Here is a 144,179-nt window from a genome sequence, read left to right as displayed (position 1 = left end):
ACTGATTGGTCGTCCAGAGAAATACCGACAGCGGTTTCTGTAATTTGTGCTAAATTGTACAATGTGCGGATAGCAACGAAAACTGAGTAATTTGTTGACTTTTGACCTCGTTGAGGTTGTAATGTTAAACATGAAGCAAGAAAATAACGATTTTACTGTGCTTAAAACGTGTGTCCCTATAGTTTTTATCATATATTATTTACTAAAAATGGACTTATTAGAATCACTTACGACAAACGGCCTCAAGAGTGGCCTCGAGGAAAAGCTCCGTAGGATCAAACTCGCCGGTCCCAACCTTCGGCTCCATGGTCTGCGCCAGCAGCGCCGCCTGCCGGTTGAAGACATCCAGGAACCCGTCCAGAACATGCTGACTGAACGTAGGATTCAGCAACTTCCGGTTACGCTTCCACTTTGGCACTGAAAACCTCTTTCCACATCATTTCTATTTACAAGAACTAATGTAAGGTCGACCGGAATGCAACTATGGGGTTATTGCGTATATTTAAGTTTTTTGCGAATGTAATACGAAGAGCTCCCATCATCTAGTTAATAAATTCAGAGGTACTTGGAGAATAAAACGTAAGATAGAGGGCGTTCTAACCAATCGTATTCGAGAATACCTAACGAAATAGACCCATAGTTGCATTTATATAGCCTTTATTCAAAAATATTACAACAGTAAAAAAAATCCGATGATTTAACGATAATTTATATATAATTTGATCAGTCTGTTAAGTGTTGATGGTGCAACTGGCCCTAAGGGCCACCCCACACCAGCGTCTTTTGAGCGTCGGCGTTTAGTTATCGCTATGGAAAATGCTGTTGCGCCAACGGTGTTAAATAATACGTCAGATGTAAGAACTTTGAATTACCATCGGAAGTGAGCAAGCCATCGCCGAACCAGCCGAAAACTACGTTATAAAAGTAACTTTTCCTTAAACACGAGTTGAGCACGGTGAACGCATCATCCGGATCGTTTATAACTGAAAAACAAATATTTTTCTTAAGAGTTCACATCAAGCTCGGTTCTTCATACAAACGTAGTTACTAGCTAGATTGCCTGAAACTTTGTCCTTATAATAGGATATATAATTATGACTGTAATTAGTTTATGTAAAAAGAAAATTTCAGTTTTTTAATACAAAACTTGTTTTTGCTTTATTCCGTTTGTTTTATAAGCTGAAGTTATATAAACTAATTACAAGTGTCATTGTATATGCAAAATTTCATTACAATCCAACACGTAGTTTTAAAATGAGAACGTAACTCCGTTTGTATGGAAAGGAAAAATTCTGCCGAGCTTGCTGCGGATTCAAAAGATCATTTTTAGTCTATCAGGGCAATTCGATCGTACACTGACATCGTACGAACAAGTACCTAAGGTCACATCTGAAAATATCGACACGAAATAAGTGCCAAAAACATGTATACACGACTTTATTGCCCATATATTAAGGTAGTGAATACATATTTTTGGCACATTTTTCGTAGGTACCGATATTTTCAGACGTGACTGTACAAGCGAAATGCACGATAACTAAATGACATAATTTAGACACCATTCTGATGTCAGTGTAATTTCGAATTAACCTGTAAGCTTAGTCTTGAGATTAGAATTGGACTAACAGTAACATTCTGAACCGACCATATCGGTGTCTTTGCAGTAACGATATAAAATAAATATAATATAATTAATAAATAACATAATTAATATAATTAATAAATAATATAATAAATAAATAATATAATTAATAAACGTGATCGTCCATACAAAAAGAGAAAACGTTTTTCCACTTCTAAACATTTTCCAATCTCCATGATTTTTAGTATGTTATTGACACAATGAAAAACTAGGTTTACTTATAATATATTTCTTTTTTTTCAAAATTTGCAGAAAAAAAGCAGAATAGGATATATTATGCTAAACCGATCGACATCAAAATCAAAGTGTTTTGATAAGTGTTTTGACTTAGTGGAAACCGTTTTCTCCCGAAATGGAATTTCATAGAAAAATTACCGTTATTTCGTTAGATTCAAAAAGCTATTCTTCCCTCTTAAATGGACGATAGTATCACTACACCTTATAAAATAAAGTCCCCGGCTGCGTCTGTCTGTATGTATGTATGTTCGCGATAAACTCAAAAACTACTGAACAAATTTCCATGCGGTTTTCACCAATCAATAGAGTGATTCTTGAGGAAGGTTTAGGTGTATAATTTGTTAGTGTAACCCGTGCGAAGCTGGGCCGGGTCGCTATTATATGTCCGATTTCTAAGATCAAATTCACCATACATTTACTATAGCGTATTTGATCTTAGAAAAACCGACAGACTATATATAAAATATTTTCAAGAAATGTAACTATTATAAAGAAAGTAATTACAGAATATGGCTTTGGGTCCAACCCACAGAGTTGTGATGCCTCCAGATTTCTCAGCGGCATCGCTGGCTTCTTTAACGTCTTCCCAGAATCCTGAAAATAATTAGTTACCTACTATAACAAACGGAATTTTATCAAACAACTTTAGTATTTATAACCACGCGCTTAACCACTTATTCTCTAGTTCGCGGACCAGACACTGTCAGTAGGAATGTAATTAATCATGAATAATATTGTTGACATTATTTTATTCCATTTCAATTTAAAATGTTTTTATTTACACAATAGGAAGATCTTTAATGATGATTTCGCCATTGTCGAAAGTGTGCTCGTAGAACAGGACTTTGTTCGGTACTTGCTTTTAATAAGGTGATAGCTGGACTGTACAAATTGTCGCAATGGATTGTCGAGTGTTGACTATAAAATGGTTAAACGCGCTTCAAGATTAATAAAGTTTTCCCCTACGGCCGCGTGGTTTGACAGTCTTGTCGGACATCAAGGAATTTTAATTCCTCGCTGTCGACTCCACGCTGTGTGTCGCTAACTCGGACTATAAGGAATTGTAGAATTCCTCGTGGTACGACAGTCGAACTAAGAGGAAAAAATTCCTTATAGTCCGAGTGGTCGCACAGCGAGGAATTGTAAAATTCCTTATAGTCCGTGTGGGCCGACAGCGAGGAATTCCAATTAGTTCGACTATCGCGAACTATGAGGAGATAAATAAATGAAATTCCAGTTAGTTCGACCGTCGCACCACGACTACCAAGAGGACCTCTAAAATTCCTACGACGTAACATTTACGTAATCTATACAATGTGTTTGTCCACGTATAGTGGAGCCGCTAATTTTGCGTCTTAGAATAAACTTTAAAGTGTATTAAAAATCAAAACAGGTTATTTTTTTAAATCGCTAAACAAATGTTGTCCAGTTCAAGGAACGCGGCCTACAGTTTTTTTTGCATCCGGTATATAAATGCGTGTGTATTTAACTGATTCATCAACGCAGAGCAGAAACTACAAAAGCGATTTTGAGAAATTCCACCCTAAGGGAGAATAAAAGGGGATGAAAGTTTGTATGAGGTTCAAGTTTTATTTTAAGCTAGAAATTTGAAACTTCGTAAAAAGGTAATTTATTAAAGTACAAGAAAAGTAATTACTAAGTTTTTGAAAATTCATCCCCTAAGGTAGTGAAAAATGAGTTTAAAGTTTTTACTGGGAACGAATGTTTTTCTGAGTCTCGTAAAAAGAAACTATTACAACAAAAGTAATATCAGCGTTTTTAAAAGTTCTTCCCCTAAGGGAATTAAAAGGGGGTTGAACATTTGTAACGGGAACGATTCGAGTAAGGACTTGACATTCGTAGGAAGATACAAATTAGAAGTAAGAAAAATAATTACAGATCTTTAGAAAATTCATCCCCGATTAGGGTTCAAAAGGGGTTGAAAGTGTGTATCGGGAAATAAATCCACGCGAACGAAATCGTGGGCAACAGTGTCACATACAGGACGTTTCTCCTTTAAAGTATTTTTCAAGGATAAGTTGTCAGATCTCAATACAATTGCAAGATATTGCGTTTATTTAATTAACTACTTACGTTCACTTCCTCCAATAACTTTATGCAAATGTCCGATCAATGGTAAGTGGCCTTTAAATGTGGGCACTAGAGAAGCCAACTCCAAGTATCTTCGTATTTTCCTCTGTAAAGTCCATTTGTTTTCAAATAATTATGCATAATAAGTCTTATGAACCACATAACGACCACTTATACGATATGATAAAGTAATACATCATACATGCAAGAGGGCGTACCTTCGCGGAAGAAATGGAACAGTTTTTTTGGAAAAAACTTATAAATGGCTTAATCCATCAGCTGTTCAAGACAATCTTCGTAGATTTTTTTTGTACGCCCTGTTTAACAATTACAGGTGGAAACACATATTTTTGAACTTTTGAAGTGATTTCCAAAAGTACTTACTTATTTGTTTTTCTTATAGAATTAATTTTTTGAAGACCTATCGTGTGGCGTGCGTTGATTTTTACAATTTTTCGACAGTTATTTACCTACATGTATGGGCTGCCCCCCTAAAATGTATACCTATATATTTAAAAAATATAACTTCCAAACTAAGTAACGGCTCTCAAAATATACAAAATCTAAATGCAATTAAAATATACCTCATACTTTTCGAGTAAAATGGCTAAGATATACGGACACACGGACGGACGGACAAGACGATACTATAAGGGTCCCGTTTTTTACCATTTTGGCTACGGAACACTAAAATGGGGACAAAAATCTAAATGTCACATGATGGTCTTAGGTTCTTTATAACTAAAAAATGGCTCGCTACACTACTAAATATTTTAACTCACATAGTATAATGTAAACACACAACACAATGACAGAATCACAACTACTGACACAGGTGACATGTTCACAACGAGTTTGGACATCCTTTATGGAAGTTTTTCTCTTATATAAGGCATGGATTGGAATTAACATAAATTAACATAAGGCCTGTACCGAAAAATACTGTAAATTTCCAGCCGCTGTAATTTTGTTAAAGCAAGATGACTACGTCTTTCTTACCGCAATAAAAAGTCTCATTTTTATATTTTATATTCCAATATAAATCATTCTGGTTTTACGCTATTCGACTTTACACCGGTAAATAGAAGAGATCACTGAAAATTGGTGTTTTCCAAATAGGCCTTGGCTTTTTTCATTTCTAGAATTATAGCCTGGAGTCTGGAGTATACAAATATACAACCATGTTACAATCCCAGATTTTACTTATAATGACAACTTTGGTAATTTAAAAAAAAGATAAAATATTTTTTTCTTTGATTACAAGGTACCGTTAGTGCACCATTAAAATGTGCTTTATATTGATATACAATTTAAAATATACATAATTTACAATTAAATAACGTATAAAAATTATATACTTTCTTCTGGCGACACAAAAAGCTGCAGTAAAAAGTAGAATTGCCCAGCACTCGATTTCCACCGGCTTGCCTATACTCTTCGTTATGTGGTGTCTGTATTGTAAAGCCACCATCAGACATAAATATAATATATCGAAGCGGCCAAGATGCTCAAAAATATCTAAACACTTTAACGCCTCGATTAGAGGCTATGTTCAGATATTTGTGAACAAAATGACCGCGCGGATATATCTGATAGCTGGTACATGTTATACCTGAATACATACACATGTTATACCTATCAATTGAGTACTTACCTAAATACGTACTAAATGTTATACATTATCCTTACCTACTTAGTATAGGTAACTACTGTCATCACGTGTATCATCAATCAACTAGGTACAGTCGTCATCAGATATATCGGAGCAGCCAAGGTGCTCACAAATATCTGAACACGCCTCTATTGTCAAGATATATCTGATGGCGACTGTACCTACTTTGCACATCTGCATCACCTACCATTCCCACTTGTAAACACATGCTAACAATGTTATTATTTATTTAGGTAGGTAGTGTACTTGCTTATCTTATACTTTTAAACGAGCAATTCTTGTATATATTTCTGTGATCTCGGAAACGGCTCTAACGATTTCGCTTAAATTTGGTATATGGGGGTTTTTGGGGGTATACAATCTATCTAGATTAGTCTTATGTTTGGGAAAACGCGTGTTTTCAAGTTTTCATGCGTTTTTCTTTCGACGCAGAATATGGTCGCTAATTTCGTGTTGCCGACTGTCCGTCCGTCTGGTCCAGCGGGTTAAGACGCGGACTGCTAAACGAGTGTTACGGGTTCGAATCTCGCCCGGTGACTAACTTTTTGTTTTTTTTTTATATGTTCAAGTTTATATGTAATTTTTTAATTTTTATTGTTTTAGACAAGTTTAATTTAGTAAAAAAATTTAGTTAAGATTATCACCTATACACCACCATATTACAATAAATAGTTATAACCGAGCTTTTCGCCCAGGTACTATCATATTATTGTAATAAAAAAAATTCCACATCCAAATTAAAATCCATACATGAACGTTTAAAAAAAATATATAATCAAGTTAGTACTTTGTTTTAAATAGGCCCGATTTAGTATATTGGGAGCAAACAAATACACGAATGACATCACGGGTTATTCACGGATTTATTCACATTCCAGTAGCTTAAAAAACACGGGCGAATCAACGCAATAGAACACCAGAGGGCCTACCGCGAACCATGTTCGACGTGTTGCTTCCCTGTCACACTTACGTACGAATTTACAAGTGCGACAGATATGTTGTGTTGTGGTCAAGAGTAGATTACAATTATCTTGCAAAATCATTTCATGCCACTAAAATCTACGACTCGTTAAAGTTTGTGATTATATCAAAAATAAACACAGTATACCTATGTATTAAGTACCAAATAATAATACCTTTTCGATTGAGATGTTGATTGTTAGTAAGTATTAAGTAAGCGTATTAGATATATAATTTAATTTGCAATAAACATCTTTACGGTCAAGGCTAGTCAACGCGCTCGTAAAATCATCAATGACCGCCCAAGCTGATTTCAACCTTAACTTCATGAGAATACAGTCGAAAAGATGTTTATGATAAAATTATCAACGCGGTGTCCGGCCATTCGGGAATTCTTTGTTGACATTACAGGCGATATTGAACTCAGTAACAAAGTTGTAAGGTTGTTATTAGTTTGACAAGAATAGGGGAAGCCACAGGTTACGAGAAGGTCACGCAATTTTTACGTGCACGCGTTTCCAATCCATATAGGTACTATACAATAGTAGTTGTTTTTTCATAAGTAAATGATGTATAAGGCAAACCCTAATTATTTTCACTAAAAGTAAAAGTAGGTAGGTACTAAATTAAAAAAACCACAAAAACTTTTTACAGTACAACAAACGTATAACGTATAACGTATTTATAAACTGGTTAAGGGAACGGTAAAGGTATACTACGTTTTCGATTTGGACCTCACTTTGCGCAAATAATTTGTTCAATAAATGTTTAATAATTGCATTAAATAACACGTTAATGTGTTCACAAAGAAGCCGTGTAGCGAATTATTTTGACGATATATTTTTTATTGTTATTCTCTACAAATCGGCACTAAAAATATCATAAAATCAAAATATGGAGTTCCGTTAGAAATAATACAATTTTGTCTTTCACAGTTATTGAATTGTTATGTGATTTTGAAAGCTAGATAACAGAACTAACGAATTATCATCTACTTACTTATATTTTTACTCACAAAGAGAATACAGAAATTCAATCTTAAATATACATTTTCGTTTAATTTCCATACATTGACGACATCACTCAAAATTCTTCTTTGACTTAGATGCCCGCTGGGGCTTGACGAGAGCAGACGTGTTTCGTGTTACTGGACGCAATAAAATGACAGCTACTTTTGACAATTATATTGACATAAAATCATATACGCATACGAAAAAGTATACCAGTAGATAAATTGTATTTCAAAAAATTGGGTAAATAAATATCATCACGTGGAGCTCGAGTCTCATTTTAAATTTAACTTGTTGTTATTTACGGGTCATAACGGTCGAAAACCGCAGTAAACTATCCTAATAAAATAATGTAATCGTATTTAAGTAATTTGTCCCTTCGAAACCTGCTTAAAATGAAAAAAGTTTTAAGACTCGGTTTTACTGATTGCAATTATACACGCCAACGATACCAAATTATATATCGCTGTCTGACAAAATATATACCGAACGATATAACGCAAGGCACCTGAAGGAAAGGAATCTGTAGATGTCGTAAGATACCAAAATATATATTACAGCTTCGTCTGTGGACTCTGTCAAATAGTACGTAAAAGATATCGTAAGATGCCGTTTCTAACAGCGCGGCTTACGTGGGCGATGACTCGCGACTGCGACGCGGCCCAACGGTATTCGGAGATCGCCCACGCACACTCTTCCATAACAAAGGAGTGAATTCACCCGGGCCGCACCGCGCCGTTATTCGCTCAGGTAAGACAAGACACTGCCTGACGGTATCTGCCAATATATTATCGCCCCGTCTGTGACGGGCTTAAACCGTGGGTTTAATTCAAACCTCGGTCGTGCAAAACAATCCGTTCTTCTCTATATGGAATATATGTGTCCAAAACCGGCTCTGCCCATGTCAGCGGATGTCACGAAGGGAGTTATAGAGAAGGTAAAAGAAATGGAAGCACACAGAGAATGGGAGGAAGAGATTAGCTACAGACAGTCGTAGATGATGATCAAGGGTATTGTCACTGGTCATAACACTCAACAGCCACCTCAAGATAATGGAAATAAATAGAGACGCCTCCTGTCCACAATGTGGTAAGGAGGAAACTAGCTTCCACTTACTAGCAGAGTGTTTTATGTACGCGGCACTGCGATATAATATAGAGTTCGGTAGAGTCATTTGAGGTAGTTACATGGAATACTACGTCGAACCTAAAGATGTCCTTCTGTTCTGCAGGAGAACAATATATAACCATTTGAGGAGATTGGTATGGGAACGCCGCCGGGACCTGCAGCTCCAACTCCAGGGAATTAGGCTGAATGAACGTAGCATCCGATCGCCAGCCCGCCTCTTTCCAGCCGGGCGTCCCTACACTACATAGACTACATCTACGAACAAAAGAATTCGTTCTGAAATAAAAAGAAGTAAAAATTCGGACAAGATTCTTATCTAACATAGACGAAAAGTTAAGCTTATCGCGAGGTCTACAGCTCCCTGAGCTACTGCATCAAATATTTTTAAATAGCTTATCTAAAAGCGACTTGGAGACACTGTCATGAGGATCATCATTCGAAGTGAAGTGAAGTATAAAAATAGCAGGTAGAGAAAGTTCTGACCATGCCATGCTATTTATGGTGCTAATAATGGTACTTTACATTAAAATAATTAACTTTGAATAGAAATTAAGAAAACTTTTCACATCATTTCTTTTGTTTTCATTTACCGTACAAAAGCTATCTAAAAATAACCATCATGTGCATTTAACTGACTGACTGCTTAACATTTTTTGTCATATCAATAATTGTTTGTCTAAATTGTCATTATCAACGTGTCATTTGATTTATCAACTTGAAGTTGCCAGTTAAGTGTTAGGTAAAAGAGGGTCTAGAATCTGTTCAATGAGGTTTCATTTAACACATTCACTATCCGTGCCCCGTATATGGGTCATGGTAAGCCTCTATCACAAAGCCGTAAGGTTGACAGTTTAGTTTCGAATAGTGAACGTGTTAATTATCTCATTACTTGTGTGGTTTTACGTAGATAGCAATTTTTTTCCATTTTTCTCCAAAAAAACGTCATAAAACCTATAATTCTATACTTCAGAAGCCAAGTAAATATTTGTTAGCACTTTATATTTACACCGATTAGCCAAAGTCGGTACAAACAAACAGCATAAAGTCCTAGACATCGCACGGCCACGTCATATTTTAGCTTCACATAACTGACGGACGCATGATCGGACATTCGGATCGGATAATTTCACTTAGAACCAACGTATACAATGTTTAATGTACCCTACTATGGGACATTGCGAGAAATAATAAAAAATTACGATATTATATTCCCTAGTACGATAATTCGCACATTTTCTACGATAATTCACTTGATTCTAAAATCGATTAAAATATACTGCGCAGGTCCCCGCTCCATTTCGACGTAGCTTTATTGATGTTGCCAGGCCGCCTGTACAAAGACGTGGTACTTAAATGATTTGTACACGTCATGTGAAGTTGTACCTTGATTTAATAAATAACATTGCCTAATTGTTCTCACTATTGCTCTAAATTGCATCATCCAGTATTTTCCACAATCCGTTTTGAGTGTACGAACCGACGATAGCGATGGATGACCTTTCGAGGAGCGCGATGATAAAATTGAGACGGTGTAGAACATGTTGAATCTTACGATGACGTCATGCTACGATAGTATAGACAAGGACAATAGATATACAAGGCTTATACGGGTATGAAAGAGTCCACTATTGTTTGATCTGCATCTCTTACTCGTATTTCGCCCATATGCGTCGTAGCTATCGTCGGAGAATTTTGTGTAGTTCGCGTTGAATCGTATAGTCGTTTGGTTGGGTATATGGCTGAAAAATTAATATAATATTTTGTTTGTGGATATTTTTCAAAGTGTTCATCGTGTTTCTCTCTGAGGTGAGTGAAGCTTGAATTATTGTGAAGAACAAGTACGAGATTCATAAAAAAAAACGACGATAAAAATATGATGCAATACAACTCAATGGGCGCTACCATGACTCTACCACGCTCTACAAATCACAACGATATCACACTCGGCTTATGATACATTGCGGTATTTGATCGATCGATTGAATTTTTTGCTTCTCAGCAGCTGGCAATGTATAATCGCATGCAAATATGGGTGACGCTATGTGACGCTGACGTGTGTAGTGATCGGGTGGAATGATGATTTCTATTTTTAGACACCCATCTAACAATTCTTAGAAATAAAACAAACGAAGAATATATATTGTTTTTCATTTCATTATATAAACATGATCTAATTTTAAATACAATTACTTGAAATAATTGTGGTGTTTGTTTAATGTGCCTAATTAGAGTCTGTCTAAGTTAACTCTGCATCGATTTGAATAAAACAAAGTTAGCAATGTCATCTCGAGCTTGCATCCTAATACATGAAATGAGTTGCTTACTCAGGTCCAGGATACTGACATTTTTGTGAGAAAAAATTGGGCAAGTTCATTAGGTCCGCCATGAACATTGTCCCTGTAACTTAAACCATTTTGTAATATTTGTCTAGTTTTGTTTATTAATTTGTTATTTTATTTGTATTCTGTAATTTTAACGTATAAAACTACATTAACAATGACACTTTGTCATTGCACGTGGCATGCAGTTAGCTTGGTACGATTCCAGGTGTTTACATTCATTTGTATTGTACCAGCAATAAATAAAGTGGGTTTTAAATTTCAAGGGTCTGTTTCACAATGTCCAAGTAAAGTATTGGATAGCTAACAAATAAATTAACTGCCAGATAAAACTTCCTGCAAACTAGCACTTTATCTGCCAGTTAAGCTTATTTGAAGATTCTGATTTTGTGAAACGCCAACTATGACTTTATTCGTCAGATAAGTCGCAAGTAGCTGATTTAGGACTTTACTTGGACATATATTACAATGACATTAAGCATTTTGGTTTTTTTATAAGCTGTTATTGTTTGTAATATTTGTTCGAGTCAAATCTTGCAAGCTACATTATATAGACCTACCTACTTCCCATTATTCAATTGAGTATTGAAACTTCACATAGGTACAGTCAGCCAAGTGGTTTACCACTTTCTTGGCTGACTGTACAGTAAGTTGGGTGTCAATCTAATATTATTCTACCATTGAGCTGATCTGATGATGGAGACAGGAGGAACTTTGTGATACAACAACGTAACCTAGTACGAGTAGTATTTGGGTTTGTTATAATTTTCTCGACGAATATTGAATGAAAAGTACAGTCAGCGATAAAAATTGTATTAAAAATTACATTTTTGTCAAAAACTTTTTCTCGGTCTTTAGTTGCAGTTCCAGTTGAGTTCCAGTTGCAGTTTACAGATACCTATATATTTACTCAAAGCCTGAACTGCCTTTCAACATACGTAATGGCGGACAAAATTATTCGCACAAAACCTAAAGTAAGTACTTATTTACATCACTTAATCTTTTCTCTGTATTAAGATGACTGAGTGTCGAATATCCATTTTTTATTATTAGGTACCTACACACTTTTATTGTATGAAAATATTATTACAGGATTATTTTTGTTGATTAATTTTAATTTTAAATTTATTTATTTTTTTATATTCATCATTGCTTACTAACAATATTTTTACATGTGTAACAACTAACAAAAATATGGATTTGCAAAAGTCTGAAAGAAAAAAATCATTTTCATTTCATTTTTGATTTTCATTTAGTTTCACTGCATTTAAACTTATCTTCTTTGTATACTGTCTGTGCTTCAAATCCTTTACTTAACTAAAATTTGAACTACTTCCCGGTATCTGATACAGATGAAATTTCGAGTAGGTACTACCGTAGTTCTGACGACAATGCAATAATATGCTAAAGTGGAGCTGATCTGATGATGCAGTCGGTAGTTAACCAAAGAAACTCCTCGATGGAAAAACACAAACGCATCGAGTTTAGCCCCATTAGGAAGGTCTCGAGAAGTACTGTCAGCAATAAAAATGTATGTCACAAAAAAAATTACAGTTAAATGTCTTATGCGATTTCTGTTACATGAAATCAAAAACCCTAGTGTAAATTTCATTCGATAGCGTGATAAGCGTTCGCGTTTGCGTTATGTCTATTTTGTATGGGATTTTGAACAGCGCGCCAAGCGGAACGTTTTGTAAACTCTAAAATCACTTACAAAATGACACTTAACGCAAACGCGTACGTCACGTCACGCTATCGAATGAAAGAACCGTGTCCCGATTTGGGCCATGGTGCGTCCATTAATTAATCGCATACTACCTTATTGAGCTTACTGTGGGACTTAGTCAATTTGTGTAATAATGTCCTATAATATTTATTTATTTATTTATTTATTTTACTAACAGGTAGGGGTTTACGAGTGCATTCACGGAAAAATAGTTTCATTGTTATTCTAAGTGGGCATATGATTATAGGCAACCCAACACTGGTGACTTAATGGACATTTATATCAGTACTCTCAAACCTTATAAATATGTCTCCCATGTGTGTTGATGGAGGTGTTATTGGTCTGTAAGAAGAGAAGATACCTTGCATACCCTAAATACCAGTTCCTAATAAAATGAGAACCAGTTAAAGCATATTTTCTTACAGCTTTCTTGTGTCTTGTCAGTGACATTGCAGACAAACACAATTCAGATTATTATGGATGCCAGTGTGTCAATGTCATCTTTGGATTGATCCCGTACCAAGAGCTGGCATGAACCCCTCGATGGCCTCGATATACATCCGTCGTACACATGTCTTCCTGTCCAAGATGCACTCCAGAGGCATCAGAACGCATTAAATCACCAAATTTCCTTGCCATGTTTCCAGAGACTTGGCCGGTCAAAGTTTATATTTTGACCGCTACCACTGTCACCACTAGGAGATTCTCTGGTTGCAAGGAGAATTACAGTGCCCTCTAATATTTCACAGATAAATTATAGGAGATATTTTTACAAATGAAATGGGTTTATGCCACCCTAATATAATGCAGTTGACTTTTTTACTAACAAGGTATGCCCACCAAATACGCTCATAAAAACGATATATTCTATCGATATAGGCTATGCACTATCTAATAATTTATAAGTTACTTCGGGACTCGTTATGGCCCAGGACCCATACTATCCGGGACACGGTTCTTTACACCAGAGCCTCAGATTTGAAAATTGAATTACTTTTACCCGATACCTTTAATTGATTTATTAATTGCCTGCTTTCTTATTTGTTTTCCTCCAGGTCAAACTTCGAGATAAGATTACTGGACGCAGAGACAGCTACAAAATCCAAACGATATTACCAAACATGACATAGCTAAACGTATCAAGTCGACAACGATTGAAACGCCTGGTAAGTTATCACAAGCAACATTTATATTATCATCATATTTGCTTTTCGCATGGGAGCTTGAGTTCCACTCTTCAACGAATCTCAAGATTCTCAAGGATTACCATAGCATAGATCCTAATCCAAATAGGGGCCTTCCAGAACCTTTTTTGATAAACTGAACCTTTTGGGAAATAATCGCTCCTAAAGAAACAAATGCATATTAGTTAAGGAACGAACTGCCATTTTTACCAAAAAAATGACCTAAAAAATAATATACGAACACAATATAAATAACATGTATTCTTCTTCTAGTTTTATTCTTACTAAGAGCTCTTATGTCTTCGAAATTAAGATTTTTAATCATTTACCTGAACATATTAACCCGCAAAATGGTGTCGCACTTAAAAATAAGCTCAAGAAATGGCTATTAATAAAACGTTTCTACAATCGAAATGAATATTTTATATGTATGAATGGTTAACATTATTTTGAAATAGTATTGTTGTTATTGTTTTAGTATATTTGACTAGTTTTAAGTTTATAATTGTACCTACGTCGGAAATGGGCAAGCTGTTGGACTTTATTTTACCGACAACATCTAAATGTACACAGTTCTGAAAATAAATGAATTTTATCTTTATCTTTTATCTTATCAAAATATGGGTCTCAACCCCCTCCCTCACCTCTAACTATTTAAATGACTTCAAGATTTCAAAGGGAGGAGAGGAAATTCTCAATTCGAAAATTTGAAGGGCCGTATGTTACTGCATACCTACCTTTGTACGATACACGTGCGAGTGGGTAATTCGCCAATCATGTCGGGATATTCTAATAAAACAAATGTTGTATTGATGTTACATAGTTAATCCTCTCAAACAGGATACATACCTACCTAAATAAAATTGTTGTCATGTAGGTAGGTATTGAATGTTTGTTTGTTTTATTTTTCAGCAGATGTTTCTCGAGCAGTTTGCTGCATTCGCGTTATGGAAAAACAGCTCCAGGATTAGATTATAAGTATAGTTAACGCTAGTTAGAGGAAAATCCACAGCCCTAATGTTTTCATTATAGCTTACTGCGGGTATCAGATGAAAGGCCGATTATGTCTACCTACAGCACAGTGGTGTAAAAGTAGTTAACATGAAAGTCATAAATGACGATAAAATTACATTTTATTGCTATTTCTAAAACCACCTAAAATCAGCTTCCCGCGTCAAGCTACGGGGCATAGCACACTGCGTCCGATTGGCACGTCGTCACGTGCCATGCCCCTAAGATGAAAACACGTAGACGTATGTACAGTTCATGTCCGAAGTCCGAGGAAGCGAAATGCTTACCACACCGTTGGCGTTGCTACAAGTTGCTCTGAGCCAAATCCATGGACCTCGTGCATGAACTGAAACAGACAGGTTGTGGTAAAACAGACATGTAAAAGAAACCCCGCATAACAGTAGTAACAGCCTTTGGTTGATACTAGTTTGAATTTGTAATTTAGTTTCCGAGAATACGTTACACAATTGAACGAATTTTCCGATGGCTGGCTGTTACGCCTGGTATGGTAGGATAGAGCGGTGGTAGCCAGAAGGTTCAACATGCTGATCTTAAGAGGGTCGCAAGTTAAAATCCTGGCTACCACTAACTGACAATCTATAGACTAAAGTAGATATTAAGATTTAAATTCTAATTTGTAATGCCCACCATTTGAGATAAACTTAAACTACCTCGGAACTGTTTCTATCGATATGACTCGATGACTAGAGTTACAACTAAAAATTAGGAACAGAAGAAACAACTATTGCGTGCAGCGATCGTGAACGGCTTCTCATAAACTGTTAATAGTGCTTAAAAAGTGCTGCGAAACATGTCGTTAAACCGTATAATTAGTTCAGTAAAAACAAAAACATTTGACTGAACATTCCATAAATGGCGCTGCATTGTTCTACATCGCGCTAACGAAGTTTTTTATGTCAATTGCATAGATGTAACTTTTGCGCAGGTGCCATTGGACCTCGGTCCGTTGGTACACACCTGCCTTAATGTAGTCATTGGGTTTCTTGCGAAAATCTTCTTAAAGTTTCTTCTCATTAAGACTTAGTAATTATAGTCTAACTAAAACAAAGGTGTGGCATACGTTTTGCCGTACCAAACTGCCATGATTTAAAATCATTGGCAACAATTATTGAGTTTCTTGCTAGAGTTCTTCTCATTCAAGATTTTTTTTATATTTTATTAAAAACCAAGGTGTGGCATACGTTTCGCCGTACCAAACTGCCATGATTTAAAGTCATTGGCAATAATTATTGAGTTTCTTGCCAGAGTTCTTCCGGTTAAGATATTATTAAAGGTGTGGCATAAGTTTTGATGTACCATACTGCCATGATTTAAAGTCATTGGCAATAATTATTGAGTTTCTTGCTAGAGTTCTTCTTATTAAAGAATTGTTTATACATTATTCAAAACCAAGGTGTGGCATACATTTTGCCGTACCAAACTGCCATGATTTAAAGTCATTGGCAATAATTATTGAGTTTCTTGCCAGAGTTCTTCCGGTTAAGATATTTTTAAAGGTGTGGCATAAGTTTTGATGTACCATACTGCCATGATTTAAAGTCATTGGCAATAATTATTGAGTTTCTTGCTAGAGTTCTTCTCATTAAAGAATTGTTTATACTTTATTCAAAACCAAGGTGTGGCATACATTTTGCCGTACCAAACTGCCATGATTTAAAGTCATTGGCAATAATTATTGAGTTTCTTGCTAGAGCTCTTCTCATTAAAGAATTGTTTATACTTTATTCAAAACCAAGGTGTGACATACATTTTGCCGTACCAAACTGCCATGATTTAAAGTCATTGGCAATAATTATTGAGTTTCTTGCTAGAGTTCTTCTCATTATTATTTTTTAACTAGGTCTGTATTGCTTGTAATATGAGAGCAATTAAGATGTTTGAGTTTAAATACCGTATTTCGGGTTACATTGGCCCGGGAGGGTAACTGAAATAGCCATTGAGATTGCATTTATATTATAGCATAGAGTCTGTCTAGGCTAACTCTGCAACAACTTGAATAAAAGAAGTGAGGGCGTGTCAATACACACGTCATTATTTTCATAGAACAGATTGAAATTAATGATTAATGATGATATTGCAACACTTTGTTCTTGCAAATGGCATTCAGACACGGAATAAATAATGGTACTACCGTACAAAAATGATACTTCCTACGTTCCTACAAAACCGAAGTTTAACAGGAATTCAGGGACGAATCACGCTATCCCTTTCTGATGTATGACACTATCCCTTTCGGCTACTTGAGCTTGTCAAAATTCAAATCATTATCTTATCTGCGGCCGTGCACGCAAAGGGACGTTAATTTGTGCCAACCCTTATAATTGCTCGGAGCAATTCTGAGCCGGACGGAGCTGAGAATGCCCGAAAGGAGGAGTGTCGCCCCACTGATTCAGAGTTAACTTGACCAAGAGTCTGTTGTCGTGTGATTAGTTTTAAGCTTTTTAATTTTTCTTAGACCCTTGCTTTTCACGTGGGCCAAAGTTACCGTCTGTTGGGTCAATGTACCGCGACCTCACGGTACTTTAACCAAAACAAAAATGAGGGGTATTTGTAAGGGTTATACATTTTTGCTCATACCTTTAATCTTCACACACTATCGAAATTCTACATTATATTCAATATAGGTAGATATACCATCGTATGTGTACAAAGTAGAAATGTGACGTTCAAAATTGTCGCTTACCATATGGACGAAATTTACTCGTATCTTTATACGAATAACCTGTCAGAGCGGCCTTATAGCATGCGGCAATGTGGTATCTTTTTCTTGAGAACAACACAAATATTACTTTGTGTAATAATTAAGCACAGTTGGTTTGCTGCGTTTGCGAGTGTCAATTTTGAGTCCCGAGCAAAGGAGAGATTCCACAGCGGAATTTGGAATTTTAATTTACAACTTGAAGCGTAGCAAGCTTACTGAACGCTTTTATATCTAAATAAATAAATATAATTGTAAACTGTGTAGTTTATTTATTCGAATTATGAACTTAATTTTTACAATAATATGTCAATAAGTGTAAGTAATAAAAATCATTCAACCAGTGAACCTATGTTTTTTTTAAATAAATATCCCTTCATAACTCTTCAGTTGTTTTTATGTATTGATATATGTAAAGATAATTGCACAAAAAAAAGAAATAAAAATGACGGATTTAATGCATTGCATGCAACCAAAGGGACATAACCTATAGTTCGTTTTATTTAGTATTAGAAAAAGTTAAACAATCTTGACGTCTTTTTATTGAAAAACGCTTTTTAAAAATGAGTAACTATTACATATGAAAGCAAAATAATGTAAATGATCGTATATGATTTATAATTGTTACAATTTTTGCCGTGACTTATTTCTCAAAAGTGTTTAAAAAAAAAATACACGTCAAAAACGCTTACCTTCTTTCTAATGCTAAAAAAAGACAGAGACGTAAAGATTGTGCAAGGAGAAAAGTAAGACTTATTTTATTTGGAACTACTTAAAATTCAAACAATTAGACTTTTCTCAAAATTAGACTGTACCTATTCATTGATATCATTCATACGAAGTTTAGGGTGGTACCGCTGACATTTACAACCATTGTTTTACAACACACGGTGTGGTAAAATAAAAATGTGAACATTTTTGGGTATAAACTTGAAGCGGTAGATGACCCTGATGTGCTTATTAATTTGATGTACAAATTATTATGTAATTTTAATTATGTATTAATAAGTAAAGCCACGAACGAATTCACTATAATTAAACAATTTTGTTTATAAACGGTGTTCGGAAACAAAGTTTCCCAATAAATGTATTTTACCTACCTAATAGTATGCTACTCATTACAAAACATTGTTTATAAACCTGGTTTATAAACAAAAATGTTGTATAATGAATACCTACGTGACTAATTTGCTTGCGTTTAAATTTTTAAATTAAATCAGAGAATTATTTTAGGTAATATAAAAGACACATACATCGGAAATACTTATCCTTGTGTCAAAATAGTATATATTATATTATTCTTGTGTGATACGAAAAAACTGATATAGACTGTAGGCCTTGAGGATTATTTAAAAATAGGTATGTCCCGTATGCCAAGGTCTTATTAATGTATTTGGTCCAACATACAATTATATGTGCCAGTGTGCAATGGGAAGCGCAGGGCAATGGGACTACGCGTTTTAGTTATATTTTGTGTTATAAAAAAACGCTAAAATGTCGAGCGCAAACGTCGTCACATCCCAGCCAGTGCCAACTGCGCTGCGCGAAAATTCAAACATGGAATCAAGTGCCGAAGAAATCGTTCTTACGCAGCCAACTGCACAAAATTTGAATGAAAACATAGAACAACGGGAAAGAGCCAAGAAAGAGACAGATGAATGTATTAATTGTTGCTGTAACGATTGCTCGTCGGGAGCAGGGGAAAGCGACCCGTTTTGCTGGTACATGTTCTGTAGAACTCTTTGCCAAGCATGCGCTTACTGCTGCGACGGTTTACTGCACTGCATAAGTTCTTGCTGCGATTGCTGCGCGGAATGTTGTAATAAGTGTTGTGAGTGTCGTGCAGATGGCGCTGTCGATGCTGGTGGTGATTGTGACTGTGATTGTGGTGATTGCTCGTTTTGATATACGAGTGACTGTGAATATCTATTCAACGAAACCGAAAGGCAGCTTTACTTTCGGGCGTTCTCATTACGAGTATCTACGTTACACTCCTGCATAACGACTCGTCGAAAGCGAGCTATGCCCAATTAATCTGAGCTGAGGGCCTGCCGCAAAAATCTAAAATGGAAATTGCATTATGTCTCTCTGTCACCCTTGCATATTTGAGCGATAGAGAGGCAGATAACGAAACTATTTATGCAGTAGAACCTCTGAAGTGAGACCAAATGTGTGCTGAGATAGGAAGGGGTGAAACCATGGAGCGAACTTTTAGCATTATAGAGGTATATAAACTTTTATATGGAGTTTTCATGGAGTATACATATAAAAGTTTTTTTGTTCCTACTTATACTTAGTTGCGTTAGACTGCACGAGTGGCTCGCATTGGTTACGCACAACGAGATTTGACACCAATGTACTGGCCCACCTCGAGATACTCCCTGGATATATACCAAATTTATTATGAACTTTATTTGTATACAAAAAACAATACACTCCTTTTTTTGGGCAAGCGTGTAAAAAACTACAAAGCAACACTGCAACTAACTGTCAATGTCACATACCCAGATGGCTGACATGAACCTAGACGTTATTAACAGAGTGAAGTGCGCTGTCAGTGGTTTGAAATTATTTAATTAAAGTCAAAAATTTGTTCGCGATGTACTGTGGCGCCACCTATTTAAGGTTTTTTGATGGACACTTTTCATACACATAGATTGTTCTCCTTACCTCTACCCTCCATAGTCTAGGTACTTAAGCTGTCACTTTCTAGTTAGTAGGTAAGGCAGTTCTATTCTATCGCTTCTAGTGTCAAATTGAAGCGCGGGAGTGGATAGCATCGCATTTTTGTTTTGTTTATGTTTTTGTTAATTACTTTAACGTTTATATTATTAAGTGTAAGTCTTGTGAAAAATTACATAAAATGTCGTCAAACGTGGTGACGTCGCAACCAACGCCCACCGCGCCTCCCAGCGAAAACATCAATTTGGAGAAACCTATCTCCCCTGTAGCTGAAAACGTTATAATCACACAACCTTTGTTAAATGAGAGTGGCGATTTTAAACTAAATGGTCCTGAAATTAATGGTAATGCTGCCACACAGCCTATGTTAAGTGAAAATGTAGATGATATGCTAACGCGCGCGGAGGCAGAAGGTGCAGAAAAAGAGCGCCAGAGGCAGAGGAATGTGGATTTCTGCTGCTTCGCGTGTGCTGATTCTTACGCAGATGACGACGTATTTTGTTGGTATTTCTTCTGCAGAATGCTGTGCAATGGCTGCGGACATTGTTGTGAGGGTATAGCCCATTGTACGGATTCGTGTTGTGAGGGATGCGCGAACTGCTGCCACGATTGTTGCGACGGGCAAGATGGTTGCTGCAGTGGGGACGGTGGGTGTGATGGTTGCTGTGATGATGGTGGGAATGGTGCTGCGGATGCAGGCTGCTGTGATGGTGATGGGTGTTGTGACGGTTGCGATGGTGGTGACTGTGATTGTAGCTGCTTTGATTAGTGTGGGTAGATACAGGTCAGATCATCTGTAAAGTGAAATCTAGACTGCCTATGAAGCAAAGTTCCCCTTCATACAGGGATTTGATTTAAATTGCCAAGATGCCTTTATTGGGCTTGAAACATCCATGACCATTATAGCATAAGTGGCTAGCTTAGCACTGGTCTGGGTAACAAATTATCTCTGGTAGAATTAAATTTACAGCATATAATTATTGTATACAAAGTAATTATATTACAATGTGGTATTAATCTCGAAAAGTACATGCTCACAAATGTTTATAGATAACACTGTTATTATGTAGTTCTAAGGTAGAATGTAAAAATACAATGGTAAATGTGGCTGCTATTTCTATAACACTGTCTGAAACAGTTTGCCTTAGCAGTTAGTTTCCAGTATGCTTCATAATGAAGGCAATGAAGCACAAAGTTTACTTGGCTGAAGGTACTTTATTTATTGATACTTATACAGACTCATTCCACCCAATGAACATCAGGATATTCACTCCATTTTGATTTAATGTCAACCTTTATTAAAAACAAAGTAGCATTTCATTTTTCTCATAAAATAATTGAACAAATTAAATTCAACCCAATTAAAAACAAAAATAGATTCAAACTTCCTTAACTGTAATTTTGTATGGTGGGTGGCACAAGGTTATGATAAAAAGCAAATCCAACATGTGTAGCAGCTGCAGTTCTTATATCTTGTTATAGCCTGTCCGATTTGTAAGATTATGTTCGCCATACATTTACTATGGCATACTTGATCTTAGAAAAACAGTGTTATCATGACTTATAAAAAATGCAACATTTACTGGACTGGCAACATTAAAGTTACACATTTACATTAGAGATAATTTACTAATGCTAAAGGTTAACTTGAAACATATTTGAACTTTAATTTGAGTTAATCAGCAGATTTCTCATAGTAATTTAATTGCCTATTAGATACAGTCTGGCCTACCATTAGTCACTATTTTTGTTTTTGGTTTTGAACTTGCTAGGTAGCAAAAAGTTGTTTTATGTGACATAATTTTACTGACCTGAATATCAAATGCTTATTCGAATAATTAAGAAATCTCTAGAGTTAACAATTGTTATTTTATATGCAGTTTTTTTTGTTTTTATGTAATCATTTATCAAACAATACTTAAAGGTTAACTTAAATGTTATGTAAGTGTAGTTTTAATTCTGATATAGAATTGTTATTGTAATTTTAGATTTTAACAATTTTTTTATTTGTATTTTTTTTAACATATTGTGATTATTGTGCATTACATGTATCATTTTGGTTAGTTGCATTGTTACATATGTTATTAAGAATGGATTTAATTATGAAATGTAATTTTTGTATAACAATATGAATAGTATTATATCCACATTACTATATGGAAAAAAGTTATAAACATGTTAAATTTTCCCATACATAGTACTATGGTGCTAAAACACAAAATCTCAAAATAGTACTGAGTCGCAAAATACTTTAGACCTTTTATGTTAACGGCACGAATCAAGGAACATTTAAGAGAAAATTTGGAGTATTTTTGATATTTTACTGACAACTGAAAAATTTCCACCAAAGCAGTTGAATGTCCTATTCATCCATTATGAATTTTGTGTATTTAATGAAAGCTGCTGCAATTGGTTTCAATATTATTAACAAATTAACACATTCACTGCCGGGAACCCACCTGGTGGGCGCTCGTGAACTTTGTTCAGATGCCGGACAACCCGCTGGGCGGGTTGTTTTGTACGCAGCTATAGACCACCGGTTTCTGGGGTAGTGCGCCGTTTTTTGTCTGGCAGTGAATGTGTTAAAACTTTGTTTTCTTGCTCCAGACATGAGATGTATGGTGCCATCAATTTTCAAACAAACAAATATCAAAGAAAAATTAAGCTTAAGCAGCTATTGCTCTGGTCTATGGTAAAATGTTACCAGAGTTAAAAAACTAGTAAATAGCAAATAATTATTTCACAGGATTTGTCTATACCGTCCCATTACTGGTGCCATGCCCATCATAGGGGTCTTTACTATACTATAACAAGACTGCACTTATGCAAAAAAACGGGAGAGATGACTAAAACGCAGTTTGTCCCTTTCTTTCACATGAAAGATTACAAAGTAAATATTTGAAAGTGGGTAGGTTACACTTACCCTGTCATATTGTTAGAAAAGGACTCACTCCGTCCGACTATCCTCTCGCTCGTCCCGTTTGTTTGTAGCAAAGCAATATCAACCTTAACAGTAGCTCAATACGGTTCCAATATGGTTTGTCAAAAATCTTGTTACAGTAAAAGGGTCTATCCTAAGGCTCAGCCATACAAATGAAAAATCCAAAATTTGCCACTGTTTGAACCTATAGTGCAGGAAATACAGTTGATTTTATTTTGTTTGTAAATTAAATGAAACAAAACAAATGCAACTCTATTCAAATTGAATATGATTTAAATTTCATCGAACTGAAGAAGTCTTATAGGCTGGACCTTGGGCCTTATGTTAAAAAATGTTCCTGGTGTTGCAAGAAATGTGTAAATGTTGTTAAAAATTTATCTACGCTGTAATCGACAATACTTTTTGGCGGTTTTGAAACTACAAGAAACTATAATTTTTTTTGTTTTTTTTTTTTGTGGTCATGTTTTATTTTAGTTAGTATTTAGAAACTTAATTGCAGTGTGTTCTAAGCCTTATGTCAAATCAATCATTCAGAAAAAAGAAGCCCCTACGATCCGGTTCTGCGCAAGCCGAGCGCGCCAAAGTGGATGCGCCTATCACGGTGACCTTGCGCGAGGGCAGGCGAGACTGCTGGTGTGATGCAGCTAAATCAGCAGAAATAACTGCCCAGGAAATTGGAGGACAAGGCAACAGGAAGGTGTATTTACGCGAGTCACTTACTCCCACAACATCCTACCTACTGTGGAGCGCCAAAACCAACCTTAGGGATAAATCTCTATGTCAGTACGTATGGTACAGGAACGGCCAGATAATGGTACGAAAAAAACAAGGTGACAAAAAGATTTACTACGTCAGGACCGAAAAAGACATCGAGCGAATCGGTAAGGAACTTCAAAAAATATAGGTATGTACCAAGCACCTATTACTGTGATCATATCTTTAAGTGGATGCCAATATGTCAATAATAATATAATATATATAGACACAATACGAATAATGGATATACCCAATTCCAACACTATTGAAACATTCCACGACTCTTGGACAGACTTTATGTTTAGTTTACCAGACACTCAAAATAATTTAATATTATTACATGTCAACATACGGTCAACAATAAAAAACCACTCCCAATTGGAATACATCGTCACCAGCAGCCCACGAATAATACACCTAATAATAATCACAGAAGCTAACATCACAGAAAAAATAGCGAGTATGTTCGATATACAGGATTATGTTATGTACACAGAGCTACGAACCCAAAGGAAAGGAGGCGGTATTATTGTCTACGCACACAAAAGTATATCATTCATTAAAATCCCAGTGAATACAGTGAATTTCGAGTGTATGTGTGGTGAAGTGGAAACCTTTAAGGGCGGTAAAATAAATGTATGTTCAATCTACAGGCCACCGAACTTAAATAAGACTAATTTTATTAGTGAGTTATCGCAGTTACTATCAAAATATCCCATCCAATCGGATTGTATAATAGTAGGTGATGTTAACATTGATATTTCGTGCACAAATCCTATTGTAAGATCGTACCTAAATAGTCTAAACGAACTAGGTTTTGAATGTTGTATCTCACACTTTACCAGAGTTGAGTCGAATAAAAATGGAATATCCAAATCCTGTTTAGATCACGTATTCGTTCGTGACGTCTGCAAGCCAGGTGCGCCCGAACACTCCGTACGATCTGCTGTCGTGCGAGATGCGCTGGCCGATCATTACATAACCGGACTCGCTCTTATCAGCGCTGCGAGCGTAAGTACCTTTAAGTTAGTAAACAAGTTGAATAACGACCAAGTCAAACTAGAATTAAGCCAAATAGACTGGAGCCCGGCTCTGCGATGCGGCGACCCGAACGAATTAGTCGATCTCATAATTAACAAATACCAATCAATCTATAATAAATGTACGTACAAATCCAAATTATTTGTAAACAAAAAACAGGATAACACTTGGATAACCGACAATTTAATAAATATGTGTAACAAAAAGAAAGAACTTTTAAAAATATTTTTAGAGGATCCAAGTAACAAACAAAATGAGCTTATTTACAAAAAATATAGAAATAGAACGAATAGGAAAATTTGTCACGCTCGAAATAATTTTACTAAGAAGGAAATATGCCAAAACTATAGAAACCCCAAAAAAATGTGGGAAATTATAAATAAATTGACAGGGAGAATCGTAAAAGCAATTGATGATGTATTAATTAAGTCATTTAGGTTAAAAGCTAAACAATTATCCAATAAATTTGCAATTGAGTTTAATGATAATGTCAAAAGTGTAAAAAATAATTGTAATGTGCCATTACTTGATGAGACACATTATATTAATACACCTAACCTAACGTTTCGTCTAAAAAAAATTAACGAACAAACAGTACATAAAATAATATCCCAAATAGACGACAAAAAAAGCCCAGGATACGATAAAATAAGGGCAAAAGATATAAAATACATCTCCGAACAAATGACCCCTGTCTTAACACACCTTATTAACTTATGTATATCGCGTTCCATTTATCCGGATAAACTTAAGGTAGGGCTGGTAAGACCCATACATAAAAAAGGTAGTCATGCAGATACAAACAACTATAGACCGATAACTATCTTATCATGTATAGATAAAATCATAGAAAAATATATTGGAAACTCATTAAACTCATTCTTATCAAGTAATGGCATAATTCACGAAAGACAGTTTGGTTTTCAAAAAAATAAAAATACATCACAACTCTTATCATTGTTTACTGACGAAATCAACGAACATCTGGAAAAAAAACACCATGTACTTGCTGTAATGATTGATTTTAGCAAAGCTTTTGACACTTTGGACCAAATTACACTTTATAAAAAATTAGAACAAAATGGTATACAGGGACCCATGCTGGATCTTATAAAGAATTACCATATTAATAGATACAGCGCCGTGAGCATAGCGGGCGAGCAGAGTGACCTAATTCCGACCTTATGCGGCACGGCGCAAGGCTCAATTTTAGCTCCAACGGAATATCTGCTATATGTAAATGACATGTGTAAAATTTTCCAGCATGCTTCTGTATACCAGTTTGCAGACGACACATGTATAATCACAGCCCACGAGAACCTGGAAACTGCCCAGAGCATGATGCAGCATGACTTTGATATTCTGTGCAAATGGGCCCACGACTTAGGTCTGTCACTAAACTACACTAAAACCAAACTGATGCACATTCACTCACCGTATAAAAAAATCAACTTCACACCAAAGATCGTGGCCCACGAGCACAAGTGTCTACACATGCCTAGCACAACTTGTAAATGTAATCAACTCGATATTGTAAAAGAACATACTTACCTCGGGCTAATTATAGATCATAACTTTAACTGGGGTCCACATATCCACCGGGTATGTAATAAACTTAGATCTATATTATCAAAGCTATGTATACTAAAACATAAAGTCCCTTTTAATACATTAAGACTCCTTTACATGTCTATGGCGGATTCTGTTATAAACTATGGCCTAGAAAGTTATGGAAGATCATTCAAAACCTACCTAAATGATATATATAACCTCCAGTTACGTATGCTTAAGACTATTGTACCTATGAAAATTAAATATAAATATAAAAGCAATTATGAAAATCTATTCAATTACTGCGGAGTATTAACTGTATTTGAAAAAATAAACTTATCCATTGTAACCCAATACTACAATAGCATAAAATACTTAAACAAAAAAACGCGACCCTTACGGTTACGTAATCTAGATAACATTCCAACGTTTGAGGTCCGAAAAACAAACAATGAATATGGTCGAAGAGTATGGAAATGCATTGTACCGCGTATATTGAATAGATTTCCATATGAATTAGTAAGCTCATTAGAAGGTCGAACATGTGGGCAAGTTAGATCTATGATAAAGAAACACATGCTTAAAATGCGAAAATAATGAAAATTTATACAAAGATGAAGTGTACTGTATAATTAATTCTACACGCCTAGACTCCTTAACTCAAAAAATCTTTTTAATTTAAGATTAGTAGTTAAGTTAGAAAAATGCATGTTTTTTTTTGATATGAAATAAACAGATTAAATTTTAAATTTTTTTTTTTTTTTTTAATTCTTGTTTGAAAGGCACTTCTACTTTTGCGAAAGTGAAGAGTATCGATAACTGGGTGAATCAATTTTTTTTGTTTTGTTATCCTGTCCCGTTGTCCAAGGGACAACAGTGGCATAGTTTGTTTGAAGAGACGTTGTATGCCGTTCTATTAACATGCTTAGGAGGGGGCCCATTATGGACATTGGTTATAACGACCACAAAAACGCAAGTTTGATACATTTAAGTACCATAAAATCAGTATTTCAATGAACTTTTGTCCCCTGGACAACTAATCGTAACCATGGCAACGAGTGGCGCTAAAAAGTTGATTCTCCCAACTATACTTATTGTCTTACCACGAATTTGACACCGACATGCTTGCTAGCGTGAGGGAAACTTACTTTCTTATGCATCACGCTCGCACTTATAGGCCAGATTAAAAGCGAGATGTATAAAAAGTAAGTTACGCAGACGTTAGCGAATGTCAGTTTGACACTGATATGTCAGTCGTGGTAAGGCTACTACTCTGTCTATAATATGATAAGATTCATATACTAGCCGTGTCTTATCCAACCTCGACATTGGCAGAATCATCAACACCTTGATGGAGCCATATAACACGAAAAAATGATTGATTTGAAGACTGTAACTTGTTGTAAAGTTAAGGCGGTTTTCACACTGGCGACGTCCGGAAATCGCATTATGATTTATGATAACCGCCCAAGGCGGTCTTCACATTGGATGCGGATTGGCACGCCGCTCGGGTGTGCGAGCAGGACATCGCTACATACGCGCATAGCGCTGCCACGCTCATACAACTGAGCGACGTACGAATGTGCATCAGTGTGTTAACCGTGTTTTTCCTTTTTCTTGTACGGGGGACAGGCAAACTTGTTTACGCTTTTACTTCTATAAACATAATTATATATCATATTGACATCCCAAAATTCCCGCTTATGAGGAAGTGACGCGTACAAGGACGACGAACACGATACTAAGTCAGTATTGATTCATTGGCTTTTGTAAAACTGTTTTTACCACTTGAATGGATGTTTTTTTTTATACAACATTTTTACGTCGAACATATTTTTCTAAAGCAAGCTAAAAACCCAAATAACTCGGTAATCTATGAATTTCTTCACGTGGTTGACTTAAATAAATCATTGAAAATAAGCAATAAAGCTTTTTGGCTAAAGTCATCATTTTTTTTACGTTTCATTTTTGGTACAAGCTTTTATCGTTGACTGTACTTTTCTTTCAACAGGCAACTAATACTCATCGAGACAATTCTAAAAATCCCAAACACAATTAGGTTGCGTTGTTTTATCATTATCGAGACAATTCTAAAAATCCCAAAAACAATTAGGTTGCGTTGTTTTATCATTATCGAGACAATTCTAAAAATCCCAAAAACAATTAGGTTGCGTTGTTTTATCATTATCGAGACAATTCTAAAAATCCCAAACACAATTAGGTTGCGTTGTTTTATCATTATCGAGACAATTCTAAAAATCCCAAAAACAATTAGGTTGCGTTGTTTTATCATTATCGAGACAATTCTAAAAATCCCAAAAACAATTAGGTTGCGTTGTTTTATCATTATCGAGACAATTCTAAAAATCCCAAACACAATTAGGTTGCGTTGTTTTATCATTTATCACAGAGTTCCTATGGCCACCTCCTGTCTCCATCATCAGATCAGCTCGATGGTACCATAATATTGCAGTGTCACTTACATATGTGTGCAGATTTTTAGCTTCATCGGAAACACAGAAGTGGGTCAAATTTAACTTGTAAGATTTGATTTTGATACACATACAGACAACGGGGCAGGTGAAGTTAAATAAGTTTGTACGAGAGACTATTTTTTTAAACTTTTTATTCCGTACACGGTGGGAAGGTCGTAACTCGAAAGAATAAATTGAAAAAATTTGAACCTTATGTATTCCTATTTTAAGTTCAAATTTCTTCAATTTTATATCGCGAGTTGCTTCTCCTGCCGTGTACCGATTTCCTTCTCCATTCAAGAATTTCAAATTACCATTGTATGTAATTAGCCTGACTGTGTAAAGGCCTTTTATTGACAATAATACTTAGATAATAAGTACCTATTTATTAAAACTTTGTACTTAGATATATTTATACTTTGTAGATATGTTTAAGTTAAAATGTGCCAATCTAGAAAATAAGCACCTAAATAATCGGAAGTCTAAATAACTTCTGCTTTTGATAAAATTGAATATATTCTCATGTTATTTTGCCCGTAGGCAGATATAGTTAGGTACATACTTCCATATATATTTTACATTTTTTTCAAATGCTATTTTTGAAATATATTATTCAATTTATACTCAAAATTGCGTATTATTTAAAACTTCAATAAAATTGTATGCAACGCCACAACCACTCTTAGCGTAGGCTTATACATACGAGTGCTATGTTATACTATCCAAAATAAAGCCTTACTTATAACGTATCGGTTGTGTCCTCACATGGCGATCCTGGCAGGATAATATTAACATTAAAACGAGGCTCTCCATTGTTTGCACCCAACTTGTACTTGGTTTCTTCGGCCATGAGCTCCTGAGCAGGATAGGTCCAGATAGTCTGGAAAAGCTCATAATCACTAGCCGCATGCCAAGGAAGCGTAGGGATGGACGTATGGCCATGCGTTCGGCGGACAGAATAACGTCAGACAAAAACCACATTGCAGGCTAGCATGCACCGGGCCCTAGATAGAGCGTCTTGGAGAGCACTGGTGAAGAGTGTCTACAGTCGTCACGTCCCTCAGCCTCAGGATACGACAAAGAAGAGAGAGTATTTTATTCTAATATATATGTACTAGTTGTAAATCTAGGGAAGAGCGGTGCCTCCCAACACAAGCATTGTTTTGCTTACCGGGCAGCTCCATCCCCAGCAGCAAATGTATATTATTATGAAATAAAGAATTTTGTATTTGTATTCTTCACAACTGTCCACTGACATCACAAGTGCACCACTTAGCTCATCCATGGTTATATGTATTAGAAAGATCATCAGACGAGATGTTAGCAACTGTATTACTAATAGGTAACTGAATTTTCCTAGAATTTGTTTATTATTCCTACCAACCTATATTACCCCTGCACTTAAGTAGGTATGTTATCTCTTTCACACCTACGGGAAGATGAAAAAGATAGCAAATAACAACAGGTAAATAAAATAACCTGCGCTTATCGCTAGATTTGCAGAAAGTCGCAGCATGTGTTTTGGTGTGGGGTCGGGATAATTTAGCCCGGTTATTAAACCCCACTAAGACACAAGTTTGCGCATTTACCTGTGGTCCCAAAGTTCCAAGGCACAACCCTTACCATGAGAGGGAGTATTGGGATCCTCGATGTCGATATCTCCAGTGACGGCTAATTCCGTAGCCACCTGCTGCTGCTTTATAAATCGCAAGTCAGACCCCATATGCCGGAGTATTGCTGTCACCTTTGAGCAGGAGCACCTGGATGCCAGCTTGGGCCCTTCGACTCAGTCCAAAGAAAGGCGTGCTGTACGAAAACTCACAACTCACTCATCTTAAACTCACAAGCGGTATTGAACCTTTAAGTCGAAGATAAAAGATAAAGACAGAGATACATACTGTACAATATTCTACAAGAACATACTATAACTATAATTAAGTATTCTTGCAAATAAATGATATTGATTGATTGAAAAGATATTTTATTATTCAAGCAGGCATATTAAAATGCGCTTATGAACGTCAAATAAAGCTACACACACCGCGGCTTTAACCCTACACCCCTGACCCGAGAAGATTTAAATACCCCCTCAATTGGAGGAGGGTATCTCAATAAGGACCGGCAAGAAACTCGGCGGACATTGTTTGATATGATGCCCAGGCTACTTTCTATCTCCGCACCGCTCGCCCTCGGCAGGGTGTTCATCCTAACACCCTATAACCTAAAAGGTCGCGCACTGTGCGGTTTAAGAGGAACTTCCTCCCGCGGACGCACCGGCTGTGGAATGAGCTACCTGCCGAGGTTTTCCCGAGGGTCTACATTATGAGGTTCTTCAAAAAAGGAGTGTACAGACTTTCAAAGGGTTGGCAACGCGCATGTAACACCTCTGGAGTTGCAGGCGTCCATAGGCTACGGTGACTGCATACATCAGGCGGGCCGTATGCTTGTTTGCCACCGCCGTGGTATTTAAAAAAAAAATAATTTGTTACGTAAGGTTTACTTACCTTTTTTGAGCATTCGTTGCCTGGCCTAAGAAGCTTGCTTTTATTAGGAAGTTGATTAATTGTCGCGTAGTCATATTTAATTTATAAATATCAATATATTATATTAGATGCCCCCTTTTCCCCAATTGAAAATGTGCCCCCCCCCCCCCCCATATAACTTCTAAAATAAGAGAATGATAAAACTAAAAAATATATAGGTATGACGTACATTACCATGCAAACTACCACCGAAAATTGGTTTGAACAAGATATAGTAAGTAGTTTTTTTTTATACGTCATAAATGGTACGGAACCCTTCATGGCAGAGTCCGACTCGCACTCGGCCGCTTTTTAGGTTTTAGCAGAAGGTAATGAAAAGTAAAAGAACAGGTTAGTTTTCCGAAAACATGATTTATTCAACACTGATCACAATACATATTGACTAGATATACAGACAACATTTAGGTTGAAATTCTTCTAAAGAGTATTAAGTATAGAAATAGCTCTATCAGTTTCATAATCATTCTTCTCATCATTAATTCCACCAACTTGACAAAGAGAATTCTGGATAGGCATCGCTATAGTCCGGCAAATTGTCATTGTCAGATAACGAATGTCAGCGTAGTGAAACATGAAATCATTCTAACATAAATACATGATTTCCTTTTTTTTTTACTACCAATAGAACAGATAAGTGACGAATGTGAACATTTACCTTAATATTAAGTGAGATTTGAGCGCGGCGCGCCAAAAAACTGGTTTATCCAGTTTGGCGCAATTATTGTACTCTGTAACTGTGTGATTGTTTTACATGAATTAATAATTGATGGTAAATGTATGGATAGACTTAACTTTTGAGAATGCTCTTTATCCATCATGGAGCAATGCTGTTCCGGGCATTTTGGAGGTGTGCAATGGAGCCGAAAACATTGAGACTTCAATGAGATGTAAGGTAAGGAGTACACCGAGCCGTTGCCGTCGCCCGTGTCATGGAATGCACGCAGATGAACCCAACCCAAACCCGCCAGGGTGTGAGGACTATTGAGCGTTGGTGCTATTGGTTGAAAGAGATGGACTAAACACTGGGTTATGAGATAGAAAACCATAAATCTAAAAAAAATCTTTATTGTATGAATATTAGTAGTGTGCGCCTATGTGGCACAAAGTAGTTGAGAGCTTAATATGAAACTGATAGGGCCAACAGTATATGTTAAGACCTTTAAGGATAATAGGTATACAATGTATAAATATAACTTTCATCGGTGTATGCAAATGCAAGTATTCATACAAACTGTGCAAATGATTAATTAACGATCACACAATAGGTACCTTTGAAAGACTTGCTTAGGTATAGTGCACGTGCACATAATTATATCGGTTACTGTACCTACGACCGACACTTATGTTTATTTTGTTTTAAAAAGCGATGCAAACAGCTACCTAAATGAAAATTCAACTTATTGTAATGGTTGTAATACCTGTAGCTGTGTTCTTTTATGTGACAGGTCATATTATCGACATGACAAGGTTGACAATGACAAATTGACATTCGTGTCAGGACGGTGAAATAAGGGCTAGATAACATTAAATCCACTAGGCTGACTGACAAAATTATCTACCATTTTCTAACAGCTTAACAAAAAGAGAGATAGATATGGATATATGTATCCATAAGTAGAACAATTAGGCTGTGGCAGATACTTTTGGCATGTTGTTTCATCCTCTACTATTGATGCTGACTGTACCACACCCATAATTTTATCAATTTGACAATAGTCAAATGACACTGACATGTCGATGTACATTTCAGCCTAACTGGCCTAGCGAGCATCGTTTGCAATTTACATATCGACTTTAAAATGTCGCACAAATAATACAACAAATTGTCAGTCAGATTACAATTGTCAATCTATTCATGGGCGGTGGCATCATAGTTGGCATGGACTTTATACCGAATTGTCAATGTCATTATTAAAAGTTGCCTGCCATTTTTGTTGAAAAAAGGACCGAAGGCCACAATAGTGTGGTCGTGCTTATTAAGTGATTTAGGCAACATGACAGAACATAATCGATAATTGAACTCAAAAAGAGTTCGAAATTAGTAGCAGCCACAATTAATCTTAAATAAAATATAATCCTACATTGAGTAATTTATCAAACCCCCTTGATATTAAGTCTATTTAAAAGTAATTAAACTTCTATTAAAACATACAAATCTTAAAGTGGCATATAAACAACATTCAAGAATAAGGAACAATGTATAAACATTTAAAAGGAAATATTAGTCTATAATTACAAAAATAGGACAACACTCTGTACCAGAGAGCCATAGAAACACAAGTCTTGTAAATATTTACCTATGCATTCTAAGCTATAAGCTACCATTACCATGTAAAACTTAAGTATCTCTACTTTAGTGTCTCTGGCTCTTAGGTACAGGACTATATTTTATACCTAATAAAATGTTCAAAACACCGAGGAATGACACGCTTCGACATGCAAGTACCTAAAGCCTATCTATATATGTAATTTTAGGTATCTATCGGTCTCCTTCGAACCTCAATGCATCAGATTTTATTGACTCACTTTGTACACATTTGGATACGATAAAGTCCTTCAATAATATAATAATTACTGGCGATATTAATATTAATCTCATACCCCGTCCCCAGGAATCGTCTCAAGAGAGATCAAATAGAAATTATTATTTAAATACTCTCTCTATGTATGGTTTTCTGGCCGGACACACACTTCCCACTAGAGATGGGAGCTGCTTAGATCATTTTATGTTAAAAACTGCAATAGACAAATTGACAGCACACAGCATAGTTCTTAACACTTCTATTACGGATCACCGTACCATCTTCTTAACATTATCCAAAATTAAAATAAATAGAGATATTATTAAAACTAAGTCCATAAATTATAATGTTGCACTTTCGTATCTGACAGAAAAAAAACTAGAAAGCTTACTATCAAGTTCAGATCCGGCTGACATAGCCTACCACCTAACAAAAAAGCTTAATGAATCTCTAGAAAATAGCAAATCCGTAAAAACCGTTCCTAGGAAACAAAGATTTCTTAAGGCCTGGATGACCGCCGGAGTACTGAGATGCATTAGAAACAGGAACAAGCTACAACTAAAATCTAGACTAGACCCTGCTAATGAAATTCTTAAAATAACTTTCAGAAGGTATCGGAACTACTGTAATAACCTTATCAATAACCTAAAGAGGCAACATGACAGAGAACTACTCGCTCGTTCAGCAAAAAATCCTAAAGCATTGTGGGCTACCATAAAAAAACTAACTTTCTATAAAACCATTAACAAGCATAGTCTAGAGTTGCTGAATTCTAAACCCTCGCCTAGCATTGCGGTAAATCATGTGAACGAATTCTTTTCAAATGCCGGAAAAATACTTGCAGAACAAATTATAAGTCACTACCCCTCTGTCAGGAACTTGACTTCCCTTACCACTCTGACAAATAACCCTACGTCCTTTGTACTCCTTGAATCGGATTCTAGCGAAGTAGACAGCATTCTGATGAGTTTAAAGAGTGATAGTGCTCCTGGATGGGATGGAGTTACCACTAAATTTCTAAAGCTAGCTAGGAAAAATGTTGTTCCTGTCATTTGCCGACTAGCTAACATGTGTTTTGATACCGGTATTTTCCCCAAACAGTTAAAACAAGCTATTGTTACACCTGTACACAAGGCCGGGGCGAGAGACGATGTCAATAACTTTCGACCAATATCCGTTTTGACTGCTACCTCTAAAATAGTGGAGAAATTGATTAACATTCGCCTTACAAATTACTTTAATAAATATAACATTATATCAGATCGACAATTTGGATTTCGTAAAGGCAGATCTACAGAAGATGCTGTTTTGGCGCTCACGAAGGAAATCACACGTCAAACCGACAATGGTAAAAAATGCCTTGCAGTATTTTTGGATCTTCGTAAGGCCTTTGACACCGTTTCTCACTCCGTACTTATACTAAAACTCGAAAAACTTGGCGTTCGAGGCACTCCACTTGAGTTGTTTAAAAGCTATCTGCAGGAGAGATCGCAAACTGTTAAGATTGGTGACTATAATAGTTCTGAGTCGAAGATTTCCTTTGGTGTACCACAGGGGAGCGTTCTCGGACCCACTTTGTTTCTAGCATACATTAACGATCTCACAAACCTAGACATTGACAGGGGTTGTGTGTTCTCGTATGCAGATGACACTGTAGTGGTTTTTCATGATAAGTCTTGGGAAGCTGTGTATAATACAGCTGAAGCAGGCCTACGTAAAATAGCTACATGGCTAACTGATAACCTCCTTACACTAAATAGCTCAAAGACAACCTATATCTGTTTCACAAAATATAGTAACACTCAGCCCCCTGCAGATATGAAGTTAAGAGTGCACAGCTGTCCTGATAACAGTCCAAACTGCAACTGCACAATCATTACCAGGACTCAGTCTACAAAATATCTAGGCATAATAATAGACTCACGACTTTCCTGGCACAACCATATTGAACATCTGAATGGCAGGATCAGGAAATTAATATGGATTTTCAAAATACTGAAACGTGTTGCTCCTACAGAATTACTAAAGCAAGTATACTTGTCTCTAGGCCAGTCTATAATTACCTATTGCATCCCAGTATGGGGCGGGGCTAATAAAACGAAACTTATAGAGGTAGAAAGGGCACAACGTAGTTTGCTTAAAGTCATATATTCTAAACCTTTTAGATTCCCTACCACTGAATTATATAGGACTAGCGACCTCCACTCCGTAAGAAAACTCTATATAGAAGCTTTGCTTCTTAAACAACACAAGGCCATACAATTTGTGAATGAATCCTTGACTCAACGTAGGAGAATACCCAATGTTGCTGTAATTCCATCTACCAAATCAAAATTCGCCCAACGCCAATTTCCAACTCAATCGGCTAAGTTATATAATTCTGTCAATAAAATACTTAACATTTACCCAATGCCATACCAAAAGTGCAGAGATAGAGTAAGATCATGGCTAAGAACACTAGATTATGAAGAAACGGAGGCACTGTTATTATGAATCCCACTCGCATACACATTCACACATTCACACACACACACACACACACACACACACACAAACACTTACTCTTAAAATCTAATTTAATAGTGTTACCTATTGTTATAAAATATTATAGATCCTTAATTGTAATAACACAATTAAATCGGGTCTGAAATTGTATACTTATTGTAAATTGTAATAGTAAATAATAATCAGATTTGTAAATTGTATATTAATTAAGTTAAGTACAGTTTGTTGTTTTTACCCTATTTCCTAATGGAAGAGCGGGGTCTCCCGACACAAGTATTGTTATACTTAATGGGAGATTCCAGCCCTTTATGTTATGTGTATTATAAGTTAAGCCAAATAAACTATTTTGTATTTTGTATTTTGTATTTGTAAGCTGTCATGACAGAATGTGTGTCGGTGTAGTAGGTATTGAACTCTAATCTGATGTAATTATACTAATTAATTATAAGGCCTTTGTGTCGAACGGCATTATAAGTAGAAACTAATATTAGTTTGTTGCGAAGGGTTCGAGAAATATATAGTCTCAGTTATATATCATAAACTTATTTTATAGTGTATAACTTCTAGAATATTTGGTGTTCAGGTGAACAATACTCGTGCAAACTCGGCTTTTACCTGTTTCTTAGCTGGCTAACAAAACGTAGTCAAATTTTTGGCTACCCTATGGTAATGGTTAACACAACTAGATAGATGAATTTGCGCAGATCTATAGTATTATCATAAACATAATTTTTAGGACTTCATTTTACCAATTTTACGATTTGGTATTCAATATTGGACCAAATAGTAAAATTACAGACAGGTAAGACGACTTGTTGTTTGTCTACAATTTGAATTGTCAAATTCATGAAATATGCGCTAAGCTAAAATTGAAGTAAGCAGTGTGTGACAAATTGTTACTCATTTATTATCGTTTGTGATAATAATAAAAAAGAGGTCCCTCTGCCTGGGTCTGCATTATTTTTGATAATAGCTATACCTACCAAAATATACGTCAACGATTCAAATAATAAAAATGGATATTTTACCTCTTCTTTAACATTATTTAATATCTAAATATATTTATTTAACTACAATGGCACCTTACATAAGATTTAAGTGAAGTAAAGGAACATAGGCATGAAATCGAATTTATCTAATATATCATATCATATCATATCATATCATATCATATAATACTTAACTTTCACATCTATTAATAATCTTCTTTGGTAACTTGTGAGATAATACTAGATTTCTAGGTAATTATAGAGAAAATAGGGCTAAGGTTATATTCCATTGACAAGTAAATAAAGCTTCAAAAACTAGAATAGAATAAATAATAGATGCATGTGTGTTTTTTCCTAGTTTATCAACCTAAAACATTGACTACCTATATTTTGTTGTGATTTATTATGGAATGATAAGCCTAACTAGTAACTAACTTCTAAAAATATATAAATATAGTTAAACAAACAGAGAATCGTATTTGATATGGTTAATAAGCCCTTAATAGTATAACAGGTACTGATTGAAATTCCACTTTAAGCTATGGTGTGTGATACTGATAAAATGTAGGTACTTGTTAAATTTATTCATACAACAACAGGTATAGTATAAGAGGCGCTTAGCACATTGGATCCGATTCGCACGTCGCTCCATTGGTTGAACGAAACAACGCTATGCGCGTATTATAGCGACATCCCGCTCGCGACGTGCGAACGGATTCAGTATGCTCAGCGCCATAATCTTTTGATTAGCGTTCAAATATCGTCGATTCCACTATTGATAATGGCAAGTATATATGAAATTGCCAAATTGCTTTTAGGAAATATAGTCAATGACTATGAATTGATATCTAGTTTTTAATTTGCTTAATTTCGAAGTCCTAGAATTGAAAGATGGCGCAATAGCTATTTATGTTTAAATACGGTTAACCATTGCTTAATTGCATAAGATACATTGCTGTGGCCCAAATTCCTATTTTATATGGCTCTAAAACGCCTACCTTATAACGAAGCATATATATACCGTGTAAATGTTCTATAAGTATGATATATTTATCAAAATAAATACGTTCAAAATTGAAATAAATTGCTTTAATGGCAAACAAAATTACCCTGTTTTTTTTTCCTGGCTACATTTTTTTAATAGATAATATTGACTTCCCTTCTTTAAACTCATTTTCCAACTTGTTTTGTACCTATGGAGTAACTTGACTGGTAGCAGTATCTCCAAAGTCTGTCTACGTGAACTCAAGAAAACACGTTTATTGCAAATGGTACATTATACTTTCCAAGAAATTTACAAAACTCATATTCTTAACGTACACAACTCCCCAGATCCCGCAAGATGTAACAACTTTAAGTATCCAGACAAATATTCGTGAAATTGTTCCCAATATCAATTGAAGAGATTAACGTGAAGAAGAGAAGCAGTAAAAAAACAATCAGTTTTATGATGAAATAACTTGCAAACACTGTAAGCAACCTGCTGAATACACCGTTTGTTGCTTAATATGCTCTAGGTAAAGACAGCCATAGATTGATTAACATATCTAACTATTCGAGACTTCATATTTGACTAAAACAAGTAAGTATAATAAGTATTCTTATCTAACACATCTAAATTAAATGGACTAGAAGTATGTGTCATAATGACTAACTTAGTTTGAAATAACCTAATTAATAACTAGATTAAATAGAATAGTATTTGGAAAACATTATTTATCCATGTTCTACACAAAGCATAGCTTATGTCCATGATAATATTTATTTAAAATTTAGATTTTCATTTAATAACCTCCTTTGAATTTAACAATTTAATGAAATAGCGGGTAGTATTTTATTAAATTACATATTGACACAACTAAGTTAATTTTTTTTTAGCAAAAACCAATGTAGTTATAGGTACCTACCTCCTACATCTAGTAGAACATATTTTACGAATAAAAACTACAGAACTAAACGTGTCGCACTGCGAGTGAGTATAATTGAACAATATAATAAGTTCTGTTTGACGAAAGATAAATTGACTTAATAGTCATCAAGTACCATAGCATTCCCTACAGAAACTCTTTTGATGTTTCTGCATTTTTGTACAAGCGACTATTTCATTCACATGACAATTGTCACGTGACAATGACAATCCGCCGTTCATTTTGTGATTGTCAAGTTGCAGACATCGTTACTGTCAGGTGTCATTATATAATTGTCTATATTGAATAACAATTATGATGTTAGTAAAATTGCGTGTTGTTATGTTTTTGATGCATGAAAGTTTTTATAGCACTTATGCTATAAATGGTACTATGAGCGCACGACTAAATTTAATGCTAATATTGTTTATAATGTTAGCATCCTCGGTACCTTGTCACGGGGGCCCATTTTAGATTTAGATTTTTAGTTTTATATAGTAGTTTTAGTTTAGTTAATTGTATTACTTATATAATTTTTTTTATTAACTTGTCAATAATGCTTAGTATATGTGCTTCTGGAAAATAATTAAATAAATTTTTACCGCCTTCAAAAAAAAAAAAAAAAATGTTAGCATAAAGAAGACCAACTGTGACAAAATTGCCAAACCTCCATCTGAAAGATAATTGACCTGACCTAACCTGAGAGATAATTAAGGCAAGTCAAAAATATTATTTGTCCTTGGTTCTGAACCATTTTTATATTTTTATGTTAAGATAGAGAATGGACGAAGATCGGAACGTAAAAAGAGCGTACCTGGGTCGCCTAGCAGGAGGACGTCTTATCGGACGCCCTAGGTATCGCTGGAGCGACATGGTGGAGGCGGATCTGCGCGAGCTTCGAGTCGACAATTGGCGAGTGTCGCACAGGACCGAGAAAAGTGGCGCTGTCTTGTGTCGGAGGCCAAGTCTCATTTTGGGTCGCTGAGTCAACGGAGTAAGTAAGTAAGTAGTTAAGATAGAGAGGGACTCACCTCATTTTGGACTTTTCCAAATTGCAACGCAAAATATCCATACAAAAAACCCCTGAAACATCTCAATATGCTAACGTTATCTATAATTTAGATTTAGTTTTAAATATCAGTTTCCTTGAAGATATTATGCTGGCTGTCGACGTTGAAGTGTATGAAGCGCGAGGCAGGCGCGTCAGGGAGGTCGTTCATCATGTCTTGATCTTCAGGCTTCTGGTGTTTCGGTGAGTTTTCAGAGTGGAACTCTTGGCGAAAGTTACCTGAAAGTTACCCGTTATTAGTATGTACACGGAAAGTGAAGCGTAGGGAGGAGGAGTCTTAAGGTACTTGAGGTTACTAGACTAAGAAGATTTGATTGACACGTATGTCCTTGGTCTTTTGACATGTGAATATTTTTGTATAGTTGACGAAATATAATTTGCACCGATTGGTCATAAGACGTTATCTTTACGAATACAAAACGCCAAAAGAGGTGTAAAGTGCTTTGCCGCACGTCCCCTCCATTTCTTAGTGGGAATAACTAGTTATGATACTTTGTCTTTGAAAGTTTTTTCCGACACAAATCGTATTTACTTTGAAATTAATGATTCTTTACATAAATCGTTTTTTTTTAACAATAGACTATAGATTGAAAAGTTGGAATACTGGAAAAACTTAGAAATTGAAATGTAGAAAAGTAACTGGGGTCAAGATTGTTTAGCTCAAGTATACTTTAAGTAAAACAGGGTGCTAATTGTTTTATTGCCCCATTGTAAGATAAGAGCCATTAGCGATAACTTTGATCCGCGCAAATATTTTTTCTTCAACTATAAATACTCTAGATCGAATGATTATTACAAGTATTTTACTTTTAGACGTGTCCCGTTTAATGAACGTACAAAGTAAAATAATTAAGGATATTTACATTTAAAATTGTTAAGTTATATTAATCGTTGACAGTAATCGTCACTCGTGTGACGGCCGATAATCAGCCGGAAAATAAGGTAAATGAAAATACCCATAATGGGTATTCATTATTTAGATTAAAGAAATAAAAACAAAAATTACTTACAAGCAAAGCTACAAATGTGCAACGTCTACGTGAACTGGGAACAACACCAAAACTGTGCACAAATGAATGAAAACACAATTTCACTTTCAACACACAATCATGCACACAACGATCTAGTCAGGTTCAATTGACTTAAACGCACGATACTATTTGACGTTCAGACCCTAATTTCGCCAAATTGACAATTGTCACCTGACGCTGCCAAATCGCTGTACATTTCAATATCTTAGCAAATCATCAGATGACAATTGTCAAGTTAGTGAAATAAGAGGAAAAATTTTGATTACTTATTTAAATAACATGAAGCATGTTTAAAGCATGCATAACTCAATGTCATAAATGATTTTTAAACAAATTCATAAGAATAAAATTGTTGAACATTTAACAATGAAATCATATACTCAAAAGAAACACAATTTTCGACATAATAATTAAGGAAAAATATAAAAACAAAATTCAGTGCGGAGTGTTTATTAAAACTACAGTAAAATTAGCACCGAGTGTCTTAGCTTATAAGGTACATTTTCCGGTGCATAATACATACGCCTGATAAACATGCAAATTGCAGAATATTGTAGGTATACTTGTGTACGATATTTAAGAATTACTGACTGATATTTTATTAAATTAAAAGCACACACAGATTGCACTTTCCAAGAAATAGATAACAAGAAAGTATCACTTAATTCTAGGTATACGAATACATTTATAATGCCCTACCGAAGTAATTCATGGAAGTTGTAAATTTCATTATTAAAATGGAAACGCTTTATTTATCCTTTTTTTTTAACAGATCAATAAATAAAATTTATATTAACAGGTCAATAAATAAAATTATCTTGGAATTTATTTAAAAATCGTCATTTTAATGAAATATTTCTTGGAAGATGCAATATAAAAATTAGTTGTTCGTCATACGTCACTACAAACTACCTTGCATTAAGATTATTGCAAAAAACTTTTAATACGTGATATGTGCTTGACATAACATTAAGTTTTAATATACTCATTTGCCAAAAAAATGAATAAAATCAAAGACGAATAAATAGCAACATGCCCATCCAGACCACGTAATATAGTAGTGGATAGCGCATTATTTTAGGGTAAAATATAATGAACTTATATCAATTATTACGTCAAATTTCACTTGCATTTTAATATAAGATGTGGGTCAAAACTCCATACTTATGTGTTAAATATTTTTCTAAAGTGTCGCTATCTACGATTCTTTCGGAGAGCTAGTTTGTATGTTTGGAGATTCACATTTTTACTATATATTCGTCTCTACAAAACAAAAATTGTAGTTTAACAATTTAAATTCCGAGGTATTTTCGCATGTTCATAAATAAGCTCTTAAGTCCGCTTGAGCAGTTCGACTAGACTTAAAACCATTTGGTATTTTAATTAATATTTAATTTAAAATTAATAGCACAGCTGATTTTAAAATCTTATTTTAAATTGCATCAAATGTTTACAACAGTTAGTGTTTCAACTGTGCCCGACTAGTTATAACTGCATTGAAACCTAGTTAACCACCTCGTTATATAAGATCTTATAAATAATATCAGTGAGTAAGCTTTGTTATTAGAAAGAAAAAATCGAGCCGTGGTCGCCAGTCTTAAGTATTGTCGTTAGTTTACCGTACGACGAACAGTGATTGTCAGATGACAATTGTCTAGTAAAATATTATGAGCAATTTGAGACTGATATTTTTACGGCTAATTAATTCTTTGACTACCAATTCTCTACTCTCAGATATTTGGGAACTGAATATATGATTATTATAAATTAAAATATTTAATATTTATTATATGCAGTGCATGCGGTTTTAACCACACATGCAGACTAAATGTTTGTTCACCATTAGCCATCTCTTAAATAATAAAAAAGATCCTCTTAAATAATAAAAAATCCACATACACTAATAATTCAATAGCTATAGTAAAACGTTTAAATGTCAATGCAATGGTAGAAATACCATTTATTTGGTCATAGCAACCGTATACGGTTGACGCTGAATATAACATTTTTAGAGTTATTAAATATCTGTTTCACGGCAAACTTAACCTACTTTATTATAATATGTTGTACATATTCTCAACACATTTTGTGATTTCCAGGAGACTTTTTAAATGTCATTATATAAAAATCTATTATTCATGATTAAGTATGACTATTAGACATATCTCCGGTTAGGAGTGAAAATATATTTTAGTACCCATTTAATAAAAAAGATCGTTGTATTGGTATTTAAAATGACTAAAAAAATCATCATTAAACCAATTTTTCCACAAGCCTAAATATTCAAAAAGATACTTATTAAAGAAAAAGTAGAAAATAAATCGATAAATGATTATATACGGTTAATTACAAGCGAACAACACTGCATATTATTGTTTCAAAATGTCTAAAGAAACATTATTTAAAACACTGAAAAGCAGTCAACACCAAAATGGTCATTCAATTTAATTAATTCTTGTCAGGAAACAAGCAAAAATGAGACCCTTATGTTGTCAACTAAACATTTGTCACCTGACATTGACACAGATATATACAATGTTTGTCATTATCAAGTGATAATTGTGTCATGACAATGACAATTGTCAAGTTGATGAAATAAGAGTCAGTTCGGAAGCGTATTTGAATTAACGCCAAGACGAGATAGACATTGTCAAGCAAACTTAAAAACAGGCCTATTTTCAAAGCAGTCTTAAGATAGTTACATTCTTACTGAGGCTTTCAAATATATTATTGCTGGACAATTAAAAGCACAGAAAACTGAAATTACCTTCTGTAGTGATTATTTCTAGTAGAAACTGTTACCACGTAATCATTTTGTAAATTTTAGGTAAATACTGTAACTAGTATAAAAATAAATTCTATAGTCAGTCATCACAATACGTGTTCACCTTTGCACTACTGAATTTTACTTTTTGCCAAATTCTGCAGACGAATATCTAGGTCATGGGTCACACAAGTTTTACTATGGGACCATTACTGAAACTAAAAGAAAACTGCCGCTTCTAAGATTTGTAAAAACGATTTGTACGAAATGGTTCCTTTTATGCGATTTCAGTATAACCTTATTATACTGCAATCGCAAAAAAATATTAACTTATTCAACTTGCAGATTATGAATAGAGGCATGTGCACTGATGCGACCGTTGTAATATACAGATCTTTATGAGAGACGGCACATCGCTTGCGTTTGCGTTACGTGTGCGGCTCAACATTTAAGCGCACGTACGATTCGATTATGTACGAGTATTTCAGTTGTCTGTGCTATATAAATGCTAGCAAGTGCAACACAATCCACTACATTTACAGTCAACTTTGCGCGCCCGCTTCCTACAAAACCCGTAACATTTCAACGCTAAACAACACAACCCTCCTTTCTTACTGTCAACCGATTTGCACGAATCCCTACTATTAAGCCTCTGGAGCTCTGGTACTTTGGCTAACTTATCATTATTTAAAAGTCTATCTAAACGACTTTTTAGCTGCGTTGGAGACACACTTCTATCTCTAGTTAGTTTATTATAAGGTATATCGATTTTCACATCGCCTAAAACGTCAGAGATTTCATTGGACATGTCTTCAGAACCTGAAGACGCTGCCTCTACATTAGGTGTATGCGAATCTATACTTTCTGGAGTATACGGGTCTAAGCATTGTCTTACAGTTAGTAAAGTATTATCGACATCGTTTACAAAAACGCCATCGTAAGAGCTGTAGTCAGCACTTGTGATTTCGACATCAGGTATCCTTAGGATTTCTAAGGAACCTGTTCTAGTTCGTTTCAAGTCGTCAGGTATATCGTCTAAGTTAGTGCTAGCGGTGTCTAATTTCTTTTTACTATAGTACAAGTCTGGGTCCGTAGCGAGGCGGGTAAGACGAGGTCGCAGTAAGGAGAGGGTTGAGGGGAAACGGGGGCAAATTGCACATGGGAATTTAGGGTCGCAGCACGCTAAGGTACCTCGGTCGCTTTGCAGCATCACGCGCAAGTAGATCGGCTGTGGAAGAAAAGTTGGATTTAGAATTTATGGTTACAAATTTTTAGTACAGTGTAAATTGAGTCGCTTAACTTCGAACTCAGATAAATCCAACTGTCAGATAGTGCAATTTTGGTATTAAGAAAAGGTAATAGGGAAGATGTTTCCTAAAAGAGTCAAATGGATTTTATTCGAGCTTGAAGTTAAGCGACACATTGAAAAAGGCAAAGAGTTCACAATAATTACAATGAAGCGAATCCCATCATACGATATGTACGATTCAAGAATCAAAGATTGTCTAACATGCAATAGGGAGTAATAATGTTCTGATGCCAGATGCAGGACTAGCACAACCCGTAAACCAAAGAGTAACTTATCTATGCCTAAACAGTTTTTGACAAGTTTTCACAGATTTGACAAGTGTTATTTGTTAGGAATAAATTTAATATGACCGTACCTTGTGGTCCCCCATGCAGGCCGCGTCGCCGATGGCCCCGTACTCGCAGCGGCGGCGCGCGGGCAGCTCCACGAGGCGGCGCAGCTCGCTGGACACGTCGCTGGGCTTGGGCGAGCCCTCGCTCTGGTTGCGGACCAGCTTGCGGCGCGCCGGGGAACCTTCGCCGTCCGATACCCTATAATATAACATGTGTTTTAGTAAAAAATAAAAAATAATTTTACACAAACACATGACACTAAAACGTCAAGCACACAAACCGTATGATAAAAAAATATCATTATTTACATAAACAACAAAAATCAGTTATCGGTGTGCCTTAAAAATTAAAATACATAATTAGCAATCATTAAAGTAGCAAACTATGACGTTTCAACGTGCGATGAATGATTTATTTTATATGATTTTTTGTCAGGGACCGGCCCGCTATTCCTTATCGAGGGTTTTGTATGGATTTTCATAAGGTTTGACTCACCATACCCTTTGCCCGACAAAACCCTTTTAAAGCCCTTTTAGCCCTAGCACAATCGGAATAGGATCAACCTCGAAATCTCTGGGACGGTCCTGAAATTTGGTATGTAGATAAATTAAAGGCCCCTTTTTCATGCCCACACCGTTTGACATTTGGGGATCTCGAGAAATCACAGCCATCTTAGAAAATGTGTACCATCCTGGAGAAATTCGCGTTTAACTCGAAATCTACGTTTTTTATATATATAGTGTAAGGCTGTTAATATAGTGTTAAAGCTTATCAAATTCTACACAACAAAGTCCTCGATATCTTAGCGGAAAAAAATACATCTTGTTATAGAAAATACTTGCTGAACCTAAGTTTAACGCTTATACACTTCCAGGGGACATTCTCTTAATAGGAAACTCGGAGGAATATGAATTCCACTTTTAACTATACATTTGTATTGATCTACCCCAATATTAACATTTTACTCGACTGCGACTTAACCAGATAGTAAGGATATGGGTTTCAGTACTGATGGTTCAGTACATCCTGTAGCTTAGGATACTGGACGGATTGTTTTAAATGACGTGTCGGTAGATTCCTCTTACCCTTCACAACCTGTTTACACTTGTTTTATTAAAGAAAGATTAAACCAACCGCCTTTAGAGGACTCCGAATATTAAATCATATTTTTTCTTCTAGCGCCTAAACTATTTAGCGGATTTCAATAGAATAGACATCAGTAGATCCATAATTAGTACACGAGTGCTAAAGTAAAGGAGGAAAACTTTTTAGGGCTAAAACAGATTTTAGGTCTTAAATGGGATTAAAAAATAGTGACCGTAATCAAATTTGACACCTACAATTTCTGGGATCCCTGTTTGCGTGTCTTAAAATTTGAGCTTCGGGGATCATGAGGATCAGACGGCACAGGAAAAAGTATGCGACTTTTTTGATTTTTCTTTTATCTCTGTAGCTATGGATTTATTATTAATATTGTATAAGGCGAAGTGAGATCTTATTTTTCACACAAAAAATGTTTATAACACTATGTCCCTAAAACGAAGCCATCTCATAGAAATATGGCTCAGAAGTCAAAAAGTTGTACTACTGACTTTTTATTCAAATAAAATTCGGAAAAATAAATATTTGTACTTTTTATTAACTTGTTGTCAAATGGTGTGACTTGTTGTCAAATGGTGTGAAAAAGGGGCCTTTAATTTATATACATAAGTACCCAATTTCATGACTGTTCCGGAGATTTCGAGGTTGGTCCTAATCCGATTGTGCTATAAGCGCTAACACATATACACTAAGCGGTATCCCAATATCCTTACAAATCCGCTCACCAATACAAGCACATTGCTTATAATGGTTATGTTATATAATTGTTATAAATGGGTACCATATTAGCATATATTCGTGCTAATTTTCCCCGTTTACCTTGTTCATAAAGCACATATTACTTCGCATATTTTACTAGATTGTTTCATATGTATAAATGTCAACCAATACTGGCCACTTGGCAAAAACAATAAAGGGACAGTTTTATGAAAAACGCTAAATTGTTAGGCTAGCCCTTATAGAGGGCTAGCTTGATTGTTTGGTAAGTTTTTTGGTCAGGGATAGTCAAATGAATGGGTTAGCCGTTCGAACTGGTAAGTCTTTTTCTGGGTCAGCCGTATTAAGGGGCCGGGTTGAAAGGCTTTTATCGAGGGAAGGATTGTCCGGTCCCTATTTTTTAGAACATCTAGAGCAACTTGAACTTCTCTTTGCCTATTTGATTACAATTCATTCATCTACAGTAAACTAGCCTATTGTCGATATATTCCATCATGCCTAATGTTTCAGGTTCATGTAATGTAATAATTTGAAATAGAAGTAGCCACAGTAAATTTACTGCCACCTTTCGACACATAATTAAAACTTTTAGAACGCCATTTGACTTTGATCCTTATTCTTTCATCGATATGTGTTAAGTTTGTTAAATATCAAAAAGTGGCTCCATCTAATAGATCAAAGGCCAAAGGTATGGCGGCATCGTTTCGAGTGATGGCGCCACAACCTTTCGGTAAGATGGCGCCACTTTTTAATATTTTTCAAATTTAACACGTATCATTGAAAGAATAAGGATCAAAGTCAAATCGCGTTCTAAAAATTTTATTCATGTGTCGAAAGATGGCAATATATTTACTGTGGCTACAAAATTTTCTTTGACAATCAACCTCTATTTCAAATTATTATTGATAATAAATACTAATAACTAGGTATACTCAAAATCAATGAACATGAAGTATCCATACAAAGTCATTTATGTCGTGTAACAATTCATTAATTCAAGACTAACAATACACTTCCACAATATCCATGGCATTTGAGCAAGCGGGATAACTGTATGGCTCTCATTCATTTCATTATTCTATGTCACTAAATTCAGTCACAAAATGTCAGCCAAAAAAATGCACATGACAACACACAGACAAATGAACAATGTGAGTTACCCATCCCGATCTTCGGTCAAGTTGTTTAAAATCCTTAAAACCAATGTAAAATATAATTTATTGGAGTAAATGAAAGAAAAAAGATATAGCTTCTGATGTTAAAGAGGATTAAAACAGTTATAAATAGAAGAAGTTCAAATATAGTAAAGACGAAAAGCAATATGTTTGAGAAATATTTCCTAAAATTATCAAGAAACATTAACAGAAATGGGGAAACTTTTACAGGTTACAGCAGCAACAATATTTGCATACTAACATACACTGTTATCATTTATCAATTATCTACAAGGAAATGTGTCAAAGTGACAAAGCAAAAATAATAGAAGTAGATATCAGTGATCAGTAAACATAGACTCCGTCTGAGCTAACCACTAGAACTGTTTTATCTGAATAGGCAAACGACGATGGGCAATTTTGTGTGGAGCCTGGTCCAAAAACCGACAGAGATGAGAGTTAGGTCATTAGATAGGTATTTCTATGTACTTCATTTCGTTCGATGGGCACCAAGCGGAACTCCATTGCAGAACTGAGATATTGGTATTTTAAACAAAATGTCGTCACCCTTATTACGTAGGCAATAGTCCAAGTAAGTAAATGAATTGCTGCAGAGCACAAGTCGCGCATCGCCGGGCGCGCCACGACTGATAGAAAGAACCATCGATCGATTCGATCGCATCGATTAAAACTTGATTATTTCAGTTCTGCATTGGAATTCAACTTGGTGTCCATATAATGAAATATAACAGATAAAAAGACCTATTAAATGAGCTTTGAACTCTGTTGGTTTTCAGGCAAATTTGACGCACAGTCCTTTCATATTATGGCGCTTCCAACTTTGTTCTTTCCAAGTCGTCGCAGAGTTAGCTTAGACGGAATTTATATAATGTAAACGTAATGTAAATAAATCGGTGTAAGAGATGATTAGTACCTGGAGTTAATGGCGTGCTGCACGCTGGTGGGGTCCGCGATGCTCTTCCTGGCGACGCCGATGCCCGGCACGGCCAGCGCGTCCAGGTCGGCCACTGACGATTTCTTCTCCAACGTCTTGCCGGGGCTTGACTAAAATACAAATATATTTGTAAAATTATTCTAAACTAAAATTTATAATCAATTGAAAAATGGTTAGTATCTCAGTAGACAAAAATGTAGTACAAAAGACATAAACGCGCGACCTGGTCCTGCCCGCGGCGGCACATAATTGGTAAAACTTTTTTATAGTTGACTACAGCGTATCGCAATGAATATTATAGTAAAGCTGGGAGCCCATACTTCCAAATCTTAACTATTACAGTCGGCGAGTAGAAAATAGTACATTACGATACAAGTGCGAAAAATAGGAAATTCGAAACGAGTGGCGATAAATTAAAACACGACCGAAGGGAGTGTTTTAAATCGACACGAGTTGCGAATTACCTATTCGCACATGTATCGTACAACGTTTTACAGTACATATGGCCCTTTAAATGTTCGACACAGTAACATAATATGCTACTTCTCGCACTAGTGCTATAAAGTAGCCTCATATGTACTGTAAAGGTAAATAATAAAAGATGTATGGATAATAACGAACCTGATGGCTGTGTGCCGGCGAGCCGGACCGCGCCGGCGACGTGTCGGAGGACGACACGCGGCCGCTGCTGTCCGTGGAGTCCGCTACAGATTTCCTGTACATCATCATTATAATGACAATGAATATGTATTATTAGAAAGTTCGATTATCAAAGATATTACATTTCCTGTAACTATACTTAGAACCATAATAATACAGGCAAAGTGTATTAGATTTTTCGTTTATCGCGACACTCACGACATCTAGTGTCAAGTAGCGGTAGTCTGTAACTAGTGTAAGACGCTAGATGTCGACTACGAAATTAAGCAGTATTTTGGTTACAAGCATGTCGAGTGGATTAGTCGTCTATGTATTATTAGTCTATGATAGATCTAAATGTTTTTTTTGTTAACAAACATTAATGTGTGTCACATTGATGTTTGTTGTCTTAAAACGGTCCAAAGAGAATTTGAAATAGAGGTGGATTTTCAAGGTAGATTTCATGACCACTGTAAATTTACTGCCATTTTTGGACACATTAAAACTTTTAGAACGCCATCGAAACGATGCCGCCATACCTTTGGCCTTTGATCTATTAGATGGCGCCACTTTTTCATATTTAACAAATTAAACACATATCAGTGAAAGGATAAGGATCAAAGTCAAATGGCGTTCTAAAAGTTTTAATTATGTGTCGAAAAATGGCAGTAAATTTACTGTAGCTACAAAGTTTTTTTTTTGACAATCCACCTCTATATCAAATTCTCTTTGATACATACTAACAGGGCAAGTGAAATAAAAGCTATATTCAAGTATAAAGTATTTAAATAAAAATAAACAAAGAATTTGTAAATTTTCGGGTAGTTATAACATTTATTGGTTAACCAGCCAAATACAAAACCGCCTGGATTTGTCACTGAACAATCTGACTTTAACCTACATTATTTGATCATGTATTTTTTTCATACCGGAGAAGCGCCGGTGGCCTAGCGGTAAGAGCGTGCGACTTGCAATCCGAAGGTCGCGGGTTCAAACCCCGGCTCGTACCAATGAGTTTTTCGGAACTTATGTACGAAACATCATTTGATATTTACCAGTCGCTTTTCGGTGAAGGAAAACATCGTGAGGGAACCGGACTAATCCCAACAAGGCCTAGTTTACCCTCTGGGTTGGAAGGTCAGATGGCAGTCGCTTTCGTAAAAACTAGTGCCTACGCCAAATCTTGGGACTAGTTGTCAAGCGGACCCCAGGCTCCTATGAGCCGTGGATAAATGCCGGGACAGCGCGAGGAAGAAGTAGAGACCAAAAGATACAGAGTATAGGAATGAGAGCATACCTAGAGGTGTGCAGATGTCTGGCCTCGGGCCGCGCCGGCTCGTGCTGCACGAGCAGGCGCGCCGCCGGCGACAGCAGCACGCGGTCGCACCACGCCGGACATCTGGACCGGGACCGACAGTTAGACATAGACATTCTTTATTTTATTTTATTTTAGTATATGGAAAACCAACAGCGCTATATATATCTAGAACTTCCAATAGAATTACAGAGCCAATTACAGGTTCTCACTTATAAATATACAATAAATTATAAAAAGTTTTTGGCCATCTTAATTTACACATACAAGTTCCTACAGCATAAGAACAGATCTATATATATATATATGATATGATATGATATGAGTTATTATTGGTAATAATAACTTACAGATCACAACTTACATATTATTCAATTATTATAAATTAGTCATTATATACATATTATTTCATAATTATACTTTGATGATTATGCATATTATTTTATTTCTTTTTGTTCAATAAATTCTTTGTAACTGTAGAAACATTTTCCAATGAGCCATTTTTTTAATCTACATTTAAAGCTAGTGTCGCTTACAGCTTCTATTACAACTTTTGGCAATTTGTTGTAAACTACAGGTGCTGCAATATTAATAGACTTTGCAGTCTTTTTGAGTGTGTGAGGGATGTGTGTGGGAGGGGTGTTACCAACAACAATCATTATAACACACTATAAGCGAAAAAAACAGGACAAGTGCGAGTCGCACTCGCCCACCGAGGGTTCCGTACGTAAACGTACGTTTTAGCGGCAACTGAAATACATCATTTGTGAAAATTTCAACTGTCTAGCTATCACGGTTCATGAGACCCGGTGACAGACGGACGGACAGCGGAGTCTTAGTAATAGGGTCCCGTTTTACCCTTTGGATACGGAACCCTAAAAGTCACTGTCTCAGGCGAGACTCCAACTCGCGACACTAGATCACTAGCAGTGGGCGACACTCTTTCGGGCATTCTCGGCTCAGTCCGGCTCAGCATTGCTCTGAGCAATGATTAGGGTTAGCACAACTTGACGTCCCTTTTCGTGCACGACCACAGATAAGATAATAACTTGAATTTTGACAGCCCTAAATAGCCGAAATGGGTGGTGCCATACATTACAAAGGGTCAGAAAGATTCGTCCCTGAATTGCTGTCAAACTTCGGCTTTGTGGGAAGTGTCATTTCTGTCCGGTAGAACTATTATTTATTCTGTGTCACTAGCTCATGCTCTGCCAATTGATTTATCCTCGGGTGTAGTCTCGGTAGCTCAGTTGGCAGAGCTTGGGCTAGTGATCCAGTGTCGCGAGTTCGAGTCTCACTCGTGACAATGTTTTTTTCCAATTTTAATTTATTTCTAAGCTTAATAACATCGTTTGCAGACGTTTCTTCTTAATACAAATTTAATTTCGTAATAATACACCTTTCATAGCTCCTCTTGGATCTCTCGAGTCGCCCTTCAAAACTTTATGCCTAAGCAACACGCCGGAGAAGTTTTGCGAGAATCTGACTGATGATCACAAAGTTATCTATGGAATGACTCTCATTTATAGTAAGGCCAAAGACTAAAAAAATACCATGTATTAATAATAAAATATCTGGGAGGCCAAGCTTTGCTAGAAACATAAATAAAAACTCAAAAATGCGCGTTTTCCGAGAGATAACACTTAGATCGATTTTTCGCCCCCGAAAACACCCATATAGTAAATTTCATCGAAATCGTTAGAGCCGTTTCCGAGATGCTCCAAAATATATAAATATACAAGATTCTTTCTTTATAAAATAAATTATATTGGCAAAAAGCAGGCACATATCGGTGTTGAAGTCCCTGACTTCTGAGGTAAAAACCTGTGTTACAAAAGTCAAAATCGATCGTTTAATTCAAAGGTATAAGTTACCTAGTCTTCATGTAATGCGTCGGCAACTGCACGTCCTCTTCAAAAGGATACGTCGGTGGGAATTTGACGGGGAACTCGTACAAATGCGGCCGCAGCGCTTCTAGCTCGCGATCGAACCGTTGCAACTGAAACACAACGCATTGATTATTAATGTATATTTATTTCATTTAGATAAGATAGGTTAAGAGCAAAGTAGACCGCGCGAGACCGCCTCTCTTTACAAACGTTGTCCCAAACTTCCTCGTTCGATACTAATATCGGTTTCTAAACTATTTTAATACTTAGGCGCTTTCAAAAATTTGAATAGAATTTGTAATTCGCTTCTAACCTTTATAATAAACTGGTTAAAAACATCAAATTGTGCAAAATTATTTTCCATAATATCAATAATTAAACAGAGAGTAATATGGGATCTACGTTTCTATGCAGAAGCGCTCGTCAACTATCCTCTCCAATTTTGATGTATGCGCTGTATGACTAGCGATGAAAATTACATGAAAGATACATATATGTATCTTTCAAAGGCCCCTGTATTTTTCAATAAAATACAGTATCTTGCGGGTTCTATCCTTGCGGGTCTTCGATTGAATCTTTCGCAAGTTCAAGTTTTTTACGAGTAAAATACATTGTATTTTTCGCATTATTATACTATATTATGAATAGTGACATAGTATGGTTATGAAATATAAAAACAAAAAGCCGATACAAAAAAATACGAAATACATATAATGACATAAACATATTATAAAAAAAGCTAATCTACAGTACTGCCGGCAACGGTGATCAAACCACGAGAGCGGAGTCTCCTAATATTATTATTATTTTATTTTATTTTTTGACTTAGGCTAGGCTTAGGCATACAGTATGATACAACCCTGTCTTACACCGCCATCTTTTGCTGCCGCAATCCTGAAATAACTTGGAATTCTAATTTTTCTGTCGATTTTATACATACCCAGGGCTCACGGAAGATCTTCTGATGGTCCTGATGAGCGAATTCCTTCTTGCCTACTGTGAGGACTATTCTGCCATCAGGCCCTCGATATTGGAGTTTTGACGACTCTGTGGCGTTGCCATTCTGAAGTCTGCACGCTGTAAGCTCTTCTGTCACTTTCTGAAAAAATGACATTTCAAATTTAATAAAATACACAATACAATAAAAACGGCTTTTCTTGCCAAAAGTATTTTCGGCATGGCCCCTAAACTTTATAACAAACTGCAAATAGTTATATACGATACAAGTGCAGAAAATAGGAATTAAATATAAAATATTTGCACGTGTATCGTACAACTTTTTACAGTACATATGGCTGTTTAAACTTTCGACATATGCACGGAAAGTGCTCATTCCCGCACGCGTGCGGGAACGTAACACCATTTGTACTGTAAACAATATTACTAAATTAGACGACATAGGATTATTTAAAGTCTGTTTAAATTTTTAGTTAGGAAAGCGATCGACGCTCGCGGAGAATACCTGTCTGATTTAGAGTATTAATTAAGTAGGTTTAATAATTAAATTATATTTTATTTGTATACAGTAAGTTCGTTAATATGCATGCACCATCTGGACAATATTTGTAAACCTAACTAATGGCTAGTGATACCTTCTTTTTACAGTTGTATGATCTATGAAGACCTATGTTTACAAATAAATATATGACTCATGAATATTCACGTAATTATGTCAGTTTAAGAGTCACCATCACAAAGCCGCCGAATTCACGTCTTTATACAATATAATTAAGTGACGCTCTTATTTTATAGCAGCATGCCAGAATAACATGAAACTTGGCATGAACATTGAAGTCTATGCCTGAAATCGTTGCTAGAAATCTCAACACAAATTAAATATGGCGATTATAATTTCTGCATGTAAATCTTTTGATCGCTCTATTTTCTTTATATTTTCTAACAATGAAAACTAATTTCACGCATAGATATACATGTTACTTCAATGTTCATAAGTTTCATGTTATTTTAGCATTTCGCTATAAAATGAGAGTGTAACTACGATTGTATGCGGCGGCTCTTAAGCACACGAATGTCATGAATTCATGATTCATGGTACATTATTACAGAGACCGGAAAATAGGTATTTGACAGTCGAGTATGATACATAAGGACAAACGAAGCGAATAAGACTGCCCTACTGCGAGAAGACGTTGGCGATATATATATATATATATATATATATATATATATATATATATATATATTATTTTATTTCAAATATGATAACGGTTGAATGACAGGGTTGAGTGGAAGAAGTGAGGGGAGGCCGTTGCCCAGCAGTGGAACACAAAATTAGGCTAAAAAAAAGGGTTTTTCCAACACAGCATGTGGGTTCCACTTTTCCATGACCATTAATCTACTGCCAGAAAAAAAGTATGATAATTATAGAATTCGTGTAAAAAAATTGTATTCCAAAATTGTAACTGAATCAAATAATTGGTATATATTGACCAACATTAATGTAAAAAGATACTAACGCAGTACTTATTTTCATACAAAGATATCTTGATAGCTTAATTAAGCCGCTTACTCCATCACAAAACAGAAAATGAAAGTAATGGCCAAGTATTCCAAAATATGCATTTTACGAAAAAGTAGTAATTAAGTAGAATGCCGGACGCAACGATCCCTTACTTTGACTGCCTGGGCCTGTAGGGCCAATGTGAAAGTATTTTAAGCAGTCTATAAATTATCAGGAACTTAATGAAATGAAATCGTTTATTTCGGATATAATTATCCATAGTTTTCCTTAAAATATAATGAATAATTTATAATCTAATTTACTTAATATAAATAAAATCTACATTAAAATAATTAATTAATTAACTTACATTAAATTAAAATTATTATTCTGTCTCACATGCATGGACATCCAGTGGGTGATTATAGGACTGTCCATCTTCTCGGCGACCACCTTTAACAGAGTGTTAGGGCTGCTCTGCACGCGCGCCCACAGGGACGCCACGCGCTTGCGCAGCACGACGTGGAAGCCGTCCGTGCCGCTGTCTTAACTTAATAACTTAACTTAAGACAATATTTCCACGCAAGTTAAGGAAAGGTAGTGTACCTTGACGACGCCTCCGGTGTCGGTTCGAAAGTTGAAGTCGCCGAAGATGAAGTATGGCGCCGCGTGCACGTCGGAGTGGATGTGGCCCAGCGTGTGGCGGAGCGCGCGCCGCCGGCTCCGGCAGTACACCTGCACAAATAACGTTATAGTAAACCTGCAAACAAATAGGGATTATCTTCCAGCTTTAGCTTTGTGTAGTTTTAACCTTTTCAACGCCGTGTTAAACACAAACGCTGTCGCTAAAACGCCACGTCACCGAAGTGCCAAAACTGAAATTGAACTTTATGCATATGCGAGCAGCCTGTGAGTGAAGTATTCGAAAATAGTACATTACGATACAAGTGCGAAAAATAGGAAATTAGAAACGAGTGGCGATAAATTAAAACACGACCGAAGGGAGTACCTATTCGCACATGTATCGTACAACGTTTTACAGTACATATGACCCTTTAAATGTTCGACACAGTAACGTAATATGCTAATTTTCTCACTAGTGCTATAAAATAGCACCATATGTACTGTAAAAGCCTTTGCCCTGCGCGTGCAATATAATAATGCACTCAGAATGTTGTTGGGGCTGCCCACATGATGTAGTGCATCGCGCATGTTCGTCGAGGCCCATACAGACGATTTTCACGCGGTTATACGAAAGAGAATCGTCTCGATGATGGGCAGGCTTAGGGGCAGTACCAACAGCATTCTGGAGGTAATTCCTGACAGGTTTGAGAATCCTATACTGGCGCATTGGATTCGCCAAGTTATAGGATTTTTGAAATTTAGAAAATAGATTAGGTATTTCGTTGTAATATTATATTAAGTACAAAATTAACATTAGTTCTTAAGTTATACTAACAAATATGGATGGTTGTAAATCTGAAATAAATATTTTCAATTTTTTTTTTTTTTTTTTTTCATTTATTTTTCAAAGGCACATATACATAATCAATTTTAAAGTTACTCGCCAAACTGCTGATGCGGTTTGTTGGCGAGACAGCGCTCATTTTTTACATTTTTATGCACCTAAAAAGGTACCGTACTTAACCCCTTACCGCATATGCAACCTATATACTCGTATATGGCTGATATAATCTTCTACTCTATTGACAGCTATTTGAGTTCAAATTTAAAACTATATTTTTTTATGACACGTTAAGGGATTAAGTTGCTATCATTCTATGCTTACATGCCCTAAATTATACAAGTACATAATTTTACAAGAAGATAGACTATGCAAAAACAACAAGTCTAATAATAATAATAATACACGGTAGCTGAGGTCAAGGTAAATTATCTAAAAGTATTTTTTTTAATTTGTTCTTTACTTCCATTATGCTATATTTATTTTCCTCTCTTAACCATTCTATATCATTATATATTTTTGGGACCAAAAATTTATCTGTTCTTCTACCATAATAGTTTTTGACAAAATGTTGTACATATTTCCTTATTCTAATATTCTTTGTTCTATATCTGCTTTTCTTAAACACTTTATATTTATTATTATAGTAATTATCTATAGCTATCAAATATTGTACTCTTTGAGTCACAGGTAATATTTTATACATTTTATAAAGTTTTTCATAGACGCCTTTCAGATTATTTTTAGTTTTGCTGTCCAATAAGTATTTGAGTGATCGTATCTGTAGCTTTTTAATTTCCTCAATATACGTTTGGAAGGTTCTGCCATATACATTAAGTCCATAACATATCACTGATTCCGCTAGTGCATAATATACTACAAGCATAGTTTTTTTACTAATTAATTTATGTAAGTAGTACATTTTGCCCATCACTGAGCGTAATTTTGAACAAACCACATTGATGTGTGTTTTCCAATTAAAGTTGTGATCAATATGCATACCTAGATACTTATAAGTGTTTACGTATTCTAGCGGTTCACAGTTGCATTTGTTATCCTTTCGGTTGTGCAGGCAATCGTATCCGTGTCCTATCACACCTACCTCGTTATAATTGACCGACTTAGCTCTGCGGTTGTATGGGGAATATATGTGCATACTTTTCGTTTTTGATATGTTTATAATTATTCCGTTATCGTGGGCCCATTTAGTAATCTCGTCAAAGTCGCTTTGAATACACCTGTGAGCTTCCGATATATCTGCATGCGAATATAGTAGGCACATATCGTCCGCATACATGTATACCTTGCATTTCTTTATAACGTTTACAACGCTGTTGACCAGCATCACGTAGCCGACAGGGCCATACACCGAGCCGGTCGGCACCCCGAGCGTGACGTCACACTCCGCGCCCGTGGTGCCGGCGATGCTCGTGCGTATGGTCCTGCCCGCCAGGTAGCTGCGGAACCAGTCATTGACGGGGCCGTCAATGCCACATTCTCGCATCGCCTGCAGAAGCACTTCATGGTCCAGGGTATCAAATGCCTTTTTGTAGTCAATAAAAAGCGCAAGTACCTGTTTACCTTCGTTTAGGCGGCTATTGATTTCATCTGAAAATTGTGCCAGAGCCGACCCCGTACTTCTACCTTTCCTGAACCCGTGCTGCGAGTCCGTGAGTATGTTATGTTTCTCCAGAAAACCTGATACTTGTCCGACAACCACCTTCTCGACAATTTTATTAATTACTGACAGGATTGCGATAGGCCTGTAGTTTGTATAATCCAAATGATTTCCATTTTTATAAATTGGTCTTATATAAGATTTTTTCAGGTTTTCTGGATAAACGCTTTTTATCACACACAAATTGATGAATTTAGCCAGAATGGGACACAATTGCTTCCTAATGTATTTAATATCTTTTATTCTTATTTTGTCAATGCCTGGTGCCTTTTTTGAGTTTAAATTACTAATAATCTTTTCAACATCAATTGCAGACACTTTTTTATATCTAAAAGACAAATCAATTTTATTAACATAAGAGTCACGAACCAAGAATTTAACATCACATGTATGTTTAATACATAAAATTTCCTTAGTAAAAGTTTCAGAAAATCTGGTACAAATATTATGTACATTATCTGATTTTCCTAAGTATCGGAGAACTACCTCATCCACATTTAATTTTATTTCAATATGCACAATGTCTATGTTGCTCTGTGGTCTGTGATAGATTAATCCGTCTTCAGCGTAGGACCTACGGTCATTGGCGTCAATAAATTTAAATCTATCGATGTAAAGTTTTATTCAATGTTTCGTTCGGAGCTTAGTGTTTCGTGCAAATCTGGCACATATCGATCACCACCAAATGGGCTCCAGTGCTTTTAAAGTCTTGCGCATTGCCGCACGTTTATAAACTTGTACTCTTTTTTATTGTGTCAAACGATGACTGCTTATGAACCCATAGTTTTTACGTTAAACAAATGCCAGGTATAGTTCACGTCGATAACTCGACTACAATCGTCGTTCGAGTACAATCTACTTACCGAAGGAAATGGCTGCAGCGCAAGCAGATTTGAAGCATCGTGGAAGAGATGTATGTTCACGAATTCTACAGCAGTGCCGCGAATCAACCACCGTGTACGAAGAAAGCCTTTTCGGGACCACTTACACTGTGGACAAACAATAACACTCCCATTAATGGTAATGTAATCATAACCCCTATTTGTAAGGGCCTAAGCACGGATAAATTAAAGAAAATATGGAGGAATCCCCACATTACCAAAGTCACTAAGGTCAGGCTCTTGCGAATATATTTCCCATTTTTCTTCACGCGGCAGAGACGTGGACGGTGCGCGGGTTGGAAAAAGGGAAGATGCCTTTGAGATGTGGTGCTGAAGGAAAATCCTTGGTATATCGTGGATGGACTTCCACACCAACGTGTCCACTGTCCATACTCCAGGAGCTCGGCATCACACAGCGTTTATTGACCGTAATACAGTCGCGCATACTGCAATACTTTGGACGTGTCTCTGGGCGAGATAACAACATCAGGGAAGATTGGAGGGAGCCAGATCGCGCGGCAGGTCACCTATGCGCTGGACTGACCCAATAAAATCCGCAGTTGGACACCGCGTATCTGACTGTGCCAGACAGTCTACCGAAAGGGAGAGATGGCGCGAGATCGTGCGAAGAGTTGTGTCCGCCTCTACTACCGATGAGGGCGCCTCAACGTGACCACGACCGCTCTGCCAAGAGCGAAACGACAGAGAAGAAGAAGAAAGCAAGCTTCAAGAAGAAGCTGGTAGTTTAGAGGTTAAGCACGCGTTTTCGAAACTGGAGATCAATGGATTTGAATCCCGGGTTGAAACGATGACGTAAAAAAAATCATTTATACTATACCGGTCGGTTTTAATATTTACTGGGCGCTTTTCGATGATGGAAAACATCTTGAGAAAACCGAACTAATCCTAAATTTGTTTTGTTTTGTACAATTCCTTGGGTTGGGTTTTTTTTTTATCAACGGACGGATTTAATGTAAATACGAAAATTGTTTTGTATGTAGTTTTAATTATTATTATTTTTTGTTGGGTTACAGTTTTTTTCTTACGTATCAAATTTTTATAATAATATAAGTGTTTTCAATTTCAATCTTAGTAATGTACAGTTGCAAATATGTTTTTGGTAGTATGTATAATTGCTTTTATTTTTTTTGTTCCTTTTTATGTTTGTTTTGTTATTGTCTGTTTTCTGTTGCGTTGACGTATGTGCCGCCACTATCATAGTTTTAAGTCAGGTCCCCACTGAAAACCAGCGCCACGGATTGCCGCGGCATTATGCTGAGTGGGGATGATGGGGATCCTATTTTAGCGTCCAATGTTTTTCTTTCTCTGTATGTTCTTCTTTTTTCCAAATGTAATGTGTTGTGGCGTTAAATAAATGTATTTTCTTTCTTCTTCTTCTTCTTTCTAAATAACTCTAATAAGGCTTAGTCTACAGTATAGTATAAACTAGTGAATTCCACCAATTATCGGTTTTAGGTTGACAAGGCGTACCGTGGGCTCCTTTAAGGGTGCAAACTGGAAATCTATTGATTTATTGATTAGAAGGGAAGGCTATGGAAGGGTGGATAAACCTACCTAGATCGTTAATTCCATACCTCAGGAAAGAAATGCTGCGGAAACTTGGTCTTCTCCTTAGTAGTGACCTTCTCGATATTGCCGCTGTGAACCTCCTTCCCAGTCGCCTCCACGTAGGCTTTCTGCTCGAAGTCCCAGATCTTCAGGTCGGTGAGAGACGAGTGCGCGAAGTACATGTTTCCGAGTGCCTGTTGACAAAAGAAAAGTTAAAAACTGTTTCGTGGTAAAAAGCAAAGAATTGTAACGATTAGGTACAGTCGCCATCAGATATATCGGAGCGGCGGAGGTGCTCAAAAATATCTGAACACGCACTCTGGCGCCTTGACAATAGAGGCGTGTTCAGATATTTGTGAGCACCTTGGCTGATATATCTGATGGCGACTGTATATTAGCTGTCAAATTAGAGGTCAGTAAAGTACCTTACGCCTTTGAGCCGAACGCTCACTTTGAGCAGTGAGCACCCTGCTTCATGTCCCAAACCAAGCGATCGCTTGATAGAATTAACTTATATAATAACTCGCAAATGAAAGAGAATCGCAATTAACGGATTTCGCAAAAGGAAACCATTATTTCTATTTACCCAACCATTATGAACTAAACTAGTGGCTCTGTGAGATGTAGATCGCGCGTTAAGCTTAGAAAATGTAATAGTGAAAAATACTTACAGTTTGTTTAGTCGTTACCACAGCGAACTCACAATGGTCTTAAGCGCGATAGACGCTATTGGCGCTTAAGTCTTTAATGACATTTTCCGTATTTAGAAAAAAATCTAATAACTGGATTGACAAAAAAACTATTCAATCGTAGAATCTGGTCACAAAATTTCGCGAGAATCGGTTAAGAATTGTTACCTGTAGAGGACAACATCCAGACATCGAAAGCAAAATGAATACATTCATAAATTACTAACCTACTAGGTCCCATTACCCTTAACTTTCGTAAATAGTAGAGAACCTGTATTTCTGTGTGATTATAACTCACGTAGGTGTTCCCCATGATAGTTATTTACCATAATAGTTTTGTTTATTTTCCCATAGCCTTTCAAACATATCTACGCCATCGATTTTCCCACACGCTTGCACGCGATATCTATAATGACATCTATTATTACTATTAACAGTTAATTATCTGCACCATGAATTAATATTTATGTACGTCATGAAGGTTTTCTCGCTGTTGACGTCATTAACATAAATAAATAAATAAATAAATATTACAGGACATTATTACACAAATTGACTGAGTCCCACAGTAAGCTCAATAAGGCTTGTGTTGAGGGTACTTAGACAACGATATATATTATATATAAATATTTATAAATACTTAAATACATAGAAAACACCCATGACTCAGGAACAAATATCCATGCTCATCACACGAATAAATGCCCTTACCAGGATTTGAACCCAGGACCATCAGCTTCGTAGGCAGGGTCACTACCCACTAGGCCAGACCGGTCGTCATGACATGTAACATGTATTAAAGTAATCACGAAGTTATGAAATGTCTTGGAATTCACTGTGTGCCGAAGCTACTCCGACCAAGCTAATTTTGTAGGTAATTCTAACTTGGCATTGGCAGTGACAATGAATACATATAGGTACATAGTTATTTGTGTCACAAGGGAGGAAAAGTAGGAAATTGCGTGCCGCGTGTAAAATTGTTACTCGAGCCGAAGGGGAGAGTCGCAAAAACGCGCGACGGGATGTCCTCCTACGTTTCCTCCCGTGGTGCGCCTACTATTCTTCTGCTCGACGGAGGCGGAAAGCGGCAACTTCGTTTAGCGCAGCGGGAGCAAAGTTGACACTTTCCGCCCGGAGGAATATTACATATCCCTTTACCATTTTAGTCTCCTGTCGCCCTGAGCAGGTCCTCAGGACCTCCTGAGGGCGAAAAAATACCGCGAAACACGAAAATCGATATTTCGTTATCTGACTCTCTATTACTCTTGCATATTAGAACAATAGAGAGACAGGTAACGAAATTTAGATTTTCGTGTTTCCCGGAAGGCTCTCTGAACTAGGTTCATCCAGGAGTGCCAAACGATCTTGCGAAATGCCATCCAACCAGCTATCGGAACCCGGTCGCTTCTTTCGCCCGGCCACCTATCCGTTAACATTTTGTCCACCTACCATCACACGTATCTGTTTATTTGTTTATTTATTTGTTTATTAGGATCACCAACAGAAGATACAATTCACATACTATAATTTACATACTAAAAGAGCACATTTATAATTGATCCCCCACTTAAAGGCAATCACAGCATGCATTATTTATTAAGATTCAGAATAAGAGCTTAATATAAATATGAATAAGTACAAACTAACTGACAAAACACTTACTTAATACTAACAATAAAATTTCCACACAAAAGTAACTAAGTTAGCCGAGCTAGCTGAGGTTGTCAACAGATAATAATTTGTTTTTAAATGAGGCTTCACTGTCGTGAAACACATCCAAAGGGACATTATTAGCATGCTTGTTGTATAGGTGAGCCAGGCGAGGCAAAGGGGAGTGAGCCAATAGGTTAGTTCAGTGGTGGGCAAACTACGGCCGGCGCAAGGCTTTCATCCGGCTCGCCGCCGGTCCTTCGAAATAATTAGTATATAGCTCGAGAGATAACGGTTTCAAATCAAAATGTATTTATACTGCAGTTCCGGCCCTCCTCGGATTTTTTTAAATTTTCTGGCCCCCATGAAAAAAGTTTGCCCACCACTGGGTTAGTTCTACTACGACGCACATAGAGTAAGGCACAAGGATCTCAGAACACTTAGGCATGAAAAATTAGCATGGTCCGACTCTAATTCCACACACACACAACGTCTTAATAAACGTCGCATTTACAGTCACCAAAATAATTTCGGGGTGGACCAGCTTTTTGTTTGTTATTATGCCCGGTCAATCAGGGGACCACAGCAGAACAATTTGTTCGAAGAAATACCGTACCCCGTTCTGCTAATATGCTTAGTAGAGGACTGATTATAGACCTTTCTGATTTTAACTACCACAAAAATGCATAATTGGTTAATATAGATACGAAAAAAACAGGGGTTTAAGAGAGGTCTCTAAGAGAACGTAACCAATGGCAACGGGTGACAAGAAAAATAAATGATTAATAACTAGTATTGGTAGACTCGAGTTCTTTGAGTCCTCTGTTTGGAACTCGACTCAGTTTTTCAGACTCATATAATTAAGTCTAAACTAGAGTTATTTTCAACTTGTTAGAGACCAGAGTATTTTGTAGACTTGAGTCCTTTTCAGAGAACTCTAAATTTTTTTGTTTGCAAAATTTCAATCATACCATAACGCATAATTTCTTTGCTGTAATTTAGGTAAAACCTATTACATTGTTGACGGAGTTTATTCGGAGGCTCGAGTCCTATTGAGTTGCTCTTAAAAAAGACTCAATAAAAGACTCGCCTCGGGACTTAAAGGACTCAGAAGTTTTTTAAGCGCCGAATCTCGCAAAAACGAGTAGAGTTCTTCAAATTCAGACTCAAAAGACTTGAGTTCCTACGAACACTATTTTTAACCCTTTTTATTTTTAAGCCTTTTTTGTGACGCAATGGACTTTACGTTACTTTACTTTATGGACCACCGAACTATGCCAGTTTCTGAGGTATAGTATATAAAAGGTAATAAGTTTAAAAGGTGTTTATTTTCCTCAACTAGAAGAGGGAAGTCCTATTTCACAAAGACTAGGAAACTACGGTACCGGATCTTCTACGTCTTTTCTTAAGAAGCAAAAACAGATTTCCACAAAACGGAAACAACATCGGGTGAGTAGCAGCTTCGGTATTTATTACACCGAGGAGCAAAAAAACGAGTCATTCATTGCTCTGAAGTGTATACGAAAAAACAATAAATTGGTTTTGTGGTTAAATTTACGTCAATGCAGTGATTATGCTATAAATATTTTATTCGCTGACTGCATACGTACTAATATTGGAATTTAAACCCTGTAAACGTGGAATAAGATCGATTTTCCGTTAAAGCACATCGATTTACAGGATTACTCAAATAGTTACTTCGATTCCACAATCAAAACAAACATAAACCAGTTTTACTGCTGGCTGAAATAACTTTCTACTATGTAGGTAATATGTATATGTACGAGAACACTCACTTAACGAGCAATGAACACGGGTCAGTTTCTATGGAAATTTCCTTATATTCCTTTTAAATAAGCGTATAAGCGACCAATTAACTCATTAATATTATACCTAAGACCACCCGAAACGGGCCGTTAGTCATACCTTAAACCACAACGCCTGGCCGTCTACCGCCCTTATCCACTCCACTGCAGAACGTCTGTCCATGTTATCGGGGATTTTCCCACGCTAATTTGATATGTGGTCGCACTCAATAACTTATATCTCACAACAGTTATTGCTATAGGCGAAATGGCGGGGGAACTAAGAGACTAGGCAGAAATGTGAACTTTCGAAGGTGAAACATTTACATATTTTACATTTGTTAAGTACCTTTTAGCCCCAACGGCTCTCGATTTTATGTGAACCGAGTCTTTTTAAAATATCGTCATTGCACTATGCTGGGGATTATAGCCAAACCCTCGTACGAGTGACGATAATTGCCTTTCTCTTTCTCTTGTAGATAAGTAATCCTCTCTTTAGAATCAGCCTTTTGATTTCATACGCTGCGGTCTTTCTTCTTGGCCGAGATAAGGATTTCTAAGCTTTCCCCTGCTTCTAATCTCATAACAACTCATACATAACATGTACTGTTGATGACTCGTACATACCGTTAATTTCTCTGGAGAACTAAAATTTTCACCGACGAATATCCTGATCTCGTCCCACAGCCGAACTCTATACGGAGTCCTTCATGTACTGCATGGACTTCTTGTAGGCCTTGCCGCCGACTTCCCGAAGATGGAGGCCGATGAGCTTCGGGTCCTTGCGCGAGAAGCTTAGAGGAACTTGGAGGTTCATATTATGTTAGTTAATCGTCGATACTTGTTAGAGACTTTTTAATAGCTTTCCTGTCCTAACATGTTTGATAAAGATGTCTGTTCCAACGGCACCTTTGGCGGGATGTCTGTCATTTAAAACACATTTAAAAACATCCTATGGCCTTACCGTAAATTTCTCCGGGGAACTAAAATCCTCATCGAGGAATATCCTGATCTTGTCATACAGCCGCAACTCCGGACAGTCACACAGCCTCTGCACGAAGTCCTTCACGTACTGCATGGACTTCTCGTAGGCCTTGCCACCGACTTCCTGGAGATGGAGGGCTATGAACTTCGGGTCCATGCGAGAGACGGCTTGGAGGAACTCGGAGGTCCATATCGGGAGCATCACGGATGGCTGTGGACAACAATGAAAAATGCATTAAACTTCTATTAAATTTGCTCTTTTTAACAAACATAATGTAAATATTATGAATAGGCATAGATACAAACGATTATAGTATGAATTATCTTAAATGATTCTTTAGCCTCAAACCCTAAGCTGTTAAACAAAAGGCATTATTTCTTTTGTGCACCGCTGTGCTACCTTATTTCTCATTAGTGAGAAGGATCAAGCCCGATTAAAATGCAATTTTAGCCTTCTACACATATGGCTCAAACATGCATTATTTGAACCACATAAGTAGGACGCTAAAATTGTCTTCAAATTGGCTTGATCTTTCTCACTAACGAAAAAAATAGTTTTGTTAAACAGCTTAGGGTTTGAGACCGAAAACTCATCTCAGATAATTCATAGTATAACAAAAATTTAACCGACTTGACAGACGTTTATTTTTTTTATTTTTTTTTTTCATTTATTTTTCAAAGGCACATATACAAATTCAATTTTAAAGTTATGAATAACGCAATTAAATTCTATTGCACAAAATGCAAAAATGTTACCTACAAATAACGGAATTAGATTCCCTAACAGTCGACCATAGGATCAAACAAAGATACGGTAAAAGATACATTTTAAGTACTTAAGTTTCAAAAAAAAATCTGAGTTTACATTCCTTCTCGAACGAACACAAAATAAAATCAGAAATACCACAAATCAGTCTAAGTATTTACACTTAAGAGATTTCATATTATCCTTAAGAATTTGCTGATGTATAAATAAACTCATTTATAAATATAAAGATTTTTTTCCTACAAATTGCAGGCTCATTCCAGTAAAACCTGCATATACAATAATAAGGAAAATAACAGTAAATAACCGTGCACCCATCAATGAAATGCACGTATGAGATGTTTTCAAATGGAGTCATTTCCAAAGTAAAATTTATTGACAAATAAAACAACCTCATCCACTGGAGATTTCAAACGATCATATACATTGATACAGCATGGAATGCAGCAATGTTATCGAACACAGCCGACAGAGGTAACCTAATTAATTTCGAGAGCTATGTACTGTTATAGCTACGATACTGTTCAGAGACGTGCAAATGTAGGAATAAAAAAAAAAATGGGTGTAATTAAGATTTAAGACTACCGATGAGTAGAGATCAAGGAATTCAACTTGCTACGACGCTGACATATTTATTATTTCGCTTTCATAATATTACTCATCGATTTAGGTTACTCTTGATACGATCTGACTTTTTTTATGTCCGAAACGGTCTACGTGGGGACCGTGCTGTATAAATACTCGATCAGTGTGTATCGGCCTTTAATGACAGACGTCATTGTTTCCGTCAAGCCAGCTTGGAATATGGAGCGCGCATCGCACGAATACAAATCAACTAAAAGCCTGGAGCTGTTAACATCGCTTACCGAACCGAGCGTCTTTACCAATTACCATGGTAATTTTTCCTGACAGAATTCAAAGAAATATTCTGTGTAGGCCTCAATGGCTCTTTCGCAAGTAAATAAAACTTTTACAGTGCATAAAAAATACGTAGCCACATTTAGAAATAAAACAGCCAATACCTAGGTGAAGATTACATAATAATAATCCTGCGTAAACTAAATGTTATTAACTAGAGAATTGAAAGAGCCGCAACGCAATTGCACACCAAGAGCCTCAAGAGCTTAGCACCGAAAGGGTTGAATGAAGCAAGCATGTGGATGACGTGGTTCCACAAACGTCCAGAGGGCCTACCGCGAACACCAAAGTTCGCAAATTGCGGGCATTTTTCTCTGTCATACACTAATTACCTTAATCGGAGCAAAAGAGAGAGATGCCCGCAATTTGCGAACTTTGGTGTTCGCGGTAGGCTCATATACGCGCGCGCGAGTGTAAACAACCTGAAAGCCTAGCGCGAAAAACGAAATTAGAATGTTCGTTGTTCGTTACCTGCTTTCCATCGTTCTTGCATATTCGAGCGATAGAGGGAGATAAAGATATTTCTATTTCAGTTTTTCGCAGCAGGGGGTGTCGGACGTAATATCCTAATAGCAAAGTTTAGTCTGAAATAGTTAGGCTCCATGACTTCGTTCATAAACAAAGAAATAGGTAGGTACGAATGTGAGAAGTCCACAATCTGTTATATTATAGCGGTGGGGGACTCTATACCAAACCTTATGTGAGAGAGACCTGTGTCCAGCATATAAGATGCATTGTACATAGCCAATAATTATAACATAGGGAACAAAACAAATTATTTTGAAATATGTATTTTGATTTGTGTATACTGCTCGCCCTTATTGGTCAAAACACTTAAGTCTTTCAATGATTGCTTACACTCGCTAAAATCGGGACGGGTACCGCTGTGGCCGAGTTGCCTAGACGTCCAGGGTGTTAGCCGCGTAACCTGAAGACACCGGTTCGAATCCGGCCTCAGCCACTGGAGGACTTGATCACTTTTTACAAGCTTTTTAATTTTTTTATTTAACTTGCTTTGTTAGTATTGTCATGATTTATTCATGATTACATTTAAGATAGCAGTTAAATAATAATTATACCGTGACAACATTATTATGTTACCCCGATTAATACAGGGGTAGTTGGGAAAATAACATTATACTGTTGGCAACACGGCAGTTTTAGCAAGTGGTGGGGACACGGTAAAGTTGAACAGGCTCGTTCACTTGGGTTGAGGCCGTCAAAGAGGACGCATCGTAACGAACTGGTTAGGTCAGAGTACCTGCAAGTATCCCGATTGTTGTAGTAGTAATAGTTTAGAGTAACCATGCGAGAGGAAGCACTATAAAATGTACCTATTGTATGTCCGTTTATTAGTGTGGGTCAAAGCATATAAGCTAAATTTGACCCGATTTCCGAGGGAGTTGAAATGTTGCATACGTATGTAAATCGGATGACAATGCAATATTATGATGACATGGAGCTGATCTGAGGATGGAGACAGGAGGTGGCCATGGCCATGTGACAAAACAAACGCAACCTAATTGTGTTTGGGGCTGTATGAATTGTATCCATGAGTTGCCAGTGGAAAAAAAAGTACAGTCAGCGATATAAACTTGTACCACATGAGGCGAATTACGTTCAAGCGAGGGCAGTATTAAACATAGTGACGTCACGAAGGGACGCAACAAAGGCACGTCAGTCCCACAGTAGGTACGTACACGCTTTGTTGAGAGGGTTCTGGGTAAAACAATAGACATGTCTTCACGAAACACAAGACACTTCAAGGTTAATAAGTATAAATAGGAAAGCCCTCTGAGATCCCTTCGAAGTTCGGGAAATATCTGAAACAATCTAATTTGTAGAACTTTGAAGACAGGCGAGCGTGTAGGTACAGCGTGTAGCGTATAGGTACTTATAACTATATATTTGGTGCTTGGTGTAATTCTTCATTTTATTTAAAATTTAAGGTGATGTTTTTGAGAGTCTTGCAGATTGTTTTATCTAGGTTTACGATGCTGAACTTATCAGGACCTTTTTCTTCACCATAGCGCATCTTCAACTGCTCAGTGTCTGTGATCTTTCTCGCTTTCTGCGTGACGTCATATTCCAAAAAGTAACTAGATACCTATCCTATCTCATGAAGGCCGGTAGGGATCTCATATTACGGTTATTAGTATATATAGTCAGTCACCGAAGCCGATTGGTCGAAGTGGAGGCATACAGTGAGTACAAAAGTGCAAGCCTCTGAAGAGCAGAGGCGAGTGGAAATCGACGCGAAGCGCGTCGAGTTAAAGGCCCGAACACCTGCGGCCATAAACTACAATTTAGTCGGAGGGGTGCTGACTTGCGGTGAGTGTGGCCGTACATTTACTGCGAAAATAGGCTACATCAGAGCTCATGATCGTCGCTCTCACTAGCCAGTACAGACTCAGTCGCCGAGGCAGATAAACCGGCCAGGACGGGATGATGATGACTCAGTCACAGTGAAGAGGAGCGAAATGGTACAGAAATCATATTCATAGCGTCGAATAAAGATCCCTAGCTGTTACAATTAATGTTTATTATAAGGAGAAGCTGTCACGTTAAATGTTTGTAAACACTTTTTTGGAAATTTAGCAGATTAATTTATTTAGAAATGTAGCATTTTAGTAGCTAATAAAAATACGGCAAAAAATTATTTCTTCAATTATGTTTTAAATTAAGCCATATCAAGAAACCGGAAGGAACAGTCATATTATTCGAAGGGTATAGAATAGACAGGGTCTGCTGCCCTATAGTGGAGTTTAGTAGAAATGGGCAATGGCAAATAATGTAAACAAACCAATTGACCTTCATTTCTTCGTAATCTCGTACTTTTTGTGGACAACTATGATTTAACAGTTTATATACTCAACTCTTTTATTTATATCAATTACAAGTTAAAATATATGCAAAATTATTAATATTCAAACAACCATCGTAAAGCTTTTAGTTTATACGTCAAATGCTAACAAAATCTGTCGTATTTGTTTACATTATTTGACATTTCTATTGAATTCCACTTATTGTTTTGCTTCAAATTTGAACTAGATGAAATACACGTTAATGCTGTTAGTAGGTACATAGATGAGCATATGCCAGCACCCGGGCTTATTGTGAATAGATTTTTATTCCAATTACCAGTTATCACTAACACCATGTTATTGCGAGATAACCGATAACGTTATTTAGGTTTATCGCCGCTGGTGGCTAATATGAGTGTTAAAATAATATTATACTGTCTGACGTGACTTTTAGTTATTGGCTTTTCCCAGTCGTTTGAACGTTGAGTACCTATTAATTCCTTTTCATAAATGAGTTTTAGGTACTTTTAAAATCCTGACATTTATAAGTTAATATTTTTGTTTATGTTTAAAATTAAATAATTTGATTGATTTAACAGCCGTTTAAAATATTTTTACATAATTTTCAATCGTGGCTGAATGCCGAATTGGTCTTTGCCCTCGATGCTAACCTGTCAAGAAATTACAAAATGGCGGACGAATGTTTGATATGTCACCGTATTTAAGAATTATTTCGTTTAAAATTTAGTTTTTTCTTCGCAAGTGTGATGAAAAACATTGTGTGTAACTCCGGGGGTAAGAATATTGCAAACTCGGGTCTTTAATTCCCTCCAGCCTGCGGCTGTCGGCCTCGGCATAATCACCCTCCTATCCAGAATTTCACTTACCCCCCTCGTTGCACAATGTACTATTTTCAATATGGTTACCTATACCTACCACTTAGATATCCATCAATAAATAGCTGCCAGGAATCAGCATGGCTAAATGGGGACTGCTCCGTAGCCGTAGTACAAGGCTCCAAAGTCTCAAAAAAATGTTTTTATGTTTTCAAAAAGAAAACAATAATATGGCACCATTCGATTCCTTACATTTTATTGAAAAATAAATTGTATGACAACTATAACGCAATATTTCAAAGTCAAAATAGCAATTTTCTTGATCTTCCATACATTTGGGACAGACTAATGTAATATAACGTCACATTACAATATCATTTTGTTAGAGGCGTTTTAATTGTCGAGTGCAAGCGTCAAACTTTAAACTCTCATTTCTGACCTTTGTGTTGCTTAAATGCAATGAGTCCTATATAGACATTTGATCCTCAGGAAAATCAATATCCATTGATATTATCTACAAAAAACTGTCAAGTAGCCAATTCTATCTTCCCCAGTTCCATCACCAGACATCCAGTATCCTTACCACGAGTTACTGAGTGTCAACACTCACATATACGCTAACGTTTACGTAACTTTCTATACATCTCGCTCGCACTTATGTGTCAGTACGTTGGCGTTTATGTCAGTGTTGACACTGACTCGTGGTAAGGGTACAGTACCGCTACTAGTTTTGACATACATTCACATATTCTCTCACGTCTACGAGTACTTTCTATGTATCTCGCTCGTACTCGCTTATTAGTGCAAGCGAGATGTATAGAAAGTAATTTACGTTGACGTGAGAGAATATGTCAATGTCAAAACTGGTGGTATCCGTATACAGGTGTGGAAAACGAATGCATGCTGTCATTTAAAAAAAAAATTAGTAGATAGGTCATAAATATGTTTACAATTTTCCATCTTATTTCTATGAATTACGGTGAAAAATGTATACATATTTATAACAAGTCGATTGACGTCATTGGCCAAGGAGCGGAAATCGCTCCCTTCGTCGGTATTCCTTATAGTTATATTATATAATAATATATGTTTCATGAATAAATAAATAATACAAGTATTATTGGAATTCAATAGCGGGTAACACATATCTGCTAGACTAACAATAAGAAACGAATACTTTAAGCATTACCTTAGTACAATAATTTGCAAACTACTTATATTAGCCCATGGAGTGGTAGGCCGTCGACTCCCGAGCGATTATGTCATTTAAATTTCAAATTTGATTCATTGAAATAAAATCGAAATTCCAATAACTCAAAAACTACATATGCCACTTGAAGAGTTAGTTACTTCGTGGGAGAGCCAAGAGCCATACAATTTGGCCTGCAAAAAGAAAGCGAGAGTGAAGGCCTAAGCGTGGCCTTCGGCCTCGCTTGGGTTAAAAGTTTAGAAAATCAGCTCAATTAAGGACTAGGTAGGTAGGACCATACATCTAAATTTAATAAGAATCCTTTAAGTATAACCGCGCGCAGCGTCATCTGACGAGTTAACCTTAAGGCTGCGTTTTCACCAGAGATATGCGAGGATGCGTAGCGAGGAATGTGTTTGTAAGAACCAATAAAAATTGTCCAATGAAGTGATTCCATTGGCTCTTAACAAGCACATCCCTCGCTACGCCTCGCATATCTCTGGTAGAAACGCAGCCTAACTGAGGTTACTTTACTTACTATAGGTTAATATATCCCAAGAAATCGTAATTTCATAATCATAATACATATAAGGAAAATAGCAAGTAACCTCAAAATTATAATACAGTTTTATAAGCCTGCAAGCATACAGATATTATGTGTTTAATATACTTAACGCGCCTAACAAGGCTCCAAAACAACCTATCTAAACAGGCATCTATAAAATAAAAATAAAACCCTAATCGTTTCTGAACTTGTACAGGGAAAATTATCATGATACAAATTATACATAAATTTTCCGCCGAGAAAAACTAGTCTTTAACTCAAGGAAATAAAGTTCTTACCTAAGAATCAAGTAGGTACTTTTATAAGTTTACCTTCAGCCTATTTATTTGCTTCGCCTGAATACATGAGATTTGCATTGATTTTTATCTATGCTAATACGAGGCCATGGACTTGCAATATTACCTATTTCTATTCACTTTAATAGGTTTCATTTGCGACTTCTTTGAAGCATTCAGAACAAACTACTGTCTATAATAGAATTTGAAATAGATTTGGATTGTCAAAGAAAACTTTGTAGCCACAGAAAATTTACTGCAATTTTTCGACAAATGATTAAAACTTTTAGATCGCCATTTGACTTTGGTCCTTATTCTTTCATGATATGTATCAAATTTGCAAAAACGGCAGTGATCACCCCCAAGTCGATCAAAAAAGTGGCGCGGCCGTTCCATCCTGTTCTCGAAGCAGTCCAGGCCATTTTCGAACCCCCTAAAACTTCGTTATGGATAAAACTAGAAGCCTAAATTTTCAGTAACCAAGCAGGCATTCAATTTGAACCAGTAGTTTAAGAATCTAGTCAAAGTTTCTTAATTTTGACACTCAATGACTGACCGATCATCAAAACTCTAAGCTAAGGCACTTTTAGCTGACATAGAAGCTTCAAATTTAGAATACAATTAGTATTTAGTGTATAAATCAAGTAATTTAGTATTTAGAATACAATTAGTATTTAGTGTATAAATCACCTAGTAGTGGGAGCAACCACCTACAAAGGTGTGGATCATTTTAGGTATCTTGGTTGCACAGTAACTGATACCAACCGAAGGGAGGAAGAGATAGATCTACGAATCCAAAACGCTTTAAAATGCTCGGCAGCGCTCCATCGAGTTTTAGTGTCAAAGCTGATCAGTAGACCAACCAAGATTCGTGTCTACAAGACTGTAATTAGGCCAATTTTGATGTATGGGTGTGAAGCTTGGAATCTGACTCAGAAAGAAGAGAGCAAGCTCTTAGTGGCGGAGAGGAAAATCTGGCGGAAGATTCTGGGACCTGTCAGAGATGAAGATGGAACTTGGAGGCGTAGAAAGAATAGGGAGCTAGAGGAGCTGGTTGCGATGCCCAATATAATTGGCGAAATCAAGGCCACACGACTCCGCTGGCTCGGTCACCTAGAGAGGATGGGAGAGGATCGTGCCGTGAGAAGAGCGTATGTGGGGCACCCGGGTGGAAAACGTCCGTCTGGGCGTCCCAGATACCGCTGGAGCGACGAAGTCCTAAAAGACCTGTTCGCCCTCGGAATACCCAACTGGCGTGAAGTGGCGCAGGATAGGGCAGAGTGGCGCTCTCTTGTGTCAGAGGCCAAGATCCTGTTTGGGTCACTGAGCCAGTGAAGAAGAAGAAGAAGAAGAAGAAGAAGGTATAAATCAAGGAAACACTCAAATATTTTGAGTGTTTCCTTGTCCAGTTTTCTAGATACAACAACTGCATAAATAATATAACATAACTTGTAATAAAAACCAAGTCTCGCAACTTAGTTCTTCTACCGTAAAAAATAGTGAGAGCCATGTAATACCAAGTCGGTTAATTTATTCAGTCCTTACTTAAGGGACCTTCTGTCTTAAGTTATTACGGAATTAGCTAACCCAACATCTTATAGTGACCATATCAATATTAAAAATATTTTAATTAGCTAACCCAACATCTTATAGTGACCATATCAATATTAAAAATATTTTATGTTTTAAATAATAATAATAATGTCCTATATTATTTAAAGGTAAAGAAGATACAAATACAAATAGATTTTCGTACATTGACCCGCCTGTTGGCATCTCTATTGCACTCACATTATTATATTGCTGTCTAGCTCGCACAGTGACACTGACAACCGGCATCATGGGCGGGAGAGCAATTTGTACGAAAATCTATATGGAAAGTTTCTCTGCTTTAGCTTTTCACCGATTTGAATGGGACAATGTAAGTGTCATATTTTCTTACAAATTGGACATTAATGTTACATTTCCACACTTTAGCATTGCTAATACCATGCAGAGTTAGCTTGGTCACACTCTAGAGCTTTAAAACTTTTATTTGCGTTTATTTTCCTTTTTAACCCGAGAAACGCCCGCCCTTACCTTTCCAGAAGGACGCTGTCTTGGCAGCTAGTCAATTTACAAAAATATATACTTTCCTAAAGTAGGTACTTAAGAGTGTTCTGGGATTTCTATGCTTTTTATGATAAACTACGTGGCTGGTACTTTGAAGCTACATAGGTCTTATGTAGCGATTTACTTAATAGTAGATTGTAAACAAGGCATTAAAGGCACCCATTTGTGACGAGGTTTATGCGAAGTATTTATGAAAAATGGAGTTAAGAAAAAAACCGTACCTACTTAGAAAGTAAAACGCTATAGGGCTGAAACGTACCTATAACAATAAACAATGAGTCACTTTCAGAGCCGGGAATTTTTTTTTACTGTTTCATACGACGGTGGTTTAGGCAGGGGGGCTGATCCTTTCGGGCACACTCGGCTCCGTTCGGCTCAACAGTGCTCCGAGCAATTATTAGGGTTGGCACAACTTGACGTCCCTTTGCGTGTACAGCCACAGATAAGAGAATGACTTGAATTTTGACAACCCTAAATAGCCGAAAGGAATAGTGCCATGCATTAGAAAGGGGCAACACGATTCGTCCCTGAATCGATGTCAAACTCCGGTTTTGTGGGAAATTTCTTCTCTGTACGATAGTAGATACTATTACTTATTCTGTAGATAAGGTCTAATCATAAATATGTATATGTTACTATCCCTTTTAACATTATAAATTCGAAAGCCACTCTCTCTGGCTGTTATCTTCTTCACGCTTAAACCGTTGAACCGATTTATATGAAACTTGGCATGAAGATAGTTTGAGACCCGAGAAGGACATAGTTTTCAACCAATTATCATCATCGTCTCACATAGACAAAGTCGCGGGTAGACGCTAGTCTTTATTAAATATTTAAGTAAGCAATCTGTTGACAAAGATATTATACAGAGTGTTTATTTAGTCACCTGCAATAATTTACGGAGTGAATATACAGGTCATACATAGCAACTTTTACAAATTTACGAAAAAATAATGGCTGTTTGACCTTAACATTTTCTACGGGAGACCAAAAAATTTTTTCGCGATTTCATATTTAACAACAAAAATACCATAATCACTTTTTCGGCGGGATTTTTCAGCATGCCAACATTGCCATCGCCATCCTGACTTATGACATTGGGCCGAAATTTGAATATACCCTTTAAAAATAATCGGTCAAGTGCGAGTTCGTTTTACATTTAGCGCGACTTCAAGCTTCAGATGCGCGCAAATTGACTAACGAGATCTTAAATTTTGATTTCGGTTTTTTTGCTTATACTCTGGATCTGAAATTGACAATCTCGAAGTTTTTAAGTATCTGGTCAACAAACAACAAACGATTGTGCGTAAACGTATAAGGTTTTGGCAAAATTTCATGTTTTGTACAAGCTTTTATCGCTTACTGTACTTTTCTTTCTACAGGCAACTACGTAATGCTCATCGAGACAATTCTAATAGCCCCAAACACAAATGATTTGTGTTGTTTTATCACAGAGTTCCCATGGCCACCTCCTATCTTAATTAATATTAGATAAATAATTAAAATGATTCCCGTAGGTGTTACAGGGTGCGAATGTAAAGCCCCTGGATTTTGGGCAGAAATGACTATAGCTATAGCATATATTAACGATCGTTGGACGCTTGTTTAATATCCTCAGTAATCAGTATCATCCATCCTTCCGCTCAGTTATCTATTTACAACGCCTCTGTTGTATTTAATTTACTCTGTAACTGTGTTTTTCGTGTTTTGAGTTCTACGTACAATAAAGTATATACATACATACAACGTTTGGTGTAGGCACTATTTACTTCGCACTCGTGTCATTAAATCACAGAATTAAATGGACACTCCTCTGTCCGTCCAGAATAGAATAGAATAGAATAGAATAAAACTTTATTTTTTATAATTAAAGTTACAGAGTTATGGCCTGCCAAGCGCAAGCAGTATTATTTTACATATATGTCTTAGGTATCAAAAAGATCTAATGTAAAGTAAATGGATCGTTGACTTGAGATTTATGGATGACCCATTTTTGATACAATCGTGGCATAAAAATCAGCAAGTTGATTTCCACGTATACCTACTACCACCCGATTCCATCTGCGAGAACATCACACATAAGGGGCCTCCATTAATTACGTGAGGTGTTCGGGGGTGGGTCAAGTCGAACCTCACCAAATCTAACGTTGGGGAGAGCGGGGTCTCAGTAAATGTCAAGTATTTTTTCTGGAAAAAGTAACTTTGTATTTATTATCTTGCAAAACAGTGTAAAAATGCGAGAAAATATGATTAAATAATATAAAACACGTTTCTAGACTAAAATATTGCGAATTGTAACATAATCCTTTATATAAATTTATTTTGACGACCCTGTTCTCGTATCGTATACTCTAGGTACTCGTGGAGCTCCATCATGTGACTCATGTGCACGTAAGATGCCACTAATTAAATGAGTGAGTCAACACTGGCAAAAACTGGCAATTAAGGACAATCAATAAACGGGCAAATCCAATTTGTTAGTGACGGCTTCACTGGTGTCTGGCTCGTCAGCATGGATTAGATTAGGACTAACATACATTAAGACTTACGTCCCGTGTCTAATAAAATTAGTACTAACATACATTAAGACTTGCGTCCCGTGTCTACAAAATTAGTACTAACATACATTAAGACTTACGTCCCGTGTCTAATAAAATTAGTACTAACATACATTAGGACTTACGTCCCGTGTCTAATAAAATTAGCACTAACATACATTTAAGACTTACGTCGCTTATCTAATAAAATTAGTACTAACATACATTAAGACTTAAGTCCCGTGTCTAATAAAACCGGTTTATTTAAAAGTCCGCAACAGACTCGGTTCTCCATACAAACGTAGTTACTTCTCATTTTAAAACGACTAGCTAAATTGCTCTGAAACTGTACTTAGTTAGTTATAATTAGTTCATGTAACTTCAGATACCATAGTTAAAAAAAATACAGTAAATTTAGATTTATCATACTAAACTTGTTTTACCTCTATTTCGTTTGTTTAATAAGCTGGAGTTATATAAAATACCTAGAATAGCCTCTTTGCGCTGCTAAAGCAGAGACGCTTACGTTGGCAGGGGCATGTGCATCGAATGCAACCTTCTCGTTTGCCGCGACGTGTTTTACTTGGCGCCATAGCTGATGCCAAGAGAAGCGTCGGTCGGCCTATGTTACGGCATAAGGACTGCGCCAAGCGAGACATGCACGCCTTCAACATCCCTGTTCATAAATGGGAGGAGCTTGCCGAGGACAGAGATAAGTGGCGCAAACTGGTGTTCGAAGGACATAAACTCCATGATGAGGCTTGGTTCAAGACACTTGCAAGTAAGCGAGCCAAGCGTCATCAGCCCGACACCTGTTCGCCACGGACACACTACACCTGCCTGGCTTGTGGTGTTTGCTGCTCCCGTATTGGCCTACACAGCCATGAAAAGCGCTGCCGCCCTACCTGACACTGTTTGAATAGTCTGTAATAGACTCAAAGGCCAATGATGATATAAAACAATTATATAACTCCAGCTTAGCGTAAGTTTCATCACAATCCAACACGTAGTTTTAAAATGAGAACGAAACTCCGTTTGTATGGGAAGGTGAAATTCGGCCGAGCTTGCTGTGGACCTTAAAGAATTAGTAAAAACTTTTTGTCAAAAAATCCATTCTTGATACAAGTTTTTTTAGTGTCACTGTACTTTTCTTTCAACAGGCAACTAAAACAGGTCGCATTGTTTTACCACAGTCTTCCTATGGCCATGGCCACCTCCTGTATCCGTCATCAGGGGCCCATTTGTCGAACGGTATTAGTCTAATATTATTAGTGTGTTGCCATGGTAACCCATATGAATTGACAGGGGCCCAGTTCTCGAACGGTATTAGACTAATATAATTAGTCTACAAACTGTCAAATCTTATGGGTTTCTATGACAACACACTAACGATATTAGCCTAATATGGTTCTAGAAATGGGCCCCAGGGTCCTATTTCTTGTGTAGATCCCTGGCAGGCTTTTTTATAAATCTTATATACAACAACACAAGATAAACATGTAAAGCGGATTATCTGGTTTTATTTTCTAGCATTTCTCACTACTTGACGAGAAAAATTGCACAGAGCATGTTCTTAAGTGGGTGCAATGAACTCGAAAACATCAACTCTGATTCTTAAGGTTGTCTTAAAATAGGTATAAAAACATTTTTATAAATAGTTGAAGTTTGCTGTGCATGCATCTGTTTTTCAATAAATAGTTTATCATAAACATGGAATTCACAATGTTGTGAACATTAAGCCACATTTGTTTAAGAATATACTCGAGATGTGTAGCCTCCTGAGACCCAGCAGCACTTGTTTTGCTTTTGAATTTGGAACTCTTTGTTACTCAATAAAAGCTCAAAATAGGTTATGGAATATGTACAAAATTTGTACCAGGGGTCTCAGGTGGGTAGAGAAAGTTCTTAATTTAAATATACCTGCATAAGTGATTTAGTAAAAGCTACCAGACAAACTTCATAACTAAAATCAAGAGCATATAGGATAAATTATACTAAATACAAATATTTATTGTCTATGTGTTATATTTTTTAATATGTTGATCAATCAATAAGACAGCCTTTCACTCGGAATCAAATGTTGAATAACTTCCAATAAGTTTCCAAAAAAGAACCCATTTTCTTATAAGATAATAGATAAAATTAAAGTGAAATGTTAGAGAAAACAAATCTATGGTAACTTTAATTATTCTTGAACACAAATCACTCGTTAGAAATCGTTTTAATCAGTGTTCATTTGCGAAATGGAATACCAATCCCACGTCTATTTGGGCCATTTAATCTAATTAATCGAGGCAGGTAGGTAGGCGTTAAACACTTAGTACAATAAAATCAATTAAAGTATGAAACACTCACGTCCTCGAAGATAGATCCCACGTTGGCGGTCACCAGCAACAGCGGCACTTTATCCGATCCCATTTTTTTAAACTTTAACATGATCCCGAAAGAGAACTTGGGCGAATACGATTTCCCTCAAAGGAGGTAGGTAAAACGCCCTTTTCACTTTTAAAACGGCGTTATTTCGATGCCACAGTATTTTGGCGCGCACACGCCCTAACTCCGTACACAACTGATAACATTTTAATGGTTACATTTGTTATTTTCAGTCGTAAACAACGTTTTTCTTCACAATATTGCAAAATCGCCTAGCCTTTACTGACATTTGTAAACGAATGAATGGAACGAAATGAATGTCACTTTTTACACCCATTTCCGCACGAACGTAACACTGTATAGTACGGTCAAATCTTATTGATCATTAGATATTGTCTACAAAACCGTTAAATATAATGCGTAAAAATCGGATATTGTGTGTTTATATTGTATGATCATCCTACATAATTTTTAGTTATTTAGTTCAGTAAGAAACAGGTACAATAAATATTTATTCTAAGGAAAGAATGCTACGAAGAGTGAAACGGAACGCAGCAGAAACCATTTCGATTTGTCAGGATTTTAACCAATGACGTCAATTCGTCTTTACGTCACCGCCCCGTTTTCAGGGACGTACTTGCTTATTTTTGTCGTTAACGTGATTATTATAAAAAGATGTTAAACTGGGAAGACAATAAATAGGTTCGTGACGTTAGTAAATGATTTATTCCGTATTTTCTTTTATTTCACGGCCACGGAGGTATTACCTCGATTTGATCGATAGTGCTCAATAGAAGTTTCAGGGTGGTTTCAGGCCACGTAGGACATTACTGTTTGTGATGTTTTTAACTAAAAGGTACCACATTGTTTGGTGTCGATAAGGTTGATATCAAATTCAAACTTTATGGGAATAGCGTCTTATTGACATCGGGCCCTTTTAATTGAAAACGGTATATTTTAGATAAGATAAGATAAGAAGAATTTATTAGCACAAAAAGAACATAAATCATACACAAATTAATATATAAACGAACAGAAAATTGTGCTTAAAGGTCTTAACTCAGCTTGATGCAACGAAGCGAGTCCTAGCTAGGACACACTACGTGACATACTACCGTCATTCAAGTATTTTTTTAAGTTATCTAACCTACTGATAATTGATGATCAAACGAACTTCTTGAAGTGAAGTTCGATCGATATTATAGAGTCACTTCATTTGAAGATATAATATAAATTATGTGAACCGTGCTGACTGGTCGTCGTGCTGAAAGACTAATCGCAGTGCTGGGCCATGCTCATCGAAAAGACAAATCCAGCAAGTAACTACACTTAGCTCACGAGATAACCGCCATGTAGCCCATTTGCATGTTGATTCAATGATCATTGTTCTGATAGATATGTCAACTAACGGTCTCATAGCAAAGTTTCTCAGCCAATAAGGTTTTTTATAATGTGTTTGTACCATTTATTTTGTTTTGGGTTTTGTACTTACTTTTATATTCATAATTTCATATTACAAAAATGAACTAACCTACAAGAAATCAAGAAATTATGTGAACGGGCGCTATTTTAAAAACAGAATTTAGAAGATGAGAAAGCAGGACAATATTTATTAATACGCGCAAGTCCCTCCCTGCTCCCCCCCCCCCTCCTTTCGTCATGTCCGATGCTACCGTACATGTAATTCAGTACACCCCGCCTACAAACGACGCAATGAAAATCGATTACGTACTCGTTACAACGGTGAAGTCAATTAAACAAACCAAACGAACATCTTGTGCCCGTATTTATCCAAATAATATCCTAGTATGTTTACAAACAAAAGTGAGAAGAACCAAAACAAAACAAAAACAGTAAGCCCGAATCCCTCCCTGTTCCCCGTTCGTTCTGCACATGTCTGTTTCAGTGCAACTCCTCTAAACGGCGCAGTGGAAATCGATTACTTGTTTCTATTCTCGTGAATTGGGTCGCGCTTTTTTCAGCGTTTGTGCTTATTCAGCCGTGAATGGCGCGAATGATAGGTAAAGTTGTGCCAGTGCTGGACATATTATTAAAAAAAACTAGTTCGCGCTTCATCTTTCATTTTTCATTCGAAATTTGAATTTTTAAACTTTGTTTCAGTACAATGAAAGCACATGCACTAATTTTGGGGTTGTTGACCGTTTTAACGACCGGTCACGTTCATAATGCTATCGAAACTGAAATGTTTGCGATACCAATCAGCCCTAATTTATTTAACTGGACTTATCAAGGTTAGTATATCTAAATAATGTTAACTGTTAACGGTTTTTATTCATTATTCGTAATATAAATGTGTTTGTCTGATAAACATATACTAACAGAACAGACTTGACTAAAGCATTGCAATAAGACTCACGAATTGTTATGCATTTTTAAGTGTGTTGACGATGGTACAAAAACGTGAAATGATTATCCTGTAAGTTGGTACCTAAGGAACCTTTTCAAAAGAAATTTAAAAAAAAAAAACATTGGAAGTATACCATGTTTTTATTTTTTCAGAATTCGACCAACAATATCGCTTCCACGCTGCTCTGATGGGCAAACCAGAGCTCCCATCATGGCTCCGCTACATCTACAGCGGGCGACACCACTCCGGTTTTATTTTCGGAACCCCACCACGGGGCTCCAAATCACCTATCACTGTATGTTTATTATAGTCTGTGGTATTTCTGGATCAATGTTGGTATCAAGGTCGACTAATGTAAACAAAATAGTAACATTAAAATTCTTTTCGAATTATTGAAATTTTGGATGATGAACATAAAATATAGCAACGGTTAATGCCATCAATTTTAATTCTGTCAAGTGTTTTAAATAACCAAATATGTATAAATATAAAGAAGGGTTGTGTTGTGGGTACTCAGACAACGATATATGTAATATACTTACAAATACTTAAGTACCGACATATAAAATAGTGCGCATCACACAAATAAATGGCCTTGCCGGGATTCGAATCAAGGACCATCGGCTTCATAGGCAGGGTCACTACCCACTAGGCCAGATCGGTCGGTAAACGCTTCGGTCGGTTAAATGCTTCGACGTTTTGACAACATTATTGCTATTCCGATAACTTTCGGTCTTTAATTAATTTTTTCACTTATTGTTATTTCCAATAGAAATTCTGCTATTGAGACCCCGCAGACCAGAGTTGGGTTGCGTAGAAATTGTTTTACTGCCTTACCCTACCTTAGCTACTATTTGTTTTTTAATTTTAGTTGGAAGTCATAGGCCTGAATCGCCAGGACTATGAGACGAGGAAAGTGCTCCTAGTTCTAAACGTTCACCGGAGGGAGACGATGGCCAAACACGAGGTGGAACTCAAGATTGACAATTTGAATGTGGAGGATTTGCTGGATGAACACAGGTATTTCTTACAACGCCATCTATATTTGTGTCACTGCAATTAAACAATGATGACTATAAAGTAAAGTAAAGTAGTGTGTGTGTGTGTGTGTGTGTGTGTGTGTGTGTGTGTGTGTGTGTGTGTGTGTGTGTGGGCCTGTGTGGGTCTGTGGGTTGGTGTGGGTGGTACTTATGAAGGATGGTACCTGGCCAAGTTGCCAAACTTTCGCTCCTTAGCGAACAGTACGCTAATGCCTCTCCGTCGCACTAATATGTCCTGTAGTTGACTCTGTTCACCCAGCTCAGATCACCCGGGTCAATTAAGTAAACTAAAAATACACTTAGTGTAAGAGTGATAGAGAGACATTACCGTTTCTTGCGCTACGGCGCACACGATTGGGATCTTGTTAGGTCCTCAGGAAGGGACACGATATCGCATCAGTGTTCAGTGGGATATAGTCGACTTGGGCTATAACCGCGAAAATTGAAATTCGTCATTTGCGGGCATTTTTCTCTGTCACTCTAATTAAGTCTTAGTGAGAGTAAAAGAGTAAGATCCCTGCAATTTGCGAATTTCGGTTTTCGCGGTAGGTCCCCTGATATTTCGAAGGAGGGATTTGAGGGGTAGATAATAGACGTGGACCTCTTAATTAAGATAAGTCCAATCACACAATCATGATGCATAGTCCAACAATATTTCTATCTTACTCTAAAATAATTAGAAGCTACATATAAGAGTGAGAAATCTCGTCTCGGATCATGTAGTCAATGGAATCTATCAGAAAGTTTAGATTTTTTAATACCTCTGCGTATACAGCATTTTATAAAATAATAATTAAAATACCTCCACTAATTTATTTGTGCAGGATGACTCGTCTAAAGGATATTTTCCGTGGCATACTATGGCCGGAGAGTAACCACGACTTGTACCCCACATTCCTTGCTTCCGCCATTGATTTGGGGGCTCGATTGCCGCTGAAACCGAGTGACGGGGAAGGGTAAGAAATAAATGTATACTTATTTACTTAGAGGTATATCGGTATCCAGGTATAAAACTAACCTGATAGTTTCGATCGATTTATATTTTTGATTCAGGAGGTCCCTCGTCACAATATTTATTCCCAGGCTGTTTTAAGCTGGCTAGGTACTTTTAAGCTAATTTATCCTTGCCGGTTTATCCTTCTCGGCAAGCATTGGGCCTAATATTAGGCATACTCTCGAAATGCCCAATTTTCTAAACCATATGTAGGTATATATTGATTTAGACTAGGTTCGCGATTTTTGCCCATAAATTTATCGATAACATAATATCATATTTCCTTAACCATAACATAATATGTCAATCTTTTTGCAGGCTGGTCATCCGTCTCGGCAGCACTGCGCCTTTTTCTACCAGCCTGAAGGACCTCCGGGAGGAAGTACGACCCCTGTCCAAACTGCCTAGCTGTCCCCGTGAATTCAAGAGGACCAGCCAAGAACGACTGTTCAGAGATGCTGGCTTAACTCTGGACTGGTGCAGCTTCGAGCTGGTGAGTTAAAAGTAAAGTAAGGACTCTAAGCACGAAGAATTTCGTACATTGGCCCGCTGTTTCTCATCTCTTCCTATCGCACGTGCATTATTATATTTCTGTCTCGCTCGTACAGTGGTATTGACCGCCAGCATCACTGGCAGGGCATCAATATAATTATGCGCGTGCGATAGAGATAGAAAATGGCGGGTTAATGTACAAAATTCACACACAGACACCCATCATGGCCTTCCCGCGGCGGTGCGTAGACGCATAAAAGATGTGCCCGCATTATATGGAGGCCAAGTAAAAGTTTGCTAGTTCTATTTTTACAGATATTGCCTGTCTAGCCTTTGTGGCACTAAATGAAAGAGATAACAATGATTGGCCAGACTATTTTAGAAATATCTTAAACGCAGGTCGGTAGTTCGTTTCTACAGAGTGGCTGGGCATTAACGCAAACTAAGTTTTAAATAGATCTCCCCTGATCGTCAAATATGAAAAATACTGTAAAATTGTAGCATTGCATTGTCCGTTTTATTCACTTAATAACTAAGATAACATTGCTCATAATATTTTCAGTACAACACAGTCTACCGCGCGCGCACCACCGAGCACATCGAATACCTAACTCCAATTCCCTCCAGCAAACACACAGCCTTGCACACCATCTGGGCTCCGACCTGGTCCGCACCAGCGCGGGACTCCTTGCCAACGAGAGGGGTCGCAAGGCAGCTCGCGGCTGCGGCGGCTGCGCCACTGTTACTGCTTATGTTAGCCATCGCTGCGCTGACGGCTACTGTGTGCTTCCATTATGCTGCTATGTGAGTTTTTTGCTACACTCTGCCCATGCCTAACTGATCCCACTTTTTGAGAAGGGACGTTACATGGCGTATCTTTACTTAACTCTGATAAACAATTTGGTCAGCTACTACATACTATTCGATTAGTGTAAGAATGACCTAATATGGTTACTTTTTTATATACAAATCGAGAGAGACGAGCTAACACTGATTTCGAGAGGCAGGGACGGTGGTCAAATATATCGTCGCGTTTTCATAAAATATTTAGAGGAGAGACTTGAATCTAGGTACCTACAATACAAACTATTTTTTGTCACATACTCCCATCGTGCTTATTTTTACCCCACGTGGGTCTATTTTATATTTTTTGACGTGATAACGTCTTATAAACTGATGAACACCGGTAGCGTGCACCGAAAAGTGTCACGTTGTGGACAGATCTCCATGGTAACTCCTTCTTTGTATTATACAAAATAATGATAATTGAGTGATAATAATTTAATTCTATTCATAAATTAAAAGTAAAAGTATACAATTTTTCATCAATGTTTTCTTATGACGTTATCACGCAAAATTATCTTTCGTAAACCGATTTTACAGACAACCATTTTTTTCATTTATTTTGCAGGCGAGACCCTGAATCAGACTACTTTTTAGAAACAATCTTCCATATCTGTTCAGATTACAGACGGAGAAGAAGGTTGGAAATTCATGAATTAAACAATAACCAACGATTTTAACTAACACAATCAATAATAACATAACAAGAAATCGCACAATACCGATACGACCTTCAAACCTTCAAGAAAAGAGCGTACTCCCATCTTAAAGGCCGGCAATGCACTTACAACCCCTCTGGTGTTGCAGGTGTCCATGGGTGGCGGTAATCGCTTACCATCAGGTGATCCGTCTGCTCGTTTGCCTCCTCTATCATAAAAAAAAACAATACATATCTAATGTACTAATAACACTAAAAGCTTTGCTTGAAAAATAAGCATAACCAGAGCCTACCGTAAGCACCGTACACCGTACCTCTCTTTTTAGAGATGCCCGCAATTTGCTGTTTTACCATGTTATCCATCGTGACACTATTGGTTTCAGCGCCATCTAGATTAAACGATCAACAGTCGTGAAGTCAAATAGGATTGACCGGTGGAAGTATTTTACAGATGGCGCCACTGGTGCAAGTATAGGTTTTACCTATCAATCCCTACAATTGTGTCAAATTCTTGTTTCTCTTTCTGGCCTGGATGCTTGCCTTTTAAGCCAAATCTCAAATAACAAAACTAATATTGGCTCTAGCTTTCGATAGTTGGCAATCCCATTGTTATATAATAAAATACATACCTATACAAACTATTTTTTTCTTTGTGACACTTCCTACTGCTTCCTACTAAACCATTTTTTTTCTTTTCGTCCACGTACTAAACCAAAGTTTGACAGCGGTTCAAGGACAAATCATGCTGTCTCTTTCATATTCATAATTTCATAGAAGTTGACGTTTAAAATAACCCGTGCACCGTCTGAGCTATCAAAATCGCTGCCAAGTTATCTTGTTTTGACTCTATCTCTTTTAGCTATTTAGGGTTGTCAAAATTCAAGTTATTATCTTATCTGTGGTTGTGCCCGCCAAGGGACGTCAAGTTGTGCCAACCCTAATAATTACTCGGAGCAATGTTGAGCCGAACGGAGCCGATATCCGGACGCTCTAGTAAAGTGTCTCCCCACTGCTAACCTAGGTACAGAAATTGGAACTTTTTAGCTCGTTCTGAAGCAAGCAATTAGCAGTTTTTAACCCCTACACTGTTAAATAGCGAATAAAAAGAGTAAAATACCGATTCTAGAAAGTCAGCCGCTCTAGAGAGCTTGCCGCGGACACCGAAGTTCATAAATTGCGGGCTTCTTTCTCTGTCGCTCTAATTATGCAATAAAGAATATTTACTTACTTACTTACTTTACTTATGCCTGAATTTTAGTAAAAGAGAGAGATGCTCGGAATTTGTAAACTTCGATGTTCGCGGTACGCCTTCAGTACCGGATGATAAAGCGGCAGATACCTATGTATGTATTTGAATTTGTGCATTTTTTGGTGACATTAAGGGATGGTTAGACTACAACTATTAAATGTTTTTCCAGAGCACATAAGGCTGGTAAGGTGGAGCTGTGTCGTTACCCCACTAACACCGAGCAAACACAGGTGGACAACACTAGCAACAAAAGCGCCGGAGTCAGGTAAAACCGGAAAAAAATATTAATAACACGTATAAACTATATAAATATTGAAGACCGGTCATTTAGTCACCTCATTTTGGAAAGTTTTTAAGCATTAAGCGTCCTTTAATTTAGCTTATTAAATATGGCTACACTGACTATACCCTGCTATATTAGATCACTACCTATAGCCAGGAGAAAAACGCGAAAAATTCAAATTTACTATGGGAAGATAACCCTTAGCGCCTATGTACAAGTACGCGCGCCATAAGGATCAAAGTCAAATGGCGTTCTAAAAGTTTTAATCATGTGTCGAAAGCTGGCAGTTGCTGTGGCTACAAAGTTTTCTTTGACTATCTACACTACACTTCCATTTCAAATTCTCTTTGGTCAGGACAAGGAAATCGTCTATATTGTGTATTTTTGTAACAGGTTGAAATTTTCTACCTACTAGGTACTTTCCCTAGATCGGCCTGTCGTTACTACCTTATATACCGTGCCTGAACCTTATCTATATCTGAGATTAGCTATACATCCACAACTATAATAAATAAATCCTTTTTACAGCCCAAACAACAGCCTACCGCGCCCCTACAGCCCGAAATCCACCACCAACCTAGCAGCCAACTACAATCGCCCCCAACCACCCCCCTACGGCTCGGCCACCAACTCCCTCCACCACCGGAAGTCAGCCACCGACCACACCCCCTCCACTTCCGGTCACACACCGGAACACCGCCATCTTGCATTAGAAGATTCGTTAAAACTACTCAACGAAGCGAACATCGCGAATTCTTTATTTGAAAATTCGAAAGAACCTATCGTTGATATGAACGATACCGGAGAAGATTACGTACCTGTTAAACCGGATTTTGATTTGATAAAACCAGATGGAATCGGTTTTAACTTGATTAAACCGGACGGGTATGTCGCTATGAAGGATTTGGATGATATTGACGTACCGGATTTGGGTAAGTACGGGATTTGACAGGAGGTCGGGGGCGAGCCTGTCAAAACTTGGTTTTGTTAGACTGGGGCCCTGCTTTGACATGTTTGTTTATTAGAATGTGTTAAACAACCGTAACAAACTATGAAGTCTGTCGGTCTAATACTTAATTGAATCTTTAGTCAAATTATTAAAATTATAGATGGTGCATTTACAGTGTACGCTAGCGTAAAGTTTAAGTTTTGATATAAAGCACACATTTTAGAAAGATAATGGCATATCAAATTGGTTTAGAAAAACTGTTTATGTTCTAATAAACGTTGTACTAGTTGAACTAATTGGACTTTTTGAATGAAAGTACATAATCAACATTTACAAATGTCTACTGTAGCTAGTTGGTAAATATGTTAGAAAACTACATATCTAGTCGGATTGTCCGTTTTTAATTAAATATAATAATATCAATATTAAAATCTAGTTGAATGTGATGTTTGCAATAAACTTAGTCAATTATATTAAACGTTTTTAATTTTAGTGCTTATTCTACACCTCATCATATAGCCATCATCTTCCTCGCATTGTCCCGGCATTTTTGCCACGACTCAGGGGAGCCTAAGGATTTTGTTTTTTTTTTTTTACCAAATAATTATACATTTGTGCATATAAATCTTATGGCAGCAGTTGGAAAATAAAAAGCAAAGGTTCTTTATTTTAATTTAATACATTAAACACTTAAATAAATTAGATTAAAACAATAAGGTACAAATTAGGCTGTAGCTTATATCTATAGTCAACAACAATATAAACGGGTACTATTTACAGATTAATTGCACCAATTTTATTGTTCCTGGGCGTATTTATCACTGCTCAACTGTGAAAGATCTAGCAAGATTTGAATAACAATATTTTACATGTGAAAACATTCGAAACTATGAAATACTACAACTATACCTATTTAAATGTAGGATAATTAACAAGAGCAGTTAGGCTTCGGAAACATGGTTGAAAAACTACTTTTTACGAATATTGAAATCGAAATCGATTTGCCTCTATCTCTCGAATATTTCAGAGCAATAGAGGTACTTCGCGGTACTTCGAGGTATTAGCCCCCCGACGACCCTCGTCCTACTCATGGTATATGCAAATTTTGAAGTCAGGAGGAGGATAGCCCTGTAGGTACCTTTTAGAGCACGTTTCCACTTGTCAGATGTCAGGCCCGGATTTTAATCGGAAGTCCCAGTAGCAGAATATTTTACATGAAGCTTTTTTAGGGTTCCGTAGCCAAATGGCAAAAAACGGAACCCTTATAGATTCGTCATGTCCGTCTGTCTGTCCGATTATGTCACAGCCACTTTTTTTGACACTTTTTACAACGATTTTGTGCCGTTGCCGACAAGAATTATCGACTGTTTTCAGCCCTTTACGTCCGGGAAAAAACGTGGCATAGTAGAGGATTTTTTATAAATGAAACTATTCACATTTGCCCGACAACGATTTTGTTTCGTTGCCGACAAGAAATATCGGCTGTTTTGTTCTACGTCCGGAAAAAAATCGCGTCAGATCCGACGTGATTTTTTTCCGGACGTACAAACCATATTACATCATCATCATCGCTGTTCACATTTCGCACCCTGCCTGCACCCCTTATTCCGCCCATGCGTCGCTGCCGTAGATTTCGCATAGATATCGACAACCGACTAGTGTGAACAGAGGCGCTCCCACCCGATTAAAATTTGGGCCCGACAGACGACAAATGGAAACGGGCTCTTAGGTCAAAACGTTTTTGTTAACTTACGTGGCCCATTACATTTGGCGCCCAACATGGGGCTCTAATCTGATCCCTACGCATAAACTTAACCTTAGTTTTGTGCACTAAAATTCAGGCTCAAACTACGGTTTTCTTAATGTAACATTACCATCCCACCCCAATTTTTTTATGTTTTTGGGGCAGATATATTACGAACCTGAGTTATGAATACCCCAGTTGATCATCGGAAACTTACCATGACAATTTTTTTAGACTGACCGTTTATTTATTACGTACTCGTACATATTACACATTTACATATATCGTATATATATAACAAAACTGATTATAAACTAGGTATTTAGCTTCACAGAGATTCGTGTGTATTTTATAGGAATGGAAAGACATTGATTTTTACAAATACCAATAGCAAGTCAATTAAATTCGTTGTTTCTTAAAACTAACCTTATAACTACAATACTAAACTGGTTTTTCAGATTCAACTTAAGTATAGGAAAGCCTCTATGTCTTATTGTTTTCATTTCACTGGTACCAAACTTTCAAATTATCTTATCGGTATAAGGAAGATGTGATAAAACTATGCTAACCTTATACCTAAGAAAGTCGTAGTCGTCGTCGCAACGCATTTAAATGAGCATGTCATAAAAATATATGTAAAATGACGCAGCGTTCACGCTGCGAAGACGCCTGCGACGCAACGCATCACTGGGGCCGGGCCCTTATACAGAACACTCAAATGATTTCTTCGTTGGGCTGATTTGTCTCTTCGTATCTTTAATTTTGCACGAACGCTTCCTGAATTTGTCTATTACCTCTGTTGGCAACATTTGTGTAAAATCCCGCTATCCTCTAGAAATACTCTGAAGAATTAATGTAGTTAACGGTTTTATACATAAAACTGCAGAATTTATACTTGTAATGTGCGTTTTTTTTCGCAGATCATAAACTTAACAAAACAAAGAATTCTCAATCGTACATACATTATAAATAAAGCCTACATTGTCTCAGCTCATTCAACAGTTTTCCAGCAAACGATAGCCCTCATGTCATCAGGGGCCTCTCCGAAGATACGAGCGCCGTTCTCGTCCACGTATTGGTTGATCTGGTAGTCCAGGAGGGTTTGGAAGCCGAGGACGTCAGTGCCTAGTTGCTGTGGAGAAATCGAGCCTGCTGTAGTGACGATAAGTCTAAAAATTATATGAGTTATTTGTAATTTACGCCTGTAAGTGGTTTAAATTAGCTTCTAATAAACTAAACGAAGGCTACCTCTTGGAGTCTCAAGCAGAAGAATGGTGTTAATATCTTGAATACATTTCTAGAATATTTAGTAACTTTCGAGTTCGCCCATGTTCTCCGTAAGCTTAAAAGCAGCAGCAGCAACAGACCTTAGATGAGTTTTAGCTGAAAATACTAACCAGTATTATAGATATAATATGGTTTGTACTCGTACTGTACCTGTGTAAGCGGGCTGGTGTTGGTGGTGAACACGCCGAGGAACCGTTGGTCGCGCGCCACGCGCACGGTGGCGTGCTCGAGCGCGCGGATCGCGGCCACGTTCTCGCGCGCGCTCAGGTGCTCGGCCGTCGCCATCATGAAGGAGTGGAGGATGGTGCCTGGATGGGATCGATTATTGAGTGTGACACGTGTATATGGCTTATGTAAGGTATTTCAGTCTTTTGTTATGTTACAGTATCGCTTAGGATTGTTTGCTCTCTTTGATAAGTGTAGATTATTGTTTATAAAATTAGGAGTGATCAAGTAGAACAGCCCATAAATATCCTAATCGACACGCTTGAAACTGACATGAATTTTTGAATTTATCTTGGAGATTTGTATCTTTGTTCAAATTTTAAAGTCAAATGTATGACTATATATAAATTCAGTGAACAAACGTTTGAAATCGTTAGAAATTTTAATATATCTTACCTTTGCCTTCGGGGAGCATAGTGTCTCTAACTGAACCCTCGACGAATTCCAGGAAAGACATAATTTTGGCGAGTCCGCCAGTAAGTTCAATTTCTGGCTCGTCACGAGCATCGAAGTTCAAGGCCACAGCCACTGGAGTTCCGCTATCTGTGGAGCAAACGTTTTTTAGATCAGTAACCAAATTAATTAAGCTTAGTAAAAGTGTTTCGGTAGTACCCTTCGGAACTATTAGAAGTTGTAACTCAATTAAAATTTTATAAATTATAATCAATAAGAAGCTTAATACCTATCTTCTCGGAATATAAACCGAAATGACTTTAGCAAAGCGTTTGACACTATTTTCAACCCCATATTGTTAAGACACATGGATTTGTAGTAGGTATGGGGAACTGTTTCGAGCTGTATTTCACAGTTATTCTCCACTTGACTAGAACTCAGAGAAATATCAACAAACGCAAAGAAAAAAAAACATGTTGGCATACCTCAACTCAAGGCAGTGTTTTAGGACCAACTGTTTTAATGAATCTAGATTGAATTTAGTTTCAATTACAGAATAAAACAACCATTTCCGTAGTCGACTTTAAATAGAATATAAATTACCGTCTCTAAGAACAACGGAGAGACGCGCTTGCAACAGGGCGGCCCAACACGCGCTGATGCAGTGCGCGTAGTCGCGCGTCTCAATCTCGTGCCGGAGGAACTGCTCCAGCTCCGCTTTCTCGTAGAACGAGGTCACTATCATGCTGGAAACAAAGTATGATATTAATGATATTTTTGAGGGCAGTATTTATCACCCGGACCTCTACTGCTACTGTAATTACTTACAGAGTAACAAAGTGTAGAAAGGATAACATTAACCACATATCATGTCACTTAATAAAGCTTCAAGGCTTTGACGGAATAATTATACCTAATAGACCTAATTAAATTTCTGCAACAGGATAAATCTTAAAGTTGCGATTGAGTTCGGAATGGATGAATCCATTTAGGCCTTTCTTACACGGGGCAAATCGAAAATGGCCAGATTTCAACTGTACGTGTACCTATTTAAAATGACTGTTTTTCACGACGCTATATCGAAGACCAGCTCTTGTGGATTTTTTATAAGTATTTCTCCGCAAACCGAGCCGTGATTGAGGTAAGAGGTAGAAATGGTATATAATTAAAACTTGAGAGGGACTTACTCAATGACGTCGTCCTTGTGTTCATCGCGCATCGGTTCGGCTGTGAACTTGGGCTGGTTGTTGCCCTGGCAGTCAGGGCTGGTGGACAGCTTCGAAAGCACCTCTCCGAGGTTGGCTGCCTCCAGGAAGTCACTGATTTCTGAAATAGCAAGTAAACTTGTTTATCTGGGTTGTTTTTTAAAAATAAAATCCATCATATTCTATTAACGGTGAAAAAGCGCTGGTAACCTAGAGGTACCTAAAGCATTTGGCCTAAAAGTCCCAGCTCTCGTACCAGTGCGTTTCTCAGAAATGTATTTACTACCATTTTTCGTAAAGAAAACTATCATGCAGAATTTGGAGGTATCCTAATAAGGTCCAGTTTACCCTCTGAGTTAAAAGTCACTCATAATAACTTATGCCAATTCTTTGCATTAAGTTGCCAAGACCCCTGGTTAGTAAACTGACTAAAAAGCAGACTTAAACTTACCGATATAATACCCCTTATCCCTCAACCTAGTGATTGTATAGATGGAGTTTAGAGAGTTCCCTCCCAGCTCGTAGAAGCCCGCTCTGACTGATAGAGCTCCCCTGGCGGCGCGACCGAGGACCTCTCCAACGGTCTCGAAGAGAACCCGGGCTTTGTCCATGCTGTCGGAGTCGACGCCGGAATAGTCGATGTCTAGGGGGATTTCTGAGTCATCTGAAAGAAAAATGTAGGTCAGTTTAATAGGGTCCAAAAAGATTTGGGATTTCTACATGGTGTTTTCTTTGAACTACGTTAATTTCAATGCATTTTAGAGCTACATTACAGTAATTTCTTGAAGACACAGGTTTTCTAATTAACTTGATTATGAAGATAATCAATCATTTATATTTCTCTGATAAGACCATAGCGCGCACACTTGTCTTAGGGCTTGTTTACTTATAAGTGTTTAGTAAAAGTTCATACATTTGCTGCTAAACGCAAGTTCGGAAGATCGATGTGCAAAATGACATTGATATGTCATAAGGAGTTTTGAATTGTTTGGTTGCGTTAAATATAATCTCGTGTTACAACAACGCTATGTGCGGCATTTAATTAGTTTGTATTAATAAAATCTGAAAGTTAACTATGTAGGTACCTATGCCAGTTAGTTTCCTTTAATGACACTTATCCATACCCTGAAGTTAACGAAATGAAATAAAAACATCATGGACTGGGTTATGTACGAAAAGGGCCAAGAAAGCATTTTAGAATCCTTAGACCATTTATCGACAAAGAAAGAGAAGTTTCTTACCGTTGTTATTTGTATTTTCGTACATCTTAAGCAGTGCTTGTCTGTCCACTTTGCCGTTGACAAGCAATGGAATGGTGTCGATCATGATAACCTGCAATATATATTTTCGTAAATAAACCATTTTTTCATGTAAATACGTAAAATAACGTATTAATCGTACGTACTCATGCGGCCAGAAAACTACGCAATTCACCAGCGTAAAATTTTAGATATACGATTGTCATCCAATCTAAATAATACCTAAGACATTTGCGTATAAGAGAATTAGTTTAGCAGTCTTAGAACCTAAAACTCCCTACGCTAATATACCAAAAAAATCAATTTTATACCAAAATGCCTTAGGTACATATTTTTGGAAGAGCTGATACTATTCAAACTGCTGGACCGATTTCGATCAAACATAGCTAAGAACCACCGCAAGGAAATTGCATCGAAATCGGTTCATCCGTTGGATCCTACGATCCCACAGACAGACAGACATTAGTGTCAAACATATAGCACCCCTCTTTTTGCATCGGGGATTCAAAAGCATAATATCCCACCAATAACATGCCTGCAAAGTTATCTCAGCTCAAGCCAAAGCATAAATAAGCTAATACTACGAGTATTACCTGCGGGATCATGTAGGAGGTAAGGGCATTCTTCAGAGCAGCTTCGATGTGATGCGAACCAAGCTTGGCATTTGGCTCGATGGTGACGAAAGCTAGGATCTCAGGGTTGCCGGTCGCAAGCCCGTAGCAGAGGACCACGGCTGGAAGATATAAATAAATAATAGGACATTTATTACACAAATTGACTAATCCCCACAGTAAGCTCAATATCACTTGAGCTGTGGGCACTTATAGACAACGATATACTCGTATGTGTATCACCTTTCTCTACACCGTTGACAGCGGCGACAGCACGTTCCACCTCCTGTAGATCCACCCTATGCCCGCGGATCTTTATTTGGGAGTCGGTCCGTCCTGCGTACAGAATGACTCCTTTTTGCAGCATGCCAAAGTCTCCGGTACGGTAGAGGCGGCCGTAGTCTGAAAATGCAGTTGCATGAAAGTTTTTTGGAGTATCAATATGATATAATTTATTCGTACATTTTGGTCTTACATTTGGTCAAGTAGGTACATGATACCCTGCAAGGGTGTACAATATAGGATTTTAAATTATTATTTATAATTTACATTCATTTCTAGAAAATAAACGTAGAAAGTAATAGGTTACATGATTGGAAGCTGTCAAAACTAAAAACTGTTACAAAACTTAAGAACTAAATCGGGAAAGGCTTCAATGAAGTAGATACTTTAGGACAAAAGAAGTACCTATCCTTAGTAAGTATAGCATCTTCAGCAGGAACGTACTTAAGTAGGTATGTTAATTTTTAAGATATTTAATTTGACAAAAAAATTACCATCTATATTCAAAAGTCACTATACTCGCTGCCACATGCTATATCACGATTCAAGCGTGCGCAATTTTGGAATCTTATTACACGAGAATACAATAAACAATTTAATGAGTTTTTCAATGTCTGTTACGGCTCTACTAAGCCTGGTAGGGAAAAATATCATCAAAAAATACCTGCGCTCGTAGCATGAGGGTTGTCACAGAACTTGTCAGGCGCCTGTCCACCCACGTATCCGCACGCCAGATTGGCCCCAGCGACCCACACCTCGCCCACCTCGGACTCGCGCGCTGGGTGCATCTCCTCATCGAGTAAGTATACTTCGCAGTTGTCCAGGGGAGAACCTGGAGATGCAAATGAGTTGTTGGAAAGAGTTTCAGATTTCGTACAGATTTATAATAAAACAAATTATTTCATTATAACTATAGGGTTAGATAAAAGAGTCGGTATTCGGTTGACGATTATGGCTTGAGACTGGCCAAACCAGCCATACTCAAATTCGTGAGTTAATTGCTAGTCCAACTTCAAAAAAACTGTTCTTCCGATACTGCTGCATGTGTTGTATCGGATATGGTATGATAAAGAATTTCTAAAACTCACCAATCGGGATGGTATTATGATTATCCAACTGCGCAGTATTCTGTAACACATAATACGTCACATCTCCCATAACCTCAGTGCTCCCATAGAAATTCGCCAACTTATAACCGCTGTGGTCTCCGAAATACTGGAAGAACTGGGCAGCCAGCTCCTTGCTGAGGGTTTCTCCGGAGCAGACCCATAGCTTAAGATTCTGGAGCGGGCGTTCAGAGCGGTTGAGGGAGAGGTACATGAGGATCGAACGGAGGAGGGTTGGGACGAGGACCAGTCGTTGTATCTGAAAAATAATTGGTTGGTTGTAAAAAAATTAAAACATGTTCTTAAGCTTCCCTATTAGAACACTATTGAACAACATTGTTGTTGAGAATAAAAAGGGTATTTGCTGCTCACTGATAGAAATACTAATCGTCCGATTTGGTTTCGTTAATGTGTGTCAACAATTATAACCTAATGTGCAAGTTTCATTACAACATAACTTTACCCACAAACTCTTGGTTCTCAGGTAAACTGCGATTAGTATCATCTATGCAGCAACGAGGCCATGAAGATCAGAACAGTCATCCAGAAGCAAATGCAACCAGACTCCTTATAAACTCTTACCTGATTCTCAGCCAAAACCCGCACCAGCTTCTGCGGGTCCCTAGTCGTCTCTCTGGACAGGATCAACAAAGACCGTCCATGCAGCAACGGCCCCCAGATCTCGCAGACTGAGTCTACGAAGGTTAGAGCGGTCTTCCAGACGCAAGTGGCTTCTGTTTCCGTGAACGGGAAAGTGTGGAACTGCCACCACAGGCGGTTGCAGATAGCGGAGTACGGAAGACGGACTCCTGGAATAAATATTAAAACGATTACGTTACGATACGAAAATAAATTTAATGTATACGGTTTCTTTATATTCTGTATCAGATTCCTGGGAAGCATACAACAGTAAAATGTATAATAGATTTTGTATGCTATTATCTGATTATGAGAATATCCCTGATTTATAAAACAGAAACGGTCATCAAGAAATCTACAAGTATCTTGTAAAGAACTGTGCATGTTTACATACCGACCTGGTGGCCTTAAAAGAAGCATATTCAGTGGCTTTTTAAGAATGCCAAGGTGTGATTTCTAAAAGCAGTCGATAAAATGTTCTACCTTTAGGCACTCCAGTGCTTCCAGAAGTATACAACACGATGGCGATGCTATTAGCGCAGGAGTCAGCCAGCATCTCCATCGGGTTCAGGGGCTCCGCAGACAGACCACTCGCTTCCATCGCCAGCTCCTCGAAGGAGACTGACGGCAAGCCAGTGGCGGCAAACATGGAGGGGTTGCCTGGAGAAAGAAGCATAAGTTCAGACGTTAAAATTGTAACAATTGAACAAAACATTCTTTTTTATTGAGTTTAAAAAACCGGCTAGCTTATCTCCATATCAATGTTACATAAGTTGAATTGAACGATGGTGTAGAAAGCTGAAGATTGCCTAAACTGATTTAGAGTTTACGGCTGTAAAATTTCGTCAAATAGTGATACCGTATTGAAGAACAGGTGCAACATTCCCATGCTCAGCACAAACAGACAACCGAACAAAGGTTTACAGCGGTCGTACTAGACTACAAGATCGAGTTGTGCAGCAACATGTGGTCGATGCGTTGTAGCTCCTGGGTTCTTTGGAAAATGATTCTTTCCAGCTCAGTGAAAGAGTAAAGTTTCTAGTACGAAGTCGACATAAAAAAGCCAAGGGGGCCGAGCCTAATGCATTGGATTGACCAGGTCATGATTGTGTTGGGGTATCTACGCTTGGAGGAGGATAAAAGAAACTTACAGCGGTCATCGTAGATAACCAGGGCAGGTTGTGCATCCTGCAATATGTGGTTGATGCGCTGCTGTGGGAAGCTGGGTTCCATGGGCACGTAGGCGGCTCCGGCTTTCCAGCACGCGAGGAGCGCCATCACTGTGCTGTAAAATGGTATTAGTTTTAAGAATTCAAAGATATATTAAACAAATAAATATTAGGGGACATCATACGCAGATCGACCTAGCCCTAAACTAAGCAAAGCTTGTACTAGGCGACGATATAAACATCGTTATAGAGATAAATACATATATAGAAAACACATAAAGAAGAACAAATATCTGTGTTTATCTCACAAATAAATTACCTTACCGGGATTCGTACCCAGGACCATCGGCTTCATAGGCAGGGTCACTACCACTACCGATTAGGCTAGACCGGTCTTTTAAATTACAGGTTATGTCCAGACCAAAGAGAATTTGAAATAGAAGAGGATTGGTCAAGAAAACTTTGTAGCCACAGTAAATTTACTACCATCTTTCGACACATGATTAAAACTTTTAGGATGCCATTTGACTTTGATCCTTATTCGTTTAATGATATGTGTTATGTTTTTTAAATATCAAAAAGTAGCGCCATCTAATAGATCAAAGGCTAAAGATATGGCGGCATCGTTCGAGCGATGGTGCCACAACCCCGATGCCCGGTAAGTTGGGGCCACTTTTTAACACCAAAACCCTGAACTCTTAACGCCTTGGCCACGAAAGGCACTTTAATTATATTATCTGGTAAGTAGGTGTTTTATAGCTGAAACTTGCCCAGATAACTTACTTGTGTGTAGGCTGCATGCACACGGCGACGACAAAGTCGCCATCCTGGTTAGCGCCGGCGCCGCGCGCTCGCGATGCCAACGCACGCGCCAGCGCATTTGTGCGTGCCGCTAGTTGCGCGTAGGTTACGCGCGTCGTGCCAGTCTCATCTGCAACAATCATATTTTTGGGTAAATAATAATTAGGTACCAAAAGACCCTGCAACCCCACCTAGCGTCTTCTGAGCGTCGGCGTATAGCTAAATAGGTACCATGGCTGCTGCTCGACGCAACGTTGGCGCAACAGCGAAACCATTTTCGGTAGCGCTGACTAGACGCCGACGCTCAATAAACGCTGGTATGGGGTATCATTAGCACTCCATCTTAGATTTCACTGAATCTCACATATCCGGGAAAGACGGGGGTACATTCATAATGCATGATTTGCATGAAGTTGCGTCTTGACGGCATTGACGTCTCAAATTTTATTTAGACTATCAGAATAAGTCATCATAGGATGTGTCAATGTGGTTTCAAGAGCAAGATAAACAACTGTTTTTCTGTATCTATGACCCACCTAGTCTAACCCACCTTTACCCTTCAACTCATATAGATGTAACTTCGTTCGTAGCGATTGCGACACAATTTAAATAGGCGATTGAATTAAATATGGGCGATAACTGCAATGATTGCAATCTTATACAATCAACTTTATTAATTCGCCAATTCAAATTAGCCAGCTGCCAGCTTTAGAACCGCTTATTTATGCTTAAAAGTAGCCTCAGGTCTTTAAGATCTATTTAAACCGTATAATTATGATCTAGTCTAGCATAGACCTTAGGCCTAAGGATAAAATGAAACCATTTCTAACGAAAATTATTATTTCTGCTATTTATGTCCAATCATATCTAGTTCAAACGTTATGATACTTCTATGTAGTAGTTCTAGTCATACATACCTATGTACATATTCTATTCTATTCTAAACAATGTATATATGGAAATAGTCACGTGACTTTTCGTAGCTTCTGTCATCCCCACACATTTTTTCTTTTCTTTTAGCGTTTGTCGATGTACGATTGGCATCTGGGCGATGCACTTTGTATAGTAACTAATTTAGGTACCTAGTAGGTTTGTGTCATGAGTGAGCCATTGCATTTATGGACTTCATTGTGTTTAGAACTGGTCTGGTACAAATGGGGCTGCTGGAGCTCCTCTCCTGCCTGTAACTGCGGGCATCGAGACCAGGGGGCCTACCGCAAAAATTGAAATTCGCAAATTGCGGGGACCTTTCTCTTTTACTCTCACTAAGACGTAATTAGAGTGACAGAGAAAAATGCCCGCAATTGACGAACTTCAATTTTCGCGGTTATAGCCCTGACCATCAACCACATTATGTGGGAGTACCCCCTTACTAGATGCACAGGCCATGTAGACAGAAAATACTAGAAACTTAGGAAAATAAGGTTATCAAAGAACACAAGAGCTGTATGTAAACTATCGCTACGAGAATCAAGGCCGGCCGTCCCGGCAGCGGAGCTCAGGGACACCTGACACCACTGAGACTCGATAGCCCCGCCCCGAGGCAGAGAACTCATTATGCCCAAGAACTTATTATAGAAATAGGGGATTTACACTGAGACCCGAGGCTAGTAGCCATGCCTGCATAGTAGCGGTGGAGTGGCTACAGTCCAGGCGGACCAGGTGGGACGGCAGCGGAGCCACGGGGACCGCGCACCGCGCACCCGACACACTGAGACCCGAGGCAAACCATCCACTGTGTCCAAAAACTGAGAAATGGGGCGATATACACTGAGACCCGGGGCTAGTAGCCATGCTGTAAATCTTACCAGAGTACACGAGAGCAGTGGAGTCGCTACAGTCCAAGCGGGCCAGGTGGGACGGCAGCGGAGCCGCGGGGATCGCGCGCCGCGCACCCGACACCACTGAGACCCGAGGCAGAGAACCCATTGTGTCTGAAACTGAAGAGAAAATGGTTATTCACAATCTGAGACACAAATATTTCTTAACCTGTCTATCTATGTACAGACTAGGAAGCATGCCTCAAAAATAGTTCGGCCAAAAGAACTGGTACTTTCCTCGAACACCCGGTAAGTATTGCAATTCAGCCAGAAAATTCTGCCATCACATCACCTCCCCACCGTACATGACTTTAGAATTAGATTTTTAGTTTTATAGTAGGTTTTATTATACATGGTTTGGTGCCTAATATTTATAGGTTTTTTTTTCGTAGGTACACTGTGTAAAGATACATATAAACACTAGGTATACTCCTTTTCTTGGGCAGTCGTGTAAATAGGAATGTGTACATCTTCGTACCACCTATCCAAAATGATCGTGACGCCTTTTTTGCTTCTGTCCGATCTACTAAACGACCGACTAGGTTCAGCAAAGTAACGTCAGGTAATAAATAGAACGATTGGGTATGTAATAGTAATCTATATTGACCAGGAAATATGTGACGGCGCGGCAGTGATTTATTTAACTACATTATATTGATAGCAATGCATCGCTTCAATGAATACTACGCATGACAAAGTATCTAATATCATCGATCATAATCAAACTACTTGTTTATATGCAATAAAGTGACATACATACATACATAATTACATACATACATTAATCTTGGTAGGAATTATATAGGTAGTTCGTTTTTTTTAGCATTAGAAAAAAGATAAGCTATCTTGACGAGTCTTTTTATTAAAAAAAAACTTTTGGTCACAACAAATACGAGTATATAACAATAATGTAAAGGTATCATATACGATTATTTACATTATTTTTCTTTCATAAGTAATATTTAAACTAATTTTTAAAAAGCGTTCTTCAATAATATATCAATGAAAAATAACATCCAACTATAGTAGGAAAAAAAAAAAAACAATTTGATTTGAAATAATCATTTTTTGTGGCATAAGCGGCCGTATCTTGTTTTGCGTTAACTTCGAAGTTTGATTGTTTCATAGCTTCAAGGAACTGTAGACTTGAGTATATATTTAGTTTTAATTTCAACTCGATTCCTCCACGCGCTCTCGAGATATAGGATATTGATAGACAGACGGACAACAAAGTAATCCTATAATTCCTTAAATAATGGGTTCCGTTTATTCTTTTAACCTTGAACCTAATTGCTCATTCATTGATCAACCCATTAAATATCAGAGATGAGCTTTTCTAAAACGTTTCAAAGAATGGCCATGAAATGCTTCAGCATTCAGCTACTTCTTAGTAGGTTGCAAACGTCGCAACCGATTTCGTGGCTGCGTACTTACCTTTGTGAATCTGAATGCCAAACAGGGACGTAAACACACAGCTAAATCAGCGGACTAAACGCTACGTCCTCTCGATTGATTAAGTAATCGTTGCGACCTCCAATTTATTTCATTGGCTAATGGAAAAATTACGTTCGGTTCTTTCTTTATTATTTCATTTTATAATAATATGCAGAGGATAAGTTTATATCATATTTGCCAATCGTTTTCTGAAGAAGAAAAACATCGTTTTCATCAAACAAACTGGAGTCATCTTTTAGGATTTTCTCTGTGGATTAGAAGTTTAGATAACAGTCGCTTTCGTTAAAAGTAGTAAGGATTAAGTTGCCCAGACTCTTCGTGAGAGGTGGCAAGAAAGGTCTAAATACCTAAATTATGAACATGATGATGATTATAAATAATGAATTTACTTAGGTTCTGGCTGCCGTAGTGTAACAGACGACTAAGAGCTGTTAAATAACTATGTATTCGCACAACTTGCTAAAGAAAACAGCCGCCTTTTCTGATCGATTCTGGGGGCTTCCGCGAATATTCGGTATTGCAAATTGCGACTATGTTTCACTTGTACTCCAATTAAGGCGTAATTAGAGTGACAGAAAAAGATGCCCGCAATTTGTGAACTTTGGTTTTAGCCCTGATAAAATTGCAACAACTTTAGGTCCAATGGTCAATAGACCAACGGTAGGTACATAGATCTCGTGTCAATAATAAATAAACGTACCATATTATGTTTTTATGAATTAATCGTAGACTTATAATTCAAATCTAATGATCAAAGGGACGTATTTAATATGTTTCTAGTTTCTATGTTTCAATGATACCTATTAAATTTGGTATTTTAATTAATACCAATGGCATGTAATTGAATTTAATGGGTTCAACACGTTCACCATATTTATAATAATTTACTTACTACAAAGCCAATAAGATTTTTTTAGGTATTTAGTAAGTTTTATTATGTTTATTTTTATATATTTCTTCATTAGAATATCGACTGATTTTTCGCAATAACTACATTTACGAGAACATGTAAAACTGATAATAGGGTGTCATTAATTATCTAGTATCATGCGTTTGATTTGATGGCTCGAAAATCGCCTTTTCATATTCCCTCTGTGAACATTAACATTATTGAAAATATTTAGATACAATTAAATGTATATCAACCACTGCTATGCCCCTTCGTTTGTTTTTTTTTTTAATTATTATAGGAGTTAAGGGGTTTTAAAAATTTGTATGGAAATTGTTTTTCGCTCATAATTCTTATAATAAGCAGAAAATTTAAAAAACTTAAACGATGGGGCATAGTTATGGTTAATTTACATCAAATCATGTAAAAATATTTCCCATAATGTCAATATGCAGAGAGGAAAATGGGGACTACGTTTGTATAGAGAAGTGGTCGTTCCCTTTCCTCTTAACCATAGATCACTTCAATTATAAGATGGGTCATGTATGACAACTCACGGTCACCACACGGTCATCACCACAGATCTAGAACGACGCTTATTTTACTTAAGCTTAAAGATAATTCGAATTGAAGTGTGCAAAAGAAAAGCCATCACGTATACCTATGAACATTTTCATGAGTGCGAAAGAGGCAGACTAGAAATCAAAAAACGTGACCACTTTTGATCTTTATAGCGGCCGCTAACGGCCATGCTGCGTCCAAGTTTACGAGTACTTGTAAGTAAGAATTATAAGTTAAAAATATTTACAAATATTGAATTATAGGGATGAACATTTGCCAAGAGAAATCATTATTATAAAAACAAAAAACCCAACTGCTTGCATTTATTTTTGAAATGGTATTTCCACTAGCTTTCATTTGATACACGATACACATATTGCTCATTGGTAAGAATAAGTTTTTGGGAAATATTTCAATTTTGGTACAAGCTTGTATCGCTGACTGTACTTTTTTCCACAGGCAACTAATACTCATTGAGACAATGCTAAAAACCCCAAACACAATTAGGTTGCGTTGTTTTATCACAGAGTTCCTATGGCCATCTCCTGTCTCCATCATCAGATCAGCTCGATGGTACAGTCAAGGTATTAAATATCGATACGGACAAAGTGCCAAAAATATGTACACACAACCTTAATGTATGGGCAATAAGGGCGTGTATACATATTTTTGACACTTTGTCCGTGCCGATATTTAATACCTTGACTGTACCATAATATTGCATTGTCACCCGACTTACATATGTATGCAATTTTTCAGCTTAATCGGAAACTGGGAAGTGGGTCAAATTTAACTTGCAAGATTTTCCCCATACATACTAACAGGGCAAGTTAAATAAAAGCTTGTAAAAAAAACAACGACCCCCTCTTTTTGTCATTTTTGGGAGCCATTTTCAAAATTTGCCTGTCACTACACTACCACAATTCTTACGAATCCAACGACACCTTATATGTCAAAACCTGTCCAGCAGTTTGGGCTGTAGGGCGTGCCGAAGAAATGGACATACATATGTATGTACGTATGTCCATTTCTTTAGCACGCTCGAAAAACATTACCCTCCTTCTGATGCACTAGGGTAAATAGTGTAGGATGGGACTCAAGGAAACAAGTAAAAATACAATTATGTGTGAACTTGCGTTCTTTGTAATCACTGTCTAGCCTAGAGACACATTAATCAATATAATCAATTGCCCTGGCAAGCCTATGGGTGTTGAGCGTGACAGCATCATTACATGCTATTAAGTTTTTCATTATATAATGACAGTGCATACCTATAGTACATTATCATTGGACACTGCACTTAAGCGCCGGCAAGGTCTTACTCGTCTCGATTCGACTTATTAAATGACAGTTCGTGACATGGCTTTATCGACTACTCTTAGTGCTTACAAAAGCATTTATTCTTAGGAGTGTTGAGTCAAACCGTACCGATTTCCTACCGCTAAAGGGTTCTACAGACCTTGCAACAAATAGGCAAATCGCATGCAATTACCGGAGACATGTGGAGAGGCCCTAACCCACAAAGTCATAATTATAGGGCATATGAGGTACTTAAACTTATTAACCATACGAAGTCTTTGTTTGCTTTCACACTTTACTGTGGACGCCCTTAACTAAGTAAGATTTGTTTCGCCAAATCAGGATAAAGCAGGACACCTTAATGAATAAGATTGTATGTGTGCAGGTGTTGGCCGAACGTTCATTGCAATTGACCGTTAACCATTACAAATTGAAACGGTTCAATTTGTAATGGTTAATGTCCAATTGCATTAACGTTTCGGCGTGCAGTAGCTTTTAATTTATGTCCACGGTAAAGCATAAAGCCGCTGTTGAATAGATGTCCGCGTTGCTTAGCCAACACAATCGATGCATGAGCAGTCAACATGCTGTACAATTTCAAAATACGCCTCCATTATTATGAACAATTTGGCCGCTCCAATATTACTTATAACGTACTGCGTGTGCAGACTTCACGAGATTACAACTTCCTTAAGCACATCTACGTTGTAGCGTATATGCGCTGCGATAGGGACACTTAAATTATACAATAAATAGTACATATGTACCGTGCGATGCGACGCACCGTCCAGCGCGATGCCTAGTGCGGCTGGTGCGTAGATAACATGGCATCTTTTATTTCGCATTTACTACATACGTCATTAACGACTGTCCTCTTTTATAATGATTATCTCCAATCTTAACTGAATCTTATCCTGAACAATTCTCACGCGATCTCAACTCGGCACGATATAATCTCTGGTCATAATTTGTCATTGTTGCGCGACTGCAGACAATTTAAAGGTTCATCTACACGATGGCCCATCGTACGCCAGTTTAAGGGACGCAGCTATGCAGTGGAATGAGATAGCAATATCACTTGCTCCCTCTAACGCATAAATCCCTTGGACTGGCCTACGCTGGGCCATCGTGTAGAGGAGCCATAACAGTTCGTTACAGAGTAGTGCGCCCTTATTGGCTCCATGCGATCTCAATTAGATTCGTTCACCTCATTAGGGTTCATTTTTGACCCGAACAGAGACCTCACACCTAATATTCGTTCCTTAACCGCTTTGTTGATTCGTCTCAAGTTCGAACCCAAAATATCAGTTTATATAAACTACCTACATTTCTGCCACATTTCAAGAACATTCATTACTAAAGTTGTCTCTTAATATAGTACAGTAGTAGGTAGTATTTAAAGACAGAATTTGTTAGTTTAGTGATTAGTGACGCATTTCTGCGTGCATTTTGTTTGGACCGCCTCAAAAGTCACACCAAAAATGTGTATGAAAACCTGGGACCACTTTTTTCTGTGTTTTAATCTATTGATCGCGTGATCCTAATCAAAATATCCCATTTTTTTTAGATTTTCGAATAAAAGGAAATAGGTAACGAGCTCACATCTTACAAGACAATGTTCCAAAAATATATTCGCCCTGCCTGTATGGTGCCTTTCGGTCGTGTTTTAGTTTATCACCACTCGTTGCGAATTTTCTATTTTCTGCACTTGTATCGTAAATAACTATTACACCACCTTATTTTAAAAAGGCATTGACTATACACACGACACATTTTTCTGGATACCCCCTTATCCGTAATGGGAAAGCAGTAATTTACTGATTCGCAAGCCTTCAACTCGATAATTAATTGAAATGACACTTCTGAACCGTCCAATTGAATGAATGAGTGAATGAATGGTCTCGTGCTAACAATGACCAGTACCCCTAGTGTAACTTTGATCGACATCATAACGTGACGAACGCGTTTGCGTTAAGTGTCATTTTGTATGAGATTTTTGACTTTCCAAAACGTCCCGCTTGGCGCGCTGTTCAAAAACCCATACAAAATGAGACTAAACGCAAACGCGTACGTCACGTTTCAAAATCGAATTTAGTTACACTAGGGGTACTGGTTACGTACTCTATTATTACGCTAAATCAATTCAAATTTTGTGTTAATAGTTGCTTGTAAATGGATTCCCACACTTTTTGCTAATTATTATTATTGCTAATATTCGAATTCTAAGAAGTGAAATAAAAGGGTGTCTGAGAAGATCACAGCAATTATAAAACGATAATTACCTATTAACAGTTAAAACACCGTCGACATACATTATAGCATTAGTTGGATAATTATAACATTACCGCACAAGTTCGATAATTATTATGAACAGTGCGTGCAATGGGTTTAATATCTATAAGATTATAAGTCTAAAATCGGCAATAAGTTCCATATTACGAATAAGGGTGGTGACTGGTGAAATGAGACGTGTTGAAATTATCGATTTTTTCTTAATTCATAATGGAACGAAATTGTAAAGCTCAATTGTTCACCTGTGTGCCTTTACACGGGTTATTTACCTAGGTCTGCTCTCATCTCCGCTCATATTTGTTTTAATTAATTGGCACTCGTTCCGAATTTTTGGCACTTGTATGGTAGGTACTATTAGCATTGTTGCAGTGATGACAACCCGGCAGATAGTTGCATCATCCCAATAATACCACTGTATATTTAAATGTAGGACGTTGTAGGTAGAGGTAGGTACATTAACATTTATCAAACCTGTCACATTCATTAAATATTAACCACGTTAAAAAAGAGCCGTCATCGTCAGCAAGGTCTAAATTAGGGATAAACTGAAACATTTGTTTAAACCGCTTTGAGTTAGGTATGTGAAGGTATTTTCGTCGAGTCCCTTTAGATTTTAATTGCATTCGTGGTTTTGTCTCATGTAACCAAGAATATCAGCAAAACAAATGGGGACTCCACATTGACATATATCTAAGGACGAGCCTTGCGGGCACTAAGAATGGTGCTAGTTCAATGGTGTCATTCACGAATTCGAGCCAATCGTGCAGTCTGACGCAGCTAGTTGCGACCAATCGCGCGCGTTATGCGAACTCATCAACCAATCGCGTTCTGGTGTTAGACTGCACGATTGACTCGAATTCGTGTGCGTGACACCGCTGTACTGGCCCCATTCTTATTGCCCGTAAGGCCCGTCCTTAGATATATGTCATTGGGATTCCAACAATAATACGGATAGGCAAAATAAACGTAAGCACATCAATGAAACGCTGTAAGCACCTTCCTAAGTATTTTATTAGCCTACCTGTTTTTACTATTAGTTTACATTACGTTAATATCAAAATTCCAATAATTTATTTGCTGCTGGTAGAACAGTCAAGTGGATGTTGCCAAATATATTTCCGAGGTGTATTCAGCCTGCTAGTAGACATTCAAATCTTATTAAATTAAAATAACAATATCTGGGAGACCGAGCATTGCTCGGAAAATATATAAAAACTAAAAAATGCGCATTTTCCCAAGAGATAAGGCCTAGCTAGATCGATTTTTCGCCCCCGAAGCCCCCATATAGCAAATTTTATCGAAATCGTTAAAGCCGTTTCCGACATCCCCGAAATATACCTACATACATACAAGAAGTGCTCATTTAAATATATGAGTAAAATAACATATCTACACCGTGTTTTTATTGAATTGCGTTAACTCCGGGGTTTCGGTAAGTACGTCTAAGGAAACTAAATGGCATAGTTAATTTAAAAAAAAAATATTTTTTTTTGTTTTTTTTTTACTATTTTTATTTTTATAAAAAGTAACTAAATGTTGCATATAGCGTTGTTGTAACACGGGCATTACATTTAACTCAACCAAACAATTGAAAACTGTGACATATCAATGTTATTTCTAACATCGATCGTCCGAGATAGTACGTACGTTTAGTAGCAAATGTATGAACTCGCACTAAACACTAACTAATAAGTAAACAGGTCCTAAAGCAAGTGTACACGCTCGTAAGGGCCTTATAATATAAAAATTTATGATTGATTATCTCCGAAATGGAGTTAGTTAGAATATCGGTATCTTTGAGAAAGTTACTTAATTTAAGCTCAGGAATGCACCCTCGAAATTAACGCAAATAAAAAAAAAACACGGTGTATACTATAATTAATTAAATAGTATTTTATACAATCATGATTCATGATATAATAGAGAGCTTTTCAGTCGAATACCGTCTATAGGCAACGAAGCTTGCTGAGTTGCCTAAGGTACGAGATTGAAAAGCTTGATTATATCACTATACAATACTTTTTCTACGAATCATCTAAAATAATACTTTTTTACTAAAAATTGGTATCTCAGGAGAGAAAATGTAGTACAAAAGACATAAACGCGCGGCTATTTAGTCACGCCCTCCACACGTTAAGTCTTTTCTATAGGAGCGCGGCGGCAAGTGATTAGTTAATTTTTTTTTATAGTATAGTTGACTACAGCGACCCATGCATGAAAAGTACGCAAGTATAGTTTGGTATAAGAAATCTTAATTCAACCATCGTTCGACGAGTAGAAAAACAACATTTTCCTGTAACTGCGACAAAATTTGTATGACTAATCATGAAACCTATATTTGAAATATATTAAAACGGGTCATTCACGTAATTTATGTCGAAAATCGATAAACATGTTTCAATTCGTACCGAGGAGCATCATAGGGAGCTGCGCCTGTCCACCAACGCCACTCCTCGGTATATAGTATGGAGTAAAACATGTCGAGCGATTTTCGACTTTAAAAACATTTTAATATATTTAATATGTCTGTGTCTCACAGAAGTTTTGTTATTAGAATTATAACATAAGTACAGTCAAGTGCAAAAATATGTATCGAAAGAATCGTCTCATAAATATGGTACTAACGCACTTATTCTTATTACACTGGAACAAGATGCTATGGGACATATTTTTACACTTGACTGTACTACATCACTACAGCTTATGAAACAAATTCTGTTTGCGATAAACTCAAAAACAACTGAACAGATTTTCATGTGGTTTTCTTTCACCTATCAATAGAGTGACTGTTGAGGAAGATTTAGTTTAGGTCAAGGTTACACTAGACCCTTCTCATAGTTCCTGCCGGTGAGTAAGGTTGCCAGAGCTCAACGGGGGGGGGGGGGGGGGGATTTAGGCTACAGAGACTGCTCACCATCAGGCGGGCCGTATGCTTGTTTGCCACCGACGTAGTATTAATAAAAAAGGTTGTGTGTAACCCGGGCGACCCGCTAGTTATACTTAATTTAATAAATATGCGAAATATACTTAGTCAAAATGTGTCGAAGTTACCATAAGGACCAGATTTGCGTGTATCTTTATACGAATAACCTGTCAAAGCGTTCTTATGGCAAGCGACAAAGTGGGACTTTTAAAACGACAGAATTATTATATTCTTTTGTAGAGTTATTATACAATTTTGGTGCCATACCTAATGAACTTATGCATTATGCATGGTGTCTTCACATACATCAAAGCCCCTAGGGGTAAAGTACGATAATATGTACTTATTAATACGTTAAGTTATTCAAGATTAAGCTGGTAATAAAAATAATTACTAATAGTTCTACTTTGTAAGGAAAACAAGGGAAAATGCAAGTTACGTCAGATAATAAATGGCTTATAAATAAACCATGACATATTATCAAGATATCAACACTGCGTAGTACGCTGGTACGTACTACGTAGTCCATAATGCCTAACTTTTAAATTAAATAAATAAACTAAAATAAACGACTGGCACCGTAAGCTCTACCCCTATTGTAAATTTATTCGACAGCGAAACGTGACGTACGCGTTTGCGTTAAGTCTCATTTTGTATGAGATTTAGAAACAGCGCGCCAAGCGGGACGTTTTGGAAACTCAAAAACCCATACAAAATGAGACTTAACGCAAACGCGTACGTCACGTTACTCACGAGGGGTACGATGTCAGTTATTAGGTTTCCGTAGCCAAATGGCAAAAAACGGAACCCTTATAGATTCGTCATGTCCGTCTGTCTGTCCGTTTTATTTCTATCTGATACAAAACATCGCATTAGCTATACTATAACTATATTTATTTCAGTTAACATAATTTATAATTAATGAACTTCCAGGTCCTTTTGTTGTATTCTCCTTTTGTTGTGGTACATCTTTTGTATTGCATTTGTTGTTTGGTTTCTAAATAAATAATAAAAAAAGTCATTTTTTTCCGTATAAACAAAAAAAAAATTAAAACATTAGAACATGACTACATCATTAGTGCAACATCTCTAATAGTTGTTATGTCGTTAGTTTGACAAATTATCGTAGTAATAGTGAAAATATTTATTTATTCCGTAACTTATAAGTGAACTTTTTTAGTAGTAGTACTATTAATGTAGTACATAGGTTAGGTAAGGTAAAAGTACTAGTGCTCGACGCTGCACTAGTACTCGACATGGGCACTTTATGTCAAAGTGACAAGGATTAAGTTCGAATACAGAAAAATCTTCGTTGTTCAAATTTAACCTATATTTCCATGAAATAAAGTGCCCATGTCGGTGACTAGTGCAGCGTCGAGCACTAGTACTTCTACCTTACATAATATTAAAATTAGTTTTATACCTTATAGAACACAAACACCTTACAAAGAGTTAGTATAAGGGGGAGGTAGAAGAGGGAGCTGGAAGGGGTAGACCTCGGCGGAATTTCTCTGATCAAATCGGAGAAATCCTGAAGGAAGGCCAGGTCAAGAGCACCCTAAACCGACGAGCGTGTATGAGGAATGTTATAAAAGTAAAGGAAGCGAGGTATATCAGGATCGTAGCAAGTGGAAATCCGTGGTCTCTGCCTACCCCTCCGGGAAATAAGCGTGATTACTTAAACTGTAACCATCCGTTACGATTTACGGTACAATTTATAATGGTTAATGGTAAATTCTAAGTAATTAACGTTCGGCCAACATTGGGTAAATGTATTACGTATTACTTAAGAGGCTGTCAACACCCAATGTCCTTGAAATTGATGTTACTTAAACAGTTTTTTAAGAAAGACTATTTGTTTTAGTCAAGTAAGAAAAATATATGTTCATATTAATTATATTTCAAAGACCGTGGTTGTACTCTATACATGATTGAACGAAATCGGCTCGATAGAATTTAATTGCAAAGATTGGTCTTAAAATCACAATTAAACGGTTTTATGTCTTTATTGTTTTGACTTATGGGTCTGCAATTAAAATCACAATTTCAAAACATTTATATCTAAACCGTGGTTGAGTAAAATATTACACTAATAATCCACTTTTTTTTATTTAAATATTTTTCTTATTATTCCCTTGCCCAGGCCCAGTAACATGCGACAGTGCTATCTCATTTACTCCGATGCAAATAGACAGTGTGCGCGCTTTAGGTATTGACAGCCTCTTAACATGAAACTCGTAGGTAAGTTTTTCTTCTACAAAACACAAACAACGTCATCTAAGTCAAGTCACGCCTTTGCCCTTTAAATCCATACTAATATTATAAATTCAAAAGTGTATCTGTCTGTTTGTCTATTACCTCTGCACGCTTAAACCGCTGAAACGATTTAAATTAAATTTGGTATAGAAATGGTTTTAGTTCCGAGAAATGACATAGAGTAGTTTTTATACCGAAATCAAGAGATCTCTGTTAAGAGAGTAAAAAGGCGGGTGAAAGTGTGGATAGTGAATCATGGAATCAATAATTTCTTAAATAGCGTATACAATATTATAATTACTAATTCCCCGCAGACAAAGTCCGGGGCAAAATCTAGTTATCTATAATTATATTCATCATCAACAGCTAGTTGGATCAACAGACTTTTTACCCAAAGCAACCTTGGTACGTTTTTAACATTATAAAAAGTACATTTGGGTTTCATTAAATACCACTATTTTTAAGTATAATTATTTCCCGGTTGAAAGAAGCATTTATTTTTAGTATACGATTGTTTTTTGCCAAGTGCAGTTACTAATGTTCATTAAAACACATGTTCAAGGTTTTATGATCTATTTTGGTGCCAAGTGCAATCTGTATTCTGGATTCTTTATATTACGAGTATCAATCATTAATCATATTGGTCATTGTCAGATGGATGTTCAGTATAATTTTAATTATAAATGTATGGACCGTTTTGATATTTTGGGTTTTTAGCTTGGTTTACATACTTACTTAGAATATCAAAGTCGTTTAAGGCATATTTTGGGTTAAATTTAAATTTCCACCATCCCTCCTTAACATTAAAGAAAATAGTAGGTAATATTGTTAAATTTAATGTAAGTATTTATATAAACTACAGCTAATGCCTCATAGTTAATTTTTTATTTATTTTTAAATTCAAAAGTTAGAAGCATCCAAAATCTATGTAGCAAAATCTCATGGTTTATCTCAAAATCTATGCTTTACCGCTCTTAACTTTTATAATAATCAACAATTTAAATAAAAGTATAAAGAAGGGGCATATCCATGGTCAATGTATATCAAAATGTGTAAAAACATTTTCCGAATATCAATATCCAGGGAAGAAAATAGGGACTATGTGTGCATGGGGTAGCGATCACTAGATATCCTCCAAGGCCCCACTATTGGCATGGCACGGCAAGCCATCCTTCGGCAAAATGCAGTGGTGCCCTCAGGGCTATTACCGCGGCATTTTTCTCTGTCACTCTAATTACGTCTTAGTGAGAGTAAAAGAGAAAGATCCCCGCAATTTGCGAATTTCAGTTTTCGCGTTTAATTCCCTGGCTTGCCGAGTTTACTTTTTTTTGTAACAGTTTTTAACCTAGTTTGCTAATTGTCATTAATAACTATTTCATTGACGTAATGTCACGATTTTTTTATTCAGCGTGAATTGATTTCAATAATTCCATGAACTAATCAGTTAATAAAGTATTAACTATCGGTTATTGTTGTCTTAATAATAGCCATGAGAAATAGGCCCCCAATTATTTAGGTACCAAGTATAGTAATACTCAATTAGCTATGACACCGATTCATTAAAATTTCTCATTAAAATGCCAATTATATCCACACTTTATCAGGCTTGATATCAGGTCCGACGACAGGACCGAGCAAGAGTATTTTTCCGTTTCACCAAATATAGTAGCTAATAAACACACAGTTTACAATATTTGAAATGGATAAAAAAGTTCATACGCAAAACATTAACATTTTTGGCAATTAGAGTCAAAGTATTTTTTACATTTCAAATATTGTTAACGATGTGCTGATATTCCGTGAAACGGAAAACGATTATGAGGCCCGAAATCGGAACTGATTTCGAGCGAGATATCGGGAGGTGTGGATATAATTGGCTTAAGCTATAAGTAGCAGAAATGTAATTGAGAATTGAGTCTTAAATCTGAGAACTATCTTTAACATGTGTAAGCCAATCTGATCAAAACGGGTCGGTGTTAATATTTGGTCGAACACAGAGTCACTTGCGCCCCAGCCGGGCTTAGCCACTAACTCAGGGTTAAGCGTTAACCCAGTTTTACATATTGTACTGGTAACCTCCGGGTTAACTCCGGGTTAGTAACGTGACCCTGGCTGGTGCAAGTGGCGCTAAATTACGTTCATTTAACTCACGTCTGTTTCATAGTGGTCTCTAGATTATAATGTACTGTAGGGACTGTAGAGGACACTGCTAGAGCAAAGAACGATATTAAAACATGTATGTCCACACAGTGCGCTAGAAGTGTTGTCTAGGCGCTGGTGGCCTAGCGGTAAGAGCATGCGACTTGCAATCCAGAGGTCGTGCATTCAAACCCCGGCTCGTACCAATGAGTTTTTCGGAACTTATGTAGGAAATATCATTTGATATTTACTATTTACCAGTCGCTTTTCGGTGAAGCAAAACATCGTGAGGAAACCGGACTAATCCCAATACGGCCTAGTTTACCCTCTGGGTTGGAAGGTCAGATGGCAGTCGCTTTCGTAAAAATAAGTGCCTACGCCAATTTCAGGGAATTATTTGCCAAGTGGACCCCCGCCTCCCACGAACCGTGGCAAAATGCTGGGACAAACAACGCGAGAAAGATGATGATGACGCATGTCCACACAGTGGCCTAGCTAGATGACCAAGGGTCCTGGGGGCTCCAAGGCACTGTCCCGCCTAGGCCTTTGGCAGGTACGTCACTGTGTCCACAGGTTCTTTAATAAGTTACATCGCGATGCTTTTGACCCTTACGATTAGACGTCAGCCCTCTCGGCTTAGCACAGCAGTATCTTACTGCTATTTATTTAGTATTTTATATTATAGTATTTTTGTAGTAATTTATGTAATAATACCTATAAAACAGAATAATTATAATAATACTATTCTTTATGGTGCACAATAAAACATGATTAAATACAGAAATTAACATAAAAAACTAAGCAACAACAGGCGGTCTTGTCGCTAAAAAGCGATCTCTTCCAGACAACCTTCAGGTAGTAGAAATTACCGTAAGGAAGAAATATGTATAAGGGTAGCAAATATAGGTAAATGGAGAACCAGAACAGAGGAAAAAATAAAACAGCACAAACAGCAGCGAATACAGACAGCTTTAAATATAGATTAAGCGCAGTCAACCACTTGATGGCCTCGTCGGTAAGGGTGATCAGATCTTCAGGAGGTCCATTGGCATAGTGTATTATTGGACTCTCCTCGACGACTGTTAACTGTACAGTATACGTTCAAAACAACAAATCGTAATATCGTAAACCTTAACAAAGTTGTAACTATCTAAGTTCCACGGACGGTCAGTTAAGAATAATGCTGTAAGTAGCTTGGTCATTTCAATGGTCATCTTACTCATGGCCCGCCAATTACTAAACCTTGGCACACAAGACGTAAGAAACGATTTTTGAACCTGACCCACATCGGGCCACAAAAAACCAACGTTGACAATGAACGATACTGGCCAAGAACATAGACGTGCGTGCAGACGCATTTGAAGTTAATGCAAAATATTGCCTAATTGTATTATTGGTTTTGGTGCAGTGCATTTTAGTAAACCAAAAGAAGCCCTTTAAATAAAGATTTTACTGTATAATTCTACAGTTTATTCTAAAACTTTGCAACGAATATTTAATTGAATATATTGAATTGATAAATAAATAAAAAATAAAAAAACAATTAGGTTAGCACAATCGGATTAAGACCAACCTCGAAATTTCTAGAACACTCATGAAATTTGGTATGTATATAAATTAAAGGCCCCTTTTTCATGCTCACACCATTTAATATTTGGGGACCTCGAGGAATCGCTGCCATCTTGGAAAATGTGTACCATCCAGGATAAATTCGCGTTTTGCACTAAATTTCTTTCCGGGACACGGCTTATACTATCCGGGACACGGTTTTTTCATGACTGTTCTAGAGATTTCGAGGTTGGTCTTAATCCGATTGTGCTATATATTGTTTCGATATAAATATTTGTTTTATTTTACATATAATGTAAGATTCCATAATACTCGGACACATATTTGGCAAAAAGCAACGAATGCGCAATCATAACACGTTTTTCAAATCATAAAATGAGTTGTTGTTTTAATTAAATCAATCAGGGCTCGGCCTTGACAATAATTTGTTTGTGCGTGCTAAAACATAAATGAAGCAGTATCTTCAGAATAAGCAATTCATGAATTTTAGATTGTTTTTATATGTCCTTTGTATTATATGTGTATACAATACATATATACGCCGTACTTTTTAAGGCTATTGTACGAACATTGCTCCAACAACAATAAAAAGAAAACATGTCCGCGAGTACCTAATAATCTATTGCATTATACACGAGTTAATCAAATGGCACATCAACATATAGATCATTATAAGCTGGTTTGGCGCTGATATGCGGGTGAAAATCAAACCGAAATATTTATAGCAAAGCATGGCATATACTTACTAATGTTTTGAATGCAGTCCACATCAGCTAACTTTAATTACGAGTTCTACAAAATTTGATCTAATAAGATTGCTAGGTATACAAATAAGCGTTGCTTCGACACACTTTACATCAGGTGATCTGTCTGCTCGTTTGCCTCCTGTATCATAAAAAAAAATTATGACGTTGCACAACAGAAGCTAGATTATAATGTAGGTCTAAGTTATGAACGGTCACGGACTTTAATTGTAGACCCATCTACGGTTCAAGGTAATTTGGATGTCAATACTAATTCTATAGTAAACACCCCTATAATGGAACAGGCACCAGTAATGGAATGGTATAGACAAATGCTGTAAAACAAGTATTTACCATCAGTTTTACCACAAGCAAGACCCAAAGAGCTGCTTAAGTATAATTTTTCATTGATATTCGTTATTTTGAAAATGAATGGCGCCATACATGCCATGACTGGAGCAAAAACCCACAGTTTTAATTGGTTAACAATATTGAAACCAATTGCAGTAGCTTTCATTATAGAAAACATAAAGGACGAATTGGACATTCAACTTTTAAATCGTAAAGCGGTAGAAATTTTACAGGTGTCGGTGAAATATTAAAAACACTTCAAATTTTCTCTTAAATGTTCCATGATTGGTGCCGTTAACATATATATGACATCTCCAGTGTAAACTTGTAAAGTAAACCCTAAATGGTTCAACAATTAAAGTCCGTGATCGTACCTGTCTGTCACTCTATCACTCTTACATATTAGTGCGATAGAAAAACAGAAATCGTTTGGTTCTCGTAGCGCAAAGGATTGTCAGGTTGGCTAGCCCCTCAATGTGTGGCAAAATACCTGATTGTCTCAAAAAAATAAGTCGACTCCACAGTTTCCCCTGTCCCGCCGCTAGGTCATTCACCGCTCACACGCAATTCGCAAACCGCTCCACTTGCATAACAATAACGATAACAATCTCTAAATGCAAATTGACAGTTACAACTTTATTATCACTTGACGCGACGTTCGTATGGCTCGGTGAAACATTCTAATGTGATATGACTATACTTATTCTTGTTGACAGAACTATACATTTGACAGTTAAGTTAGCGACTGCGTGAGCTCGATCGCATTCCCACTGTATCGCACTAATGCATCAGTGCGAGCGAGATGGACTGCGGTCGAGTTTACGCAGTCGCTAAAGTAAATGTCAAGTGTCAACTCTTGGTTATTTATATATTTATTCGTGTGGTATTATGAATATGAGTCGTTCTACAGTGTTTATTTTTACAGATTTATATCTAGGTTCTTTATCCATTGGGCTGCGTTCTCACTAAACGCTATTAAGTCCCTCTGGACGTGACCCTCTGGTCACCAGGGTAGATTCGGTTCGGGCACTCGTTAATAATATGATAGATTGTATATTAGGCGCTCCGCAATCGTATTCCGGAGTGTTTTGCCATCAACACCTAAACATGAAATCACCCTGTGTGAAGTCTATTAAGCTTGCACCATTCCCGTCTTGGGGCCGAGACACCTTTGGGCCTTTCGGTGGGGTTGTAGTTGCTGCAGGTTGGTCAACTCGTGGATCACTTGAAATAATGTGTTACTCTTCGAAGGCCGCAAAAATGTGTGACACGCTCTTATGGCTCTACAAATAAGTTCGTGTCAGATATTTATGCGGCCTTCGTTGTGTAAAATATTGTTGCAGGTAAGAACCAAGCTTGTTGCGGACTCTTAAGACGAAAGTGGAGGACCCCTGCGAAGTATTCTTTTCGTATAAATTTAGTCCCCATTTTTCTCTCTGGTGGATATTCATATTATTGAAAATATTTTGACACAATTTGTTGTATATTAACCACAGCTATCCCCCTAGGTTTGACGTGTGAGTTAGGAGCAGTTAAAATTTTGTATGAAATATGTTTTTCACTCTTATTTTTTTACAATCATCAATAAATCGAAAAAAGTCAAACTTAGGGGCATAGCTATGGTATGGTTCATATAAATCAAATTATATAAAAATATTTTCCATAATATCAATATCCAGAGACAAAAATGGAGACTAAGTTTGTATGGAGAATCGATCGTCCTTTTTCCTCTTAAGAGCGAAAGATAAGATAACTAAAAGTTCATAAAACAGATTTTGTGCGAGACAATTTGTTAGTCCGGTGTGGCGAGTGTTTGTTGTTTCTTTCACTATTTCAAGTACAATATAATTAAAAGACATTATTTGAAGCCATCTTTTATTGAACTGTCACCCAATGTCCAAACCAACCATAAACTCAAACCATAACGTAACATTCCTCTCCTTAATAAAATTATAACAAAGATATTATAACTAAGATTCAATTAGCCTCGACGGAGGTTTGACTATACGTCCAGACCTAGTCTTATACAGGTCAAGATTTGGTGCCGGAGTATCATTGATTCCATTATTGCTTTGACTTGTATCAATGATCTCCCGATCATCAGTTTCTTCTACTTTATAAGAAGAATCACACTCGCAATCATCACTGTCATAATTTATAACATAAGAGTTAGGGTTAACATTAGAATTAGTTGATTGATAGTTATTTATGCTACGTAAATGTTGTCTGTTCCTCCTGTAACGGCGACCTTGTTCGTCCTCTACAATGAAGGAACGAGGGAAATTAGTCTTATTTACAACAATTCCTTTTTGCCAGCGATCATCTGATATCTTTTTCTTGAACATAATTGACTGGCCTATCTTTAATTCTTTTAGTGGTCTAGCTGTTTTATTGTAGTGGTATCCTACCTTATCTTGCAATTCTTTATCTAAGTAAAAGTTTCTAGTATATATTTTAGGCTTTAAATAATTTGTAGACACAGGACAACGATCATTAAGGTTCCGATTGAACAGAAGATTAGCTGGAGAAGGGCTATTTTCCTTTGGGCTATTTCTAAAATTTAATAAAGCTATATAAGGATCTGTGTTATCCTCTTTACACTTTTTTAGTAGAGATTTGACAATTCTGACAGAAGACTCCGCTAACCCGTTTGACTTTGGGTAGTCAGGAGACGAAGTAATATGCTTGAATCCATATGTGTCTGCAAATTCTTTAAACTCTTTACAGGAATATTGTGGACCATTGTCACTTACAATCTCTAAAGGGCATCCATGTCTAGCTATCATAGACTTAATATGATTGATAATGGTCCTTGAAGACAAGTCATTTATTCGAACCACTTCAAAAAATTTACTATAATAATCTACAACAACCAGATAATATTGTTTATTAAATTCAAAAAGATCAGTGCCTAACTTTAACCAAGGTAGTTTAGGTACGTCATGAAAATGAATTGGTTCTTTAGTATTATTTTTTCTAAACAAGGCACATATTTGACAGTTGTTGCAAAGTTCTTTAATTTGACTTGTCAATCCAGGCCAAAAAATAACATTTTTAGCTCTTCTAAGACATGTATTTAATCCTAAGTGACCCTCATGAATAATTTTTAACATCATTTTCTGTAATGCTACTGGTATCACAATTAGATTATTTCTTAAAATTATTTCGTCGACTAGAGACAATTCATTGCGAAAATTCCAAAAGGATTTTACTAAATCATTTAGTTTGTTTTTAGAATTTGGCCAACCATTATGAATATAGCCTTTTACGCAAGACAGTGTGGCATCCTCATTAGTTTTCATGGCAATGAGTTGTCGTTTTTCATTTGAAATGGGCAACGAATCTATCATGACCTCAACATGACAAACAATTTCTTTGCTAAACTCTTCATCAAATTGCTTTGTTTCATCATTTTTATCAACTATGAAAGAGCGACTGAGAAAATCTGATATATACATTTGTTTTCCAGGCACATACTTAACAGTAATGTCATATCCTTGTATCTTAAGCATCATTCTTTGTAGTCTGACAGGAACTAGAGATAAGGGTTTTTTAAATAAGATTTCTAATGCCGAATGATCACTTTCAACCAGGACATGTTTTCCTAAAATGTACTTATGGAACTTAATGCATCCAAACACAATAGCAAACATCTCGCGTTCAACCTGGGCATAACCTTTTTGACATTCAGTTAGTGCCTTAGAAGCATATGCAACAGGCTGTCTGTCTTGTAAAAGGCAGGCGCCTACCCCTTCCGAGCTGCAATCTACCGATACGACTATATCTTTATTGCTATTAAATAATTTAAGTGTGGGAGCGTTTGTTAATGCCTCCTTAAGTTTATTAAAAGCATTTTCATGACAAGGATGCCATTTAAATAATATGTCTTTTTTAAGAAGCTCGCGCAACGGGCTTGTAATAGTCGAGTAATTGTTGATAAATTTTGACAGGTAATTTGTCATTCCCAAAAATCGTTCAAGTTCTTTCTTGTCACGAATGCATTTTAATTCAGAAATAGCCAAAACTTTTATTGGATCAGGTTTAACCCCTTGGTCACTTACAATCATACCTAGAAATGAAATTTCTTTACGCAGAACTTGGGACTTCTCCCTATTGAATTTGACATTACATTCTTGAGCTCTTTTCAGTACATTTAATAACACTTTATTATGCTCTTCCACAGTGCTAGCATAAATTATTAAATCATCAACATAAAATTGTACATTATCAATATCACTAAATGTTTCCTCCATGCGTTCCTGAAATGCTTCTGTTGACACGGAAAGTCCAAATGGCAATCGTTTATAGGAATAATTACCAAATGGAGTAGAGAATGTACATAACTTTGAACTTTCTGAGTCAAGCTGTACTGTCCAAAACCCACTGCTACAATCAAGTTTAGAGAAATATTTAGAGCCTGATAACTTATCTAGTATGTCATCAACTGTTGGCAATTGCTTGTGTTTTCTTATAATGAACTTATTCAAGTATCGAGGATCAATACATATGCGAATTTTATTGTTCTTCTTTTTAGTCACAACGGTAGAGTTGACCCACTCCATCGGATCCTCATTTTTAGTGATTATTTGCTGTCTTACCATATTGTCCAACTCTTCCTTAAGGCTTTGTCTTAGTGCTATAGGGACCCGACGAGGTGGATCGGCTCTGGGAATTGCATTTTCCTGTAATACAATTTTATAGGGTTTTTTAAAACAGCCAATACCATTAAATAAATTAGTAAACTCTGCCATGATTTTATTTGTGTCAGTATTATTTGAAACATTTATAGAATCAACCATGTTTCTAGTAACTAATTTTAATTTCATGCAAGATCTTAGGCCTAGGATAGTCATACAATCTGTACTGACAATGACAAATTCGATGTTGTCATACTTTCCATTCTTGAGGTAAGATTTAATGGTGCACACACCTTTGACAGGTATGCATTTATCATGTAGTGTCACTAACTTAATGCGTTTATTAACTATAAATTTTTCATCAAGGTTGAGTGACTTATAAGTAGCTAAGGACATGCAGTTTACTTGAGCACCAGTGTCTAGTTTGGTATTTATATATTTATTATTTATAATTAAAGTCTCAATCCACTCACATTCACACTCACTGTTGATACAGCCAATGAAGAAAGTCTCCTCGCTGTCGTCTTCGTCCTGTTTCTCTGTTATGGTTGCAACCTGTTTGTTTCTGCACACTTTCGCAAAATGATTTGGAATACCACACTTCTGGCACTTGCAACCTATAGCTGGGCATTGATGCGCACGATCCCAGTTGTTGCCGCAGCGATAGCATTTTCTTGTGTTGACTCTTCTTGTTTTTGAAGTATTGACATTGTTAACGTTATGCACAGGCGCAGTGGTAACGTTGAGCACCGAGGTTGAAGCTATCTCATTTGTTAGTTCGGTGACCTGTTTTTGCGATAATTCCGCTGCTCTGCACATGGAGACGGTTTTCTGGAGAGTAAGATCCTCCGTGCGCAGAAGCCTCTCTTTCATTGCGGAATTGGCTAAACCTATTACAATAACATCTCTGACGAGTTCTTCTCTCTTATCACTGAAATTGCATGTCATACTCTTATTGTGAAGGTCTGTAAGGAAATCGTCAAAGGATTCTGTAGGTCCTTGCGCCCTTGTAAAAAACTTGTGACGTTGCATTGTGATGTTAACTTTTGGAATAAAATAAGCGTTGAATTTTTTTTAAGACATCATCAAAATTTTGTTTTTCCTCTAAATTAAATGAATTATAAATCTCAACGCCCTTGTCCCCCATGTTGTGAAGTAACAGTGCAATTTTACGTTCATCAGAAACGGTATCTAGGTTCTCTGCAAGAAGAAATATCTTAAATTTTTGGACCCATAGTTTCCAATCTTCTTCCATTGAAGCACTATATTCTAATGGCCGCATATGGGCATGTCCATGCGAGTATTGGGGGTATTGTAATGCCGGCAGAATTGCCGGGTTTGATGAAATTTTACTTGATTCACCCATTTTCGTGTTTCACATCTATTATTTTATACTTCTGACACCATGTTTGTTGTTTCTTTCACTATTTCAAGTACAATATAATTAAAAGACATTATTTGAAGCCATCTTTTATTGAACTGTCACCCAATGTCCAAACCAACCATAAACTCAAACCATAACGTAACAGCGAGGACCTATATAAGTCGAGAATAAAATTCATATTTATCGAGTTATTTAGTCTAATTCACTTCACTAGCAGAAAAATAAACTAAAATAGCTAAAATACAATTGAACATATTTTTCTGACCACAGTAAATGTTTCTCTAAATGCACGTTAATGCCCGGCGGCACGCGTTTCGCAATAGACCTTCGCGCTCGCTACGTGCCGGTGCCTAATTGTGCCTAGCGCAAACGTTGAAGTATCGACTAAAATTACTTATTTAGTCGGTGATTTAATGCACTATTAATCTAGGTTTTACAACCTGTGTAGCTGAGCTGTCTAGACTTTGGTTTTCGCTTGTAAAGAGAATATAAAACAAACAAGTACCTAAGTATACTTAGACTTGATTATGATGTCATTTAAATACCGTTCTTTGGAGTCCCCTGGTTGAATGAAATAAGCATATAATATATTCAACGTATATATTTATTAAAAAAGAAACCGGCCAAGTGCGAGTCGGACTCGCACACCGAGGGTTCCGTACAAACCTGTAGGTATGTATTATTATTTAGTGATGTAACTAAAAATTTAGGGTTTTCGCAATTTTTCCTTTATCTGTGCTATAAGACGTTGCTTCGTACCAAATTTCAAGATTCTGAGTTCACGGGAAGTACCCTGTAGGTTTTGATTTCCTTGCGAGTGTCGAAAATTTGCGGAATTTACGACATAAACGGCTTTATCTTTTGATTGCGTTGGCTTAGAAGTTTTATTTTTTCACACCTCCAAGGCACAGTAGACCTGAGTATTTGATATAAATTCCAGCTTGATACTCGTACCTCCACGCGTTCCTGATAAAAAGGGTCTTGACTGACAGACGGACGGACGCACGGACAACAAAGTGATCCTATAAGGGTTCCGTTTTTTCTTTTCGAGGTACGGAACCGTAAAAAAAATAATTTTTGGGTTAGGTATAAGTAAAATATTACCTAACTAAATAAGTACCTACCTACCATTATTTAGGACAACACCGTTGCACCGAATGAAATTAGTAAATTAAAATATATTAATGTGATCTTAGCATTCTTAACTTCTGATTTTAAACATATCAACACATGTAGGTAATTACTTATTAATGAAGAGCTAAAATATTTTTTCCTGGTATTCTTGCGGCTGTGGCAATCAGAAATATTCAGAAAACAAGTAAACATCATCAATCAGGCCTGATGTCAACGAATTTCTAAGATAAATTGTTATATCGTTATTATGCATTAATGTACGAATATTTAAATAAATTGGTCCCTTGATCTTGTATATATTTATCTAACACATAAAAAGGTGAAGGTAGGAACTATTTTCCGATCCAAAGCGATTTTGTTTTTCGAAACCGAAACCGAAAGTTTGGTTTTACTCTAGTTTCGGCCGAAACCTTGGCCGGACATCGAAAATACAGTTTCGGTGCGGCTAAAATTTCGGAAGGTTTATTTATTTATTAAAAAAAAAAATGATTCAGGCAACAAGATCCATATTACAAATACCTTATAGACTGACATACACATGCATTTTATAAAATCAAAACTAAACACTATTTGCGCGACAAAATGGCGTGGCTCCGTTGAATCGGCTGCTATTGTGTCGGATTCGGCAGCTTGCCCCGAAACCTCTGAAACACGACACCCTTCGGCCAATCTCTAGCTTTATGCCGAAACCGAACCTTTGGCCGAAAAAATATTGCTATGCCGAAACCAAAACTTCTAATAGGAACCTACGTACAGGAGTTTAGATGACGATGAATAAGTACGACACTTTAGGTAAATTAATACATAATGATTACGAAAATAGTAAACGGAAAATGAGAGGGAAACACAAATAAGGGAGTGAGTAAAGTTCAATGTCACGCAGGTAACCGGGTAATGCCCTTACGATTTAGGTAAACATAGAAATCAGGAAATTTATCCACAGCGAGAAGAACATTCAGAAATCATGGCGCTTAGCTTATTTAGTTGATAAGCATTATATATTTAATTTTACATATCAGAATATAAATAGATTTTCAATTAAGCTATTATTCAAATTAATTGATTATAATTGCATAATAAAATCACTGGTAAAATAAAACATTAATTAAAACAAACATAAAATGTCAATGATTAATGTGTCAAGATGATAGTGGAGTTCACCTTTTGAGCCAGCCTCCGCCTCCTTCTATCACGCGCAATGGATCACCTACTCGTACATCTTATACTTTTAAACGAGCAATTCTTACATAATATATATTATATATTTCGGGGATCTCGAAAACGGCTCTAACGATTTCGATGAAATTTGCTAATTTGTTTTCGGGGGCGAAAAATAAATCTAGCTAGGTGTTATCTCTGGGAAAACGCGCATTTTTGAGTTTTAATATGTTTTCCGAGCAAAATTCAATCTCAATTTATTCTCTAATTCATATTCTAATTGATACGTAATATATATGTCACAATTAAACCACAAATCTAAACGGCTTCCTTAAGCGGTTTGTCAATAAATTTACAAGACTTATTTAACATTCAATGTGTGGTGACATGTGTAATTTGTATTAGATAATCTCACTAATCGGAGGCAATTGAGTGTAAATAATCACTATGGGCCTTTCGTGGTCACATTTAATACGATATAGTTACATGTGAAACGCTATTGAATTACACTTTTGTCAAACTTTAAAATATATTCATTTGTAATAGAAAACCTGATTAATATTGTTTTATAGATATTGAATTTGCGTTTATTAACTTCCAAAAAAAAAAGCTCTCGCTTTTAATCAATCAATCGATCAAAATATTAAATTTATTTGCATGCAAATACAGCTTTCACTTCACTTATAGGTAATAAATCACAACAATAAATACACAAAACATAAAAATAAAAACAGAAAAAATACAGTAAGTATACAATTAAAATATTAATGAAAAAATGTCAAGTTAATTTAATAAATTAGCAAAATATTCGCCGATATGATAATAAGGCCTATTTTTAAAATATTCTTTCACTTTCATGTGAAATAGTTTCATATGGTATGAGTTTTCCAATTCTTTTATAATATTTTTTAAGAAAAACTACGTCCTACATTATCAGGTATGTTAACAGCACCAGAGCCCCTAGTGTAAATTTATTCGATTTCGAAACGTGACGTTCGCGGAAGAACATGCTATAAAAAATTAATATAATGGGAAATTATGCGAATGGTTAAAAAACCTAATGGAAAAATAATCTGCTGGAAAATAAATAAAGTGAGAAAAATGCGAATGGTTAAAAAATGTAATGGAAAAATAATCTGCTGGAAAATAAATAAACTGGGAAAATATGCGAATGGTTACAAATGATATCGGGTAAGGATGCTAACGAGAAAAAACAAAGTGGGAAAATTTGAGAATGGCATTAATCGCTACTTAGAAAAAAGATTTTTGTAAAACACAGTATACACTCTACACGATAACTAAATAACATGATTCAAATATCATTCTGATTTCGGTGTACGTTCGAAAGTTCGAATTGGCCTGTTAGTTATCACGATTGGGGTTTATGCGAATCCCAAGGAGAACTTAAATTGCGAAACTCATTCACGGGCTTCACGGCTAATATTGTGTAGGTAATCGTAAAACGATCAAGTTTATTTATATGTTGACAAACGTAACTAATTGCAGTCCAAGTATTTTTAATTAATCGTGATTGCGATATAGTAAACCTAAGAATTTTAATCCATAATTTTTAAGTAGGTATATATTTTTATGATTTACTCTCTCCATTTTATTATGACAAATTAGATTATAACTGACCAATAATTTATAAAACCTATTTGAAAACCGGATTGTAGTAAATCAGTTTCTGCCAATCTTAATATCCAAAATAAGCCCAGTGGTTCCTTAAACAAAAGGTATCTTTATTCTGATTTGTTTTACTGTTTTTGAATTTAGCACTTTATATTACGAATTTACGGGTGACAGGAATGCTTGAGATAAACGAATAATTTATATAATCAACGCCTAAAAAATTTACAATAACTATCAAAAATATTACACGAGTAAGCTAAAAATTGTCACCACTCAGCATGATCTCGTCTCGAGGCAAACCAAGGCAAGAAATTAGATTATTAAAGAACGCCTATCGGGGTCATTAGGCACACAGTTAATTCCCATATCAGGGCATATGTCGTATGCGAAGAAAACCCTTTATCGGTAGCTTTATCATTTCCCGGTGGAAATGCGGAAGCTGGGACAATTGTGCGTACAACAACAACACTGATCATTGGTGGACCGTATGTGACGGCAATAAGAGTTATGACTGGGTAGTTGGTGTCAATAAGGGTATAGGCGTGAACATGTGTCGTGCTGAGTTGGGACACGGAAGACGATCAAATATACATGTTAGCGCCACTTGCACCATCCCACTAACCCGGGGTTAACCGGTTAAACCATGAACTCAGTGTCAAATTCTACTGGTAACCATGGTAACTCCAGGTTTAACTGGTCAACCCCGGGTTAGTGGGATGGTGCAAGTGGCCCTTAGCTTGTCTTGGAGAAATGAACTGATTAAGCTGTAATATCAAACCTCGGTGATTGTAGTTGATGATCCGATGAATAACTTTGTCACATTGCAAAACGAATCAGTAAGAAATCAATACTTTTTCTTATCCACAAATGAGATTATGTCAGATATTTTGGTACACACATTTTTCTACGGAATATTCAGTAGAAACTGACCTAATTTCATACTGAAATCTACTTAAAGTTAGGTCGTGGTAGTGGTCGTGGGTAAAGGAGTGAAAAAGGGGTTGAATATTTTTGATGACTAAAACGCGGGCAAATTCCTGGGTGGAGGCTAGTCTAATAAAATAATTGTATTCGCATAATATGTATACTTACTTATATATGATCAGTGCGTTAATAATATACTTTCGACCGATGACCGTCATGATAAAATTAAATACGGCCTCTAAGAACTACTTTACCCATTAAAATTCATTAAAAACACCATAGCTACACATGCATTGTTATGATTAGGTATGACTCAATAAATGCTTAATATTACACGCGTAACGTACGCGTAACAACATTATATCGTTCAAAACCGAACTCTATCTCTATAATCTTAAGGTGTGTCAAATGTTATGTATACGTTGATTTCATATTGCATGCAAAACCGAATGGAGGTCGTGACGAGGCTAAGTAAGTTCAAGACCTTTAATGAATCTATGTTAAATTAAACTTTTGTTCTTTTTCGTGTTATTTGATGTAGCAGGAACGAGGCAGTTTAATTAGTTCGACCTACAATCAGAGTCAAATAGTGACGGTCTAAGTGGCCAATCAAAACACGTCCTTATTTCTATGGCAACAAAGGTGTGTACTACATACTGTAGCCACACATTTGGGCACTTTGGCTGTCATAATCTATTTTACTCCGACTGTACAAACGAACTGGTGTGATCTTGAAAATACTAAGGAAGAAGAGAAGAGATGAACTGGCAGTTATTTAATTACGGATGCAATTTTGTATGTTACGTCCACTTGTAACATACAAAAAAGTTAAAAAGTTAAAAGTAAAAGTAAGTGGTGTTGAGTGAATGATTGATGCAAGCGTGATAGTTCACTATATTCTGAAAACTCCCACGTACCAAAGCCTAGTACCTACTATTACTTACTGTTTATTTTTTGACAATATATATTAAGTATACAAATTTGTGATTAGGTTAGATTTAGGTGCACATTTTATAGGGTAAATGTTTGAATATGTGTATTAATAAACATGTAATTTTTGTGCATGATTATGGATCCAATAAGATGACATTCAATAGTTGGGACTATTACTGCAATGTTCTGCCGCCAGAGTGAAGCACTAGCACCTTTCGTTAACCATAGAGTAACTTATATATACTACGCCTTAAACTTTTTTTTGACAAGTTTTCATAGATACTATGGCATTGATGCATCAAGGCTGTTTGTGTACGAAGGGCCTACCGGGAAACGCAAAAATCGAAATTTAGTTATATGCTTCTTCATCGCTCGAATAAGCAAGAGTAATATATAGAGAGGTTAGATAACGAAATTTTGATTTTCTTGTTTCGCGGTAGACCCTCAAATTGTGATGGATTGTGGTAGTGGCGCCCCCTACGCAGAGTTTCGCGTAATATTCTCTATTAACTCACTTTGCCAGTGGCCCAAATGCCCAATCGAATAGAATTATTCAGTATTATCTGATATTATTTAATAGAAATGTTATCTCTTTCATCCTAGCGTTAATCCCGGTAATCTACTTCCTCTTACTCACGGTATCCGCTTTGACTGACGGCCCGATTCGAAGAATGATATACGAGAACGATAAATTCTGGTTTAGATAAGTTCTCATTTAGATATTGTTTATATGTCGTATAATTGACAGAAGCAGCTCGATTCGGACAATCAATGTCACTTTGACGTTAGAAATATCGTAGATAGATTTTATTCGGATCACAGCGGAATCGAAATAAACGTCAATGTTGACATGTCCTTTAGTTATCGATCTTTTAAAGATCTTTCCAAGATCTTAAACGTTATCATTCTTCGAATCGGGCCGTAAATTTAAAATGGCTATGTAAAATCGGCCACGTGAGGTCAAATGTTTACGCGTTACAAAATCCAATGGAATTTTTTCAACAATAATATATAAAGGTCCTACGTCCTACAAGAAGGCTATCAACTTTCGTTTAGTTCTTAGCAACTTTTGATCTGATTTTTATTTCCGGTAATTAACTTCTGTCAAATTTTAAGCTATTTTAATGAGCTTGTTGTCTCGGCCAACTTAACAAGTACCCGTACCACGAGTTGACACTTGAAGATTACGTTAGCGACTGCGTAAACTTAATCGTAGTCAATCTCGCTCGCATTAATGTATAGGTGCGATATAGAGGGAATGCTATCGAGTTGACGCAGTCGCTAAGGAAAATATCAAACGCCAACTCGTGGTAGCCGTGAAGAACAGCAACTGCTAGTCTAGTTGGCTATCTGTCGACCTTATATCTTTGCAATAAGGCTTAAATATTGCTATTTAAGCCGCTCCCATACAAACGTAGTTTACACTCCCATTTTAAAATAACGTGCTTCTGGACATGACAAAATAGTTCTATTTTAGCTCTAATATCATCGTATTTTTTTTTTGCAACGATAACTATTCTTTGAGAAATAAAGTTCTTTAAACCTAAATATTTTCCATTCTCCGTGATTTTTTTGTATTTTATAGGTTCTCCTTTTTTTTTAATTTGCAAAACAAATAAAAACTTTATTTTATTTGATTTTTTTAAATGAAACTTATAAACCAAGAATATATTATGCTGAAGCGATCGACATCAAAATCAAAGTGATTTGTTAAGATTTAATTAGTGGAAAACTTTTTCTCCTGAAATGGAATTTCATAGAAAAAGTACCGTTGTTTCGCTAGGATCGCAAAGCCTTCCCTCTTAATAGAGGGGATATAGTTTAATAAAATATACTTTAATCATTTCGTATATGTAATCAGTATCAATAAAAATAGAAACCATTTTGTACAAACTGACTTATCTGATATAATCTAGAAACTTAATAAAAATGTAAATTGAAAGCAATTTAATTTGCGATTAACATGAATGTAACAGTTCGATACATATAAATAGATACATATACATAATTAAAAGTTCATTTACTGTGACTTGATTTACTATAATTGTTTTTTTTTTTGCTAGAATGTTTTGCCTTTTTTTATTATTAATAGACGTAATGCTTCGATTTTTAAGAGGAAAGGGGACGATGGAATCTCCATACAAACGTAGTCCTCATTTTCCTCCCTGGATATTGACACCAAAATATTTTCTACACAATTTGATGTATTTTAATCATAACTATCGGTCAGGACCGTTTGTTTTTTTTTTTCGATTTTTTAATTATTTTGAGGGTTAGGAGAGAAAAATAGATTTCATACATTTTTTCAAAAGCTCCTAACTCTTATAACAAAGTGAAAATCGAAAAAAATCAAACGGGTCGACCGTCATAGCTATGATTGAAATACATCAAATTGTGTAAAAATATTTTGAATACGTTTACATGAAACGACGTTTATATGAAAAGGTGATTTGCGCGAATCCTACACTTTCATCTAAAGTATCAATAGGCTAACGGCGGCCTTAAGACCTTTAAAAAGGACATTAAATATTAGGCCAATTAAGTATCGATTTAAAAGTAGCTTGAAAATACATAAGAGCTTTAAACAATTTGCCTTATACACATATAATTATAATATGTTCAGTCCCACGCACTACGCAGAATAAATGCGTACAAAATGTAACTGTAAATATTGTAATTTACAAACGATGTGAGTCAAAAGGGATTGCCTGGCGGTTTAATTATCTTGAATTCGACTCGTGCGCAGTGGTGCGTGACAACGGTCAAAATAGACGGATTATGGTCATATCATAGCGCGTGCTAGGGACAACTTCGACTTGTTGCAGTGACAGTTTGTGACATGACGACACTATGACCAATTTGACGGTGAAGAAAAGTGTCAAGTTTTTCTGTGATACGGCCATGTTAAAATTTTTCACATAAAAATGTGATAACATTTTAATTCGAATACTGTTTCAGTACCCCTAGTGTACATTTATTCGATAGCGAAACGTGACGTACGCCTTTGCGTCTCATTTTGTATGGGATTTAGAAACAGCGCGCCAAGCGGGACGTTTTGGAAACTCAAAATCCCATACAAAATGAGAGTTAACGCAAACGCGTACGTCACGTTTCGCTGTCGAATAAATTTACACTAGGGGTACTAATGTATTGATAGGAACTAGGTCAAGGTTATTTTATAAACTTATTCAATGTGTAGGTATGCTACGCACAAAATATTGCCTCATGACGGGCCCTTTGTTCAACTCATATTAAAATGGAACGAGTTCCTCCGTATGAGGGTCTAGCTCTTGCGAGTCTGTTTTGTGATGAAAATCAAGCAATTAATATCGCTTATAGTTTATGAAATAAACACCAAAAAAAAGCTTTCATTGAAATTTAATGCTTAATTATCGTTACAAAACTGACAGTGATTAACTTTTCTTAACAACTCACGCTAATTGGGTCACTATTTTCTAAAAACTCCCATATTAACCGAAGTAACAAATAATCTTAGCAAATGCTTTGCTTTTGTTCATTTTATAAGAATTTCATTACCAGATGTGATTTTGTGAATAATAACTTAGAATAATAATATCAATAAAATGGTTTGAATGAAGTTTAGCATAGCATTTTTTCACATTCGGCACATGTTTTATTATACATGTAAATATTATTTGTGTAAAAAAATGAAGACAATTTTTTTATGAATTCATTTTTATCCATCCTGATACGACAGAATATAAGTGGATTGCATCATACATTGTATGTATGTAGTTCGGCCTGTCTGAGTTTATATTTGTAGGCACTTATGTCAATCTATCACGGAACTATTTAATATGTGCGACGTGCAACCATGGATACAAGTTACGTTTCAAATTTGCTACATAATAAAATAGTATATACTCTGCGAATTTGTATTTAATTCCAATAACTTGGTAATGCTACGAACAGTACGATAGTAAGTAATCTAGTGTGTATGTGCTATACCTTACCCTCACACGTGACATAACCTATACTACATATATAATCTCGTACTTGTTATTCTAGACACAATAAATCTATGCTCAAGATTAAGTACTCCTTGTGCCGCACTGGCGGCGCGCTGCGCCAGGAACATCAATGTGTAACAATCAAATTCCATGTGATGTGGGGCGTTAAAGGAACTACTTAGCCTTGAGTATAGATTTATTGTGTCTAGAACAATATATGTACGAGATTATATAAGTAGGTTATGTCAAGTGTGAGGGTAAGGTATAGCACATACACACTACAGTAATACTGCAATTTTCTGCCGCCAGAGACAGCATTAGCACAAACTGTAAACCATGGAGTAACTTATATATACTGTGTCTGACAAACAAACAGTTTGTGCTAATGGCGCCCCCTACGCAGAGTTTTGAGTAATATTCCCTATTCATAGTAAGAATCGTCAGTTAAAATAGTTATTTGTCTTTATGTAGGTAATATTACCTCCTGCCTGCGTCTTCCTCTGTGTGGAATAATGAAGCTAATCGAAAAAAATGTTGGAATTAACAAAACTAAACCTTTCTTACACTAACAACAACGCAATGTTCCCTTCCCTCCGGGCTCCTAACTATCCCTATACCAATTTTCATCTAAATGGATTCAGTATTTTATTTGACCCCCTAAGGGTTAAAACTTGACTTGCGTGACTTAGACTACTCTGGTTTTCAAGTAATGTTGTAAACTTAAGTTTAACCCAGACATACCTCGGTTTTAATTACATTATAATTATCGTAATTATGATGCATGTTTTTAATTCTACGGATGAGATGTAGATGACATTTAGCTTACTATTAATAGATTGCTAAATTGCAGTTTCCAATATTGCATAAAATAAATCACGAATCAAGCCAGGCTAATTTTCAAGATGTAATTCATTAAAAACAAAATACTTACATCAACAATTAATCATTTCTAGTACTTTGTAGTGTAAGCAGAATTTTTAAGTAATACTTACCGTAAAAAAATTGAATACAAACAAATTTGTTCCTTCGTTTTTCCAATCATTTACCTGTTTTTAAATTTTCTTTTTACCTCTCCAACAGTATCAATTAAATGGCAGTTAGAACGATAATATTATTCGTAAGCCATTTATTCCTACCACCACGAACCCTCTATTGCCATATCATCATGAACCTGCAAAACATCTCATCCCATTGATCCATATGGAATTCGATCGATCTACTTTCTAGTAAAATAAAAATCTTCAAATTTAAACTCAACAAATTCCTATGAAGTTGCTTTAGACGCAGTAAAAACTACTAGATTCTTGTATCAATCTAGTAGTACCTAACTAGATACATACTCGTAACATCTGCTACCGAATTGGACTATAACCGCGAAAATCGAAGTTCGTCAATTGTGGGCATTTTTCTCTGTCACTCTAATTACGTCTTAGAGAGAGTAAAAGAGAAAGATCCCCACAATTTGTGAATTTCGATTTTCGCGGTAGGCCCCTTGGCCCTGCGCTCTCCCGAGCCCGCAGCCCGCAGTGCACTTGCGATATAACTAGCGACCTAAAAGCGCCGAAAACCTTGCGCCGCTCACTTCCGACGCTGCACCGTCACACCCAAGGCGACGACCAAATTATAAGTCTGGAGGTAGATTATTAAATCCCTCAAGTACAAGTTACTGCCAAAAATTTATTTATACTCGTCGACTCTGCCATTGCATGAGTTAAAGGTTAGATTTGACAAATCTGCGCGTCATCATAGATGACACGAAATATATAAGATTTAATGCACATAAATACAAATATACGCGGTGAAATTACGTGTGTATAAACATCACTCATGAGTATACCGATACATTTTTTGCGGAGCAGGTAATCTGTATAAGCGTAGTACCTAAACAAAAGCCTTTACCAGTAAACATATTGTCGTTTTGCACCTATTTTATTATGTGCTTGCCATTTATACCACTAGCAATTAGAGTTTAATCACACCTACCAGGTTTATTACTTACATTACATTTTCTTTCACTTGTCCTTAGTCCAGTTAGCTATCGGAAGTTTGGGCGGCAAAGGTAAGATTTATTTATCAGTTTATTAGATCAGCTAAATCTTTTCCTGTTTGGAAATATTTTGCAAACCGGAGCGATCTTGTTACAATTTTCTTATAAATTTTTGGGGTATAAGATAAGTAGCTAGTTAAAAGTTAACACATCTGTACCCCTAGTGTAACTTTGATCGACATCATAACGTGACGAACGCGTTTGCGTTAAGTCTCATTTTGTATAGGATTTTGAGTTTCCAAAACGTCCCGCTTGGCGCGCTCTTTCTAAATCCAATACAAAATGAGACTAAACGCAAACGCGTACGTCACGTTTCGAAATCGAATTTATTTACACTAGGGGTACTGATTTTTGACCAAAATACGAGTAAAACCTACATGCAAAACTCGCTGCGCAATTGTATGTTCTTGTAATATCGATATATATAAAAACAATTCTCGATACATTTCTACCAAAGATAATCAAGAACCATCTCGTCAGAGAAGATTTTCGATTTAAGAACAACAGCCCTCATACCGAAGCTGATGGTGTCACAGCTCACAGTAATACACACAAATACAGATATATACAACTATGTACATGTTAAACTTCTAATAGTTGCGTCAAAAGAGGTGTGGGTTAAATTAAAAGATACAATACACACGATTACTAGACCAATATCATCTCAATTTGCCATAGCTAAATTATTTCCTTAACAAGCCCATAGTACCTACTACAAATCTTCTGATATAGTACACATTTCCGTTCTACTGGACAAGGGTCTATGTTAGTCATCATCCCAATATGAATCTTTCTACCATTATCTTAAGGTGAGTTGTAGTTTAATTTGTTTATTGCGCTGTTAGGAGCAATAGACATCAATCAAAGGATGTTGAATAGTCTAGTACCTACAGTGGAAGTGCTAAAGATATATGATTTTCGACTCTATATCACAGCAACAAAGCCTCAAATGCATAGAATCTCTTTGCTCTGTGTCTCTGCGTAAACCCTTTGCACAGCGCGAACATATATGTTTTTTTTTTATATATCCCAAACGAATAACCATACAAAATTATTCGAATTGTTAGAGAAACCATTAGAAAGGGCCATCTACATCTACGAGTAACTTTAAAGTATGAAGCAATTTTTATGTAAAGATCAAAATCGTGTCGTGAAAGTACTTTTTACATTTTTACCAATTGACGTTCCATACAAATCTATCGACCCATTTCACTTTCTCGTCACGATTGTCGAACTATTGATCCCTAATTATATAGCAAAGAATGAATTAAAATTCAATATTTTTCTAACAAAGTTTCTATTTATTGTAGTATGTTTTATGAGAAACCCTCTGAATTAGATTTACTAATTTATCTGACATCTTTTCAAGCGCTAATCTTTGACTTTACATCGATTGCACTAGATGTCTATATCACAATCTAGTGTATCTAGATTCTAGTTGCAACATATAGGTAAAGTTAAAAATAATCGGCCTTGCTGGGTTGTCGGTCCCAACCGGTCCGTGGGGAGCGCATCTTCGGATGCACTGACCGGCTAACATACTTAGCATAACTACTTAACTAATTTATTTTAGCTTTATTGTATGACTTAGAATTAATTGTATGACATGAGGCTTTGTTTCCCTTGCCCATACAGATAGGTACACCCAGCTGCAATACATACGTTTTTGCATACGAATGATTTCGTCCAGGTTTTTTTTATAATAATTCTATTGGAAACTTGGTACAGTGTTAAACTGTAGTTAATGTAATGCAATATATATTTTTACGAGCTAAATTATGTTTTTAGGGTTCCGTAGCCAAATGGCAAAAAACGGAACCCTTATAGATTCGTCATGTCCGTCTGTCTGTCCGATTATGTCACAGCCACTTTTTTCCGAAACTATAAGAGCTATACTGTTCAAACTTGGTAAGTAGATGTATTCTATGAACCGCATTAAGATGTTTACACAAAAATAGAAAAAAATCAAAAAAAATTGGGGGTTCCCCATACTTAGAACTGAAACTCAAAAAATCTTTTTTCACCAAACCCATACGTGTGGGGTGTCTATGGATAGGTCTTTAAAAATGATATTGAGGTTTGTAATATCATTTTTTTTCTAAACTGAATAGTTTGCGCGAGAGACACTTCCAAAGTGGAAAAATGTGTGCCCCCCCCCCCCCCCGTAACTTCTAAAATAACAGAATGAAAAAATCTAAAAAAAATATATGATATACATTGCCATGCAAACTTCCACCGAAAATTGGTTTGAACGAGATCTAGTAAGTAGTTTTTTTTTTTTAATACGTCAAAAAATAAAAAATAAAAACTTTTTTTCATCAAACCCATACGTGTGGGGTATCTGCGGATAGGTCTTCAAAAATGATATTTAGGTTTCTAATATCATTTTTTTCTAAACTGAATAGTTTGCGCGAGAGACACTTCCAAAGTGAAAAAAAGTGTGTCCCCCCTGTAACTTCTAAAATAACAGAATGAAAAATCAAAAAAAAATATGATATACATTACCATGCAAACTTCCACCGAAAATTGGTTTGAACCAGATCTAGTAAGTAGTTTTTTTTAATACGTCATAAATGGTACGGAACCCTTCATGGGCGAGGCCGACTCGCACTTGGCCGCTTTTTTTAATTTGCTTGATTACTTATCGAAACATACAAGTCAGCTGAAGTGAAGAATAAAAATGAAACTGCCGACTAGTTGCATGGGGGTTCGTCAAAGTCTATTGAACGCCAGTTGATATTTGTTTGTATCCCCAAGCACGACATTACCTCAATAAACCCATACTCATCACTGAATCACGTATTTACCACGTAAATGTCAAAGGCGGAAGAGAAACCCATCCATAATTCTTCATTAAAATAATAAATACGAGTATCCAATTTGACGTATTTTCCTTGTTATGACGACGACATACGTATTAAGCCGTGTGAAGCTTTTAGCTCTGGTTGAAATTTAAACTTAATATGTACCTATAAGGACAAAGTTGTATTTTAAGATGCGTGCGTGACTAATATGTTTTTGGTACTTTTTGCTGACATCACAAACCGCTGAGCTATATTTGATTGCCTGTCTCGCCCCAGAGAGAGTTTTATTTATATTTAAACGAAAATTACCTATATCGAAAAACACACACGTAGGAGGCAAACTAGCAAAAAAATCGCCTGATGGTAGCGAAATAAATTCGTTTCGTTTCATTCGCAATAACATATTTGTTAAAATCACGGGATAATTAGTTCAGTCATTTCACGGACGTTTGTATGACGAATTGGACATAAGTTATAATTGCAGATTTTTTTTATAGCGTAACTAATATACTTATCGTAGTGTTATATGCAAATATATAGGTATTAGCAATTATAGAATCAAACAAAATATTATATGCTAATTATAGATTATTTATACGTATTAAACGTTACATGTTTAGCGGTTCAAATTTGCACATCGTACCTACATAACGAACTATTTTTATAGATATATATAATATAAATAAGGGTAAATTTCAATAAGAGCTGTAGATTTCAGTTCTCAGTTAAATCTGTAATCGGGTGCTTCTTATTCAGCTTACCTCACCTAACAAACGAACATTAAATTCAAGTATTTGCGAGTTAAATAAAAGTTTATAAGCTTAAACTAATTGTAAGCCAAGTCGTATTAAAACCGTGAATAACCTCCGCATATTGTTTTGATGCTTAACTACAAACATACATACTATTTATGGAAAATCTTTAACTTTTTGTTTTCCTACGTACTTGTGAAAAAACTTCAAGTATAGCAACAAACGATTTAAATTGATCCTAAACCGACGTACATGTGACGTAGGTAAATACGACTGGGACAAATACACCAGCAACGGCTTAAATTTATCCGAAAACAACGCACATGTATTGTGACGTAAATATATCTGGGAGAATGTCCACTCACTTAATCAAACTTAACTGTCAAGTTTTTCCTGTCCGTTTTTTCTCGCGGTTGACTATTGCACTACTGTTTGTGCTGACTCATGCATTATATACGGAATTTGTGATGTTGGGGAACCCCTTTGTGACAACTGTCAAACTATTCATAATAGGAGTAGGTTACGGTACTTACGGTAGCTTACTCGACTATATAATTATTCAAAAAATACTAATGATAGTGCTAATGAGATGATTGTCAGAAAATATAGTTACATGTAGGCGCACAAATTTTGAGTAACTAATTATGTTTTTTTTTTACTTTAGATTTATACTGAAAATACCTATTTGTAGACATAGAGTAAAGATATTATTGTAGATAATAAGCTAAAATTTAGTTTAAAAATCTAAACTGCAAACGCGACTAGACGCAGCAATTTCAACATAATTTGAAAACTAAATTGACCATTACGTTTTTCTTTTAAGTTTTTGCATCCCAAAATTTCATATCATCTAGGATGCTCAAAAGTATGTAAGCATTTACTCTAATTCTTCGAACACGCTTTGACAATCAAATCGTCTTCAGATTTGCTCCGATGTAGGACACCGATGGTAATTGAACTTTTACGGGCAATGCCCACTAAAGGGAGAAATTTAGTTCTTTTTGTGATTGGGTTTTCATAGGTTAGTTTATTTTTTAGTGTTCCGTACCGTACAAAACTTTGTTCACGTAACATTAATGGGATCACTTTGGTCGTCATGCAAATCGGTTATTATACTATTTTCCTACTCCTCTACTGTTATCTGTCATTTATGCATTCATTAACACGAATATAAGAACATACATAAAAGATTTCAAGAAAAGTCTATATTGTCTATTCCTCATAAAAGCTCTTGTGCTTTTATAAGCTATAACGTTACTGTGATTAATGGCTACCAACTTAACAAAACCAAAACGAATACAGTTTTAAACTAAGTGCATTGCTGCCAACTTACAAAATATTCATTTGGTTGCATAGTAAAAATAATTACTTCATAAGTCAGAATCACGCACTACGAAGACCGCTTAGCGTTGCTTGTTAATCTCCGTAGGCTACGGTGGCCAAAATTGAGAAAAAACTGTCCAAAAAATTAATTTAGCAAGTAGCAAGTACCAGGGCCTCATGAGTTACGAGGAGGTGTCGCTGATTGTATGCAACGTTGTATAAGTAGGTCAAAAAATTCTCGTGGCGTATTCCTTTACAATGTTCGCCTACGCCTTCGGCTCCGGCTCACATTGTAACTCACGCCACTCGCCTTTTTTGACCCTTCTTATACAACTGTTGCATAAAATACTATTAGGTAGGTGCTTATAATTTTTTATATAATTGTATTTAAAAAAAAGTTGCCTTGTGATGAATAAATTAGGAATCTCCTGAGCAATGTCATTATTTAATCCAATTATTACATAATCATACAGTTGATGATGAAGTTATTGAACTTATAAACTTTAAAAAGTAAACGTCCTTGGTGTATCACTCTACTTTAAAATAAGGTCAAATGTCAATACTTAAATAATAATGTTTTTGCGATCTATCAAATTCTTATGCGAGGGGCACGCGAAGGGTCGAGAAGGCATACATTTATTTACTCGTAAATTTAAAATAGGCTGCGAGATTTGGATTTTTTTATCCTGTGTGTTTGGATGCAAATAGAAATTTATATTCAGTCTTAATTAAGTAAAACAATAATGAGATAAATAGTCTGGTAAACCGTGGTAGTGATAGCCCGGTAATGCGGCAAATTCAAAAAGTTGAAAGGTTCTTTATTATCCTATCCTATATTTTTGGAATTTCGCGCCTTTATAGTATTTGACTGGGCTATATATACATGAAACTTTGTAATGAACTTATTTTATTACCTGGAAATGATGGTTAATTTATTAATTAATTTGTGTAGTTATATGTACTTTCATTATATGTACAGGTTGGCTTAAAAATACGATACGCGAACAGTGTCATTTATGTCATTATTTAGATTTCTTGAAAGTTATTGTACTTTTTTTTCAACTTTTAAATACGGAAATTATACTGAAACACACCCAACTTGTCAGTAGAAAAAAGCGCGAAATTCAAATTTTCTATAGGAATTGAACCCTTCGCGCCTACAATTATTGCCGCCGTTTTCAGTACCAGAATATAAACAGTCGGTAATCGCAAATATTGTTGGTATATTACAAAAACAAGTACTTCCATAAAAACAGGAGATACCTATTACCCTTAATTATTATATATATTTATTTGTACTTACAAATATCTTCTCGGCAACCACCAAAATCAAAACGCACACACGTTTAATTTTCGAACACACTTCACGCTTTTAAATTTTTCCCGCGCACTCCGTGACAGTCCGAAACTTTTTTTGTTGTAGTCTATGCAAAGGCGGCGTTGCGCAAACTGCCAGTGCCCTCGGCCGGTAGCAATTTATATAGCATTCGACTAGTCACTTAACAAGCATTGAACTTCAATTTGTGCTAAAAAATATATAGGTACAAAATAATGAAAAAATAAAATTGTATTCTTATTAGACTTTGTTAGGTAAAAGAGTCGCTGCAAATTCCTCAAAAGGATTTTTTAATTTGTGGAAATAAACCTTGAAGTCTTTCACATACATCAAATAACAACGACACGCAAAACATAATTGAAATAAAAATAACGGGGACTAAAAAGGATAATAATAATCATAATAATTCAGCCTATATACGTCCCACTGCTGGGCACAGGCCTCCTCTCATGATCGAGAGGCCTCGGGCTATAGTCCCCACGCTAGCCCAATGCGGATTGGGGACTTAAATAGGATATATAAAGCTCAATTATATTTATATATCCTTTTTAAGTCCCCAAGTTTTTAAATGATTTGCATTATATTTGTTTTCATTAAGGTTAACTGGAACAGATCCCATATAGGGATAAATTCGCCTTTGTTGTATTTAATTTACTCTCTATAACTGTTTTCTCGTGTTTTTATTTCTATGTACAATAAAGTGTATACATACTCATACATACCAGGTACACGGTGTAAGGGTAACTAAAACTAATATTTTAACTAAATATATCATGAACGTGTAAATA

The 144,179-nt window shown here is 36.5% G+C and overlaps 5 protein-coding genes and 1 long non-coding RNA gene across 9 annotated transcripts in view; 2 read left to right on the top strand and 4 right to left on the bottom strand.

Annotated features, from left to right (window-relative positions):
• The window catches only part of LOC133529887 (uncharacterized), a gene marked incomplete at its 5' end in the record, with an annotated part of 21,932 nt that extends 17,829 nt beyond the window's left edge, over positions 1–4,103 (bottom strand). The window contains 5 exons of the mRNA XM_061867689.1: positions 1–37; positions 232–417; positions 873–983; positions 2,384–2,473; positions 3,974–4,103. The exon at positions 1–37 is cut by the window's left edge and continues 160 nt beyond it. Coding sequence (XP_061723673.1) covers positions 1–37; positions 232–417; positions 873–983; positions 2,384–2,473; positions 3,974–4,103 — 554 coding nt within the window. The remainder of the gene's footprint in view (positions 38–231; positions 418–872; positions 984–2,383; positions 2,474–3,973) is intronic.
• A 5,242-nt stretch (positions 4,104–9,345) lies between these two features.
• On the top strand, positions 9,346–18,067 carry LOC133529850 (uncharacterized). The gene is made up of 4 exons (XR_009801232.1): positions 9,346–10,546; positions 11,938–12,053; positions 13,861–13,971; positions 14,902–18,067. It is a non-coding gene; the product is annotated as an uncharacterized LOC133529850 (long non-coding RNA).
• A 19,202-nt stretch (positions 18,068–37,269) lies between these two features.
• On the bottom strand, positions 37,270–81,798 carry LOC133529696 (inositol polyphosphate-5-phosphatase A). Of its 3 annotated transcripts, XM_061867476.1 has the most exons (14): positions 81,445–81,798; positions 67,068–67,298; positions 61,986–62,153; positions 60,373–60,498; positions 56,973–57,101; positions 54,846–55,004; positions 53,891–54,015; positions 51,999–52,100; positions 50,684–50,777; positions 50,042–50,172; positions 49,114–49,146; positions 46,159–46,333; positions 45,686–45,722; positions 37,270–40,918 (listed from the first exon to the last, which is right to left on the bottom strand). In XM_061867476.1, exons 1-14 carry the CDS (start codon positions 81,523–81,525, stop codon positions 40,761–40,763), a joined length of 1,749 nt encoding a protein of 582 aa, XP_061723460.1. In that variant the 5' UTR covers positions 81,526–81,798; the 3' UTR covers positions 37,270–40,760. The 3 variants fall into 3 exon arrangements, with proteins under 3 accessions (XP_061723460.1, XP_061723458.1, XP_061723459.1); XM_061867474.1 differs by lacking the exon at positions 37,270–40,918 and having other exon boundaries at positions 42,165–45,722; positions 81,445–81,781; XM_061867475.1 differs by lacking the exons at positions 37,270–40,918; positions 49,114–49,146 and having other exon boundaries at positions 42,165–45,722; positions 81,445–81,781.
• A 1,354-nt stretch (positions 81,799–83,152) lies between these two features.
• Positions 83,153–90,806, top strand: LOC133529697 (alpha-sarcoglycan). Of its 2 annotated transcripts, XM_061867478.1 has the most exons (10): positions 83,153–83,483; positions 83,584–83,714; positions 83,983–84,125; positions 84,702–84,850; positions 85,695–85,826; positions 86,183–86,357; positions 86,919–87,160; positions 87,768–87,839; positions 89,276–89,371; positions 89,918–90,806. In XM_061867478.1, exons 2-10 carry the CDS (start codon positions 83,588–83,590, stop codon positions 90,336–90,338), a joined length of 1,557 nt encoding a protein of 518 aa, XP_061723462.1. In that variant the 5' UTR covers positions 83,153–83,483; positions 83,584–83,587; the 3' UTR covers positions 90,339–90,806. The 2 variants fall into 2 exon arrangements, with proteins under 2 accessions (XP_061723462.1, XP_061723463.1); XM_061867479.1 differs by lacking the exon at positions 87,768–87,839 and having other exon boundaries at positions 83,154–83,483.
• A 1,953-nt stretch (positions 90,807–92,759) lies between these two features.
• LOC133529695 (beta-alanyl-bioamine nonribosomal peptide synthetase ebony) lies at positions 92,760–143,517 on the bottom strand. The gene is made up of 17 exons (XM_061867473.1): positions 143,359–143,517; positions 102,868–102,999; positions 101,042–101,189; positions 100,241–100,374; positions 99,573–99,749; positions 99,033–99,259; positions 98,433–98,709; positions 98,009–98,176; positions 97,306–97,464; positions 97,045–97,184; positions 96,434–96,524; positions 95,644–95,856; positions 95,175–95,313; positions 94,591–94,733; positions 93,991–94,137; positions 93,520–93,677; positions 92,760–93,214 (listed from the first exon to the last, which is right to left on the bottom strand). Exons 2-17 carry the CDS (start codon positions 102,986–102,988, stop codon positions 93,074–93,076), a joined length of 2,583 nt encoding a protein of 860 aa, XP_061723457.1. The 5' UTR covers positions 102,989–102,999; positions 143,359–143,517; the 3' UTR covers positions 92,760–93,073.
• LOC133529727 (uncharacterized protein K02A2.6-like) lies at positions 121,170–125,517 on the bottom strand. The gene is made up of 2 exons (XM_061867526.1): positions 124,467–125,517; positions 121,170–124,038 (listed from the first exon to the last, which is right to left on the bottom strand). The coding sequence occupies exon 2, from the start codon at positions 123,955–123,957 to the stop codon at positions 121,327–121,329; it is 2,631 nt and encodes an 876-aa protein (XP_061723510.1). The 5' UTR covers positions 123,958–124,038; positions 124,467–125,517; the 3' UTR covers positions 121,170–121,326.
• Positions 143,518–144,179: the final 662 nt, after the last annotated feature.

The sequence above is a fragment of the Cydia pomonella genome, chromosome 21 (genome assembly GCF_033807575.1).
Source record: "Cydia pomonella isolate Wapato2018A chromosome 21, ilCydPomo1, whole genome shotgun sequence".
In the NCBI taxonomy this organism is placed as follows: Eukaryota; Metazoa; Arthropoda; class Insecta; order Lepidoptera; family Tortricidae; genus Cydia; species Cydia pomonella.
The sequence above is the reverse complement of the archived record's forward strand: the minus strand, read 5'-3'. Positions and strand labels throughout refer to the sequence as shown.

Excerpts from the sequence above, each read along its gene's own strand:
- LOC133529696 (XM_061867474.1), bottom strand. The coding sequence starts at position 81,525 with ATGTTAAAGTTTAAAAAAATGGGATCGGATAAAGTGCCGCTGTTGCTG. Across the intron at positions 52,101-53,890 it reads ACGCATTACATGAAGACTAG|ATGTCCGGCGTGGTGCGACC; the intron begins GTAACTTATACC and ends GTCCCGGTCCAG. Across the intron at positions 50,778-51,998 it reads AGACATCTGCACACCTCTAG|GAAATCTGTAGCGGACTCCA; the intron begins GTATGCTCTCAT and ends GATGATGTACAG.
- LOC133529697 (XM_061867478.1), top strand. The coding sequence starts at position 83,588 with ATGAAAGCACATGCACTAATTTTGGGGTTGTTGACCGTTTTAACGACC. Across the intron at positions 83,715-83,982 it reads ATTTAACTGGACTTATCAAG|AATTCGACCAACAATATCGC; the intron begins GTTAGTATATCT and ends TTATTTTTTCAG. Across the intron at positions 87,161-87,767 it reads TGCTTCCATTATGCTGCTAT|GCGAGACCCTGAATCAGACT; the intron begins GTGAGTTTTTTG and ends TTTATTTTGCAG.
- LOC133529695 (XM_061867473.1), bottom strand. The coding sequence starts at position 102,988 with ATGGGTTCTCTGCCTCGGGTCTCAGTGGTGTCGGGTGCGCGGCGCGCG. Across the intron at positions 95,857-96,433 it reads CGAAAATACAAATAACAACG|ATGACTCAGAAATCCCCCTA; the intron begins GTAAGAAACTTC and ends TTTTTCTTTCAG. Across the intron at positions 94,138-94,590 it reads CTCCGTTGTTCTTAGAGACG|ATAGCGGAACTCCAGTGGCT; the intron begins GTAATTTATATT and ends TTTGCTCCACAG.
- LOC133529727 (XM_061867526.1), bottom strand. The coding sequence starts at position 123,957 with ATGGTAAGACAGCAAATAATCACTAAAAATGAGGATCCGATGGAGTGG.